Below are 144,179 nucleotides of genomic sequence, written 5' to 3' on the forward strand. Positions count from 1 at the left end.
AAAACCCCGAGGAAAATTCTGGAACCGTAGTCCCTAAGGCAGTCCTCCGTTGAGTTCAACACTGACTGGCAAGTCCTGTGACGCCGATGTTGCCAAACTGTATCTGAGTTTGCCATTCCTTTGGATTCATCAGCTGCGTGGGCAACAGCTTGCTCTCCACATCGTACTGTCGATATGACGGTTTCCATACCAACAGAAGGCCTCGGCCAGGATTTCATAGAGCAGCAATATTACCTCACAGGCAGGCCTTTACTTGCAGACATCCTCATGGAGAAAAGAAATACAACTGAATTTATAAAACAAAAAACGACCATTCATGAGCAAACAAACCTTGACAAACAACCAATGTGCAACAGAAGATGAAAAAAAAAATGTTTTGAGTTGTAACACAGAATATGAGTTGTGGGGAGTCCCGAAAAGTGATTCCGTAGGTTGTAGAGTCGGCTGTGATGTAATAACTGACCCTGAAACTAGTGGTGTGGGACCTCAGGCTTCTATCCCTCCTGCCCGACGGTAGGAGCGAGACGAGAACATGGCTTGGATTGGAGGGATCCTTGATGATGCGTGCTGCTTTCTTGTGGCGCTGCTCTGTGCGAATTCACTCACCTGTTATAGTACAGAGTTCCAGATTCTCTGAATAGGTTTTGAGATTCTGGTGAAAGAGCAGGTTATTTTTTAGCCTTAAGGTATGTAGAGTTCAGGAGACAAGAGACGCTGTAGCAGAGCTGTGGAGACGGAGCCTGTTTGCAGGAATGCTGCCATGTTATTTCAAGGAAACCAATACATGAAGGGCAAACATATTTTCTTTTAAGCGGTGCCTTTCCATGCATTCCAAGGACCTGTTGACGTTTGAGGTGTTTGTGGATTCAGTGCTGGGATGACACGTTGGATCTCATACATCCACCTGTGCAGACATTGCGGCTCAGTTTCTGAGGTGCCATCTTTGAAGCACCGTCTCAAAACATCCACCAACACGCGTGAAGCACCTTCCAACTTTGGCAGTGGTTTCAAAATGAAAAGTCAGTCAATAACAGGGCCTGTGAACCAGGGCCATGAGCCAAACATAGCCAGGTGGGCCTAAAGGCCTGTTTCTGTGCTGTTTGACTCTATAACACTCATAGAATTGTCATCCAGCCCACAAACATGTCTCCAGATCAGAGGGTAGGATTATTATAGTGAATATAACCACCTTTATTGTTGACCATAATAAGACCATGAGACATGGGAGCAGAACTGATGCATTCAAGCCAATCAGGTGGGCTCTGCCATTCCATCATGGCTGATTTATTATCCTCATTCTCCTGCCTTCCGCCTGTAATTTTTGATGGCCTTACTAATCAAGAACCTAGCAACCTCCACTTTAAATATACCCAATGCCTTAGCCTCCACGGTTGTCTGTGGCAACGAATTCACCACCCTCTGGGTAAAGAAATTCCTCCTCCTCTCTGTTCTAAGTGGAGGTCCCTCTGTTCTGAGGTTGTGTCCTCTGGTCCTGGATTCCCTCCACAATAGGAAACATCCTCTCCACATCCACTCTACCTAGGCCTTCCAATATTTGGTACCGTAGTTCTTCAAATGACAAGGGGTTTTTGAGAGGATAGACATTAATTAATTGTCTGATTGTCTGTGGTGAGCTCATATCCCCTAAGAACCAGTGAGTAAATAGAGGTAAGTCTAGAGTAGCTAAAAGGTGAAGAGGGGACAGAATCTGGAGAGAAACAGGTACGAAATGGAGTTCTGAGACACACAGGAAAACACTAAGGGAATGCTACGGAATTCTCCTAAAGAGAAAGATCACTTTCTTTGTCACATGTACGTCAAAACATACAGTGAAATGTTTCACTTGGGTCAAATCAAATCAGTGAGGATCGTAGGAATTGTAGGGGTTCAGCCTGAAATGTCGACTGTACTCTTTTCCATAGACGCTGCCTGGCCTGCTGAGATCCTCCAGCATTTTGTGTGCGTTGCAGAGAGAATTGTGCTGGGGGAAGCCAGTAAGTGGTCACCAAGCTTCCGGTACTAACATAGCATGCCTGCAATTTACTAACTCTAACCTGTTTGTCTTTGGAACGTGGGTGGATACGAGATCACTGACAGGAAACCCACATGACACAAGGAGCACATGCAAACTCCCACAGAAAGCAGTAGGAATTGAACCCCAGTGGGTGAGGGCTATCGCTGTAAAACAATGCACTAACTGCTACGCTATCGAATCACTACACTCAGCAGGAGCCAACGGAAAGCCGAGGACCGAGAATCTCTGGGCAAGTCATTTGATTGCATCAATGCTGCAGACTCCCAAGCAGACCTCTGGCATGATAAGATAGACTCCTGACCTCTCGATCTACCTTACTATGAATTTGCATTTTATTGTCTACCTGCACTGCGCTTTCTCTGCAGTCGTCCCACTTTATTCTGCATGGTTATGGCTTTACCTTCTTCTACCGTAGATCTGATCTGAGTGAACAGCATGCAGGAGTTTCACTGTATCTCCATACACGCCCAATACCGAGTACCAGATTAGAAGAAACCAAACTGGAGAAAAGAACTATTGTCATTCTTCAGTTTGTGAGTGTTAGAAGAAGAAGAGGAAAGCCCTTAACTCCGAGTGGAGTCATCGGGACGCCGTTGTGATGGTGGTTTTTAGCAGGCTTTCTTGCTTTTACGAGGCCGAGTTGCTAGCTCGACGTTCAACCCACCACGGATGGAAAGCGTGCAAGGGGGCCGACTGGATTCGAACTCAGGAGCCTTCGCTCTGAAGTCTGGCGCTGATGCCACTACGCCACCAGCTGGCTTCATGAGTGTAAAGGAAAACAATATTATTGTTACTGCAGAACCAAATCTAGCATAAAAAGCACAATAAATATAAATATCAAGGTAATCCTATAAAGCATAACGTACAAGTACCTGTTACACCCATAGATTGATTGTATGTGTGTGAAGTGTTGCTAGGTTATGTGGATGTAGTGGTGGTGGTGGTGGGCTGTTGGGTGGAGGTGTTGATCTGCCTGTCGGCTTGGGGGAAGGTAACTGTTTTGAGGTTGGTGGTCCCTGCATGGATGGTGGATGGGAGTGGGACAAACAATCCACGAGCAGGGTGGGGGGGGGGTGTTAATCCTTCATTTTTTAACTGAGACAATAACTAGGATGTGATCAAGTGGAAACAAGGAAACTTTCTCATGCAATGGATCAACGAACAATGAGGTAAACATGATAATTTTTCCTTCGATGGTTAGGGACCGGGACCCAAGCCAATCTCTTAGTGCCCAAATACATTTAATTAAATAGTCTTGATATAGAGGCGGTATAAAGTGTGCCAACCCTGAACAGCAAGCTTCCATAAAGAGCAGTGTCATTAAAAAACTAATCATCTCCTTAGGCAATGGTGTGGGTGATTACTATTGGTCAGGACACCAGGGAGAAATGCACAATATTGCCGTAAAATCTATGACTGCCTATCCAAGAGACAACGTGTGGATACTAGGAACATCAAGTACAGCAGGACGATTGCATCGGCGAGTTGCGAGTTGCTCGATAGTGATGGGGCTGGATTTATGGAACGCCAATGTGTTGTTGCCTGGAATTGCTCCGTACTGTTGTGCCGAGACGGTGCACGGTTTAAAAAAAAAGGTGTGAGTGATGAGTGATTGACTTGGACGTTTTATTGTATTGCAAGATCCTGCCTGACTTTGGTAACGTAGAATACCGCAAGCCCGGTTCACTGGCGAGACCGATGTTGGGGGAGATGGGTTACCTTGGTTATTGAGCAGACAAGACTCCACCAGACTTGGAGTGGCCAGTGAAGGAGACGCTGGAGCTGTCTATGAGCCACTGGATTTCATGCTGGACTGGGAGCTGGCTCCTCGTTGGTGCTGCCCTCTGGTGTTCAGTCCATGGAACAACAAGCTGGACCGGGACAACTCAGGGACTTGGTCTATACATTTTTTCTCTCTTTGTGACTGTTTTACCTGAGGTGCTGTCTGCTGTTGGTAATGTGGTTTGCATCCTGGCCCCAGAGGAACACTTTTGTTTAGCTATATTCATGTACGGTTGAATGATCATTAAACTAGAAACTCAAAGTAGCTGTAGTTCAATAAATCACTCCCTTGGTCCTTCTGCCTTCCAAAGACTGATTTAAACTCTATGGAATAAACGGCATTGAAAGAGGCTGCAGAGGGTTTTAGACTGAGACAGCTCTGTCATAGGCATAAACCACCACACCATCGAGGACATTAAACAAGTGGGCCATTTGGCCCATCGAGTTTCATCTGGTATTCGATAATGGTGGATTTATTTCCCCTCTCAACCCCATTCTCCTCGTAACCTTTGACACCTTGACAAAGGTGGCATGGCCGAGTAGCAGCTACCATAAAACTTTCCAGCACTGGTGACCCGGGTTCAATTCCCACCACTGTCTGTAAGGAGTTTGTACTTTCTCCACGTGACTGTATGGTGCTACACTCTCCTTCCACGTTCCAAACACGTACAAGGAAGTTGTGGGCTTGCTATGTTGGCACATAGCCTGCACCCAGTGCATCCTCGGACTGTGTTGGTCATTGACCCAAAATGACACATTTCGCTATATGTTTTGATGTACATGTGACAAATAAAGTCCATCTTTAATTAAGATTCCATCAACCTCCGCTTTAAAAATACCCAATGGCTTGGCCTCCACAGCCATTTGTGGCAATGAATTCCATAGACTCACCCACCCCTGGGTAAAGAAATTCCTCCTCATTTCTGTTCTAGAGGGACGTCCTCCTATTCTGAGGCTGTGCCCTCTGGTCCTAGACTCTCCCACAATTGGAAACATCCTCTCCATGGGCACTTTATCTCAGACTTTCAAGTGTCGATAGGTGGATTGAGGTGAGGATGGAGATGATGGACAGATGGAGTGGGGAGGCTGTGTTGTGCTGGGAGACAGCAGCTGGGGTTTGAGAGTGAAACAAAAGGGGATAGCGGTTGGGGGTTGGGTAGGATAACCTTGCTCCCATTACGTCACTGGTGTTTAGGGCAGCAATGAAGGTCCTCCATCTCTGTTGCTCCTTGTTATATCAGTCAAGGCTGAACCCCTGAACCTGGAGGACCGATAGACCATTCTTCATCTGGCCTCTACCCTTTGACCTGTTTAGCATGGGTGACCCTACCAAGATCTAATGCAAAAAGCCCTGACTGCAACCAATATGGCTCTCCAGGCCATTAAGGCACGCAAACCTCCAAACCCTACGACAGGGGAGTTGGGGTTCTAACATTTAACTGTCATTCATTCTTTGGGGCACTCCTCTGTTTTCGTGGACTTTTGCAAAACAAAAGAATTTCAGGATGTATATTGTATACATTTCTCTGACATTAAATTGTTACCTTTGAAACCTATTATTGTCTGCACTGCACTTTCTCTGTAGCTGTTACACTTAATTCTACATTCTGTGATTGTTTTCTTTTCTACTACCTCATAGTACTGATGTGATGATCTCGAAGTTTTTCACTGTACAGTACCTCGATACATAAACCAGTTCACAAAATTATACATCCTTCACCTGGACTCTTTGCATTACTGTTTGTGGGAGATTCTGGTCTGAATTTGTTGCGCTGTTTCCTACATCATACCTCCAAGCTACTTAAACTAATTAAGTGAATTTTCCTTTTTTAATTAAGAAATCCTTGGAGCTCTTAGATGAAACAGCAGGATGCATACCACCATGTTGTCATTCAAGCAATCAGTATTTATCAGTTTAATGTTCGTCATTCCTGAGCGTAGATCCAAAGTTAACAAATTGCTTTCATTTTCATTCATTCATTCTTCTTGTAAAATTGTATATAATTTATGTTTTTCTTGTGAATGCTGCTTATACGATGCTGTGTGCTTGTGATGTGAGCAAGTTTATCATTCTACATGTACTTATGTATAAGGCATTAAAATTGGTTTTGACTTTGAGACTTAATGAGTCATTTTGGACAAGTTCGCAGTTCTGACATCCCTAGAATAACTGACACAGCTTCTGAATTCAATACTAATTACAACTGTAACGACTCTGAGGTCAGGAAATTCTGACCCACAGCATCCTCTAGTGGCTATTGAGAACCAGTCAGCAAAGCGTTCCTTGAAATGCCTTTTTACAGGCAAAATCATCCTGAAAATACCCAGAACTATGGACAACAATACTGCTTTTATTCTTTTTGTGAGATTGTTCTTGCGGTTATAAATTAAAACGATGATTGCCTCTGTTCAGTAGCACCAGTTGGAAGCCTTAGGCCACGTCCACACTAGACCGGATAATTTTGAAAACGCCCGTTTCGCATAAAAACGATAGGCGTCCACACCAAGCATTTTTGAAAATACCTCCGTCCACATTAAAACGGGTATTTGGACGAATCTCCTCCTACCGGGCACGCGCAGGACACATCTACAGAAAACAAGCAACACGTTTGGTGTCAAATCTCGCCGTGAAAGTGGGCGTCAGTCCGGTTACAGACTAGAGAAACTTAAAAGGAAATTGCCAAGCAGCAGACAGCTGTCGGCTCTCGCACAGGAGGACTTAAAACTAAAAAAACAAATATTGGAGTGTATGGAAGCAACCGACAAGGAGTTCATGGACAGTATGACCCGGCTGTCGACGAACATTGAAAAACTGACTAACACTGTTGCATTAATAAAGCACCTTGTTAAATGTGTAAAACATGCCTGCATCAGTGTTACCTTGTATTTCCATACAATGTTACATTAGGCTGTTACACATCTATTGTCAGAGAAGTACTTGCATAAATAGGTAAACCACCTTCATACGAGCAAGGACAGAAAACAGGGTATACTTATTTATTCAGTAAGTCATGGGTCAAAGTATTTGGTGAGTACATTCCTAACTCTTCTGGCTTCAGTCTCGTTGCCGTCTGTTCTGAAATTGTTAGGTTGTGTGGGGGTTGCATTCAAGAAAACAATGAAATGCTGTGCTGCTGCCACCATCAGTTCCGGCACGTCATGACAGTGTTTTTAAAAATCCCCGGTTACCCTGTCCTCACTACTCTGCCCAATCGGCGTTTTCAAGTTTACACACTCTGGAGGGCGTTTTAGAAAAGCTCAGTTTTCGGGGGCGGAAAATGCCGTTTCAGTGTGGACGGAGTGTCAAAACGAAGAGAAAAAGCTTCGGTTATGGATTTATCCGGTCTAGTGTGGACGTAGCCTTAGTTAGCAAAAGAACATACGAGAGATTTGACGTGTAACGTGCTAACTTTCCCAAAATTTGTCTGTCACAGCACCGAGTTTCCCTTTCCTGTAAAAATGCGGAAACATCCTAAATTAATGCAAGTTAATAATTATCACAGATGTGCTATACACTCAGCGCAAAACTGGGGTAGGTAGTCGGTGTCTACTTTCCATGGCAAGGGTTGTCTAAAACTATATGGCACAGTTCTGAGGTGAGAGAAAGGAGCTTTGAAAGGTAGTTGGTATCTAAGTGAGCTGCTGGAGACAGGAACTGTAACATCTGTACAGATTTATAGAGTCAGAGTTCAAGTTCAAAGTGCCGGGCTGTGATGCAACCAGTCACGTTGGGACTGCTGTCCATAGAGCAGAAGAGGCTGAGGGGTGACCCTGATAGAGGTATATAACATCATGGGGGAATTGATAGGGTTGACAGCAAGAATATTTTTTCCCTTGGTGGAGATGTCTGTAACAAGAGGGCAAGAGGGTAGAGGTGTGGAGGGATCTGAGGGGAATTTTTTCAGACAGAAAGGGTTGGAATATGGGACACACTGCCTGAGAGGGGATGGAGGCAGAGACTCTCTCAGTATTAAAAAAAAAGCATCTAGCCAGGTGCTTGGATGGCCAAGGCAAATAAAGTGATGGATCTAATGCGAGTAAATTCTGTTTCCAAGGGGAGGGGTGCAAAAAACCAGAGAGCAGGGGTTTAAGGTGAGAGGGAGGAGGTTTCTGAGGGGTGAATTTTTCTCACGAGAGTTGTTGGTATCTGGAGTGAGCTGCCGGAGATGGTGATGGAGGCAGAAACAGCATCAACATTGAACAAGTCACCGAATGAGCAGGGCATGGGGGGGATATGGAATTAACACAGGGTAGTATTGATATAGATAGGGTTTGCATAGGTGCAGTGGGCCAAAGGGTCTCTCCCTGCACTGACTGACTTGTAAACTTCAGATCTACACCCAAGAATGACAACATTAAACCCTACGACCCTCAGGCTCCTGAACCAGCATGGATAACTTCATTCAGCTCAACACTGAACTAACTCCACAGCCTATAGACTCAGTTCCAAGGACTCTACAACTCATGTTCTCAGTGTTATTTATCTTCTCTCTGGGTGTGTTGCAGCCTTCTGAATTCTCCAGCTTCAGGTAACTTACCTTCTTTCTCTATATCAGAGCCAACCATTTCACTGTGATTGGTATTGGGTGAGTTCCATTAGGATAAGTGGCGATGTTCCACAGCCCATTTTGCAAGATATTACCCTACATTGTTTGTATAGCTGACATCTGACATCCCTCATAAACCTATTGACCAGAGGACCTTTACAAATGGTAGCCTTAGCAACCGTGCTCTCACCCTGTCATGGATGTTGTCTCCGGCCTATACATTCCTTTCCCCATCTTCTCTGCAATTTATGGCCAATTTATTTCCCACTCTTTCCCCTTTCTAATGAAGGGTCTTTGACCCTGAAGTATTAACATGTTTCCCTTTCCACAGAGGCATCTGCTCAGGGCAGAGAGCGAGATGCAATCAATGCAGGCAATTTGGGATTGGTACAAATTGGGTCAGTATAGATACTTTGGGCCAAAGGGCCTGTTTCTATGCTGTGAAACTCTGAGGAACATGACCTCATCCTCTCTTTGGGCAGAGCTACAGCCTTGTGACAACGCTGAACTTTTCCCAGAGTGAAACTGTGGTGGGTGCGGGTTCGATTTCAACATTTAAGAGAAATTTGGAGGGCTATGGTCCAAGTGCAGGTCGACAGGACTAGGCTCAGCATGGAGTAGACGGCCGAAGGGCCTATATCTCCACTGCAGTGTTCCATCACTCCATGACCCACTAAGCTGTACACATGGAAATAAAAGCAAATCACGAACTTCTGATCTACGCAGCAAGAAATGACAAATATTATAATGATTTATAGGGATGACTTGAATAACAATCTATATCCTGCTGTTCCTCTTAATCACAGCTCCAGCAGAGAGTAAATTATAAAGGAAGACGTATTATTGCTGCTGCTCTCAGAACCCTTTGAGAACGGCCCCACTTTTTATTTTTCAACTCATGAAGTATTCCTGTATTGTGGTTACTGCTGTAGCAAGACAGCCATCTTGTGTACAACAGACGTCCAGTAAACGATAAGTTTGCTCTAGTAACTCACACAAACTGCTGGAGGAGCTCAGCAGGTCAGGCAGTTTCTGGGGAGAGGATTGAACAGTTGACCATTTGAGCTGAGACCCTTCTTCGGAGCTGAAGGGTCTCGGCCCAAAATGTGCAGTGTTCATTCCTCTCCATAGCTCTAATGGACTGGGAGGATGAGACCAACGGCGAGATGCAACGGCCAGGAAGGCTGTTTGGCAACTCCTTGTGGAGAGTGAAGGGCACGACAAGTAACAGAAGAAATCATGGTCCTCCACTGCAACCAAGGAAGTCTGCAATTTGTATCGACTACTGGTGTCACTGGACCTGGACTTCCAAGGTCGAGAGAATGGAACTGTTTCAGTTCAACTGCTTTTTCACTTTAAAGACTCTTCCGGACAGGTCTCCTGTCATCATCGGATACAGTGAGCAGCTTTGGGCCTCTTATCTAAGAAAGTTAATGTTTAATTGTCATTCAAACATTCATGAATACAGCCAAATATTTACATTTACATCATTTATTATTATATTATAATTTTCCCTTTACTGTGCCTATTGACTTGTTTATTAATTATTGTACTATCTTGCACTGTTTTGTGCACTTTATGTAGTCCTGTGTAGGTCTGAAGTCTAATGTAGTTTTGTGTTGTCTCATGTAGTCTAGTGTAGTTATGTGTCTTTTCACATAGTCTGGTGTAGTTTTATGTCGTTTCAGGTAGTCTAGTGTAGATTAGTGTTGTTTCACGTAGTCTAGTGTAGTTATGTGTCTTTTCACATAGTCTGGTGTAGTTTTGTGTCGTTTCAGGTAGTCTAGTGTAGTTTAGTTTTGTTTCACGTAGTCTAGTGTAGTTTTGTGTCGTTTCATGTAGTCTAGTGTAGTTTTGTGTCGTTTCATGTAGTCTAGTGTAGTTTTGTGTCGTTTCATGTAGTCTAGTGTAGTTATGTGTCGTTTCAGGTAGTCTGGTGTTGTTTTGTGTTGTTTCAGGTAGTCTAGTGTAGTTATGTGTCTTTTCAGGTAGTCTGGTGTAGTTTTGTGTTGTTTCAGGTAGTCTAGTGTAGTTATGTGTCTTTTCAGGTAGTCTGGTGTAGTTTTGTGTTGTTTCAGGTAGTCTAGTGTAGTTTTGTGTTGTTTCACGTAGTCTAGTGTAGTTATGTGTCGTTTCAGGTAGTCTAGTGTAGTTATGTGTCTTTTCAGGTAGTCTGGTGTAGTTTTGTGTTGTTTCAGGTAGTCTAGTGTAGTTTTGTGTTGTTTCACGTAGCACCATGGTCCTGGAGGAACGTTGTTTCGTTTTTACTGTGTACTGTACCAGCAGTTATGGTTGAAATGACAATAAAAGTGACTTGACTTGAAATGAAACAGCGTTCCTGCAGGGCCAAGGTGCAAAAAAACAGTACAAACAGTCACACATAGCACAAGGCACATAGAGCACATATAAAATGTCAGTAAAATACAATCACACATCCTGATAGCCCAAGCCCCAGAGTCCATGAAGCAGCAGTATGTAGTCGAACACAACACAATATGATGTTTTCTACCGAGTGAACACTGGGGGGCAGCACCAACCCCAGCAGAGACCTAGCCCTCGGCACTTCTGTGGAGCACCCGACTCCAACACCTCCTCGAGTGGCTGCAAAAAGGCCACATCGAAGCCATTCAGCCTCCCCGCCATCTGCCCATAACCCAGTGACTCGGACCCGCAGCATTTCAGATTAACTACGTCCTCCAGGGTCTTGTGATCACAAGAAAAGCAGCTAGGTTGATCACCCGCTGTTAAGACTGCACACAGCCTTCGCGCACCGACTCCAATACCACCCACGATCCGCACCTTCAATATCTCCGCCGATGAGCAGCTTGCGGATGGGATACACCTGCAGTACTTTACATTCCTAGCGTTCAGCAGGGTTTTGCGATCTTGAAAAGTAAAGTCAGTAACACCTTTGGCTCTGTAGAGTCCACTGCGCCCAGGTGTGCCGCCATCTTACTGGAAGGATGTGCTGGCATTGGAAAGGGTCCAGAGGAGGTTCATGAGAATGATCTCGGGAATAAAAGGGTTAACACATGTTTGACGGCTTTGGCCCTGTACTTACTGGTGTCTGGAAGAATGAGGGTGGATCTTGTTGAAACCTATTGAATTTAGAAAGGCATGGATAGATGTGGAGAGGGTGTTTCCTATACAGAGAGAGTCTATAGTGACAACCTCAGAATAGAAGGAGAAGGGGAAGGAGAAGAAGGAGAAAAGGAAGACCCTTAACTCCGAGTGGATTATCAGGACGCCGTCGCGATGGAGTTTTTTTTAGCAGGCTTTCTTGTTTTTACGAGGCCAAGTTGCTAGCTGAACGTTCAACCCAGCACATGGATGGAAAGCGTGGAAGGGAGCTGCTGGATTCGAACTCGGGAACCTTTGCTCCGAAGTCCGGCACTGATGCCACTACGCCACCAGCTGGCTCTTTAGAACAGAGATGAGGAGGAATTTCTTTTGCCAGAGGGTAATAATTCTATGGAATTAATTGCCACATATGGCTGTGGAGGCCAAGTCAGATATATTTAAAGCAGAGGTTGACAGGTCCTTGAATAGTTAGGGTGTCAAAGGTTACAGGGAGAAGGCAGAGGAATGGGGTTGAGAGGGATAATAAATCATCCATAATGGAATGGCAGAACAGACTCGATGGGCTGAATGGTCTAATTCTGCCCCTATGTCTTATGATATGACGGACAAGCAGTCCTTGTGCAGGATATCGGGAATAATTCCCATCTCCTTTTCAAAAGAATCCAAGAGTATAGTCTATACCTTCAGGCTGATGTGGCCTAGGGTTGCTGCCTCATTCCTACAAAGAAATCTTAAGAACAGTGCAGCACTTCCTCAGTGGACTGTGGAGCGGTGAGACAGGAGCCAGAGGTGATTGGTGGACTGTGGAGCGGTGAGACAGGAGCCAGAGGTGATTGGTGGACTGTGGAGCGGTGAGACAGGAGCCAGAGGTGATTGGTGGACTGTGGAGCGGTGAGACAGGAGCCAGAGGTGATTGGTGGACTGTGGAGCGGTGAGACAGGAGCCAGAGGTGATTGGCGGACTGTGGAGCGGTGAGACAGGAGCCAGAGGTGATTGGTGGACTGTGGAGCGGTGAGACAGGTGCCAGAGGTGATTGGCGGACTGTGGAGCGGTGAGACAGGAGCCAGAGGTGATTGGTGGACTGTGGAGCGGTGAGACAGGAGCCAGAGGTGATTGGTGGACTGTGCAGCGGTGAGACAGGAGCCAGAGGTGATTGGTGGACTGTGCAGCGGTGAGACAGGAGCCAGAGGTGATTGGTGGACTGTGGAGCGGTGAGACAGGAGCCAGAGGTGATTGGTGGACTGTGCAGCGGTGAGACAGGAGCCAGAGGTGATTGGTGGACTGTGCAGCGGTGAGACAGGAGCCAGAGGTGATTGGTGGACTGTGCAGCGGTGAGACAGGAGCCAGAGGTGATTGGCGGACTGTGGAGCGGTGAGACAGGAGCCAGAGGTGATTGGCGGACTGTGGAGCGGTGAGACAGGTGCCAGAGGTGATTGGCGGACTGTGGAGCGGTGAGACAGGAGCCAGAGGTGATTGGCGGACTGTGGAGCGGTGAGACAGGAGCCAGAGGTGATTGGCGGACTGTGGAGCGGTGAGACAGGTGCCAGAGGTGATTGGCGGACTGTGGAGCGGTGAGACAGGAGCCAGAGGTGATTGGCGGACTGTGGAGCGGTGAGACAGGTGCCAGAGGTGATTGGCGGACTGTGGAGCGGTGAGACAGGAGCCAGAGGTGATTGGTGGACTGTGGAGCGGTGAGACAGGAGCCAGAGGTGATTGGTGGACTGTGGAGCGGTGAGACAGGAGCCAGAGGTGATTGGTGGACTGTGGAGCGGTGAGACAGGAGCCAGAGGTGATTGGTGGACTGTGGAGCGGTGAGACAGGAGCCAGAGGTGATTGGTGGACTGTGGAGCGGTGAGACAGGTGCCAGAGGTGATTGGTGGACTGTGGAGCGGTGAGACAGGTGCCAGAGGTGATTGGTGGACTGTGGAGCGGTGAGACAGGTGCCCGAGGTGATTGGTGGACTGTGGAGCGGTGAGACAGGAGCCAGAGGTGATTGGTGGACTGTGGAGCGGTGAGACAGGAGCCAGAGGTGATTGGTGGACTGTGGAGCGGTGAGACAGGAGCCAGAGGTGATTGGCGGACTGTGGAGCGGTGAGACAGGTGCCAGACGTGATTGGCGGACTGTGGAGCGGTGAGACAGGAGCCAGAGGTGATTGGCGGACTGTGGAGCGGTGAGACAGGAGCCAGAGGTGATTGGCGGACTGTGGAGCGGTGAGACAGGAGCCAGAGGTGATTGGCGGACTGTGGAGCGGTGAGACAGGAACCAGAGGTGATTGGCGGACTGTGGAGCGGTGAGACAGGAGCCAGAGGTGATTGGTGGACTGTGGAGCGGTGGAAGGTGGTGTCGGGGAGAGAGAGATGAAGTTGCAGGCGAGTGACGGAGGAAGACAGAAGTGAAAAAATACTTTGAGAGGCAGTTGAAGTGCGTGCGGTGGGGGTGGGAAGGTGAAGGTTGGAGTCAGCTGCTGGAGGGAGATGAGCAGGAACACAAAGGGCTACCAGTGCCTCACTCTGATGAACAAAGGAAGTAGGAATGGGCACCATTAGGGTAAAGGAGCATGGCAGGTGACTAGACCCCGAAGGGGTGGGAGAAGAGGAAGGTGTCATATGTGTGCGTGTGTGTGTGTAGAACCAGGAGAGGGATGAAATGAGTGAAATAAAGATAACAGTACTGTGAGGAAAGATCAGAAGGGCAGGGCTGGGGTGAAGAAGCATGAGTTACTATAACTTTGACTGACATGAGATTTGGGGCAGAAACCGCAACGACTGTATATTTAAAGGCCTGGGCATTTCAAGGCACAGAACTGACTAATGAGGCTGAATGGCAGCATTTTGTTCCAGTGCTGAACTGCTGACAGAACAAGGTTCCAGAAGTGATTTCCCTGCTTTTGAAGGTCATACATCAGGAAAACAGGCCCTTCGGCCCAACTCATCCATGTTGTCCAGCGAGCTAGTCCCACCTGCCTGTTTTCAGCCCATAGCCGTCTAAACCTCTCCTGTCCATGTACTTATCCAGATGGATTTTAAATGTTCCTGATGTGCCCAGCTCAACCAGCAATTCTGGCAGCTCATTCCAAATTCTTCCTCAAAACAGTCTCGGTTTCTTTACGTCCCACCTCAGAGAACAAAATGTTGCACAAAATGACGACAGCAGAGTCCGGCAGACTGGCCGGATATTAAGCTTCCTTAGCACTGTCTGGAGCCTGAGGCCGGGAGTTCGGAGTCCCACCATCGGCAAGTTGATGCCAAAGATTGAAGCCGAAAGTTGCTCGAAGTCCATAAGACACAATGGCAGAAGCCCTGAATCTGAGAGCCCATGGGGCAAGTCAGAGGCCTGATGTCTGTGAGTTTGAGAGTCTACTGGAGGCAGCCTGTCCTAGGGTTGGAGGCCTGTCTGTGTGAGTGGGTGGGATGTTTTCATTGCCGTTCTGTCATACTGAACATTTTGGATTCTGGATCTGACTTTGCGGGCTGCCCCCAGCACATCTTTATGTTATGTTTGGTTGTTAACACAAATGCCTCATTTCACTCTGTTTCGACGTACTGTACTGCGATAAGTAACTGAATCGGAATCAGAAAGCGCAAGGTTGCAGCTGGCAGATGTTTGATAATTAAGTGTTGGGGGAGTAGGGAGAAGACCACAGGTGTGTTTTTGCTAAGGAAGGTGGCATCGATTATTAAGGACAGAAGCTGAGAACAGCCCGGTCAGCCTGAAATCACAGCTTACGGACAGCCTCAAGCATTCAATGGGAGAATCGGCCAAGACTGTATTCTAGCCTGTACAGTATGATGTGAAGATGTAACCTTTCTATTCCGAGCTGAGGTCATCACGGAGAGAGTGAGCAGTCCTACCGTGATCAAGTTGGACAAGGTGACTGTGTGGTCAATCTGACCAATACGCCGCAGGTCCACAGACTGCGGTGAAGACACGAGAGCAGGGCTGACAAACAAACTGACCAATATCGTTGATTCAAAGGCATTTACATATGATCATTCAGCAGAAGGCTGCAAGAACCATTTCAAGCAATTCTAAACTGAACACTATTAATTAATATGGAACGGAAAATGTAAAACACAATATAATTAAGGATTAAAATCTATCAACACAAGTGCAATTAAAATTGGTGATACTGTGCAATCGGCTGAACTAAAGCCAACTTAAAGAAAGTCCAACCAAGTGCAGTAGAACTCCGATAATCCGCTATGTGACCGTGAATAGGATATGGCTGGTTCAGCAAATGGTAACTGGGGCCCTGGTTCCTGCACTCGTTTCAAACTCACCAGGACCACATTGGCTGTGCTCCCTTTAAATTCAGTTTGCTGGAGATTTCAGACTCATTTATTTATCATACGTACATCGAAATGCATCCTTTGCGTTAATAACGAACACAACCTGAGGACGTGCTGTGTCCTGCCCACAACGTTCAACAGAACAAGACACGCAGCGATGGCAGTGAAACAGAGGGAGCGTAGTGTAGTGGTTAGTGGAATCACTTTACAACAATCACTAATTGGTGTTCAATTCACACCGCTGTCTGTACGTTCTCCCTGCGACTGTGTGGGTTCCCTCCCACATTCCAAAGACAGATGGATTACGCTGTGGGCGTGCTATGTTGGCGTCACAATCATGGTGACACCTCCAGGCACAATCCTCGCTGATTTGATTTGGCACAAACGGCGCATTTCACTGTATGTTTCGATGTACAAAGTGACAAATAAAAGCTAATCTTTAATCAATGACAGAAAAAAAAGCTTCTTTCCTTTCTCCCATCCTTACACCATCCACTCACACACAGAGAGTCAGGCCTTCAACCTCAGGACAGGCTGCACGAACGAGCTGATTCACAGACATCGGGCCTCCACTCGCGAATATTTATAATTCAATGCAAATCTTAAAAGTGAACTGAAAGTATGTTGGGGTGTTAATGACATCAGATAGTTGAGAAAGCTGGTCAGTCTGACACCATTGTCCCAACCCTGCTGGATTACTGGAGTTTTACTGTACCGTTGGATTGTAACTGATGCTACAAATATTGACACAACATCCTGAAAATCCGGAGTAACTCACACAAAATGCTTACGGACAGACAGTATCTATGGAAAGGAATGGGCCAAGACTTTATCCTCAAGAAGGGTCTCAGCTTGAAATGTTGAGTATTTATTAATTTCCATAGATGCTGTCTGACCTGCTGAGTTCCTCCAGCATTTTGTGTTACTCTACAATTATAGGAATTAACTCTTAAAGACGTTTCTTAAACATGCAGAGTATACTGAAAGTGGATTGAACATTATCATTTGCAGCAGAAAAGTAATTAAACCATCACGGTGCGTGGAGCACAAGCACAGCGTCCTCTAGTGGTCACTCAGGTCAGGACGATTTCACATATTGGTTCTCTCTCCTTGTACAAGACGCGATTTGAAACACCAGATGTCCTGGAAAGAAAATAGGGAAAGTGTTAGCATTGCCTCTGTTCTGGTCCAAATGCGGGAAAATCTGGTACATTGAAATGGTTATGAATGCAATTCCTTCAGGGCTATGCTTTAAAAGAGACATTGGTTTGCAGAATCGGTTACTGTGCGATCAGGCTGTTGGATCCAAAAGTTCTTCACAAGTCACGAATGAGGCTTAAAGCTTGTTGCCTATGATCATCTTATTAAGTGTTACAAGAGTGGGAAGTAAACAAGAAGGAGGAGCTGAGAGTACAAAGAAGAGCCAAAGGAGAAAGCAGTTGTCTACTCTCATACTCGGACTAGATTAGAAAAATTCCAGTGATAACAACCAGCCTTTAAAATAGCCAGATTCACATGGTGTTACACCTGCCACTGAAAATTAAGAACTTTTTCTAGAAAAATTACAGAAGCAACTGTACCGTAATTACTGGAAAATTCACTGAACAATTCCAAACATAGGGGTGATTATATAAACATACAACCTTAAAAAGCCTAAACCACAGGAAGAATAACAATTCTACACCCTAATCCAACAAGGTCAAACATCTTCACTCTTCCATTGGCTGTGTGCACCGCATAACTTCTTCAAACTTCTGGAGCGCCAGGAAAAAAGCCGTCCAGCCTAATTCCTCGTCTTCACTGGGTCTGGAAATTTTACAGTGGCTTTTCATCTTCTGTGCAGCCCTGACATAGCCTGGAACCCCAAAAAAAACACCCACCCAAACAGAGCTAGTTTTTTTGTAGTAAACTGAACTGGAGGTCAGAGGTAGCCTGTCCTTGGGCGGCGGGGTGTGTGTGTGTGTGTGTGTGTGAGTGTGTGTGTGTGTGTGTGTGTGTGTGTGAGTGTGTGTGTGTGTGTGAGAGTGTGTGTGTGTGTGTGTGTGTGTGTGTGTGTGTGTGTGTGTGTGTGTGTGTGTGTGTGTGTGTGTGTGTGTGTGTGTGTGTGTGTGTGTGTGTGACCTATTCTGCTGTTGTATTGGTCAGTTGAGCACGGTGGGCAGAATGCAGGACCACAATCGCACACCCTTAGGTTGTGTTGGTTATTAATGCAAATGACGTCTGTATGTATGTTACGATGCGCATACACGTGATAAATGAATCTGAATCGGAAGGAGTGCACAGGCCGCGAGTTTGCTTTCTGGGTGGCTTCACTGGGCCATGAGGTGCACTGATCTGACAGCACTGCAGGAGCTTTATTGGACTATCCAAGAGTCAGGTACACTACCGATCCTGATTTGCACACATTAATGTGAATAATATTGTGCAGAAAAAAAATACACAGGGCTGATAGAGCAAACAGACGATCAAACAGCATCATAGAGCAAGGAAGCAGGTCCTTCTGCCCATCTAACCCATGCTGATCAGGAATCCCATCTAAGCAGGAAATGTTGCAGCTCTGTAAAACTCTGGATAGACCGCATTGTGTTCAGTTGTGATTGCATCACTATAGGAAGGATGTGGAAGCTTTAGAGAGGGCGCAGAGGAGATTTACCTAGATTAGAGGACACGTTTGACAGGAGAAGGGGTAAAGGCGGGTTACTAGCTCCTTAAAACCAGTCACTCTGTGCAGATGAGGCTCATCAACTGTGGTTGGCAGCTCACCTAGGAGAAGGAAAGCTCTGATCTCAAACCTCCACCGCGTTGTGGCTAAACCCGCTCACGGGGAAGACTTTCAGAGTAAACATTGCTTAAAGTAAAATCCAGAGCTGGAGTCCCTGAGCCAGTCACACGTTGAGTTTAACACTGACTGGCAACTCCTGCGGCGCCGCCAGTGACAAACCGTGTCGGTCTCTGCCGTCCCTTTGGATTCAGCAACTGCGTGGTGAGGGGGAGCCTGCTGCCTTGGCAACAGCTTGCTCTCCACATCGTACTATCCTGGCTTGCATATACACAACGGCAACCAACAGAGGGCATCTTATGGCCAGGGCCTTTCTCTTTGGATGAGAGGTGACTTAATAGAGGTGATTATGAGAGGCAGAGATAGAATGAAGAGCCAATGCCTCTTCACCAGGGTGTTAATGGGCAATACCAGGACATCTAATTAAGGACAGTGGAGGAATGTTTTGATTAGATGTCAGAGGTTGTGTGTGTGTTTTAAGACAGTGGTGAGTGTGTGGAATGCCCTGCCAGGAGAGGTGGTAGAACCAGATACACTAGGGGCATTTAAGAGACTCTTAAATAGGCAGATGGATGCAAGAAAAATGGGGGGGGGGGGCGTTATAGGCTGGGTGGGAAGGAAGAGATAGACTGACTGTGGAGTAGGTCAGCACATCGTGGGCTGAAGGGCCTGTCCTGTGCTGTAATGTCCTATGTTCTTAACAAGTGTGAGCATGTCGAAATCACGGTCACGGTCATCTGTGGAGGACGAGTCACTGTGCATATTTAAAGTGGGGTATGATAGGGTGTCAAAGGTTATGAGAAGAGCCAGGAGAATGGGTTGAGGGGGATAGTAAATCAGCCATGATGCAATGGCAGGGCTGAATGGCCTAATTCTGCTCCTGTGTCTTATAGTCTAAAACAAATTGAGGTTTGGTTGATCTTGTTTCCCGATGGCGTCTCAAGATTCTGTGTTCATTGGCTTGTTGTGGATTAATATCCTGTGTGAGGAGAACGGCAGCAGTTTGCTTTGCTGGCATTGAGAAGGCACAGGGTTCTTACAGCCACCAAGTCCCAATGTTACCCAGTTACCACCTCAACTGCACATTAAACTATTCCCAACAACTCAATTTGATTACAAGGCTGTATGCAACCTTAACGATTTAGATTTTAAATACCTACCGCCAAAGACACATCTTTGTCAATGTTGTACTTCTCCTTTCCTATTTTAAGAACCTCTTCCTCGATATTTTCCTGGCTGGTACCCTTCACGTCAATGTAATTGCAATCCGCACTGGCAAAGTGGCAGGAAATTGCCTGAAAATGCAAACCACATGCAACAGAGGGAATCAGTATTGAAGGAAAAGCATTGTTCAGAACAAGGTTGACAAGTCTGAGAGCTTGACTGAAGGTTTTAAGATTCTTTGATAAAGATTAGCTTTATTTGTCACAAGTACACTGAAACATACAGTGAAATGTGTCGTTTGCATGAGGATTGTGTTGGGGCCAGCACGCAAGCGTCAGCACGCTTCTGACATTAACATTAGCATGCCCACAGCTTAATAAACCTAAACGGAATATACCTTGGAACGGGCGAAGAACAGACGCGGCCACGGAGAGAACATACAAACTCCTCACAGAAAACAATGGGAATCATAAGACCACAAGACACGAGGCAGAATTTGGCCTATTGAGTGTGCTCTGCAATTCCATCATGGCTGATTTATTATCCCCCTCAATCCCTTTCTCCTGCCTTCTCCCTGTAACTTCTGATGATTTGATTAATCAAGAATCTATCAATCCACGTACGCTTTAAATACACCCAAGACTTGACCTCCACAACCGTCTGCAGCAATGGATTTCACAGATTCACTACCCACCGCCTAAAGAAATTCCTCATCATCTCTGTTCGAAATGGATGTTCCTCTATTTTGAAGCTGTACGCTCTAGTCCTAGACTCCCCTAATATAGGAAACATCTTCTCCATGTCCACTCTATCTTGGTCTTTTAATATTGGGTAAGTTTCAATGATATTAAACCATAAGACATAGGAGCAGGATTGGACCATTTGGCCCAGAGGCTGCTCTGCCATTTCATCATGCCTGATCCAGTTTCCCTCTCAGCCCCAATCTCTTACCTTCTCCCCATACTGTTTCATGCCCTGACTCATCAAGAATCCATCAAACTCTGCCTTAAATATACTAAATGACTTAGCCTCCACAGTGCCTGTGGCAATGAATTCCACAGATTCACCACTCCCTGGCTAAAGAAATTCCTCATCTCTGTTCTAAAAGGATGCCCCCTCTATACTGAGGCTGTGTTGTCTAGTCTTACACTCCCCACCACAGGAAACATCCTCTCCAGATCCACTCTATTGAGGCCTTTCAACATTCGATAGGTTTCAATGAGGTCACCCCTCATTCTTCTAGAGGCCCAGAGCCATTCAACCCTCCTCATATGACAAGCTTTTCAATCCCAGAATCATTTTCATGATCCTCCATTGAACCCCCTCCAATGTTAACACACCCTTTCTTAGATAGAGGGCCCAAAACTGCTCCCAATATTCCAAATAAGGCCTCACCTGTGCTCTATAAACATTACATTCTAGTCCTATTGAAATGAATGCTAACATCACATCTGCCTTCCTCGCTGCAGACTCAAACTGCAAATGAACCTTTAGGGAATCCTGCACAAGGACTCCCAAGTCCTTTTGTATCTCAGATTTTTGTATTTTGTATTTTTGTATTTTGTATTTTCTCTCCAGTTCTAGTCTACTATTTTATTTCTTTCTCCAAAGTGCATGACCATACACTTCCTCTGCCACTTTTTTGCCAATTCTCCTAATCTAAATCCTTCTATAGCCTCTCTACTTCCTCAAAACTATCTGCCTGTCTATCTTCGCATCATCCGCCAACTTGGCCACAAAGCCATCAATTCCGTCATCCAAGTCATTGGCATGTAACATAAAAAGAAGCGATCCCAACACAGATCCCTGTTGAACACTATTCATTGGAGGTCAACTAGAAAAGGCTCCCTTTATTTCCACTCTTTGCCTCCAGCCAATCAGCCGCTGCTCTGTCCATGCCAGTATCTTTCCTGTAATGCCATGGGCATAACTTGTTAAGCAGCCTCATGTGCGACACCTTGTCAAAGGTCTTCTGAAAATTCAAGTACAGTACACAACATCAACCGATTCTCCTTTGTCTATCCTGCTTGTTAATTCTTTGAAGAATTCCAACAAATTTATCAGGCAAGATTTTCCCTGATTATATTATGTGCCTCCAAGTACACAGAGAGCTCATCCTTAACAACCAACTCCAACATCTTCCAAACCACTGAGTTCAAACTAACTAGTCTATAAATTCCTTTCTTCTGCTTCTCTCCCTTCTTGAAGAGTTCAGAGACATTTTCAATTTTCCATTCCTTCAGAACCATGCCCGAAAGATCACTACTGATGCTTCCACAATCTCTTCAGCCACCTCTTTAAGAACCCTGGGGTGTACACCATCTGGTCCAGGTGACTTATCTACCTTCAATCCTTTCAGTTTCCTAAGAACCTGCTCCTTAGTAATGGCAACTTCACCCTCATTCTTCTAAACTCATATTGAGTACAGGCCCAGAGCTATCAAATGCTCCTCATACATTAACCCTTTTGTTTCCGGGATCATTCTAATAAACCTTCTGTGGACCCTCTCCAATGCCAGCACATCCTATCGTAGATAACGGGCTCATAACTGATCACAATACTCCAAGTGCAGTCTGACCAATACCATACAAAACTTCACAATTACCTCTACAAAGGCAAAATCTCATTAATCCACAAAACACCAATGAATGTTACTGCAAAAACTCTGTTCCTGAAAAACCACGGCACCCAAAGCTGAAACAGGGCTTGGAGATGACAATTAGTAAACTTAATCTAATTTCAACGATCAAATGTGGTGATAGCAATGCCAGCCCCACGGCCTCATATCACTCAGCAAGATCAGAAAGCGTGTTGATCAAAGCACAAACTAAACTTATTATCAAAATACATATCCAACATCAAATACAACCCTGAGATTCATTTTCTTGCAGGCATTCACAATGGAAAAAGAAATACAATAGAATCAATGAAAAACTACCCAGAGACTGACAAACAACCAATGTACAAAAGAAGACAATCTGTACAAATACAAAATACGTAAATAACAAGAGAATTGATCATGTGAAGAGCCAGAAGCTTTTTCCCAGCACTGAAGTGGCTAACACGAGCAGGCATAGTTTTAAGCTGTTTGGAAGTATGTACTGAGGTTGGTGTGTGGAACACTCTGCCAGCGACAGTGGTAGAGGCGGATACAATAGGGTATTTCAAGAGACTCTTAGATGGGTACACGGAGCTTAGAAAAATAGAGGGCTACGTGCTAGGGAAATTCTAGGCAGCGTCTAGAGTAGGTTACATGGTCGGCACAACATTGTGGGCCGAAGGGACTGCAATGTGCTGTAGATTTTCTACGTCCTACGTAGCATCCTTGAAAATGAGCCAATAGGCTGTGGAATCAATTTAGTGTTGAATTGAGTGAAATTATCCACGCTACTTGAGGAGATTTTGCTTGTGAAGGAAGTTTATTTTGCATTGGACTCTCCATCTACTACGTGTGATGGGTCTCACTTTCCCGTAACCCCTGTGCATCAACCTCACCTTTCGGAAGCCACGAGTCTGATTGGTTCCCGATCCGTGGATGAGCAGAGGATGAAAGAACACTGTGTCACCCTTCTCCATTTCCAGGTGAAGCCGGGGATGGCTGGGGTCGTAATCGTGTATGCCATGATACATCTTATTGACACCACCCTGAAAATAGAGCAGACCAGGACAGCATACCACATCACCTTCATGAGCAAAAATAACATTCTCCATAGGAACAACATAAGATATAAGAGCAGGAGTCGGCCATCTGGCCCGTTGAGCCTGCTCCACCATTCAATAAGATCATGGCTGATCTGAACATGGATTCATCTCTACTGACCTGCTTTTTCCCCACAACCCGTAATCCCCCTACTCTGCAAAAATCGATCCAACTGTGTCTTAAATATATTTACTGAGGTAGCCTCCACTGCTTCATTAGGCAGAGAATTCCACAGATCCACCACTCTTTGGGAAAAGCAGTTCCTCCTCATCTCCATCCTAAATCTACTCCCCCAAATCTTGAGGCTATGTCCCCTAGTTCCAGTCTCACCTACGAGTGGAAGCAACTTTCCTGCTTCTATCTTATCTGTCCTTTTCATAACTTTATATGTTTTTATAAGGTCTCTTCTCATTCTTCAAAATTTCAGCGAGTACAGTCCCAGGCGACTCAATCTCTCCTCAGAGTCTAACCCCCTCATCACCGGAATCAACCTGGTGAACCTCCTCTGCACTGCCTCCAAAGCCAGTATATCCTTCCTCAAGCATGGAGACCAGAAATGCACACAGTACTCCAGGTGCGGCCTCATCAGTACCCTGTATAGTTGTAGCATGACCTCCCTACTCTTAAATTCAATCCCTCTAGCAATGAAGACACAAGAAAAGCCAGAAAACTCAGCACTGGTGTGTTCCAAGTCTGATACATATCATTAATAGAACAAGTGTAATTACTAGAAACCATTTTAAGCAATCCAATTCTTGATGTGTATTAGTTCAGCACTCTAACTTTCCTGAAATTAGCAGGTTTAGAATTTGTGATCAGGATTTATTTGTGATATTTAAATTTCTGTGCAATCTTGTTTCATGGATCTTATTTTAGTCCATTTTTGGGAAGAACAAGTGTTTTGTAATTTCATTCATCAAGGTGTTAGTCCTACTTTTTTTGTGAAATGCATCCTGAGAGAAATCATTTCACTCCACAAACCGGAACTGTTCTCTATAAGATCTGGAAAGCCAGATTTACTATTAATGACTCAGATGACATAGTTTATTGAAAATCACCCTTAAAGCTTGTAAATTCCAATAAGTACGAGCCTGGTTTCCTTAATTTGTTTATTTAATTAAGAGATTCAACACGGTAACAGGCCTTTCCAGCTCAACAGCTCACATTGCCCAATTACACCCATGGGGCCAATTAACCTACTAACTTGGTGCTTTTTGGAATGTGGGAGGAAACCTGGGCACTTGGAGGAAACCCATGCATCACGGGAAGAATGTACAAACTTTACAGATGGTGGCGGGAATTGAACACTGGTCACTGGTATAGTAATGGCGTTACTCTTCTGTGTCAGCCCTATGCAGGCATACGCTGCACTTACCAGCCAATTGGGGTAAACGTGTTTCTTCAGGCTGCCCTTGTGCGTCCCCGGCAGAACGACGAGGCAGCCGTTGCTGCGGTCCACCTTCTCCATGGCAGTCCAGGCACACACGATCTGGTCCGCAGGCCGAAAGGGGAAGTAATGCAGATCCTGGTGTAACGGATGGCGTGAGGTCTTCTTTCCTGAGGGTGTGTGCACGTGGAACTCAATGTGGTACAGAGAACGGGAGCATGAAGACCCAGCACTTACCGTTTCAGGAACAGCTTCTTCCCCTCTACCACGAGACAAAATGAATCATAATAGGATGCACACTGCTGTATTTGTCAACGTGGAGCGGAGAGTGATTTTGGAAATCTGGCAAGAGCAAAGGATGTTAGGGATGGCAAGGGTGGAGGGGTGTTGGACAGGTGACAGAGATGGAGTGCCAGGAGTGGGGGGGGGGGGGGTGGCCTGGGTGCCAATACATCCATCCCTGAGGCATCAGGCAAGGTCATTTGATTCCAATCAATTGGTTTATTGATCATTACACAATGTCTCCCCCCCTCTCCCTTCGCTTTTTCCCAAGCACGATTCCCGTCTCCTTACCCCTTCACATGCTCTGTCCACATTAGAGACGCATATCAGAATCAGGTTTATCAACACTTACTTATGTCATGAAATTAGTTTCTTTTGTACCAGCAGTACAGTGCAATGCACACAATTGCTACAGTACTGTGCAAATGTATCAAAGACCTTTGCACAGTGTTGTCTATATATATCTCACGACTGCACTGCCAGATCCAGCTCAAACCGCAGAATCAAGTTTGCTGACGACACAACAGTGGGTTGGCCTCACCAGCAACAATGACGAGTTGGCATCCAGACAGAGGGTAGAGGGGCTTGACAGATAGTGTGAGAACAACAACCTGGGATTCAACATGCACAAGACAGAAGAGATGACTGTGGACTTCAGCAAGGCACAGGTCGATCACTCTCCACTGCACATCAATGGCTGTGCCAAGGAAAGAGTTCCTTGGTGTGCTCATAATGGACGATCTAACCTGTACCCACAATACCTTCTCATTAATCCAGGCGGTACAGGAGTGTCAGGACCAGGACTGCCGGACTGAGTGACAGCTTCTTCCCTCAGGCTGTGAGACTCATGAATACCCTGCCACCACTGAGGTCTCATCAATTGGACAGCGAGCTGTTTACCTTACCGTCTACCTGTGCTGTGCTTTACTAGCATTTTGAGTTATATTGTATTAACTTATTCCTAATGGAATATTTTGGTCTAAGTGCTCTGTGTGATGTATGTCTTGTGGATGCTGGAGGATGTTGCTGCTGACCGTAACGCTTGGCGACAGCTGTGTAGGGACGGGGTTCGTATTCTGGAGATGGAAACAACAACCAGAAGTCAGCAGAAGAGAGCCAGGAGAAATGCAGCCATGGTTGCCATCACTACCACACATACATGTTCCACCTGTAACAGAGCCTGTGGGTCCAGGATAGGACTGTATAGTCATCAAAGATCTCACCGTTAAAGGAGTGGACGTTGTCATCGGATTCCAATGGACAACCGAAGAAAAAAAGATGCACCATGGTCCAGAGGAAGGCTATTTTGCTTGATGTACACATAATCAAATGACAACAAACTTGAATGTGATATATAGCTGTTGAGTGCCATTGCGTTGTTGTCGACTCATGGCGACCCTATGGTGTCCATATGTCCACAGGGTTTTTGTGGAATGATACGTAAGTAGATTGCCAGGCCTCTCTTGTGTGCAGAAACTACTGCTGCCCAGGTTGGGACCCAACCGGTTTCAAACTCGAAGTCCAGTACTGATGCCACTACACCATCGGCCGCTCCAAAATATATCATACCCATATAAATTTCTTATTATAATTTATAGTGTATTGATATATATCGTACTGTACTGCTGCTACTAAGCAACAAATTCCATGACAGATGTCTGTGCTAAAACACCCGATTATGATACTGATTATATTATTCACACACCAACACTTTTCTCAACCAGTTCTCAGAATGCACTGATTTCACTACAAGTTCATAGAGCTTCTGCTTCCTGGATATCCAATCACCAGTAATTTATCCTGGTCCAGCCATGTTGACGCTATGGCCAAGAGAGGTAAACATCACTTCCACTTCCTCAGAAGGCTGAGGAAATTTAGCACGTCCCATATAACCTTCACCAACCTTTACAAGTGCACCACAGATCAGGATGCATTACAGCTTGCTATGGCAACTACTCTGCTCAAGGTCATAAGAAATTGTAGAGTTGTGAACTCGGCCCATTTCATCACACAAACCAATCTACCTTTGTTTGATTCCACCTACACCTCATACTGTCTCAGGAAAGCAGACCACATAATCAATACCCCTCCCACTCCAGTCCTTCTACCTTCTCTCCCCTCACCTCGGTGGAACTTGAAAAACCTACCACCGCGATCAAGGACAGTGCATGGCCTGCAGTTGGACTCCAACACACTGAAGGTGAATGCTTGAGCTCCCAGTCTTCCTCCTCATGGCCCTCGCACTTTGTCTTCCTGCACTCTACTTCCTCTGTAACACTACGTCCTGCATTCTGTTCTCATTTTACCACCTCAACACACTTCTGTATGCCATGATGAAGGCTCTCAGCCAAACGTCCACTCCTTATTCCTACCTGACCTCCTGAGTTCCTTCAGCATTTTGTGTGTGTTGCTCTATTTCCAGTGCCTGCAGAATCTCTTACACATGCCATCATCTGTCTGGATAGTGTACAGAGGTTTTTCTACTAAATCTTTCGTATACTAGGTAGTACGTTGGTGCCGGAAGCACCGACAATTTTGGATGTAGTGCTGCAGTCAGGTGGCTCCACAAAGACAGGACAGCTCATTCTTTTAAGGGCAAAGGAGGTGGGGTATTCTTTATGACTAACTTCTCGTGGCTGTTCTGTCTCAGAGGCTGACGTCAGAACATCACTGAAGAGGGTGAACTGTCGCAAGGCATCAGGCCCTGATGGTGTCCCGGGGGGGGGGGGGGGGGCTGTGCAAACCAACTGGCGGGAGGGTTCGAGGACACCTTCAAACTCTCGCTGCTGCGGTCGGAGGGTACCCACCAGAAGGGCGACAATCATATCAGTGTCGAAGAAGAGCAGGGTGAGCTGCCTCAGTGGTCCTCACATCTACTCTGATGAAGAGCTTTGGGAGGCCTTGGATCACCTGAACAGCAGTGATACCTACATCAGGCTGCCGTTTATTGACTACAGTAGTCAATAAACACACAAACTACATACAGTGATTTATAGTTTTTACATGTATTGCAATGGACCACAAAGCAACGACTTTCATGACATATGCCAATGACATTAATTCTGACACCGATTCTATATGAACAGTATGCAAGACAAGCTTTTCAGTGTATCTTGGTACATGTGACAATAATAAACCAATACCAATTCAATCTTTCTCATTGTGAATTTGCAGCTTATTGTTTACCTGCACTGCACTTTCTTTGTAGCTGTTACACTATATTCTGCATTCCATTATTGTTTTACCTGGTACTACCTCAGTGCACTGTTGTAATGAATTTATAAACAGTGGAGTCCACTTAAATGGGACCAGTACATTTTGTCCCAATTAGCTGATGTTTCATGGAGATAGTTTAAAAGGTATAAAAAGACAAACTACCATTTAACTGAATACCAAATTATGTATTTCAGTGAAATACAGAACAAATTAGAACACAACCATATTACTATAGTACTATAAAACTGTACTAATAGTTATTGACATTGGAATTCATCCAGTGTATGCTGCCGTATTCCTTTGGCTGATGGTAAACGAACAAACTGGCACAGGCATCCAGTGCAGATAATGGGCTGCATCCTCCAAATATTCATTTTCATTCTAATATTCAAGACGATTGCCAAAACCTTCAAATTTGTTATAGTTCCGAACTTTAAGTAGTGAAATAATTTCATTTCTAGCATCTCCAGTGTGCAACAGTTCTGAACTGTCTGACTGCTTATTTCTTACCAACTATCCGCCGCAAAAATCACTGCTTTTTGAATACAGACAGACACAGCTGGCGCGATTTTAAAACTGCTCGTTCTAAGCTACACAAGTGCACGTGACTAATGCAAGTTAGAAATTATGCAGCAACAGTCCCCTGTCCCAATTAAGCAAAACAGTGGCCCAGATAAACGAAGGGAGTCCTGGCTATTTTGTCGATTAGGGTTTTGCTGAGCACTCAGTGCGTGGCCTTTTCTCGCTGTTGCCGTCAGGTGGGAGGTGCGGGGGCCTGGGGTCACACGCTCAGTCATTCAGGAGTGGCTTCTTCCCCTCTGCCATCCGATTCCTGGGTGGACGTTGACACTTTGGACGCTACCTCACTTTTAAAAAAATATACAGTGTTACTGTTTTTGCATGTTTTTTTTTTGGTCTATGTATGTAATGGATTTACTTGTTAATTTATTATTATTGGTTTATTTTATTTATTTATTTTTCTCTCTGCTAGATTATGTATTGCATTGAACTGCTGCTGCTAAGTTAACAAATTTCACGTCACATGCCGGTGATAATAAACCCGATTCTGATCTTTAAGAGTTGTCCCACATAAGCGGCTGTCCTGATTAACGGACAGCCCAATTAAGTGGAATCCGCTGAAAGCAAAAAGCGTGCAAGACAAGCTTTTCAGTGTGTCTCAGCACATGTGACACCAATAAACTGGTTGAAATCTTCTTCCTTCTCCTTCTTCCTGTCTTACCTGAGTCAGGAGGTTTGTTGATCAGCATAGTGTGCATTGCCATGATGTTGGGACCAGTGAAGCACTCCACATATCTCAAGATCTGAAAGTATAAACTGTATTAATAAAGCACTTGATGCAAAAGGCTGATTTCAAATACAATATCCACCTACAAATCAGCTGCAAGATTTGCAAACTGGTATGTTAAATTAGATAAGCATTTGAGGATGTCTTGAAGAGTACAGTGAGACCAGCAAAATATTTTTAGACTGGATTATTCTGATTTGACAGCAGCCTACTGGTCTGAAAGTAATTTATAGTTCTATGAAAATGTTACATTTTGTGCAGCAAGCTCTTCTTTTTAGGAGAACACCATACCCTAACATTGCTTCTTGTTTGTGCAACAATCTAAATCATTTGCATTTCTTAGGATTAAAAGAAGTCTTTAGCCTTTAAATCTTGCCTCTCACCTCTGGTAGGCAGCAGTACCTAAAAAGGATTTCATTGTTTTGGAAATCTTGGATCTTGGAAACAGCCTTGTGATCTGGAACGTACTCCGATTTTGAAATGGCTACATCTCTCATCACTGTTAATCCAGGGACCACTACTTCCTTCTGACAGATCCTTTCAAACTCCTCTCTGTAACCAAGACAAACAGCATTCATTTCTAAACATACTTTGGATATATTCATTATATCTACAATATTAGCAAATGGATAATAATTTATTTTTCAGTTTACTTCTGTAATAAAGAATTCTAAACAATTCTCTTCCTCGAAACTTTAGAACCATCTACCCAAAGGAATGTCAGAGGCCAGGTAATCGAGTATACACAAAACTGATTTTCAGTAGGCGTGTTAAGGGTTTGAAGTGTTGGAAGGTCCAGATTAAAGTTTTCATTGTGCTTTTCTTCATAGTTTTCACTTTCTTTATTCTCTTATATATTTATACAATCACCTGCTTGTCTGTAAACTTTTAGTATCTTAGCAAACTTCAGCAGTGCTTTCGCCCTACACCCTTTCAAGCAGGACAATCCCGATTCCAACCTGGGCAAAAATATTACTCCTTTGAGCTACTTGAACTAAACCTGAACCCTCTAGTTTTGACACCCCAGCTATGTGGAAATTTTTCCTGCCGCCTCTCCTGTCTGCACAGCTCGTTATTCTTACACCTCAGTCAGTCTTCGGGGTTTCTTACACTCCAAGGAAAACAAGCCCGCTCTCTCCTCACGTGTAAGGGGCACCATGCCACGCAGCGCCTGGTGAATCTCCTCTGCACCCTCCCCAGTGTACAGTGTGGAGACCAGAAGTGTGCACAGTACTCCAGCTGTGGCCTAGCCAAGTTTTACAAGCTAATATTTGGTGCCCCAGCCGATGATGTCTGGTATCCACACACTCCCTTCGTGTCTACCCACGCTGCTACCTTCAGGGATCTTAGTGACGTTTACCAGCAGCGAAGGACTGAAGCATTGTTCGGGATCCCTACCACCCACCCCACAATCTCTTTTACCCACTGCCACAGGAAGGAGATTCAGGAGCCTCAGCACTAGGAACTGCCAGACTGGCTCAACAGCTTCTCCCCTTAGGCTCTGAGACTAATGAGTACCCTGCCACCACCGTGGTGTCCCTACCAGAACAGCGAGCTGTTTACTGTTCACTTGTGCTGCACACTACATGTATTTTTCAATTATACCTTATTAATTTATTTCTGGTAATATTTCGAATTGGTGCTGTGTGTGATACATGTCTTGTGGGTGCACTGTGGTCCAGAGTAATGTTGTTTCATTTGGCTATATGCATGTACAATCAGTTGACAATAAACTTGAACATGAGCCCCCTTTGTTCCTCAATGCTTCCTAGATCCCATCATTCATCATGTCCTCTCCTTATTGGTTGGCTCAAAGCACATCATCTCATCCTTATCAGGATTAACGTCAATCTGTCACTGCCCTGTCCAATTTACCAATGTCTAACGATAACCTGACTACCCTCCTCACTGTCAACAAAACTACCAATTTTCACCTTATCTCCCAATAATCCTCCTACATTCCTATCCAGATCATTAATGTAACTGTCAAACAGCAAAAGGGGTCCCAGCACAGATCCGAGATAGGCACCATGGATCACAAAAACCCCCCACCTTTACCCCTTGTCCCCTACCAGAAAGTGAATTTTAGAGAACACACACAAAATGTTGGAGGAACTTCACAGGTCAGACAGGATCTATGGAGGGGAATAAGTAGTCAACATTTTGGGCCAAGAACATTTATTAGTACAGGTTTCCCCCCACCGCCATCCGAAAATAGAGTGTTGCTACAAAACCGTTTGTAAGCCGAAATGGTGTAAAGCGAAGAAGCAATTGCCATTAATTTATATGGGAAAAATTTTTGAGCGTTCCCAGACCCAAAAAATAACCTACCAGATCATATCAAATAACACATAAAACCTAAAATAACACTAACATATAGTAAAAGCAGGAATGATATGATAAATACACAGCCTATATAGAGTAGAAATAATGTATGTACAGCTGCCTCTATAATGGCTGGCTGCAAAACAAATGCTGAACGCTATTTTCGCTTTTCGCCTTTTTTTGTAAAAGCGAAAATCCACTTCGGATTTCTTTCGGTTAGCGAAGACAGTTACTAATGTAGGTCTTTTGTAAAAGCGAAGTGGCGTAGAGCGAACTTTCGAAAAGCGGGGGTACCTGTACTGGAAAAAGTCCTGATGAACTTTTATTCCACACCATTCATGCCTCCTGACTTGCTGAGTTCCCTCAACATTTTTTCCTCAAATTTCCCAGCATCTGCAGAATCTCGTGTTCAGCGAATTTTAGATCTAATTTGTCAACTTGCTTTGAGTCCCCTGAACCGGTCTCCCATGTGGGACTCTGTAAAAGGCTTTACTGACATCTGTCTATATTGGGGTTCCCAGCATGGAGTCTACGAACCTCTCCGTTAATGGTAAGGGTGTGTAAAAAAAGGTTGGGAATCCCTGGTTTAGATCATACATTTCAAAAAGATGATCTCTCAGCCTTCTAAGGAATAAGCATTGACAAGCTGTTCAACCTTTCCTTATTTCAACCCTTTATTGCAGGAACTAACCTGAACTCTCTCTGCACCACCTCCAATGCAAATACACACTCAAACAGTACTCAGTGCTCCAGGTGCAGTCCTTACTGTCAGAGTCACCTTATGTACACATACTCTTGTGCCTTGAGTCACTTTATGGACATACGATCAATGTATATAAACTATTTTACCTATTTATATTTATTGTGTTTTTTTATTATTATTACTGTCCTTTATCTTATTACTTTTGTGTGCTGCATCGTATCTGGACTAACAATTATTTCGTTCTCCTTTACACTTGTGTACTGGAAATGATATTAGACAATCTTGAATATTGTATTAAAACTTCCCTATGTTTCTATGCCCCTTATAAATCTCCAGGAGCGAGCATTCTGTTGACATGTTTACAACTCGGTAATGTTCATTGTCACCTCCTCTCATCTGTAATAAATAAATCAGTCCTGCTGAAGGGTCTCAGCCCAAAAGGTCGACTCTGCTCTTTTCCACAGATGCTGCCTGGCCTGGCTGAATCCCTCCAGCATTCCGTGTGCATTGTTTGGATTTCCAGCATCTGCAGATTTTTCTCTTGTTTGCGATAAATAAATTCATGTTTTATTTCTTTAAAACGCCAACAACTTACCGAAACATTTCCAGGTTTTCGTCAGAAACCAACTTCTTAACAAGAAGGAATCCATTTTCCTCATAAAACTGCCTCTGTTCGGGGATGAGATAAGGGTTGTCCAAAGTGCAGCTGGACAAAAAGATAGTTTAATAAATACATTTAAAACCTCTTGGTAAAAAAGGACAATTTTCACAAAAACAATGTATAGTTTTATTCTGCATAATGTTAGACATTCGTAATTACTCTGAGAACAATCAAACTATTTTATTTACTTTTTAGTATTTTAATTAATTTTTTTTACTAATTTATATACACAGCATGGAACAGGCCTTTTCAGCCCATTGAGCCACACTACCCAGCAACCCACCGATTTAACCCTAGCCTAATCACAGGACAATTTACAATCATCAATTAACTACTAACCAGTATGTCTTTGGACTGTGGGAGGGAACCCGACTACCCGAAGGGAACCCACGCGGTTCACGGGGAGAACACACAAGTTCCTTACAGGCAGCGCCGGAACTGAACTTCGAACTCCGAACTCCAGCTCCCCGAGGTTTAATAGCATCGCGCTTACCTTGTTAATATATAGATAAATAATCCAAAAATTATACTACAGCAGCAACAGGCTACGTTCTAAGTTTTACCTGAGGAGATTAAGAGGTTTCGTAAAAACACACACATGCTCCCGTCAAGATTCCTGAAACCCCTGCTGCAGGAAACTTGCTGAAAATGCTGAACTATAGGGTGGTGAATCTGTGGAGTTCAAGTCATTGGGTATATTTAAAATGGAAGTTGATATATTCTTGATTGGTAAGGGTGTCAAAGATTACGGGGAGAAGGCAGGAGAATGGGATTGAGAGGGATTATGTATCAGCCAGGATAGAATGATGAGGTAGATACTTTGGCCCAAATGACCTAACTCTGCTCACATGTCTTATGGTCCAAACAACAGATTGACCAACACAAGAACACCACCCTCTCTCCACTTGTAACAAGTTGAGGGGATTTGGATGCATCTTCAATGTAAGTTATTTGGAACGTAGTAAAAATGCTTTCATTATCATTATTGATGCCCAATTAAATTAACTCAAGACATTGAGTTCTTACACTGATTTCCGCCCCCTCCCAATGAAATGCTTCACAAAATTGTAGCTTAAAGACCGGTAAGCATGAGGACTCGAGGGAGGTTGCAGATGTGTGCTGCAATCCCTTCTGGTGCAGTTTATACTGTTTTTTTTTTGTTTTCTGTGAGGTACTACCTTGTATCCTCAATCTCAAGGGATATAGCCACTGCTGGCGAAATCACAAGTTGTCCAGCTCTCTCTGGTGACCTATTTATTTCATTATTTAGAGAACAGGTCATTCCAGCCCATCAAACCACACCGCCCAAAAACCCACCTATTAAACACTACCCTAATCATACAATTTACAGTGACCAATTAACCTGTACACCTTTGGACTGTGGGAGGAAACCAGAGCGCCCAGAGGAAATTTATGTGGTCAGGGGGAGAAGGTACAAACTCCTTAGAGACAGTGGGGGAACTGAACGCTGAACTCTGACTCTCCATACTGTAATAGCATCGTGCAAACCACTAAGCTTCTACGGTACTCCATTTATAAGCACAGTTGCCTCTGGTAAAGATATTTGTTCAGTACTCATAAGCTGGGAGTTTCAAAATTCACTCTATGATATTGAAAAAAAAGTATATTTCAAGGATGGGGAATATTCCACCCCCCTCCTCCCCAGAATGGGATGCAACTTTACAGGAACCTGTAAGTGATCTTGTGTGTCTGGTGCCTTTGCTCTTGCATGGTAACGGGATGGGTTTGAGAGAGACTCCTGATACCACTTCACTGAGCAAGCATATTGTACACAACCAGCGCACATTTGTCAATTTGTGAGTGGCATGTTCAAAGTTCACAGGAAATTTAGTACCAAAGTACGTACGCACATGCCACCACATACTAACTTGAAATTAATTTTCTTGCAGGCGTACACAGCAGAGCGAAGAAATACATAAGAATTCTTAGGGATAGGATTTATGAACATTTGGGAAAGTATGGGCCTCGTTAGGGACAGCTGGGGTGGCTTTTTGCGGGGAAAGTCGTGTCTTGCTAACTGGATTGAGCTTTTGACGAGGTGACGAGGGTGATTGATGAGGGTAGAGCTGTATATGTTGTCTATGTGAATTTTAGGAAGGTCCCTCACAGGAGGCTCTTTCAAAAGACTAAGAAGCATGGGATCCATGGTGAATTGGCCAGTTGGATTCAGAACGGGCTTGCCCATAGAAGGCAGGGGGAAATGGTCAAAAGGACTTATTCCAGCCGGAGGAGAGTGATTAGTGGTGTTCCACAGGGATTTGGGCTGGGACCTCTGCTGTTTGCGATGTATATTAACGACCTGGATGATAATGTAGATGGGTGGGTTAGTAAGTATGTAGGTGATATGAAGATTGCTGGTGTTGTGGATAGCGTAGAAGACTGGAAAAGGATGCAGTACAATACTGATTAGTTGCAGATATAGCTGGAGAAATGGCAGATGGAGTTTAACCCAGACAAACGTGAAGTGTTGCACCTTAGTAGGTCAAATGTAAAGAAACAGTACATTGTTAAAGGCAAGACCCTTAACAGTGTTAATGAGCAAAAGTATCTTGGGTTCAAAATTCATAGCTCCCTGAAAGTGGCGACACAGGTTGATAGGGTGGTTAAGAAGGCTTATGGCATGTTTGCCTTTATTAGTTGAGGCAGGGAATTCAAAAGTCAGGAAGTTATGTGGCAGGTTTATAAAACGCGTTAGGCCACATCTGGACTACCACACACAGCTTAGGTCACCCTGTTATAGGAAGGATGTTGAGGCTTTGGGGAGGGTGCTGGACAGGACGACCAAGATGCTGCCTGGTTTAGAGGGCATGTGCTATAACGAGAGGTTGGACAAACTTGGGTTGTTTTCTCTGCAGCGGCAGGGGCTGAGGGGAGATCTGATAGAGGTTTATAAGATTATGAGGGTGTTACGTATCCTGTAACTGGGTGTCTGACCAGCAGAGAAAGAAGAATCCGTTGGAGTCTGGTGGTACCAAACTAAAGGTATTTATTAGTAAAGTACACAATACAATATCAAAAATGCAAATATACATATAAAACAAGTTAGCAGTAATAAACCTCAAAGTGTAGGAATAATAATAATCAATAATAAACAAGCTCTATCGATGTCTAGGGGTAAATGAATTGTCATAGGAAAGTATAGAGTTCAGTTCATAAATGCTCAAGTAGTTATGGTTGTTGTATTGAAATCGTTGGAGGGAGAGAGAGACAGAACGAGCGAGATGTAACAGCAACAGTTGCGGCAGGCAAACCTTTTGTGGCTTTCTTAATCCGTCGTGTCATTGTGGCCATTCAGTTATGACCCCTCTGGTCTTCAGCCAGACCGTTCTTCTGTGGTGGACTCGTCACTCTGGCATGAGTGGACACACACACAAGTCCCCACCGGCCCTGCTGTAACACTGTGAACTTTACTGACCGATCTCCTGGTTCGGTCTCCGAAGCCCCCACCTTTCTGTGGGTTCCCAACACTCAGTGTCCACTGGTGTGTCTGAAGGGTGTCTCCCAGACCTGTCTTTTATCCCTACTCACGGGGTCTCAGCTATCCATCAACTCTGAATGACCGTGTCCATCAAATCAGGCCACTCCTGCTATCTCCTGAGGAATGTTAACGAGCAAAGTACAGTCCTTGTAGTGGAAGGTAAATAATCCAGGAAGAGTCATAATACAGTAAATCAACAGTCTCTCTCCCCCTCTTATCTGTAGCAAATGTTCTTGCCTGGGCTTTATCTCTCTCTCTCATGAGCAGGATAACAGCAGCAATAGTTCGTAGTTCTCAGGAGGGGGGGGGGGAAATGGTTAACTCTGCACCCCATTGACCATCAGGTCTGTTCATCACTCATAACAAGGGGCACAGATAAGAGTAGATGGATTGAAATGTTTAATACCAGAGATCATGCATTTTAGGTGAGAGGGGGCAAGTTCAAAGGAGACCATATAACCATATAACAATTACAGTACGGAAGTAGACCATCTCGGCCCTTCTAGTCCGTGCTGAATGCTTACTCTCACCTAGTCCCACTGACCTGCACTCAGCCCATAACCCTCCATTCCTTTCCTGTCCATATGCCTATCCAATTTTACTTCAAATGACAATATCAAATCTGCCTCTACCACTTCTACTGGAAGCTCATTCCACACAGCTACCACTCTCTGAGTAAAGAAATTCCCCCTCGTGTTACCCTTAAACTTTTGCCCCCTCTCAACTCATGTCCTCTTGTTTGAATCTCAATGGAAAAAGCCTATCCACATCAACTCTATCTATCCCCTCATTATTTTAAATACCTCTATCAAGTCCCTCCTCAACCTTCTACGCTCCAAAGAATAAAGACCTAACTTGTTCAATCTTTCTCTGTAACTTAGGTGCTAAAACCCAGGTAACATTCTAGTAAATCTCTTCTGTACTCTCTCTATTTTGTTGACATTTTTCCTATAATTCAGTGACCAGAACTGTACACAATACTCCAAATTCGGCCTCACCAATGCCTTGTACAATTTTAACATTACATCCCAACTCCTATACTCAATGCTCTGATTTATAAAGGCCAGCATACCAAAAGCTTTCTTCACCATCCTATCCACATGAGATTCCACCTTCAGGGAACATTAGGGATATTTCTGAGATATTTAGATAAGCATATGCATGTGAGGAAACTGGAAGGATATGGAAATTGTGTAGGCATTTGACTGGTAAGTTAAGCGTTTCAACACAACAATGTGAGCAGAAGGGCCTGTTCCTGAGCTCTTCTATGTTGCAACCCATGAAAAATCACACACAAAAACTGACATCCAACCAATGTGCCAAAAATGACATACAAATACAAAAAAATAAATTAATTAACTAATAAGTAAATAATGCTGAGAATGAGTTGGCTGCTTTCTTCCAGATGGCGTCAAATTTTGACTGTTATTCAAAGGGCACTTATCCAGTCACATAGAGGATGCTTCATCATACTGCTGACGTGCTTTACAAAGAGAAAGGATTAGCTTTATTTGTTGCAAGTACATTGAACCATACAGTGAAATGCATTGTTTGCATCAAGTCAAATCAGCGAAGAATGCGCTGGTTGCAAACTATGCTTCAGGCACCAATATAACATGCCCACGACTCATAACCTCACTTGTATGTATGTCTTTAGAATGTGGGAGGAAACCGGAGCACCCAGAGGAAACCCACGTGGACACGGGCAGAACTTACAAACTCCTTACAGATGCTGAACCCCAATCTTACAGCTAGCGCTGTACAGTGACTTTGGAGACTCAGGTTAATCACTCAGTGTTCAGGTTCCAAACTGTTCTTGTAGCTTTTGGTATTTCTATAGTTATTGCAATTTGTTGTCAACGGTGACCACAGTAAAGGCTGTGGTGTATAAATGAAGCACAAGTCTTTTCATATTTGCAAACCGTTGGGATAGCAATTAGCAGTGCAGAGAGAGCAGCCAAGTTAAGACAGACATACTTTATTGATCCCGAGGGAAATTGGGTTTCGTTACAGCCGCACCAACCAAGAATAGTGTAGAAATATAAAACCATAAATAATTAAATAATAATAAGTTAATCATGCCAAGTGGAAATAAGTCCAGGAACAGCCTATTGGCTCAGGGTGTCTGACACTCCGAGGGAGGAGTTGTAAAGTTTGATGGCCACAGGCAGGAATGACTTCCTATGACGCTCAGTGTTACATCTCAGTGGAATGAGTCTCTGGCTGAACGTACTCTTGTGCCTAACCAGTACATTATGGAGTGGATGGGAGTCAATTGTCCAAGATGGCATGCAACTTGGACAGCATCCTCTTTTCAGACACCACCGTCAGAGAGTCCAGTTCCACCCCTACAATATCACTGGCCTAACGAATAAGTTTGTTGGTTCTGCTGGTGTCTGCTGCCCCAGCACACAACAGCAAACATGATAGCACTGGCCACCAAAGCCTCATAGAACATCCTCAGCAGCGTCCGGCAGATGTTGAAGGACCTCAGTCTCCTCAGGAAATAGAGACAGCTCTGACCCTTCTTGTAGACAGCCTCAAGTGTTCTTTGACCAGTCCACTTTATTGTCAATTCGTATCCCCAGGTATTTGTAATCCTCCACCATGTCCACACTGACCCCTTGGATGGAAACAGGGGTGACCGGTGCCTTAGCCCTCCTCAGGTCCACCACCAGCTCCTTAGTCTTTTTCACATTAAGCTGCAGATGATTCTGCTTGCACCATGTGACAAAGTTTCCCACTGTAGCCCTGTACTCCACCTCATCTCCCTTGCTGATGCATAATGGAATCAGTGCAGTCTGAACATTATATTCTGCACTCAAAATGCCAACTTACAAATGGAGCAACACAAGACGCTGGTGGAACTCAGTGGGTCAGGCAGCGTCTGTGGAGAAAATGGACAGTCAACAGCTTAGGTGAAGGCCTGACATCTTACACATGGGAACTACCTACTGAATGTTTCCATCACTTCCAGGTTCTGCTATACCTCCAATGTCATAAGCTTTGTTGTTTAGCAGCAGCAGTGTACAGTATGATATACTAAGTAATACAAATTACAAAAAATGTGCAAAAGACAATTAACAAGGTAGTGTTCATGGATCATTCCATCATGGAATGGAAGAAGATGTTCCTAAAATGTTCAGTTTGGGTCCTCAGGCTCCTGTAACTCCTTACTGACAGTAGTAATGAGAAGAGGGCATGTCCCAGATGATGAGGGTGGTTGCTGCCTTATGAGAAACCACCTCTTGAAGATGTATTCAATGGTGGGGACGGTTCTGGGCTGGCTGAGACTACAACCCTCTGCGCCTCTTGCAATCCTGTGCATTGGAGCCTCCGGACAGGCTGTGGTGCAACCAGTTAACAATGCTCTCCACCATACATCTATAGAAATTTTTAAAGCATCTTTGTTGACATACCACATCTCCTCAAACTCCTAACAAAGCAAAGCTACTGGTGTGCCTTCTTCATGATTCCATCAACGTATTGGCCCAAGACAGATCCTCTGAGATGCTGATGCTCAGGAATTTAAAACTGCTCACCCTTCCCACTGCAGACCCCTCAATGAGGAATGGTGTGTGCTCTCCTGACTTGCCCTTCCTGAAGTCCATAATCGATTCCTTGGTCAAAATGCCTTTTGCACCTCCATGTTTGTTTACCAGATGTTCAATTATATAAGGAGTCACTGTAATGAGTTTGTACATTCTCCCCGTGACTGTGTGGTTTTCCACCGGGTGCTCTGGTTGCCTCCCACGTTCCAGACATACGGATCAGGATTGTGAGCATGTTGTCTTCCAATCGAAAAGTGTGGTGACACTTGCAAGCTGCCTCTGCACGTTCTCAGGCTGTGTGGACATTGACATAAACGCACATTTCATTGTATGTTTTGATGTTCCGATGTATGTGTGACAAATGAAGCTAAACTTTAAAATAGGAAACACAGTAGCCGGTTTCCACCCATACAAAAGCAGCAAGGTGATCATTTTTGATCGGTGTTGGTTGAGAGGGAACGATTTGCCCATGCATGGAAGTAACTCCACTGGGTTTCACCCAAATGAGCCATGTATCTATTAAATCCATCTCTGACATCAGTCGTGGGCTTCCAGACAGATACATAAGAGACATGTAAGGAACTCATTGACAGGCACGTGGATGGTTGAAAAAATGGTTGACTATGTTGGAGGGAAGGGTTACATTGATGATACAGCAGGTTAAAAGGTAGGGACAAATTGTGAGCCTGTACCGTGCTGTAACGTTACACTCATACAGAGAAGGCCTGCTACACTTGAGATTGGTGGAAGTCTCCAAACACTTAATTATCTGACTCAAAGGGAATAAACTGCACATTTTCTCCTAAGATCTCATTTCAAATACCCACCTTCTGTCAATTACACACAAAGCAAATCTGTTATCTCATTGTATTTGGACATAGTTGACCAGATTAGAGTTGTAACAGGGAGCCTCACGGACCAGAGGAAACAAAAATACATTACAGCTTACAGGACATACCTCACTGCAAGTTACTCCTCACAATAAAATAATGACAACCTGCAACAATCAATTTGTCCCCTTACTTACCAGAGCTTTCCAGTAAAAGAATGCGAATTTACTTCTGCTGATGTGGGAGAGGCTTTCTGAAGTATGGATAAAGGAAAAAAAATGATTTCTCTCACAAGGAAATTTAGTTTATTGTTAACGTAACACTACTTTTAAACGCAGAACTACTTATTAAGTACACAAAAATGCAATATCTGGACGCAGAGTATTCTTTACAGGTCTTTTTTCACCCACTAAATAGAGGTGATCTGGAAGTAGATGGGCGATCACTCAAGTCGAGCAAGATGCCCTCCTAAGGGGTTGTCTATTGGTCGCTGCAGAGGCTGATCTGGGATCCACTTAACTACAATGTAAGGATGGATTCACTTAATGGAGAACACTTGTGCATGGCTTTGTTTAACCTGGAGAGCAGATGCATAGGCAACAACCACACAGCCCTTGACAGATTGGGGACGGAGCCCAGAGTCATGCACAAGAGGACTGGGAACGCTTCACTGCTACAGCCTTCCTCCGCCTTCACTGCCACTGTGATGTGTCACCATCCTCCGCCAGCTCCATCACTGAGGTCTTGGTTGCATTGCTCTCTGTCTGGAACCTCCCGCTTGATCTCACCGCCACGGGTGACCCTACCAGGATCGCAGTGCCAGATTTCTAAACTCCAGGCAGCATTACTTCTGGGATCAAGGAAACTCACAAACCTCTCCACCGCGACAAGATGGCGATCCTCGCAGATGGTGTCAGCTAAAGAGGTGGTGAAGTAGAGCTTGTAGCAACTCTCAAATGCAAGTAAGGTCACCGGGGAACGAGGAGTGAGAAAAAATAAGTTTAAATTTATTTTCGAGTACATACATGAAGGTACAGGAGCCTCAGGTCTCACACCACCAGGTTCAGGAACAGTTATTACCCTTCAAGATAACTTCACTTGTCCCATCACTGAACTCTTCCCACAACCTGTGGAATCACTTTCATCTCTTCATGTCCTCGATATAGTCTGTCCTGCAGAAGGGTTTTGGCCCGAAACATCGACTATACTCTTTTCCTTAGATGCTGCCTAGACTGCAGAGTTCCTCCAGCATTTTGTGTGTGTGTTCCTCGATATATATTGCTTATTATTTCTTTTCGTATTTACAAAGCTTGTTGTCTTTTGCACACTGGTTGTATGTCCAATTAGTGCTTCAATTATGGTTACTGGATTTATTGAGTATGCCCTTGTGGGAAAATGAATCACAGGGTTGTACACAGTGACATATATGGACTCGGATAATAAATTTACTTTGAACTTTACTCGATCTATGCCTCTCATAATCTTATAGACCTCTATCCGACCTCTCCTCAGCCTCTGCCACCCCAGGCATATTTTATTGAAGTTAGATTCCATTACATGCCACCAGGACTCAACACTCTGGCATCTGATCATCACATCCAACTGGAATCACCAACTCAACACAAATAAAGCAATTTGGCCAACTGTGCATTTACAGAAAAGCAGAAGGCAGGCATTCAGCCCATCACATGTGGGCTGTTTAAAGAACGATGTAGCCTAAACACACTTTACAACGGCCCTGTGACTCTGCAGGTGACGGCTCTTCCAAGTACTTTTAAAATGAGATGAGAACATCTGCTTGCCCCACCCTGTTAGGTAGAATCAGTTTTAATATATCACTGACACATGACATGCAACTTGTTATTTTGTGGCAACAGTACCTTGCAATACATAACAATTAAAAAAAACTATAAATTACACTAAGTATATCTAGAAAATTAAGTAGGTAGTGCAAAAAGTGAGGAAATGTTCATGGGTTAATTGTCCATTCGTAAATCTGATGGTGGAGGGGAAGAAGCTGTTGCTAAAACATTCAAAGTGGCTTCAGGCTCTGACACCACCTGCTCCATGGGAGCAATGAGAAGAGGTCATCTCCTATGTATTCAAATGGTATCTGCCTCAATCACTTCCCCTGGCAAGGGGCTGCAAACAATAAGCACAATTTTCTGCAGATGCTGGAGATTTTGAGCAACACATACAAGAATCTGGAGGTCAGGCAACATCTCATTGGAGGGAAATGGAGAGTCGATGTTGGGAGCCAGGGCCCTTTTTAAATCAGTTGCACCCCGATTACCCTCTCCTGAACCACCTCAGACACACTTCATTAGAACTACAGTCACAGTATCTCAGGGCCAATCACCAGAGGCTCTCCAACCCGGCCTCGCCCCCGGTGTCCCCAACCAACCTCTACAGCCGCAAAGTTGTACAGGACAGGCGCAGGCCCTGCGGCCCACCGTGTCTATGCAGTCCGTTCTGTCATTAACAATTTAAAAAAAAAGGAATTAAAGCTTAAGCTCGAGTGAAAGCCGTCACAACCAGCCCTGAGCACCGTAACTGGCACCCGACATCTCCCCGGCGCGGAGTCTCCGCCCAGCGGGGCTTCGGTGGCAGCGCGGCGGAGAGGCTAACTCGAGCTTCCCGAGGACGGTCCCGGCGAAACGGAAGGATACAAGGTCGGGGTGTAGGTGCCGCAGGACAAGATTCAGCCTGGCGGTCGCTGCCATAGCCGCTGGGGAGGAACTGCGCAGCTCAAGAGTACGGGGCAAGGTGCTAAGTCCAAGGCCGCTATCGAGGGAGGCGGACCCAGAAAGCGACTGTTCTAAGCGGGAGATACATTGGGTAATGTATCCGCACAGTCGTCTCCCTTCCTGTCAGTTTTGTGTACAGTACTCGGAAGAGCGTCAACTGGTGACATTGACTCACACAGCAGAACAAGTCCTGGCAGAGGTTCAGTTACAGACAGAACCGTCCTCTAACACCAGACACTTTTCTTCCAGAAAGTCTCCCTCCACCATCCCCCTTTCCCGTTTATGGCACTACAACCTCACATAGTGAGCATTAAAATCCCCTGACCATTAGCTAACACAATTCCAGCATTACATTGTAAGAAAAAAAAACATTAACTCTTCTTTGAAGTCTGACTATCATTTACCACCATCTGTAAAGCTCTATTAATAACTTCTAGAGTTAAGACTTTTATCTCTAAATGTTTTTTCCTGCAGCTTTTAATGCATTTTAATTAGTTCCATATTTTTAGTTTGTGCCGTACACTTTACCTCATCTACCACGAAAGTAGCAAACTTTAGTTTATTCACAATCAACAAATCCTTTGTTATTAAATCATGCACTTTACACACTAACTTTATCTGTAATTTAACTTTCTGAAGCACCTCTGCATATGATATGCCATTTCCACCCGAACACACTGCATTTCCACAACTTCCTTATGTGTGGGACACCCGGCATAAGCAGAGCTTATTTTTCCCATCCCCTTGTCCCTCTCTCATGTTATCTCGTTCCCCGCCCATCGCCACCCTCTGGTGCTTCCCCACACCCCCTTTCTTCTTTCTTCCATGGCCTTCTGTGTCTTTCACCAATCAACTTCCTAGCTCTTTGCTTCATCCCTCCTCCTCCAAGTTTCACCTATCGCCTGGTGTTTCTCTCCCCCCTTCCCCCACCTTTCAAGTTTACTCCTCAGCTTTTTTTCTCCAGTCCTAGCCAAGGGTTTCAGCCTGAAACGTTGACTGTACTTTTCTCCATAGCTGCTGCTTGCACTCCTGAGTTCCTCCAGCGTTTTGTGAGTGTTGCTCGGATTTCCAGAATCTGCAGATTTTCTCCTCCATCATAGCAGTTCCCCTCCAGAGTTGCTAAAATTTAGCCCAATACCTTCTCCACAATTAATACAATCATGTTCTCCATCACATCTACCGTACTGCTTCTTACCCTTACACTCAGATGCTACGTAGCCAAACTTCTGGCTTGGAAAACATCTCAGAGGGGGCAGCTTGTACACTCAAACCACATGACTCATCTAATCTAAACTAACTTTATCCAGCAACTTTTTTCCATCCACTTTAATCAACATCAATAGGCTATCTTTTCTTACTCCACCATTAAACCCTTTTAAATGTTTCGCATCTACAACTTTTCCCCCAACTAGATTATTTATAACTTAGTCATCTCTAGAGGCACTCCTGTGACTACTCCCCAAAGCCACTGTTGTTCAATATAATTATTTCGTGTTACCTTCTTTCCTGTCACAGCTTTTGACTTTACAAAACTCCAAGAGTACCCCCATCTCTGGAAACTTTTGCACCCAACATTATCTCCTAATTGTTTTTTTTTCAAATTCTTAGTTAATCTAATCGGATTGATATCAGAACCAGGTTTACATTCAAGACTCAGCAATGTCTTACACTCTTCCTCTCTTCTGATATTTAAATCCTGTCTGCTGCCTTTATCACTGGACAATGAGCCACTACAATCCTCAATCAACCTCTTTATTTTCCCATTTCTCAGAAACCTGCCATTCACCTTCCTCCATACACTGAATACCATCTCCCGTCTTTCAGGTGTTTACAGTTGAAAATAACGTTCTCCCTTTGACTTCATAGGTTTCACCTGGGCGCTCCAGTTTCCTAGTTTCCTCCCACATCCGAAACCACATGTGCGGTTGGTAGGGGAACTGACCGCTGTAAGTTGTTCCCGGTAAGTGGGTGAGTGGAAGGAGGGAGGGTCTGGAGGGAGTTGTTGGGAATGTGGGAAGAGCTTTCAAAATAGGATTAATGTAAACAGGCTTCCTTCACCAGAGGTGCTCCTCCATGAACTGGATCAAAACGCTGACGCAATGTGGAGGTTTGCATGCTTCAAGGACTCCGTTGGGCGATGCCAGCTCAGGGCCACCCATGTTGCAACGGCGACGAGGTGCCAGATGAAGACCGATCAGACCCCAGCGCCCGAGCGCACAGACTTGCGTCTGCTCCTACCAGGCCATGCCATATGAAACGAAACAACCAGGGGTGCTACCCCTACCTGGTCACCCCAAGCACCTCACTCACCTTCGACCCCCAGCGAACACTCAGCCCTCACCTGTGGCTCCAAATAGCTGTTGGCATGCAGCCGCCGCCACACCAACTTCGACAGACGGGCCAAACCGGATTGAGGGTAGCCGGCAGGTTTCAAATTCCGGTGAGATTGGGACATACCGATCCTAAGTCATCTCCAGTGCATTGCCTGGATGAGATCAACAGTAATATCCAACAACCAAAAGGCAGTTCTGTAATATTCCTTGGAGAGTGAAGGGTATGACAAGATGCAGAATTCATGGTCATCCAATGCAGCCAAGAAAGAACAAGTATGATGACTACCTGACCCGCACATCCAAGGTCTATAGAGTGGTATTTCTCCACAGCAACCGCTTTTTCACCTTAAAAATCTTTCCTGCACAGATTTCTTCATCACTGAATGCACAACAGAAAAACTGCACAAATCCAACTGTTATTGTTGGATACGACAGACAACCCAGTCTGGATGGAGTACTTGGCCGAGCACTGAAGACCTGTGCTGACCAACTGGCTGGTGTGATCGTGAATATCTTCAACCTCTTGCTCCGGCGAAAGGTACTCATTTGATTCAATCACACTGGTGCCCAAGAAGAGTGTGGTAACCTGCCTAAATGTCTATTGCCCAGTGGCACTTAGATCCACAGTGATGAAGTGCTTTGAGAGGCTGGTGTTGAAGCATATCAGCTCCTGTCTGAGTGGTGACTTGGATCTGCTCCAATTTGCCTACCAAAGCAACAGATGCTATCTCATTGAGATAGCTATCTCATTGATGCTATCTCATTGGCTCTTCACACAACCTTGAAACATCTGGACAGCAAAGATGCATACATCAGGATGCTCTTTATTGATTACAGCTTAGCATTTAATACCATCATCCCCTCAAAACTAATCAGTAAACTTCAAGACCTGGGTTTCAATACCCCAGTGTGCAATTGGATCCTGGATTTCCTCACTTGCAATTTGGTTTGGATTGGCAAAAACATCTCCTCCACAATCTCCATCAGCACAGGTGCACCACGAGGATGTGTGCTTAGCCCCCTGCTCTACTCACTTTACACCAATGACTGTGTGGCTAAATACAGCTCCAACACCATACACAAGTTTGTTGATGACGTGACTGTTGTGGGACTGTTGTGCTGAATTAGCATACAAGAGGGAGATTGAAAACTTGGCTGAGTGGTGTAACAACAACAACCTCTCCCTCAATGTCAACAAGACCAAGGAACTGATTGTGGATATCAGGAGAGGGAAACCTGAAGTTCTTTAGTCAATAATCATTAGAGGATCAGAGGTGGAGAGGGTCAGTAACTTTAAATTCCCGGTTGTCACTCTATGTCAGAGGACCTCTCTGCAAAGAAGGCACGGCAGTGCCTCTACCTTCTTAGTAATCTGTAGAGACTTAACATGTCATCAAAAAACTTGGCCAACCTCTATAGATGTGTGGTAAAAAGTGTGTTGACTGGCTGCATTACTGCCTGGATGGGAACATCAATGTCTTTGAGTGGAAAATCCTACAAAAGGTAGTGGATTCGACCCAGTACATCACGGGTAAAGCCCTCCCAACCATTGAGCACATCTACAGGAAACATTGCCATAGAAAGGCAGCATCCATCATCAAAGATCCTCACCACTCAGGCCTTGCTCTTTTCTCACTATTGCCATCAGGTGGAAGGTGGAAGAACAGTTACAACCCCTCGACCATCAGCCGCTTGAACAATAGAAGATAACTACACTTTTTTCCCTTTGAGGGTTCTTTTGAAGACCCAGACCTGGAGTTACAGGCTGACTTGGGTTCTTTGTGGGAATGGGACCCGTCCTCAGGGTTTCAGGACTGGCCGATGTTCGGCACGCCAAGGGTTAGGCCTGAGAGGCGGCCTAGTGTTTGGAAGCCTAAGATCTTGGGGCTCTGGAGACGGGTGGATCGAGGGTCAGTGTCACTGCAGGAGACTCATGTCATCGGGGAGGCCAGAAAATCTTCTGCTGTGGGCCCGAAGACCCAAGATCTTTGTGATCTTCGGGCACAGAGCCCGTAAAAAGCAATGAAATGGACTTTTTAACATCATAATCCAGCGGGATGTTGCTATGTCTCGCACTCGCTGTGAAAACGGGGGACACTTCCCTCCCCCTTATTAGGGAAACAGAGAACCTGTGGGTTGCTGAATGCTGGATGAAGTGCAATAGTCTTTGGGGGTAACTGCAAGGCCTGTGTCTTTGCTATCGCCTAGCTCACTCTTGTGCTCGGTAGCAGGTGCGTCTTTTGTTTTGCCAGAGGGGGGAGGAGGGATTGTTGCTTTCCACCGCTTATGGCGGGAGGGGGAGCTTGTGGGGGTATCTTTGGTGTTCTCATGTTTAACTGTCATTCATTCTTTGGGGCATTTCTCTGTTTTCGTGGATGTTTTGCCAAGAAAAAGCATTTCAGGATGTAGATTGTAAACATTTCTCTGACATCAAGTTGGACCTTTGAACCTTTGAATCTTTCTGTTTCTGGTGTTCCCAAAACCGATAATCTCACTTTTCAGACTCTTTACCTTGTTATTTCATGCTCTTGTTATTTATTGCCTTTATTTATATTTGCATTTACACAGTTTGTTGTTCATTGATCCTGTTTACAGTTACTGATCTATAGATTTGCTAAGTGTGCCTGTAGGAAGAAGAATCTCAGGGTTGTATGTGGTGGTATGTACGTACTCTGATAATAAATGTTGCTTTGAACTTTGAACAACCGCGTCAGTCTAAATGGCTGGATGACGGTAGGCATTGTGGGCGGAAAGGCATGTTTCTAAACTCTCTCTCTGACCTGCTATGCTTGAGAAAAGGCACAGATCAGAGAAACGGTTTTGTGAGCTCTGGTTCGGTAGGTATCCTTCTTGCTTCTAAGTCGGAAAGTTAAGTCGCCAATCGCATTTCAGAAAGTTCAATAACGATAAATCTCGGCTGCCATCTAGAAAGAAAGATGAGCTTTACTTTTTGCATTTGCATTGAAACAGGCAGTGAAATGCGTCACTAACAAACACGGTCCGAGGATGTGCTGGGGGCAGCTCACAACAGTCGCCGCCCTCAAGCACCAACGGAGCGTGCCCACAACTTACTAACACTAGCCTGTATGTCCTTGGGATGTGGGAGGAAACCAGAGCACCTGGAGGAAACCCACACGGTCAGAGGGTGAATGTGCGATGTCTTTACAGAGCATGACGAGAAATGAGTCGGGTCGCTGGTGTTGTAGCGGCAGGTAACTGCTAGGCTCGCGTGCCACCCTCCCAACACCATGAGCTGCCTCACCAAGCCACAATATCTCATACAAAAAGCAGCTATATACTAAGTATAGCCATCTTTTGTATGAGATATTTGACTGAGGCTTTTTTTTTTGCATAGGTAGGTGCAAGAGATCTGATAACGCTGTTCAGGATAAAATGGTCAGGAGGGTTATTACTTGATACTCAGATCAATATGTGTCTCTCCATCAATTCATTATTTCACTGTTATTAGAGGGAGCCTGCTGCATACAGCCGGATGCTCAGTGAATTTCCAGTCAATACAAAAAGAATCTATTTCCCTGGATAGGCCATGACAGCAACTACATAATTGCAAACCTTTTAAAAAGCAGATGCAATGCTGGCGTTTTCATCTGAAATTCTCATTGTTAAGTTGAATTTACGATACATGTTTACAGAAGAGGGATTCCAGATGTAGTATTCATTAACTCGCTAATGCTGCAAATGCAGTGAAGATAACATTCAAGTGCAAATGCTATTCTACTGTGAATGCTCGCAAGAAAATGAATCTCGCGGGTAATATATGGTGACATAATACTTTGATAATACTTTGAAGTTACTGAAGTATCAGTTCAGAAGACTTAAGAAATCAAGTTGAAGCACTTAAATTCAGGCTCTGAAATTGATTTAATTTAGCTCTCAAATTAAAACGGCGATAGCAGTGATGCAGGCTGTCAAACTCAAGATGGTTGTGAAATCAGCTAGTTTACTGTTGTCCTTCTGGAAGGAGTTTCTCTGTCTTGCCCAGACTAGCTTTCGTGCAGCTTCAGCCCGCAGCTATATGACGGAATTTGAATGTATGGCAGAATAAATCCAGAGAACATTGTGTCTGGAGGTTGAGCAATGCTAACAATGCACTGTCAATATGATGGGTGGAAGGTCATGAATGACAGTGCCTGATACAGTTCAGCATTAGTATCTCAGGATTGTATTCACTGGCCTGTGACAACATAACCAACAATAATTGCATATAGTGCGAAGTTAGCCACAATTTCTGGAAGAGAGCTCTTCCAATTTTGCTTTTCTTCATGCACAGTTGTTACACAATCCTTGGCGGCAAGCATCATATTTAATTTGCTGTGTTTTGAGAACTTTATCCATATTTCAGGCGGGAATCGAGAGCACGCTGCTGAAAGATAACAGGAAGCAATTTTTGAGAGTGTGGGGGAAGGGGGTGGAGTGGGGTGGGTGGGGATGGGGGCTAAGGGCAGCCAACTGTTCCCATGGTGGGCGGGCACTGGACTTGTTGACCTCAATACAACAATTGAGTCTGCATTTCTAATAGAGCCCATTTTCTCTTTGGCCAACTCAATAAACTGTGACACGGTGGATACTGGGTGTAAATCCGACACGGCCTCTGCATTTGCGTCTCACGTACTGCCGGGGTCATTCCTGTTATAAAGATTCCAGCACTCTGCATTTCAGGTACTCTGCATTGTAAATAACTGATACATCTCAGAAACACTTCATTTTTTCAACTGCCCATCAACTGCCTTTTCCATATCCTTTACTATTTATGTGATCATGTTGTCCTTGACTATAAGAGAATATAAGTGTAGAAAATTCTTGCAAGCAGGCACTAAATTACAACTGGCATCGTACCATGCCTGCTATTGATTGATTGGAATTGGTTAACAATCAATATTTTTGATCAGGGGAATGTGGATAATTCAAGGAAGGTACATTCGGACATCCAGTTGGAAACAGTAGACACCACATCAACCCTCTGATTTGTTTTTGCAGCTGTAACCATCACGTAATGTATAATTTACTGGTTAAGTAAACGTGAGGGGGTGGACTGATGTTCCATGAGACACAGCTAAATCTGAATTCACCAGCTGGGGAGTTAAAACTCAGTTCAATAAATAACATGGAACACAAAGTCAGCATCAAGATTGCTCTTAAAACCTCATCTGATTCACTTATATCCCACAGTAAAGGTGGCTTGCTGTTCTTACCCGCTCTGGTCTACATGTGACTCTGAATTCACAAAATTAGAGTTGACCTGCAATGGCCTGCTGAAATGGCCTAGGAGGCAGTTGCCCATTAACAAGGCAAATGAGAGATGTGCCATATATGCTGGCCTTGTCCACAAACCAGAATCACAAACAAGAGAAAATCTGCAGATGCTGGAAGTCCAAGCAACACACACAAAGTGCTGGAGGAACTCAGCAGGCCAAGCAGCATCTATGGAAAAAAGTACAGTCGATGTGTTGGGCTGAAACCCTTCGGCAGGAATACAAATGATTTTTCTTACAATCTTCTATTAACAAATGTAAATATTAGAAGTTCTGATGGTCTAGGGTACAAATGCATAATAAAGTAGGACAAATGTGTGGGTTTAGACTTTGAAAGCTCAGTTCCTCTAAAGCCAGGAAGAATTTCATAAGTAGAATACACAAAACAAAGCTGTACAATCATGGGCTTAGCACATATGACTGAGGACAGACCATGGCAATTACACCCCAAAACCAAGACAACCCAGACCTCAGTCTCCAAGCTGCAATTGTTTATGCAGACATTGTTCATGCTTGCACATGTGCAGATGCTGAGGCCCAGGATATCATCTGCTTGTTCATTAAAGCCAACGTGAGGTTGAACCTCACTCTGAACGTCCATAAGGTGAAGGTTCACACCAACATGCCTCTGCTGGACTACACTGCCCATCAATAAAGGTTCACAAAGAGCTCAAGGAACTTATGAAAACAGTTCCCCTATCTCAGGAGCCATCTCTCTCTGAAGGCAGGCAACAAATTTACCATTGCTTTAAATGCACCAGCTCAGCATTTGGAAAATTATACCTCAGACCTGGTATGAAACTCACAAAACGCTAGGCAGCCACGATCCCTGCTCTCAGACGCACACCTGAGATCTGGTCTACCTGCAGTAGACATCGGAGGGCATAGAAAAATTTCGACCTATAATGCATCTGTAAAATCCTTCAAGTTCGCCGAGCCGTAGAGAGAGGCAATGTGGAAACAGTCCCTTTGGCACACCAGGTCAGCGCCAACCATCAAACACCCGTTCTTGATCAGCATCCATCTTTAAATTAATCCTATTCTAACACGTTCCATTTTTCTCACAGTACTCTGCACCCACCTCACTCACCCTGTATTCTACCACACAGTTACACAATAGGGACATATACAGTGGCCATTTAACCTACCAACGCACTCGTTTTAGGTAAGGGAGGGGAAACCTGAGCTCCGGGCAGAAACCCGTGCTGTCATATGGAGAATGGGCAAACTCTGTAGGGCAGAACAGGTCTTCTACATGCCACACACCAGATTCCCAAAGCAGGCACACTATTTCAAGCTCAGTCACGGAAGGAAGGAACTGGTTACCAGATGAATGGAGGAAGAGATTCAGACATACAGTTAAAGCTACTGAGAAGAAGAATAACATCTCCTGAGAATCTCTCGTCCAAAACCACTTAAAATGGAAAAGAAGCATGTGGAAGGGTACAGGGATCGTTGAGGCCGTGCACTGGATGCACACAGAATTCTTGGGTAAGCAGGTGAAGAAATGAACCGTTTTACTGAAACATGTCTTGTCAGGCACCTCCTTTATTGGCCTCATTAAACATCTCAGAACTCACAAAACCAGAGTGAGAACAAGTCATCCCCAGTCCTGACCAGGGGTTCCCAACCTGGGGTCCACAGACCCTTTGGTTAATGGTGAGGCTCCATGGCATAAAAAAGGTTGGGAACCCCTAGTTCTGAGGGACTGCCTAGGAAGAAGATTTCTACCCAACATATCTTGCCTTTTGTCTTTGTGAATTATAATTCAAATATATTACAAATGTAAACATTATGCTTCAAGCTATAGAAATCTATCCTCCTGTCCAGAATTTTAATGGTCTGCTCTCAGAAAAAAATATAAATCTTCTTAAGTCAAGAAACAGACACTTGTATCAAAGTGACCTTAATTCTCTCCTCCAACAGTATGGAAGAGATATTGAAAGCCTGTAAATGCCATAATGAGCAAGCTCTGGTGATTTAGGAAAGTGGATGCATCTCCCACTGCTCCCTCAGCATACCATCTGTCCTATCCTTATTAGATTAGATTTTGCAAATTACCCTGATTCATAGAAACTCTTTGTAGATGGTTGGAGAGGACCAATGATTTATCACAACAGTCACCTTCACGTCCTGTTGCAAATCTGGAAGAGTATTGTAGATATTCATTTATCAAATGACAAAGCTGTTAAAGGGATTATTTACTATCTTCCAAAGCAAATGTATATGTCTTTGGTTTGTTTTTCTTTCATAGAAGATTCCCTTTGTCTTATATTTCGTGCTTTATTCTGCTTGCACTATAAACAGAATAGGCACAAATATTTCAATAATCTGTTTAGCTTACTCATGTGATGACTGGTAATGGATTTTAAGTGTTAAAGCCTGTTTCTCTCTCCAGAGGCTGTCTGACCTGCTGATTATTTCCAAAATTCTCTGTTTTTCATTTCAGGCTCTCTGCATCTGGAACACTTGGCTCTTGTCCCAGCACTGTGCTGAAACTAAACGATGAACCCCCACTGATACTCCGCAGTACTCACACAATTATTGCCAGCTCATTTTTGTGAACAGCGGTAATGACACCTCCATAAAGTATTGATGTGTCGAAGGGCAAGATTACAGGAGCATTTAAATGATAAGGTTTCAGCAGCACAAAGCAGCTTAGTACTGACAGTTTGGCAAAACTTAGTTCAATAAGAGGATGACTCAGCTGAGACATTGTGCCATCCTGATACAAGTTCCACTCACATAATGGAGTCGGGATTGGAAAGAGGCGGTGAAGCTGATCATCAGACAGGCATTTAGGAGAGGGGATTGATGATAAAGGCATTGAATGTGCCACGTGGCAGTCATCCTAAAGGAGTTCTCAATTCCAGATTTACAGAGCAGAACCTGAAAATTTCTCTGACTTCTAGTGGCTGATGGCAGCCAATCTATCAGCTACATCCCGGCTCTTTTCCTTTCAAACTTCATCAAACTACAGCTGTCATCCTGCCAAGTTATATGAATTCCTCAATCTTGCTAAAAGCTCAAAGTAGATTTTATTTTTGAAGAATGTATAAATTATACAACCTTGAGATTTGTTTGCTTATAGGCAGCCACAAAGGAAGACACCGAAAGAACCCAGTTAAAAAAATCAAGCCCAAGCAGTGTATCATGCATAATGATTAAAACAGATTAGAAAAAAAAATCTCAATTTCTTTTATAATAATACTTCACTACTCTTGAATATCTTGAGAAATATCTTACTTAAAACTACGTTCTAAACTGTTGAATGATTCCAATGTTTTGGGGGAGGACATTGCTTTCAGAGATAAATAACTGAACTTGTGTGGAAGTGTGCCAGAAATGCTTACTGTTCCAAAGCCGGTATTCAGATCAGTATTCGGGCCCGATAGGGAGGGAAAGCCCTGACAAACTGCTTTATACTTGCCTGATGCTGCTGTACGTGTCAGAGATCTTGTCCTGCCATTTAGTAACGGTTTTAACTCCAGGTTTGATAAATGGACCAGAATTTATATCCATCCAAGATACTGCAACATTTTCAAACGATTACCCTTTAGAATGCAAATTGTTTGCCCTAATCAACCATTTGAGGATTAAAGCATAACTGAGCACAGGGTTGTCTTTTGACACTTTCCATCAATCATATGTTGTGTTTGCATTCATTGTTCTTTGGCATTTTATGTAAAGTAGGAAATATGCAAGAATATTGCATCCTGTTTCCTGAAGGAACTGCCTAGTGTTGAATTATGCAGCATTTATATCATCTTTACAAAATTCTATCTTAAAATAATTGCCAGTAACACCTGCTAATTCATTTTTAATATGGTAATCTAGTTAACTCAATTATGTGACTATATTGGAATGTGACTTTAAACTGCCAAGTGAGATGATATTTTTATTGTATCTGCGTAGAGTGAATTCAGTCTAGTTTAAAAAAAAAGCAGGTAGGAAAATATACAAAGCTCTGTTATCCTACATTCTTATTATATGTATTGAAGTCTGTTTAAATTGCAGACTAAACAGTGCAATTCATTTTCATGTCTGAGACAAATTTAGTGTTTTCAGTTCCACTTTCTGGAAGGATTAACAGCTATTTTGTTTGAAGTGAAGATTATCCTAATTAAGATCTTCATACCAATACCATTGAAAAGATAATAACAGTCCTATATTCTATTTTCATTTGGATCTCATTATTAAGAGTGTCTGTTCTACAAATCCTAGTAACAGCACACCTCTCCAGTTTTACATTCTTTTTGTGAAGATACTAGAGAATTTTTCATGCATCAGTCTGTGTCTCAACCACTGAAATATTGCCACTGAGCCATTTTTCTACCTTATCAACATTTCAGGAAGGTTTCTAAATAGCAGCAGGGAGTCATTATACCCCAGTGATGTTTTGGAAGCCATGGATTTTGCTGGCAACTGGTAAAACAATGCAAGCAATGATAATTTTGATGCATGACAGTAGGGTCTGGAGAACTGCTGAATAGTGCAAATGTACTTTGTACTCAAAAATAAAAATCTGTTTACATTTATTGTAAAGCATCCCTGTAAAGACTTTGAAATATTTCTTACAATGCATTCTTCTTCCATGTATATTGCACATCTGTTTTATGTAATCTCTTTGTGTGTTTAAGGTGAACTTGAATCAAGCATGCTGCATCTGGTTTGGATCTGAGAAAGGGATGAGTGGAAGATAGCATTCAACACCTCCACTGGCCACTTTGAGTACCTCGTGATGCCATTTGGTCTGGCCAACATCCCTGCTGATTTCTGGCCCTGGTCAACAATGTGCTCTGGGTCGTGTTGAATCACTTTGTTTTTGTGTATTTGGATGACACTCTTACCTGCTACCGCTCTTGCCAGGAATATGTTCAGCAGGTCGGGAGGGTTCTCAGATGGCTCCTCGAGAACTAACTTGATATCAGGCCAGAGAAATGTGAGTTTCATGAAGAGCAGGTGTTGCTCTTGGGCTATATCCTCATCCCTTTCAGTGTTCAAATTGACCCATGTGAAGTTCAGGCAGAAACAGAGTGGCCCAAACCATCTACAGTCAAAGAGGTGAGGTGTTTCACTGGGTTTGCAAACTTTTATCACCACGTCATCAGCGACCTCAGTGCCCCCCATAGAGGACCTCTGCAGGATTCCCATGGACAAGTGAAGCAGACCAAGCATTCTCAGAACTAAATTGATGCTTCACCCCTGCCCCGGTGCTGCAACATCCAGATCTATCCTGCCCATTCATTGTCAAGGTTGCTGCACCAGATGCTGGTGTTGGAGCTATACTCTCCCAGTGCTCTTCTGAGGATAACTGGTTGCATCCCTGTGCTTTTCTTTCCCATCACTTGACTCCTGCCGAATGTAACTTTGATGTCAAGAACCAAGAACTTCTGGCTGTCTAGGAGATCCCAGAAGCATGGCGACGCTGGCTGGAGGGACAGAACACCCATTTCAGGTATGGACAGATCACATGAACCTCTCTTACACTGGGGATGCCAAGAAATGTATCTCCTATGCAGAGTATTTATCTCCTATGCTCTCTTTTTTTTCACCTGGTTTAATTTCACCCTCACCTGCCATCCTGGCAGCGAGAATACGAAGGCTGATGCTTTCTCCCACTTGTTTAACATCTCTGAGGACAATGCCAATCCAGAGCCCATCCTTCCTTGCTTGTGCATTGCTGTTCCTGTAATTTGGGGAATAGAGGAAGTAGTGAGGGCTGCCCAACAGGCAGATCCAGGCCCAGGTGGGTGACCTCCCAGCTGGCTGTTTGTCTGTGCCCCTGAGTATTGGAGAGTCAGGACTTTGGGGCCCCATCCCACAGTTGGCTACTGGAAGCCCTTAGTGGGCTTCTGGTTTTGAAACATTCTAGCCTTGCTGCGTTACCTGTGTGGGAATTGACTACACCTGTGCCTAGTTATTCTGGGTATTTAAGCAGTATTTAATTGTGCCATTCTTTGCTCAGTCTTTGAGCCAGCACTTGATAGTATGCCTGCTTTGTAATCCAGTGGTATATTCCTTTTGAGTGTGTATTTTTTTGCCCTTGACTTGCTATTTTTGTATTCTGGACCTGTTTTGCTTTAGAACTTTGGATTCAGTCTGCGTGTTTCCGGAATTGTCTGTCTGCTCCTTTTTAACTCCTGTTTTTGTTATGTCGAACCACTGCCCAGCCTTATAATTTGCGTTATTACCTTTGTGTTGGATCTGTGCTGTAAAGGCAAAATATCCACTAAAGTAGCTGCCTGGGTGTTCATTCTGGCCTCCTGTGTGGTCCCTGCACCTGCGCTCATTTCTCACTCTGCGCCTTGGGTACAGTGGCAGAGCTCTGGACTGCCAGGATGAAGACCCGGGTTCAGGCCCCTACAGGCCTGACAGCAGTGGAGTCACTCTTCCCACTTGGAAGTTCAAGGGAGCCTGAAATTTATAAAGAAATGATTTTGGTCTGATCTCTTTGTGGATTTGATCATTGGCCTGCCTCCGTCAGATGGAAACACTAACGTTCTGGTGGTTGTGCACCGGCTGTTCGAGGCTGCTCACCTCATTACTCTCCCCAAGCTCCCGTCAACTCGTGAGACTGCCACCCCCATGGTTCAGCACGTGCTCAGGCCGCTCAGCTTCCCTCAGGGCAAAGTGTCTGATCAAGAATCACAGTTCATGTACTACTTCTAGAAGGCTTTCTGTTCTCTTTTGGAAGCCACAAGCCAGCCTCCCATCTGGTTTCCACCTCCAACTGAGAGAGTGAATCAGGAGCTGGAGACAACCCTGTGTTGCCTTGTCTCTCCTACCCCAATGCCTGGACCTCCCAGCTGGTATGGGCAGAGATTGCCCACAATAACCTCAAATTGTCCCCCCCTTTGAATGCCAGAAGGGATTCCAGTCACCGCTCTTCCCTGATCAAGAGGTTGATGTGGGGGTTCCTGCTGCTAAAGAGTTTGGTCCAGCGGCACAAGTGTATGTGGAGACAGGCCAGGGCCTCCCTGCTGTGTGCCCAGAAACAATGCGGCTGATTGGCTCTGCTGACAGGTGAGGTCACTCAGGCTGGGGGAGAAATTCTGGCTGGTGTCGAGAGATCTTCCTTTGGAAGCTGAGAGCTGCAAGTTGGCTCTGTGCTAAGTGGGACCGTTTGTGGTGGAGAATGCTATCAACAAAGTCTCCTATAGCTTATGCCTACAATCATTGATGAAAATTCACGAGGTGTTCATGTTACCCAATGATTTCTTTCCCCACCCCCACTTCTCCCCCTGATAGGTGGTTTCCTGGTCTATTCTGAGCAGTGCCTCCTGTGTCATACCAGGTGTAGGTCAGGTATTACATGGATTTGGAGGGGTATAGCGCTGAGGAACATCCTTGGGTTCTGGGCCATGACGTTCTGGACATGCCTGTCATCCAGGACTTCTAGCAGGAATTTGTCTATGGTACCTTGGGAGCTGTGCCGAGGGAGGGGAGGGGGGCTCTGTCACTAACACAGACTCTGCCGTGGGGTCTGGGGGACTTTGCAGGTGGGCTGCTGAATGGGATCAGCAATCACGCTCATGAGTATGCACGTTCCAACCAATTAATGTTCCATTGTGGTATTTAACTCCCTTCCCCTCATTTTAGTCCTGACCAAAAGCAACATCGATGCTCCCTGCTTACCTTTTGATTGTCACTGTAAATGAGCGATATTTGTATTTAGTGTGCATTTGCTGTTTCCGAACCACACTGTTGGTATTGGCTTTCAGTTTGAGAGTGTTTAGTTAACGTCCCTGTTGGCTTAGCATTTATAGTTTTTCCATTAATTGTGCACAGTTCTTATTAAGAGTCAGTGAACTTTTCATCCACTTCAGTGTCTCTCCTTCTGCTCTTGGCCATAACCGTACATCCATGGCAGAGTTAGATTCTCTTTCCCAGAGATACTGGACAATGGATCAAAGATACCTGGCACTGCATTTGCTAGCAAGAAATATGGCTCTCCAGTATCTTTCAGAGCGAGAGTCCTGCTACTGGATGTGAATACAAACATGGGTGCCCTGGATCTCGAGTGCTTTGGTAGACCAAAACCTGGCGCCTCCAAATAATGGAAATATGAGATCAATTCTCGATGGAACAAGTTGCCAAGAATGTCCTTGTATATGGATAAGGACAAGGAGCAATATAAACTAAATCTGGTGCAGTTAGCTTCAAGGAGCATGTTTTTGAGTTTTGTGCTTGTGAACTAATAGACGTGAATAGATATTTTGCTAGATAGTTTTAGCGAGTCACTTGGCAGCAGACATGGTCAATCCACTGGCATAATTTTCATTTGCCCTTGCTCAAAAGTAAAGTTTGAGACATGATGCATGATTATGATATTGTCTGTTCTCATTAGATGCCAGTGTCATTTACAACGTAAAAAAAAATCCACATGCAAAGCCAAAAAGGTGACTAACTCAAAGGACCCAGACATTTATGCTTTTATGTACTGGAAAACGTTATGAAAGTGATTCGTGGTAATTGCCTGATCTGACTCTTTGGAGGGTTCTTGTATTCCAGCTGAGACTTAATCAGTGCTTAATACCACTTTAACATAACTTCTCTAATTTATAATCTATATCCATGTTCAAAGCCAAAGATTTGTCTCCAGTTTCAATAGGCTTCTCAACTAATTGAATATTGCATGTAGTTCCCAATTTTCAATTACATTTTCAAAGTCTGCAATCTTTGTTCCAGGATCCCTGTCTGTCTAATGCTTTAGTGTGCTGAGGACCTTGTTGTGGTTTTCAATGGCTGGACGTTGCTTCAGTTATATTCAATTGTCTTCATGGCCTGCGTAATCAAATCTCCTGTCAGGCCCATTTCTGCTTGACTTGCAGTGGTTTACCTGAGCAGTTCAGCACTGGGAACTATTCAATCCCCCTTAAGGTAGGTGATCTTACACACACACACGCACACGCACACGCACACGCACACGCACACGCACACGCACACGCACACGCACACGCACACACACACACACCTACCTTTCCTTCCCCAGCCGAATTTCCTGTCAACCTTAAGTCCCAGTCCATCTCACTGCAAACCACATATCCCTCAAAGTAGGGATAGTTAATTGGGATCAGCCGCTTTTGGCCAAGTCCATATCAACATGTGGAGGGTGTTTAAAGGTATGTTCCATTCAGAAGGAAAACCAAGGATGGCAAGGAAAGAGAACCTTTGATGTTGAGAGAGGTGATGAACTTAGTCAAGGAGGAAAAGGGAAAACCTGTAAAACTCAGGAAGCTAGAATCAAACAGAGCCCTTGAGGCTTATAGAGAAGTCAGAAAAACACTCAAGAAGGGAATTAGGAAAACGAGAAGGGGCCATGGCAAGTCCTTAGCTAGTAGGATTAAAGCGAACCCTAAAGCATTCTATACATACTGTACATGAAATACAAAGGATAACTATAGAGAGGGTAGAGCCACTCAAGGATAAAGGGGAAACATTTGCTTGGATGTGGAGGATATGGGTGAGGTCCTAAATGAATACTTCACACCAGTGTTTACCCAGGAGAAGGATGTGGAAGATAGGGAGGTCAGTGCTGAGCCTATTAATACGCTGGAGCATTTCGAGGTAGAGAAGGAGGAAGTATTGGATCTTTTAAAGAACATTAAGGTGGATAACACCCCAGACCTGATGGGATATACCCCAGGTTATTGAGAGAGGTAAATGAAGAGATTGTTGAGGCCTCGACCAATATCACCATGTCCTCTAGCCACAGGCGAGTTCCTAGAGGACTGGAGAGTAGAAAATGTTCCATTATTCAAGAAGAGAACCAGGGATAATCTTGGAAACTATAGACTGGTGAGTCTCACACTAGTGGTAGGGAAGTTACTGGAAACAATTCTTAGGGATAGAATTTATGAGCATTTGGAAAACCATGGCCTGATTAGGGGGAGCCAGCATGGTTTTGCGTGGGGTAAGTCATGATTTATTAACTTGATTGAGTTTTTTGATGAAGGTAGGGCTGTGGATGTTGTTCACATGGATTTCATAAGGCATTTGACACAGTGCCACAGAGGAAAACTCATTCAGAAGATTGAGATACACGGGGTCAATGGAGAGTTGACTTGCCACTAGAAGACGAGAGTGTTGGCGTGTGGCCAGGTGGTTAAGGTGTTAGTCTAGTGATCTGAAGGTCGCTAGTTCGAGACTTAGCTAAGGAAGCGTGTTATGTCCTTGAGTAAGACACTTAACAACACATTGCTCTGCGACGACACCGGTGCCAAGCTGTATCGGCCCTTGTCTTTCCCTTGGACAACATCGATGGCGTGGAGAGGGGAGACTTGCAGCATGGGCAACTGTCGGTCTCCCTTACAACCCTGACCAGGCCTGCGCCCTGGAAACTTTCCAAGGCACAAATCCATGGTCTCTTGAGACTAACAGATGCCTATTAATAGAAGACAGAGGGTGGTGTTTGAAAGGACTTATTCTAGATGGAGGTGTGTGATTAGCAGTGTTCCGCAGGAATCTGTATTGGCATCATCTGCTTTTTGTGATAAGTGACCTGGATGATAAAGTAGTTGGGTGGATAAGTAAGTTTCCAGAGGATACGAAGATTGACAGAGTTATAGATAGCATAGAAGACTGGAAAAGAATACAACGGGATATAGATCAGCTGCAGAGATGGACAGAGAAATGACAGATGGAGTTTAACCTAGCCAAATGTGAAGTGTTACACCATGGTAGGTCAAAAGTGAGAGAGACCCTTAACAGTGTTGGTGAGCAGATGGATCCTAGGGTCTAAATTCATAGCTCCCCGAAAGTGGCCCCACAAGTTGATAGGGTGGTTAAGAAGCTATACGGCATGCTTGCCTTTATTAGTCAATGCATTGAGTTCATAAGTCAAGAAGTTATGTTGCAGCTTTATAAAACTCTAGTTATGTTGCATCAGGAGTATTTCACATAGTTCTGGTCTGTGGATCCTTTCCTTGTATTTCAGGCCCCTAAATCCAGGCAACCTCATGGTAAATCTTTTTGGTTTATTAGCACCTTTTCTATAAGATGCTGACCAATACTCCAAGCGAGGTCTCACCAACATCTTGTACTGTCTAACCGCAACATAATTTTCCAATTCCTCTACTCAGTGCTCTGACCAATGAAAGCTGGGTGCCAAATTCTTTTTTCACTACCCTATCTGAGAAGCTGCTTTCAGTGAACAATTCACTTACTCTCCAGGGTCCCTCTGTTCCATCGCACCTCACTGTACAAGTGTAGCCTGTTTTCATTTCCCAAAATGCAATATCTCATTTTATCTAAATTGAAAGCCATGAGCCAATACTCAATATACTTATCTAGCTGATCAAGACGCCTCTGTAATTTCTATACTATCTACAACACTTGCTGTTTCAGTATCATCCACAAACTTACTAACCGTTCCACGCACGTCCACATCCAAATCATTGGTATAAATTACGAACCACAAGTGTCTCAACACCGAACCCTGTGGCATACTGCTTAACACGTGCCTCCAGTCCGAGAAACAACCCTCAATCATCACCCTCTGGTCCTACCACCCAGCCAATTATGTATCCAATTTGCTACTTCCCCCTAAATCCCATGCAATTGAGCCTTCTTGACTAGCTTGCCATTTGGGACCTTCTCAAAAGCCTGGTTGAAGACTATCCAGACAACATCCAGTACCCTACCCTCATCTACCCTCCTTGAAAAATTCCCAGACATGATTTCCCATACACAAAGCCATGCTGACGGTCCTGAATCAGAGCTTTCTTTCCAAATGTTGATGGATCCAATCTGTCAAATTCCATCCAATAAATTACCTAACACCAATGTCAGACTCACTGTCCTGTAGTTTCCTAGCTTGTCTTTGCTACCCATTTTTAACAATGGTACCACACCTGGCACTCTAAATTCCTCTGGAACATCACCTGTTGCATGAGATAAACCAGATATCCCTGCAAGTGCCTATCGATGATGCAAAGATCATCGCAAGAGGTTCAGCAATCTCCTCCCTCGCTTCCCACAGTAGCCTGGGGTATATCTCATCTGGTCCTGGTGACTTAACTAACTTAATGCTTTTCAAAAGCTCCAGCACATCCTCTTTCTTAATGTCTAAATGCTCAAGCATTTCAGTCCGCTGTAAGTCATTCCCACAATTACCAAGGTCTTTTCCCCTGGTGAATACTGAATCAAAGTACTCATGAAGTACCTCCGCTACCTCCTCCAACTCCGTGCACGTGTTTCCACCACCGCACCTGATTGGTCCTATTCTCACATGGCTCATCCTCTTGCTCTTCACATACTTGTAGAATGCCTTGGGGTTTTCTTTAATCCTGCTCACCAAGGCCTTCTCATGGCCCCTTCTGGCTCTCCTTATTCCATTCTTAAGCTCCTTCCTAGCAACCTTGTAATTTTCTAGAGTTCTAACAGTACCTAGTTTCTTGAACCTTTCATAAGCTTTTCTTTTCTTCTTAGCTAGATTTTCTACATACTTTGTACACCATGGTTCTTTAACTCTACCATCCTTTCCCTGCCTCAATGGAACATACCAATGCAGAACGTCATGCAAATGTTCCCTGAACATTTGCCACATTTCTGCTGTGCATTTCCCTGAGAACATCTCCCAATTTAAGCTCCCAAGTTCCTGCCTAATAGCATCATATTTCCTCCTACCCCAATTAAATGTTTTCCCAAGTTGTCTGTTCCTATCCCTCTCCAATGCTATTGTGAAGGAGCTAGAGATGTGGTCACTACCTCCAAAATGCTCTCCCACTGAGAGATCTGACACCTGACCAGGTTCATTTCCCAATACTAGATCAAGTACAGCCTCTCCTCTAGCTGGCTTATCTACATATTGCATCAGGAAGCCTTCCTGAACACACCTAACAAACTCCACCCCATCTAAACCCCTGGCGCTAAGGAGATGCCAATCAATATTAGGGAAGTTAAAATCTCCCATCACAACAACCTTATTATTATTGCACCATTCCCGAATCTGCCTCCTTATCTGCTCCTTGATATCCCTGTTACTATTGGGGGGCCTATAAAAACACCCAGTAGAGTTATTGCCCCTTTCCTGTTTCTGACTTTCACCCACACTGACTCAGTAGACAATCCCTCCATGACTTCCTCCTTTTCTGCAGCCGTAACACTATCCCTAATGAGCAATGCCATGCCCCCTCCCCCCTTTTGCCTCCCTCTCTGTCCTTTTTGAAACATTGAAAGCCTGGCACACTCAGCAGCCATTCCTGCTCCTGAGACATCCAAGTCTCTGTAATGGCCACAAAGTCACAGTTCCACATATTGATTCCTGCTCTAAGTTCATCTGCCTTTTTTATGATACTCCTTGCATTAAAATCGACACACCTCAAACCATCAGGCTGAGTGCATCTTTGCTCTAACATCTGCCTATTCTTCCTCACAAACTCCCTACAAGCTGTCTTGTGCTCCAACCTCCCCATCCCCTGCCTCTTCACTTCGGTTTCCACCCCTTGCGCATCTAGTTTAAACTCTCCCCAGTAGCCTTAGCAAACCTCCCCGCCAGGATATTGATCCCCCTCGGATTCAAGTGCAACCCATCCTTTTTGTGCAGGTCACACCTGTCCCAGAGGAGGTCCCAATGATCCAAAAATCTGAATCCCTGCCCCCTCCTCCAATCCTTCAGCCACTCATTTATCCTTCACCCCATTCTATTCCTAAACTCACTGTTGCATGGCGCAGGCAGCAATCCTGAGGTCCTGCTTCTCAGCTTCTTTCCTAACTCCATGTATTCTGCCTTCAGGAGCTCCTCCCTTTTTCTACCTGTGTCATTGGTACCAGTATGTACCACGACCTCTGGCTGCTCACCCTCCCATTTCAGGATATCGTGGACATACTCAGAAACATTATTTACCCCGTCATCTGGGAGGCAAACTACCATCCTTGTTTCTTTTTCACGTCCACAGAATCGTCTATGTGTTCCTCCTAACTATGGAGTCCACTATTACCGCTGCCCTCCTCTTCCGTTCCCTACCCTTCTGAGCCACAGGGCCAGACTCAGTGCCAGAGGCACGGCCACTGTTGCTTCCCCCAGGTAGTTGCCTCTTGGGATTTTGCTTCACGTTGCTTGTCAGATCCTTCTCATATCCTTTTTTTGCCCTCCTAACTTTTCTCTTCAGTGCATTCTTACCTATTTTGTAGGCACTAAGAGTTTCACTTGTTCCCAGTTGATTGTGCAGATGAACCGTCCCCTCTGAGAATGAATGGCTCTTCTGTCGGCAGAGGTAAGTGCGCCAAGTTCCTGGGAGTTCACATCACGGATGACCTCACGTTATCCCTTAATTTCACCTCCCTGAACAAGAAGGCACAGCAGCGCCTCCACTTCCCAAGAAGATTGAGGCCAGGAAGGCCCCCCCCAACATCCACCCCCCCCCCACATCTTAACTGTGTTTCACAGGAGCACCATTGAGAGTTTCCTAACACGTTGCATCTGCACCTGGTGAGGGAGCAGCCGAGCATCGGACCAGAAATTCCTACGAAGGACTGTGAGAACAGCTGAGAGGATCATAGGCATCTCCCTTAGTATTATTAAGGATTCCACCCATCCGTCCAGCATCCTCTGACTTTCTACCATCAGGCAGGAGACTCTGATGCACAAAACAAGAACAGTCAGGATGAGTACGTTTCTTCCCCCCAGACCATGAGGCTTCTGAACTTCCGGCCGCATCGTATTCAAAGTGTCACTGGTTAATCTGTGCCTTACAATATTTAATATTAATGCACTTTAATTTGTTATTTATGTGTGATTTTATCCTTACCTTCATTAGTTATCGTGTGTTATGTGTACTACGTGCTTACACCCCGATTTGGAGAAACATTTGTCTTGTTTCTATATACCTCGTCTGTTTATATAGGTTACTTACGTGTATATAGTTAAATGACAATAAACTTGACTTTATTGTGTGCAATGTGAGCTTCCCTCTTTTTCTAACCAGATACTTGATATCTCTCATCAGCCCGGTTCCCGAAACCTATCAGCCTTGTCCTTCACCCTGACAGGAATATGCAGCCCCTGAACTCTGAACACCACACTTTTAAATGCCATCCACTCGGCAGATGCTCCTTTCCCTGCTAGCAATCTCGTCTGTGAGAACCCATAAATTTGCTCTGCCCCAGTTCAGGACCTTAACCTGTGAATCAACCATATCCTTCTCCTTATCCAATTTAAAATTATGTTCACGGGACCCAACGTTCTTTTCGACAGACCCTTCTGCCACCTGCCCTATGTCATTCCCCAGGAGGAGGTCCAATATCATATTATCTCCAGTAGGTCCCTGATATAAATGAAGCTCTCTTGGACTCATTTCACAAATTCCACTCTGTCCAAGTTTTTCACACTATGACTATAACTTTGGTGTGAGAATTTGGTTTCCATGCAGGAAGAAATGAAAAATAAAAGCATCTGTCGAGTAGAATCAGTTGCATGCTCACCTTTTTAAAATCGATGTATACTGTCTAGTGAATCCAAAAGGACTGATATTATCCATTGGAGTGTTCAGATCACACGCTCAGGATTCCATGGCTGCCACTTAAATTATTTTGGTTAACGACAGCAGGTGTGTTCTCATCTTTCATCTTTCCATATAAAATCAAACATGGCTATTTTCTCCTGCTGTGAAATATCTATAGAATTTACTGCCATGAAAGATACTTCGATATTTCTAACAATGAACAATATGAAGAAGTAGTATTTAGTAGTGCAGTTTTCAGGTTTAAATCTGGCATTATTTCTGCATCAGTAAATGTATCCATCATGCAAAAGTGCAATAAACCACTTGAGCTGTGCTCCTTATATCAGTGCAAGTGCTTCAAGCATGTAATCATTTCTATCCAATTTTTATTGTGTTTTTAACAACAGTTAGTCACTACTTTTCTCATCAGATGAATGACCCATTCAGTTCAAACCCTGCAATAATGTAGTAATGTAATAATTTTTGCGCTAAGTGCTCCCAGATGTAAGTTCCACAGAAGCTAAATGAAGTACAGACATTGTGCTCTATTTTTCCTTTTCCGATAACATTTATTTTATTTGTTTTTTTTTTTGTAGTTATAGGCAGGGCTGCAAACATATAGGCATTATATTTCAAAAGGAACTCATGCAGTACTTGGTATAAAATTTGATTTTGCCGACCATATAATGTGCAGTTTGCAAAATAGAATTCACACAAAGTATACTGCAGATGCTTGTTTGTACGTCTTGTTCTGAAATTTTGATTCATCAATTCATCAATCTTAAACTCCTGAACTATTTGAAAACATTCTGAACTTCAACAGGTAGGTAGTTGTCTCAGGTTTGTTTTAAAACTTAATCGTTAGTACTGTTAAGTTTTGTAACTTCAAAACATAAAACTAATCAAAAGAAAAACGCAGAGGTGGGGATAGCATGTCCACTTCAGTTTTACTTTTGTGAGGCGCTCACTTATGATGTAGTGGTATAATGGTGTATGCCATTCACATACTTTTCCATATAACTTGTCATGAATTAAGTGAACAACAAAGAATGCTTAATCAAACAATAAATTTACAATATTACCCAAATCCTACTGACATATTAAATGCAATCTGTTTTGCGTTGTAAGAAGGCAGCCCATAATTTGCATCAGAGGTCTGCGCTGATTCTGTTTACGTATTTACAGTCAATTGAAAGAATATGGCAGTACACACTGGTTAGGTTAGCTGGAGGGACGGATACCCCAATGAGGTGGGGATATGCCTGTCCTAGCATATGAAGTCAGCTCCGGCAGACAGGCCAGATAAGATCTACAGTGAGAACCAACAGCCAGTAATGCTACATGGAGAGCGAAAGGCATGACAAGGCATTGAAGAAGTCATGGTCATCAACTGCATCCCAGTTGCGATGTCTACTCTCCCCACTGGATCCAGACTTCTGAGGTCAAGGGAAATGCAACAGCTTTTCCACTTTAGAAATGCTCCGGTATCGGTATCCTATCATCGACGGATATGACAGACATCCAGCTGCAGTAAAAGTAGTGTTCTAATTGTTCTGCATTTCCTTTGAATACATAATTTGTTACTCAGTTAAATGGTAATTTGTCTATTTTGTATCATTTTAACTTATGTATTCATGAAACTTTGGCTAATTGGGGCAGCTGCTTCATTGGACCAAATGTACTGGTCCCAATTAACCGGAATCCACTGAATTTGCAAATATTAATGAAGTGTGCAGAACTCATTATATATATATATTTTTCTAACACAAGACAATTGTAGCAAATGACAATATAGTGTCTCAGCCAAAAGGATCTGCACATTTAATGGAAGGGTAGATGCAGATTTTGTATGATGTGTTGGGCGTGTTTTCCCTAACTAAGTAACTGACACTCATAAAATGCTGAGCTCTGAAGATTGAAATACAAGTTTTTAATTTAAACATATAATTCAAAATTATAACACCTAGCCCTTGTTGTTAATATTTAGCAAATGAAAAATACAAATCATGTTTTGTTGTTATTCTGTAATTTTCACTGATTTATACACTCAGTGGCCACTTTATTAGGTACAGGAATGGAACCTGGTGTTGTCTTCTGCTGTTGTAGCCCATCCACTTCAAGGTTCTACTTGCTGTGCATTCTAAGATGCTCTTCTGCACACCACTAACATGTGGTTATTTGAGCTACCTGTCACCTTCCTGTCAACTTGAACCAAGGCATTTTCACCTACAGAATGTTTCTTTTGTTTCTGGCACCAGTCTCTGTGAACTCTAGATATTGTTGTGTGTGGAATTCCCAGGAGGTTGGCAGTCTCTGAGATTCACAAACCACCCCGACTGGCGCCAGAAAAATCATCCACCGCCAGTCACTTAGATTACGTTTCCTCCCCATTCTGATGCTTGGTCTGAACGACAACTGATCCTCTTGACCACATCTGCAAGCTTTTAAGTATGGAGTTGCTTCTACATGATTGGCCGATTAGGTGTTTGCATTAACAAGCATGTTTAGAGATGTACCTAATAAAGTGGCCACTGAGTGTACTTTTTCCAGCATGCATTGGACTAAAATTGTTTTATTTTTGCGAACTTCCAGCACTAGTACAAGAACTTTGGGCAATAGCCCCTAGAGAAGAATAAAATTTGAAGTAAGTAAATGTGGAAAAAAAACCATGTGACACTGTGGCATTGTTCTAATTGGTTTAACCCTTGAATAAGCAATCCTCTTATTTCTGCTTGAGCACATATCCAGATAACCCCGTCTGTAAGATAAATACTTTAGTGGCTCAGCTCAAGCCTTTGAAATGTTGCTGTTCAGCAATGAACCAATCGTCTGCAAGTTTTGTGAAATGTATTCATTCATTGTGCTCAGTAAGAAAGCTGATCCCACCAGACAATGTTGAACACCCACTTTCAACCAAGTGCATGCAGTAGAATGTGCTCATGTGATGTTAATGAAATAGATCACTTCCAAGGCACGTATTGTTATGCTTTAGTTTGAACATCTATTCAATGTCTTTAAACAGATTATTTTTGTCTTTTGGAATGCACGTGTATTGAGTCAGTTACCCATAAAGTTTCAAACAAATCTTTCAAAGGTTAGAATACCTTTCATCATAAATTCTTCTGGTTTATATTTAATATTTATTTCTTCTGATCGTTTTATTGAAAACTAGCCCTCCATCACATCTGTGAAGAGTCATTTATTTCAAACTCGGATTAACAAACAGGGAAAGGAATTTTTTGGTTCTTTATGTAATAATAATTGGTTACGACGTCATCGTTTTGGAAATCAGATTTTTTTGCCTCAGGGCAAATCTGGTATTACTGAGCTCAGTGGAGTGTTGAGCTTATGGGCACAACTCTGAAGTTAAACCTGGTAATTTGTGGTTATTCTGCCAACACTCCTGCCACTATCTGCAAGGAGTTTGTATGTTCTCCCTATGATTGTCGGTGTTATCTCCGGTTGCTCCAGTTTCCTCCCACGGTCTAAAGATGTACTGGTTGGTACCTTAATTTGTCGTAAATTGTCCGGTGATTAGGCTAGGGTTAAATCGGAGGTTGCTGGCCGGCACAGCTCAAAAGCCCAGAGGACCTATTCCACACTGTATTTCAATAAATAAGTAGCTAACTCACCAAATAAATAAATCAAGTATGATTTTCTTGTGGAACTCTTTACAACTTAGTGGATGGCAAATGGATGGGTGTCAACATAGCCTCACAGCGCGTTACACATGAATGGATGCATTTCCATCCCAATTACTTTCAAGGCTTGGTACAACAGTGTTTCCTTATTTAAACCACATTTAAAGAATGTGTGGAGCTCTATTTTGCCGATGTGAGCAGTGACGTGGAGATCACCAAGTGTTGTGATGGAAATAACTGGTTCTTTGAGTCTCAACAGTAGAGGCCTGGACACACACAGTTTTAATAATAAGGAATTTATTATTAAAGGGGAAATCGGGTCAACACAAGCAACTACAATACACAGGAAGCAGTGTGGGGACAGGGTACGGTTACACATACAAAGAACAAGGGAAAAGCACTACAACAGCTATCCCCCTTGACCTTGGATAGCCACAGCTCCCTTACCAGGACAAACGATAGACCTTCCCAAGCATAAATCAATGCACTTACCTTCAATGAGGTGGTCTGTAAGAGAGGGCGAGCCAAGGCCAAGTCTCACCTTTTAAAGCATGGGGCTGGGCGAGATAATCCAATGAAGGTGACCAATAATTTAGGTGTGCAATGATTAGTTGGGAGGGACCAAATGTTGACTGGCGTGTGGTGTGTCCTCCGACCAGCCAGGTGGCAGTGCGTCTGTCACGTGGCCGGTATCTCTGGATACATCAAGGCAAAAAATGTTGCGATCGTGACATTTCTCCCTATCGGTCCTGGAGCAGATGGCTGACAACGTCTCCGGCCAGGCTCTCCCCGTGATGAGACGAGCAGGTCTTCTTGGCTCCTGGAAGCATGAGAGCATGCTCATGGCATGTATCTCATTGGGAAGGGGTTGTTTGACCTTTGAGTGAGGTTAGACCCATCTTCCTCTCCCCCGCAGCCCCTTTCTCCTCGGTGGAAGTGTGCGGCTGCTCAGTGACTGCCGTGCATCTGAGGGTTGACAGCTTCTTCTGAGGTAACGTATTGTGTAATATTGGGAGTGGTGCTGTCAGGAAACATCCTGCTTTTTTACAGTACGTATTTCCCCATGTGAAAGCCCACCTAATGTGTCTTCAACAGGATCCTGCCTCATTTTATAAGAGTGCTTGAACGTGACACACTCGGTCCCTCAGTTCTCCCTTCCAGGTTTTGGAATGCTCACTCATCAAATCGTAGGGAAAGACCAAATGGACTCAGGCTCCCCCCCACATTCTACCCCTCATCTGCACAAACAGGGGCAATTTAGGGCACAAGTTAACTTGCTGGCCCTTACAATTTTTGGGATGCGGAGGGAAACTGGAGCACCCATAGGCAAACCCGCACGATCACAGAGAGAGCACGGAAGCTCCGCACAGACAGTCCCTGAGGCGGCAGCTCCACTAGCTGTGCCTCCGCATCACTGATCTGACCAAAGCAGAAATAAATTTCCAAAAATCAAGCCACACCCTTTACTGCTCCTACAGCGAGCTTGCTGCCCGGCCTGTGTCACGGCAATCTGAAATTCGAGTGACGTCCTGGAGCCTGCGTTTTTGCATTACTGTACCTGTTTACAAACAGCAATAAGCAGCTGTAATCATGACACTTACCACAAGAGGTTGCTTGTGCCTCAAGAATTAGATGGCTCTGTGCATTTTTTTTCAAAGGCCCATTGTTACAGAATCATTCACTCTAATAAGCATTCCCAAGTTGACATCAGCATTACCGACAAGGCCCTTAAGCAACGGGATGACTCTGCTTTGCTTCTGAAATCCTATAATATTACAAGCAGATTAGCAATGTTGGCTTTTCTTGCTGACAATGCCCTATAAAGATACATAGAGCTTGTTTTCCTCGTTGGGTGTGGAACATTCAGAAGATTCAAAGCAGAGAACGTGGAACAGCATAGGAACAGGGCCTTTGGTCATCACAATCATGTCTGCACCGAACATGATGCCAATCTAATTCCAGCTGCCTCAACATAGTCAGTAACCTTCTGCTACATCAAACACTAGTGAATCTGCAGATGCTGGAAATCCAAGCAACACACACAAAATGCTGGAGGAACTCAGCAGGCCAGGCAGCATCTGCGGAAAAGAGTAAACAGCTGGCGTTTAGGGCCGAGACCCTTCATCAGGACTAGAAAGGAAGAGGAGAGGTCAGAATAAGAAGGTGGGGAGGGAGGGGAGGAAGAAGTACAAGGTGGCAGGTGATTGGTGAAACCAGGAGAGGGGTGAGGTAGAAAGCTGGAATGTTGGTGAAAGCAATAAAGGGCTGGAGAAGGAAATCAGGAGAGCCAGTAGGGCTCTCCTAATGGTGTGAAGTTTTTGTTTTGATAACCTATAGCACTTTCTAGAAGGGAGCTTTTGGAAAGTCAGTTTGCAGGGTGGGTCGTGTCCGCAATGAATTTTCTTGTCAGCTTCGTTGCCCTGGGCACTTACTAGTTCTGTAGTGATGGTAGATTGCACTCAGTGACTTTTTTTGCAGACCCGACAGCTTTCTGTATATTGTGAGTGGATGCTGTATGAAAGCAGAAGTATTGGTCTTTGCTGCCCTGGGAAAAGGTGCTGGCTCTCAACTCTGTCTGTGTCCAACAATATTATACACCTATATCAATTTCCCTCTCATCTTCCATCACTTGTAAGAGAAAAAGCCTAGTTCATTCAACCTTTCCTCATAAAATGTGCACTCTAATACAGGCAGCATCTTGGTTACAATGCTTTTAAAAGCTTCCTCATCTTTCATATAACGAGGTAACCAGAATGGAACACAATATTTCAAGTGTGGTTTAATCAGAACATTACCACTTGGTTCTTGAACTCAGTCCTCTGACTAATGAAGACTAGCACTTCATAATGCTTCTTAATCACCCTAACCACTTGCAGGGCAACGTTGAGAGAGCTACAAACTTTGACCCCTAGATCCCTCTGTTGCTCCACACTGCTAGGAATCCTGCTATTAACCGTTTACTCCACCTCCAAGTTCAATCTTCCAAAGTGAATCACTTCACAACTTTTCCAGATTGAACTCCATCTGCCACTTCTCTGCCCATCTCTGCATCCTGATTATATCCCACAAACTTTACTATGCACAATACCTGCAACCTTTGTGTCATTTCAGACTTAGAAACCCACCCCTTCACTTCCTCATTGAAGTTATTTATAAAAATCACAAAGAACAGTGGTCCCAGAATACTATGAGTCACTGGCCTCCAGGCAGAATATGCTCCATCGGCTACCACCCCCTGTCTTCCGCGCATGAGTCAATTTTGAATCTATTCAGCCAAGTTTCCATGGATTCCATGCCTTGGGACTTTTGAATGAGCCCACCATGGGGAACCTTTTCGATCACCTTACTGAAGTCCATATACACCACGTCTACTACTGATTTGTTTTGTCACTTCCTCAAAGAATTCAATCAGGCTCGCGAGGCACGACCTTTGCCTCACAAAGCCGTGCTGACTGTTCAGAATAAGACAATGCTTCACCAAATGCACGTAAATCCTGCCCCTAAGAATTCTCTTCAATAGTTTGCCCACACGGATGTAAGACTCACTGGTCTATAATTCCCAGGATTAACTCCATTATTGCTCTTCAACAATGTATCAGCAGATGCCAAACCCCAGTCCTCTGGTACCACTCCTGTGGCCAGGGTGGATGCAAAAATCATCATATGCACCACACCCAAATCTTCCCTCACTTCCGGTGGTAACCTGGGGCATATCCTGTATGGCTCTGGGAATTTATCGATCCTTGTATTTTTCAGAAACTCCAACAATGCCTCTTTGTTAACTTCAACATGCTCAGGCGCATTAGATTGTTCTATTCTAACCTCATACTCATTAAAGTCCTTCTCCCTGGTGAACATTAAGGCAAAGTATTCATGAAAGACCTTCTCTACCTCCTCCGCCTTCACGCGCATCATCTCTGTGGTCCTACTCTAGTCACCTGGTTCCAATGTATGCTCCTAAATTCTTGTCTAATATTATTGTAATTAACCCTCCACAATTAAATATTTGCCCACATTGTCTGCTTCTGTGCTTGTCTATGGCTATGCTAAAGGTCAGGGATTTGTGGTCACTGTCTCCAAAATTCTCACCTGACCAGTTTCATTGCCTAGTACTGGATACATTTTGGTCTCTCCTCTAGACAGCCTGTCCACGTATTGTATCAGAAATCCTTTGTGGGCAGACCTAACAAATTCTGCCCCATCTAAACCTTTTGCACATAAATGCATGAGATGAAATGTTTTACTTATTAGAGAAATAAAGACTTGCACTTCGACAAAGTATTCCATGGTCCTTTCATCCCCAAGCCCCTTGTGACTGGTGAAGTGATTTCACTTTGAATTACAACAACTATCCGGTCAAGATGGAGCCAACAAACGATTCCTTGGGCGACATCTTCCAGTTAGTCAATCATTTCAGCTTTTCTACATCTTCTACTTATTCTTTTTATCTTAATTTTGTTTTTGAAACTGTTGTAGCCTGTGACTTACGGTCTGTAGTTCGATTGAGTGAGCTCGCACTCTGCGTTCCTCGAGAAAACTCCAGGAGAGAAATGCAAGCACGAGCAACCATGAGGAGAAGCTCAGAGAGGAGGTGAGTGGCCGTGATTGATTACATTTCTTGCCGATTAAAGCATCGAGGAAGACTGATACATTGAGGCAGATATGGAGGAGAACGAGTGGTTGTCAGAGTGGTCGCTAGGTTCGAGTCGCTGCCCTTGGAGGGGCCGCTGGGTTCGAGTTGTTGCCCCCAGAGAGGCCGTTGGGTTTGAGTTGCTGCCCTCAGAGGGGCTGCTGGTTCGAGTCGCTGCCCTTGGAAGGGGTCGCTGGATTCTGATGCTCTTGGAGATGTTATTGAAGTTCTGAGATTTGTGGATTGGACTGTAGTTCATATTGGCCTCTTCCAGTCTATGTTTTTTTTCGTGTTCTCGCCCATTCTTTCTTGCTGTGGATTGGCGGGCTGAGGTTTGGGTCATCTGTTAGTTGTTGTGCAAGGGAGGGGTTGGGGGGGTTTGGGGCTTGAGAGATTTTTTTTCTTTCTGTGCGAGGGGAGTTGATGTCTTTCTCTCAACCACTGACATGGCTCTCTGCATTCTATGGCTTTCCAGAGAAGACAAATCTCAGAGTTGTGTTCTGAATACATACTTTGATAATAAAGTGAACCTTTGATCCTTTGAAGTGTAGATACTATTTTAGGAAAATGCAAACAAAATTGTCCATGGCAACCTCCCACAAATAGAGTTTTAAAAATAATCAGCTAAAATTTTACTACATTTGAATAATGGATAAATGTTGGTCAGAGCATCAAAAGGAACTGTGCTGGCCATTTCTGAAATGGTGCCGTGGACTTCTTTTACATTTGCTTCAAAGGGGATGGAGTCTCAGTTTAATCTCATTTGAAAAGTGGCATGACAGAGATCATAACACTCCCTTAATACTGCACCAGTATGTAAAACAAACTAAAAGCAACAGTAATCTTTTATCACACACGAACTGCTGGTGGAATGCAGCAGGCCAGGCAGCATCTATAGGAAGAAGTTCAGTCGACGTTTCAGGCCGAGACCTGCTTGTATTTCCAGCATCTGCAGATTTCCTCGTGTTTGAGTAATCTTTTACGGTGGAAATGCTGAAGTGGAAGAATATTTACTTCATCTTCCAATGGAAGTGATATTTGATGATGGGAGTAATCTTGACACCAATCCTATCTGCCTGCTGGCGTCAGCATGCAAAATGATGTCCCTGCAGATCCCTGGGTTAGATAAACCACTTGTGGAGATGGTTGTCCCTCTTGGATGACAGGGTCTCTGGAAATGTAGCCAGGTGAAATGAAAAGAATTGACTGGAAAGGTCAGTGCTGGAATCAAGCTCCCACGGAAGTGTCTCCAATAGAATACAGAAAGAAATTTAATAGTCCTATCAGGACTCTGACAGGAAGTATTCTCTACAAAGTTTTATGTTAATCTCAGCACGGATATCCCTTCCTTCTGCGTTTTTTTCCACATATAAGTCACCTCACTATACCTTTTGTTGGTCCTCATGCCTTCAACTCTACTACAACCCTCATAATTATTGCACACTTTTGTCCACACCTAGTCATAACTTGGTCAATATGCACATCTTCAGAGTCCTTTAACCTGACCTACAATAACCCATCCTTACTTTCCCTGCAAAAGAAACTGACGTAATTACAGAAGACGGACCCAAAACACGAGGAGACATTGCATCAAGCTTTCTTTCAGTGCCCCCTACTTAACCTATCGGTACAACTTCATTCCTATTTAATTCACCAGTACAAATGCATTAGAGTTAAACTGTATTCTTTAGAATGTAGAAGATTGACGGGAGATTTGATAGCGGTATAAAAAATTATGATAGGTCGAATGCAAGCAGCCTTTTTCCACTGAGGTTGAGTGGGGCTACAAACAGAGGTCATGGGTTAAGGGTGAAAGGTGAGAAGTTTAAGGGGAACATGAGGGGGAACTTCTTCACTGAGTAGATCTGTATTATTCAATAATGTAGTCATAGGCCACCGTTTCAAGTGTTGGTATGATAGGACGTGTACTAAAATCCTGTTGTTGACACACATATACCCATAACATATAGGACCAATCTGGATAAAAAAACGTTCTCAATGGGAATAAGGAACATCTCCACTTTGGAATGTGTCCATTCATACAGTGAGAGGGAATGTCACTTAGCGAGAGGACTGTGGCAAAGAAAGGCAGGATTTGAAGTAATGTTTTCCTGCCTCCTTGCATCCTGAGCTTTGGACTTTGGTTTTACCTGTTTCACAGGCAGAAACAAAATAATTTCCTGTGGAGAACAGGAATGAAGGCCCTTCAGACTGAAGGAGTGTTGTCAATGAATCTGTGTCATTAATGATTCACGACTAATTTCCAATCTCCAGAGAACCAGCATCAATGGAGACACATATTTTACTAAGCTATAATCAGGGCTCCATGTTCAATTAAATATAGGAAGCCAGATGCTGTCTTTCTCCATTAGTTGTAAATTACAAAGGTCTAGCCTCCCTAGACCAACTTTGTACTAACAACAGAAAGAAAGATAAATTGGCCAAGTAGTACCCAGTGGTTCTTGTCTCTGCATTATTTCTGGTCCTTGAAACTCCTTATGCAAATTTTTTAAAATAATTTTTATCAGTTGGCAAGTCATTTAGCTGCTCACCAGATGTTTTAATGAGTGCTGCACGCATACCAAGGGCGAAATTCAATTACTGATGAACGAGGCACAGTAAAATGAGGTTAATAAAAGACGGTGGAACACAAAGAAAGGATAATATTCTGGTTTTACTTTTGATCACGGACACCAACTAATTACATTCTCGCACAATGCACCTCCCGACCCCTGCTACCAAGGTGACTAACTAGGCATGAGCTGTGCAGTTTTATTTTCAACCATAGCCTCATCTGAATATATCAGAATGCTGCTTAACCATGTAGATTGGATTCTTCTGAAAATGCATTCATTCTCAGATTGCAGATGTTGCCCGCAATCCTTAATTGCTCTGAACAGAGCAAGTGCAGGTCAAAGCTGTGTTCTGTTGTTACTTATAGGCTAGACAAAGTAAAGAAGGCAGGTTTCCTTTCTTAAAGAACAGGGGTGAGCCAGAGTGAACCAACAAAACCAGTCGTTCTATGGTTACCATTAATCCACCCTCCTCCTTCCCTTTCTCCCATGGTCCACTCTGCTCTCCTATCAGTTTCCTTCTTCTGCAGCCCTTTACTTCTTCAACCTATCACCTCCAAGTTCTCAGTTTATTCCCACACCTCACCCAGCTACCCTCTCCCTGGCTTCACACATCACTTGCCATCCCTCCCCCCACCTTCTAGTTCTAATTTCTTTTCCCTTCTTTTCCAATCCCGATGAAGAGTCTTGGCCCAAGACATTGACTGTTTATTCCTCTCCATCGATGCTGCCCGACTTGCTGAGTTCCAGAATTCTGAGTAGGCCCAGGCTTCAGTATCAGTCTGTCATATCAGTGGGCATGGAGCACAGCAGACAGGGGAAGTCTTCATAGCCTCAGCGCCATGGAGAAAGGAGTGAACATCATGGGAGAGTGAGTGAAATTGGCTCTTGGCTCCGATCCTAGTGCCCTGCCTTTCCAGTATATCTTTTAAATTGTCCAAACAAGAATCCTGGCACTGCTGCAGCTGGAACCTGCCACCTAGGGACTTGCTCCTGGCCCAGATTTCGCCATTCAACCCAAAGCCACTCTGGATTTCTCCAACCTCTCCCCCAGGCCAGTTGTACAGTTATTGGAATCCCTCTGCCTTGACTTCTCCTCTCCGAATGGCTCACTGTGTTGATTCTACAATGTATCAGCACAGTTCATCCCTTGAATTCGCTTCACTTTTGCTCACTTCTTCATTGTTTGTGGTGATAATCCACTACAATTTACTTCAGGAAAGGTGTTATTAGTAATGTTTTTATTCAAATTTCTTGCGTTTTGAGCGACCAGTGAGCTGTCACATGCATTTGGTAGCACCATCTTAAACCGGAAGCTTCACTTCCAATACCTTACTGGACCCTCAGCAACATTCTGAGGTTCAAATGGGAGAGCAGTGAAAGTTTCCCTCCCTGATGAAACCTTTCAGGAGATGGTCCAAGGTTGGAACAAATCCATCAGTCCAAGTTGATGTTTTGTCCACCGACATTATACTTCAGAAAGGGAAATTGGAGGGAAGGGCTGGTTCTTGGGATAGTGAGTTTGTCCTATGAGGAGAGATTAAGCAGACAGTGCTTATACCCTCCCGAGGTTTCAAGAATTAGAAATGATCGCATCAAAACATACAAAATTATTATATTTGACAGGTAGGTGGGGAATTGACATTTCCCTTGGCTAGGATGCCTAGATCCAGGGAGAGCCTGGTCTCAAATTAAGGAGCCTTGGTCTTTCAGGACAAAAAGGGGAATAATTTTTTTCACCAGGTAGGTGATGACTCTTTGAAATTCTCTAAACAAGAGAGCTGTGGATATTAATTGCTGAACTTATTCAAGATAGAAGGCAGTTGAACTTCAGATGGTTAGGGGACGATGGATTACGGGGTCCCTGCAGGAAAGTGGAATTGAGATAAACTATCAGCAACGATCTGACTGAGTGGTGAACCAGACATTCAAGGCTGCTTCTATTCTCTGTATGTTTCCAGCTTCAGGGACATTCACCTTCGATCTATGGATTCCCAAAAAGAGTCCATGCTGCCTAACTTCATCTGTTAAGCAGCTTTTTCCTGATGATGTCCACATCCCTTTGGCCAGGAAAAGTCTGCCTTTTATTGCAGTTTGATTGGTCAACAGCATCTCTAAATGAACTGGAAAAATTGCAAGTTAGCTCCTCCCTATTTGTTGGCAGTTGGCAAAGGCATGCGAGGTTTGTCCTTCCATGGATTACTGCATATTGCTTAAGCTCTCTCGTCAGCCTATTATGGTGGGGGTGTTTAATCTGACTCTATTGCTTTTTTCTTGGTTCCTCGTTGCTTTGTCAGAACTCTGTAAGCGTGTTTGTGTTTCTCCTGAATTATACACAATGTTTCATCACTGATCCTTTCTTTCCTAATGTGGCAATGTTATCATAAACCTGATTCTGATTCTGAGCCCAATATGTCAGGTCACCATTACCAGAAACAGCAAACAAGCTGCTAATTTTGTCTGCGTACTGCAGTTTGAAAGAGTAACACAACGTTAAAGCATTGGTGGACAGTGACCTGTACTGAAATCCCGGTTATGATACAGTGCCTATAAAAAGTATTCACCCACTTGGAAGTTTTCATGTTTTATTGCTTAACAACACTGAATCCCAGTGGATTTAATTAGGCTTTTTTTTGACACTGATTAACAGAAAAAGACTCTTTTGTGTCAAAGTGAAAACAGATCTCTACAAATTGATCCAAATTAATTACATAGATAAAATACAAAATAATTGATTGCATAAGTATTCAACCCCTTCAAACCAGTATTTCGCAGATGCAGCCTTGAGTCTGTGTGGATAGGTCTCTATCAGCTTTGCACATCTGGACACTGCAATTGTTTCCCATCCTTCTTTCCAAAACTGCTCAAGTCCCAGTTTTCTTGCAGATTTTTTTCCTCCAGGATTTCCCTGTATTTTGCGGCAATCATTTTACCCTTCACCTTCACAAGCCTTCCAGGGCCTGCTGCAATGAAGCATCCCCACAGCATGATGCAGCCACTAAGTTTCACGGTAGGGATGGTGTGTTTTTGATGATGCGCAGTGTTGGCTTTCGCCAAACATAACGTTTAGTCTGATAGACAAAAAAACTAAGTTTTGATTTCATTAGACCATAGAAACTTCTTCCAGCTGAATTCAAAGTGTCCCATAAAAATTGGGAGATTCTAGCTGAGATTTCACGTGAGGTTTTTTTTCAACAGTGGCTTTCTCTTTGCCACTCTCCCATAAAGCTGTGACTTGTGAAGCACCCGGGCAACAGATGTTGTATGCATAGTCTCTCCCATCTCAGCCACTGAAGTTTGTAACCCTCCAAGTTGTCATTGGTCTCTTGGTGGCCTCCCTCACTAGTCTCCTTCTTGCACGGTCACTCAGCTTTTGAGGATGGCTTGCTCTACGGAGATTTACAGCTGTGCCATATTCTTTCCATTTCTTGATGATGATTTAACTGTACTCCAAGGGATATTCAGTGACTTGGAAATTTTCTTGTATCCATCTCCTGACTTGTGCTTTCCAATAACCTTTTTGCAGAGTTGCTTGGAGTGTTCTTTTGTCTTCATGGCGTAGTTTTTGCCAGGATACTGACTCACCAGCGGTTGGACCTTCCAGATACAAGTGTGATTTTTACTACAATCAATTGAAACATCTTGACTGCACACAGGTCTCCAAAAACAGATCTCCATTATGTGACTTCTCAAACCAACTGGCTGCACCAGTGGTGACTTGATGTGTCATATTAAAGGGGGTGAATGCTTATACAATCAGTAATTTTGAGTTTTATCTAGCTAATTAACTTAGATCACTTTATAGAGATCTGTTTTTGCTTTGACATGAGTCTTTTTCTTTTGATCAGTGTCAAAAAAAAGTCAAATTAAATCCACTATGATTCATGAAACAGGAGAACATGAGAACTCCCCGGGGTGGGCAAAGAATGTACACTTCTTGCAAGTCTAAGCAATAAGTAGTGTGACGTGTAAAAAAAACATGCAGGTATAACTTAAGCTGATTTTACACTATGTTATGCAAAATCATCTCCTGTTTAACAATATTGCATGTGGGTTTCCTCTTCTTAAACCTATGTATCTTCATGAGCAAGCCCAGTGTCTTCAGTTGTAAGTAAAAAATTTTAACAAGGTTTGTAACTCTTCCGTGATTTTTATTCTCTCTGTGATTTTTATAACGGCTTGGATGAGGAAGTGGAAGCACGGCTTAGAAAGTTCACAAACGACAGAAAATCTGCAGGAGCAACACACACAAAATGCTGGAGGAACTCAGCAGGCCAGGGTACAGTTGACGTTTCAGTCTGTGACCCTCCATCAGGACTGGAGAAAAAAGTTGAGAAGTCAGAGTAAGAAGGTGCGGGGGAGGGGGTGGAAGAGGGACAAGGTAGTAGGTGACAGATAAAACTGGGAGAAGGGGCGGGTTGAGGTAGAGAACTGGGAAGTTGATTGGTGAAAGAGATAAAAGGATGCAGAAGGGGAGAATCTGATAGGAGAGGACGGAATCAATGGAAGAAGGGGAAGGGGGGGTTGCTCCAGAGGGAGGTGATGGGCAGGGGAAGAGATAAAGTGATAGAAGGAAAGGGGAATGGAGCTGGCAATTACCAGAAGTTCGAGAAATTGATGCTCATGCCGTCGGGTTGGAGGCTACCCAGACGGAATATAAGGTGTTGCTCCCCCAACGTGAATGTGGCCTCATCGTGACAGCAGAGGAGGCCATGGACTGACATGTCAGAATGGGAATGGGAAGTAGAATTAAACTGGGGGCTATTGGGAGATCCCATTTTTTCTGGCAGACAGAGTATAGGTGCTAGGCGAAGCGGTCTGCTTGCAAGCGTAATTGCCAGGAGGGAAATCGGTGGGGAGTCACGTAGGGAGTAATCTCTGTGGAAAGTGGAAAATGAGGGACAGGAGGGAAAATGTGCTTGGTGGTGGGATCCCATTGGAGATGGCAGAAGTAACGGAGTATTATGTAATGGAGGTGGAAGCTGATGGGGTGGTAGGTGAAGACAAGAGGAACCCTATCCCTGATGGGATGGTAGGAGGATGGGATGAGGGCAGACACGTACAAAATGGAAGAGATGTGCGTGAGGGCAGTGTTGGTAGCGAAGGGGGAGATGCTCCTTCTTTGAAGAACGAGGACATCTCCTTACTTCTGGGTTAGTAGGTTTGCAGATGACATGGAAGTTGGTGGAATTGTGTGTAATGTAGAAGGTTGTCATTGGTTACAAAGGGACAGTGACAAGATGCAGAGCTGGACTGAGAAGTGGCAGATGAACTTTAACTGGGAAGAGTGTGAAGTGACACATTGTGGAAGGTAGAGTATAGGGTGAATGGCAAAATTCTTAGCAGTGTGTAAGAACAGAGGGATCTCAGGATCCACATTCATAAGGCCCTCAAAGCTGCTGTGCAAATCAATTGGGTGATTAAGCAGGCATATGGTGTGCTAGCTTTTATTAGTCAGTGGATTTGTCATGGTCCTATCTGGCAATCCCCCACCTGGCTACTTACCTCAGGAATTGGGCCTCAATCCCCTCGTTTAGTTTCCAATCATTCCCAGGTTCCACTAACTACACACACCTGCTTTCCAACAGAAAACGCAGGATAAAGACCCTGTGATCACAACAAGGAGCTGCCAGTTCATTGGTTGATTCTGGGTGTGAGTAACCTTGCCTCATGTTTCTTCGGACTGCCAGTTCTCAGTCTAGCATCGCTCCTGGATGCAGATTCCACGCTTGCTACATCAAGAACACCTCCTGACTCTGCCTCCATGCCTGTGCCCTGCACTTGTGTTCATCCTCAGCCTTGTCCTTGCAACAGGATTGAGTTTAACAGCCACAAGGTAATGTTGCAACTCCAGAAAAAACTTGGAACATTGTGTTCTGGTTGCCTCATTATAGGAAGGGCATGGAAGCTTTAGAGAGGGTGGAGAGGAGAGTTACCAGGGTGCTGCCTGGATTAGAGGGCATCTTTTATTAGGGTAGGTTGAGTAAGCTAGGATTTTTCCCTTTGCAGCAAAGGAATATAGGAGGTGATTTGATAGAGCAGTACAAGATGATCAGAGGTATAGATCAATGGATAGCCAGAGATATTTCCCTGGGCAGAAATAGCTAATACAAGGGGGTGTCATTTTGACCAACTGCTGGTCTTCCATACAACCTTGCCCAGGCTTGTGCCCTGAAAACTTCCCAAGGTGCAATTCCATGGTCTATCGAGACTAATGGAGGCCTACAGTACTACAATTTTTGAGGTGTTTGGAGAAAAGTATAGGGGGAAGACAGAGGAAAGTTTTTACATAGAGAGTGGAGGGTGTGTGGAACACCCATCAAGGGAGGTGGTAGAGACAGATACATTAGGGACATTTAGGAATCTCTTAAATGGGCACGTGGATGGGAAAAATGAAGGGCTTTGTAGGAGGGAAGGGTTATATTGATGTTAGAGTAGGTTAAAAGGTCAGCATAACATCGTGGGCTGAAGGGCCAGTACTGTGCTGTAATGATCTATATTCTAAGGAACAAAGACATTATTTTACAAAGTGCAGTAGTAAGTTTGTCTAATTGCATGCATCAAAGACTTCGTGGTCACAGATAATATAGCACACGGGGAATTACTCCTGTTTGGATTTGTAACTAATCTCTTACTGAGAGAATACAGGGTAGGGCACAAAGCGCTGTGATGTTGGATTTCCATTAGGCAAAACCGTGCAGTAGGCCACAGAAGAGCAACCACACAGCCAGAACAAGGTCCGAGTGGTGGACAGTAATGTTGACATGCTGAAGTCACTCGCCTATCACAGCAGCGACCTACAATATAGTACAAACAATGAAGCAGAAATTGAAAAATACATCTCAAGTGCAGATGAGTGAATGAAGCAGCTCAACAGACACATCTGGTGCTCACAATATTACTATGACAACAGGATCTGCACCTGCAATGTACACATCTTCCCTCTACTGTTTACCTCACTCAGACCACGGTGAACACACATCTCTGCAGAGGAAGCTGGTACATTTAACCAATCATGTCAGTGATGTGCTTTTTTTCATCCATTTCATCACTAATACTAAGGCAACTTGATGAAGAGTATGTCCAATGGATTAACATGAACGGGATGTGTTTTATTAATTTCAAAAATAGACTTTGTTCATAATATATATATGAATGAAGAAACAGTGCAAAACAAACCCATAACATTCATGTTTGTTATATTCAGAGTGTAAACTTAAAATAAACAAATTAATTTTTCCGGTCCTCCCCAGTGCAGCCTCCTCTACATTGGAGAGACCTGTCGTAAGTTGGGGCACCACTTCGTCGAGCACCTCTGCTCCATCCGCCAAAAGCGGACCTTCCCAGTGGCCAAATGTTGTAATTCCGATTTCAATTTATGTTTTGACATGTTGATGCCTGGCCTCCTCTTGTGCCAAGACTGCGGAGCAACACATTATATTCCATCTGGATAGCCTCCAATCTAATGGCATGAGTATTAATTTCTCCTTCTAGTTTAAAAAAAATCTCTGCCCTCTTCCCTCCTCTAATCCCCACTCTGGCCTTTTACCTCTTCTCACCTACCTATTACCTCCTCCTGGGTCCCATCTCCTTCCCTTTCTCTTATGATGCACTCTCCGCTCCTGTGAGATTCCTTTTTCTCCAGCCCTTTATCTTTCCAATCAACCAGGGTTCACCTACCACCTTCTAGCTATCCTCCTTCCTCTCCACCCACCTGTTTATTCTGGCATCTTCCGCCTTCCTTTTCAGTCCTGAAGAAGGGTCTCGGCCACAAACGATTCATTTCCATAGATGCTGCCTGACCCGCTGAGTTCCTCCAGCATTTGTTTATGTTGTTGCTATTAATTTTTTGAAATTAAACCTTCTGAAATTGTCTTTTCAGCCAACACAAACAAATATAGTACTATTTGACCCTCAGCTGGCTCCCTGAGGTTCCTCAGGTCTCCCCTTTTATTCTCGAGGAGCTTCTCCACCCAACTCAGTTCCTCCTTGTGGGGTAGCAGAAGGAGCCTAAACTGTAATTCTTCATCACAAAGCCTTAGCGTTGGCTGCACTAGTCTGAGTGCGTCTGTCAGCATGTATTTCTGCAGCCTGGACTGTGCCAATCAGCAGCATTCACTTGTAGACACCTCACTGTCCTGGAAGAGCAACCAGTTTCAGGCAGACCAAAGGCCGTCCTTCTCTGAGTTGGTGACTTCTGGCAGCACCTGATGTCTGTCCCCGGAACAGCCTGTAGATCAGTGGGCCCTCTGTTACACAGCTGCTGGGGACCAACCAGGACCTGCAGCCTTGAAATCATTTCCACACTTTCTTGGTAAATCCACAGTCTGCAAAGAGGTAGGTGACCATTTCCATCTCCTGCGAGCAGCAGACATTGGGAATGATACAGGAAGGAGTTGTCTGGCAGGCTCCTTTCATCACCAGCCAAGCAAGATCTTGGTGCTTGTTGGTCAGATCTGGTGATGAGGCATTCTGCCATAGTGTCCTTGACCCACAGTGTCTGCAGGACATTCTGTGATGATGGCTATCTAATGGACTTATAAGGTGTTTACTTGGAAGAACTCTTCCACAGAGGACAGGTGTTGCCACAACTTCCAGCTGACAGTAGCAGGGCTCGGTCTACCTTCCACAATATTAGGGACAGGTAGAACCTCTGCACACGGTGACGCTTCCTGCCCACGTACTTTGGATGCACACACTGGTCAATAGCATAATGGTGCAGCAGTGCTATCACAGCATCAGTGACCCAGGTTCAAGTCCCGCCACTGTCCGTAAGGAGTTTGCACGTTCTCCCCGTGACCATGTGGGTTTCCTCCGGGAGCTGCGGTTTCCTCCCACATTCCAAAGATGTGCAAGTTAATTGGTCGCATGGGTACAATTGAGTGTGTGATGAGATCGTAAGGTTTATTCAATATGGGCTATTCCTTTAAAAAGAGAGTGTGTGTGTACTGATTCAGAGAGAGCACCGAACAGCCCATGAGTTGCCATGGTTACGGCAAGGTGGAGCTATATGATGGACAACTGGTGTTCAGCATGTTTGGAATATATACAATGTCAACTAGCTTTCCAGCAGCTGTGTAACAGAGGGCCCACTGATCTACAGGCTGTTCCGGGGACATACACCGAGACAGACATCAGGTGCTGCCAGAAGTCACCAACTCAGAGAAGGACGGCCTTTGGTCTGCCTGAAACTGGTTGCTCTTCCAGGACAGTGAGGTGTCTACAAGTGAATGCTGCTGATTGGCACAGTCCAGGCTGCAGAAATACATGCTGACAGACGCACTCAGACTAGTGCAGCCAACGCCAAGGCTTTGTGATGAAGAACTACAGTTTAGGCTCCTTCTGCTACCCCACAAGGAGGAACTGAGTTGGGTGGAGAAGCTCCTCAAGAATAAAAGGGGAGACCTGAAGAACTTCATCAGGAGACACTGATGAAATGGACACTGGATGAGCTCTGAGTGCCCATGAAAGGGTGGGTTTTGCTCGGAAGCGGGGTGACCGGTGGGAAGCTGTCGGTGTGTTTAATCCTTGCCTGGGTTGATAGCTTCACCGCGTGAAGGCGGTCCCTTTTGTGGTGTCACAGTCGGTGACTTCAATAGGACTTCGGAGGACGACATGGAAGAATCAACGGCATTGGCTTACGTAGAAAACAAATCACCTCTCTCTCTCTCCTCAATCTACTCAACTCAATATCACGAACTGAACTGACTTCATTCCTACACCACCGTAAGACTCTATCATTTACCACTTGAGCTTGAAGAAGTTTGGGGTTTTATATTTACACACATATATGCATAAACTCTGCTAACCTGTTTGATTTATCTGGTTTTATTACTATATTATGTAGATACTAATAAATGGTGTTTTGTTTATAGCAAAACCAGATTTCAGTTGTGTTCCATTTCTGCTGGTCCTTTTAACCCATTACGGGGTATGTAACAAGTGGCACAGGCTTATTGGTCCAGAAGGGCTTGTTACCATGCTGTATCTCTAAATAAAAAGTTAGTCATCAGGTTGAGGGCAATATTGGGTACATTTTTCCCCCATTCCCAATGGACTTGTGCATCGTGACCCATTAGATTTACTACTCCCTTAGATATACAGGAGACATCCCAAGTGATTATCAAGGAACAGGCCACACTGCACCAAATACAGCAGCCCTGAGATTACTAGGCACTTGATGGACCATGTTCTTCCTAGTTCTTGACAGAGTACACCATTTCCACGTTCCTGTTTCATCTTCGCAATCTACTCCAGACAATTAATGTTGCATGCTCCAGCCCCTTCAAACTAGATCCCCAGCACCTTCAGGATGTTGGGCCTGATGGTGAAGGGGACATTGGACTGGATGGGCCTGTTATTGAAGAGTATGGCCTCACTCTAGACTCTGGCTCTGGACGTCAACTCAAACAGCAGATGCTGATCAATCAGCAAACTGTTCATGGATTCAAGCAGAAGACAGCAACGTTGTCCATGTACAGAGAGATTTTGACTTTGCCTGGCAACATCATCCCTCTTACTCTCTTTTCCTTCCCAATGGACTAGGGAAATAGTTCTGAGCAATGCACAAACAAAGCAGTGGGAGAGAGGACAACCCTGCCTGACTCCTGACCTGATGGGGAAACCATTTGCGTCCCACCAACTGAGCAGAAATCTTCAGCATTGTTTTCAGGAAGCAATAAACCTTGATGGATCATGTGCAAGGTGAAAATCTGAAAAAAAATTAGAATATGCTGGGAAGGCTTTAGCAAATCTCCAGCATCTGTGGAAACAGAAAGAGCTAATATTTCAGGTTAATGATCCTTCATCAGTTCTGATTTGAGGCCAGTCTGCTGGTACCGACTTTTCCCTTTTTCTCCACCTGACCTTCTTCCTCAGCAGCATTACATCTGTTTGGTTTCTAACTTCTAATTCCGATGAACTGACCTGAAATCTTCACCCTGTTCCTCTCTCCAGATACTGCCTGACCAGGTGAGTATTCCTCTCATTTCTGATTTTATTCCATGTAGAGCTCCTGCGTTTAATTTCTCTCTAAGGGAAGCCCGCGTGAGTCAGTAAATCATGGGCTCCATCTTGGCTTCATTGTTTGGTCAGATTGTTTCTGTTCATTTCGAGTTACAACAATTTGCTCATCCTCAGATGTTTCTCCAGCTGCTCTCCCTTGGTTTTTCTATCCAATTCCCCTAGCATTGATTCATCTGTGTGTTGGTACTTGTGTGTGTTCAAATGTACATTCAAAATTCAAAGGGAATTTATTATTGAAGTACATGTAGGTCACTATATACAACCCTGAGAGTCATTTTCTTGTGGGCAATCAGTGTAAATACTAGAAACACTGTAGAATCAATGAAAGACCGCACCCAAGAGGGCGGACAACCAAGGTGTAAAAAACAGCAAACTGTACAACTATAAAAAGAAAGAGAAAAAATGAAATAATAATAATAAATAATTAAGCAATAAATATCAAGAATACAAAATCCTTGAAAGTGAGTCCAGTTCAGTGATGGGGAAAGTGAAGCTATCCCCTCTGGTTCAAGAGCCCGATGGTTGAGGGGTGTAATGTGAACTAAGTACTGGAGAGACGCCGCTGGTAGATATAAAGTAGTTTTTTATTTGACAAAATGAGACACTCTCTGAAGGAAGAGGCCTGCTCAACCCAATACAGTCGGCCCTCCGTATCCCGGGTTCTGCATCCGTGGATTCAACCAACCGCGGATTGGGTTTGGAAAAAAAACCCCAAAAGTTCTCTCTCCAGCACTCGTTGTTTGAGCACGTACAGACCTTTTTTTCTTGTCATTATTCCCTAAACAATGCAGTATAACAACGATTTACATAGCATTCACACTGTATTAGGTATTATAAGTAATCTAGAGATGATTTAAAGTATATGGGAGGATGTGCGTAGGTTATATGCAAATACTACGCCATTTTATATACGGAACTTCAGCATCCACGGAATTTGGTATCCGTGGGAGCGTCCCAGAACCAAACCCCCGTGGATACGGAGGGCCGACTGTATTACATGGCATTTTATACGCTAACTATCAAAGGACAATTCTGTTTTTACAATGTATCTACAATGCTGCCTTTAATTACATGTACCTATAACTTTCACACCTCCTACTTCGCACTCACACCCCAGACACCCAAAATGAATGTTAATCAGCATTGCCTGGTTTTTCAATTATCTGCAGTTCACAGCTCTAGGAATCTATGGTGCAGAGCGCATTTTTAATTTATTCGACAGTCCATGTTCACGTCTAAAGATTGTTTGCAGAAGTTTGTTGCTGAAGTTAGTCCATTGTGCGGCAGCAACTGAGCTCGACGAACTAAATAAAAGCACAGAAGGGATAAGCGGGGCAACTATTGTCAGGAGTAGGCCAGTGGCAAGAGTAGAAGCAACAGGCTTTGGCTCATTCAAGCTTCAGCGAGGTAAGTTGGTAGGTGGACTTTGTTTTTGGTTTTTCTTTGCATTTTTTGAGGAATAGAGAGCATGTTGGCAGGGTTAGCATTTTGCTCTGGGTGTCAGATGTGGGAATCCTGGGAATCTTCCAGTTTCCCAGATGGCCACATCTGTGCCAAGTACACCGAGATGCAGCTCCTGAGAGACCATGTCAGGGATCCGGAGCTGCGGCTCGATGACCCACAGCTTATTAGGGAGAGTGAACAGGAGATAGAGAGGAGCTACAGGGAGTTAGTCACCCTGAGGCTGCAGCAGTTAGATAAGTGGGTGATGGTCGGGGAAGTGAAGGGAAGAGCTCAGATAGTAGAGAGCACCCCAGTGGACATCCCCCTCAGTAATCAATATCTTGCTTTGGCTGCAGTTGAGGGGGATGACCTGACAGAGGATGACCAAGGTGATCGGGTCTCTGGCACTGAGCTGGTTCCGTAGTGCAGAAGGGAAAGAGGAAGATGAGGAATGTGGTAGTCATAGGGGATTCCATAGTGAGGGGAACAGACAGGAGGTTCTGTCAGCCTGACAGAGATACCCGCAAGGTGTGTTGCCTCCCAGGTGCCAGGGTACGGAGTGTCTCGGATCAGGTGCAGAGAATTCTGAAGGGAGAGGGTGAAAGCTAGAAGTCTTGGTACACGTTGGTACCATTGACATAGGTAGAAAAAGGGAGGAGGTCCTGTACAGAGAATTCAGAGAGTTGGGTAGGAAGCTGAAAAGCAGGACTTCCAGGGTAGTAATCTCAGGGTTGCTGTCTGTGCCACATGCTAACGAGGGCAAGAATAGCATGATCAGGCATATTAATGTATGGCTGAGAGACTGGTGTAGGGGGCAGGGCTTCAGATTCCTAGATCATTGGGGCCTCTTCTGGGGGAGGTACGACCTGTACAAAAAGGACGGGTTACACCTGAACCCAAAGGGGTCCAATATCCTAGTAGGCACGTTTAATAGAGCCGTTAGGGAGGGTTTAAGCTAACTTGGCAGAGAGATGAGAACTGGAGTGATAGGGTTGAGGAAGGGGAAAACAGAATTAAATCAAAGATAGTGTGCAACAGAGATTATAGAAAGAACAGGTAGGAGATGAGTTTTAATCAAAGCTAGTGGCTTGAGTTATAGGGCAATAGAGACGTGGTGCAGTTAAAACAGAAAGCAACAAATACTGGACTGAAAGTGTTGCATTTGAATGCACGCAGCATAAGGAATAAAATGGATGATCCTGAAATTCGGCTACAGATTGGCCATCTGTTGCGGCCATCCCTGAAACTTGGCTAAAGGATGGCTGCCATTGGGAGCTGAACATCCAAGGATATACGGTGTATCTCAAAGATAGGTTACTAGGCAGAGGGGGTGGTGTGGGCTCTGTGTATAAGAAATAATATTAAATCATTGGAAAGAGATGACGTATGATTGGAAGGTTTAGAGTCTCTATGGGTTGAGTTAAGAAATGCCAAGGGTAAAAGGACCCTAACGGCAGTTGTATACAGGCCCCCAAACAGCAGTCGGGATGTGGATTACAAATTACAGCAGGAGATAGAAAAGGTGTGTCAGAGAGGCAATGTCATGATAATCGTTGGGGATTTTAACATGAAAGTGGATTGGGAAGACCAAGTCAGTACTGGACCTCAAGAAAGAGAATTTGTCGAATGTCTAAGGGATGGCTTTTTAGAACAGCTTGCTGTTGAGCCCACTAGGGGATTGGCTGTGCTGGTCAGTATTTCAGTGGAATAAAGGAAATTATAATGGCATGAGAGGGGAACTGGCCAAAGTTGACTGGAAAGGGACATTTGCAGGAAGGACTGCAGAGAAGCAATGGAGTTTCTGCAAAAAAATGAAGGAAGTGCAAGACAGATATATTCCAAATAAGAAGAAATTTTCAAAGGGAAGGACACTACCGTGGCTGACAAGTAAAGTCGGAGCCAAAGTAAAAGCAAAAGAGAGGGCATACATTGAAGGCAGAGCTAGTGGGAAGATAAAGAATTGGGAAGCTTTTAAAAACTTGCAGAAAGAAACTAAGAAGATCAATAGGCAGGAAAAGATGAATTATGAAAGGAAGCTGATGATTAATATCAAAGAAGATACTAGAAGCTTTTTAAGAATATAAAGGGTAAAAGGGAGTCGAGGATAGATATAGGACCAATACAAAATGATGCTGGAAATATTGTAATCAGAGATGGCAGAGGAACTGAATGTGTATTTTGCATCAGTCTTCACAGTGGAAGATGTCTGCCGTATACCAGACGTTCAAGAGTGTCAGGGAAGTGAAGTTTGTGCAGTGAAAATTACGACTGAGAAGGTGCTCAGGAAGCTTAATGGTCTGAGAATGGATAAATCTCCTGGACTTGATGGAATGCACCCTCGGGTTCTGAAGGAAGTAGCTGGAGAGATTGCGGAGGCATTAACGATGACCTTTCAAGAATCGATAGATTCTGGCATTGTACCGGATGACTGGAAATTTGCAAATGTTACTCCACTATTTAAGAAGGGTGGGAGGCAGCAGAAAGAAAACTTATAGACCTGTTAGCCTGACATCAGTGGTTGGGATGTTGTTGGAATCGATTGTTAGGGATGAGGTTACGAAGTTCCTGGAGGTACATGACAAGATAGGCCAAAGCCAGCATGGTTTCCTGAAAGGAAAATGCTGCCTGACAAACCAATGCTGAAATTCCTTTGAGGGAATTACAAGCAGGGTAGACAAAGGAGATGTAGTAGATGTGGTGTACTTGTATTTTCAGAAGGCCTTTGATAAGGTGCTGCACATGAGGCTGCTTAGTAAGATAAGAACCAATGGAATTACAGGGAAGTTACTAACATGGGTGGAGCATTGGCTGGTCAGCAGAAAACAGAGAGTGGGAATAAAGGGATCCTATTCTGGCTGGCTGCCGGTTACCATTGGAATTCCACAAGGGTCGGTGTTGGGATTGCTGCTTTTTACAATATATGTCAATGATTTGGACTATGGTATTAAGGGATTTGTGGCTAAATTTGCCGAAGATACAAAGATAGGTGGAAGAGCAGGTAGTGTTGGGGAAAGGGAGCCAGCAGAAAGACTTAGTTTAGGGGAACGGGCAAAGAAGTGGAAAATGAAATACAATGTTGGAAAGTGTATGGTCATGCACTTCAGTGGAAGAAATAATCAGGCAGACTATTATTTAGTTGGGGAGAGAATTCAAAATGCAGAGATGCAAAGGGACTTGGGAGTCCTTGTGCAGGATACCCTAAAGGTTAACCTCCAGGTTGAGTCGGTGGTGAAGAAGGCGAATGCAATGTTGGTATTCATTTCTAGAGGTATAGAATATAAGAGCAGGGATGTGATGTTGAGGCTCTATAAGGCACTTGTGAGACCACACATGGAGTGTGCAGTTTTGGGCTCCTTATTTTAGAAAGGATATACTGACATTGGGGAGGGTTCAGAGAAGATTTACGAGAATGATTCCAGGAATGAAAGGGTTACCGTATGAGAAATATCTGGCAGCTCTTGGGCTGTATTCCCTGGAGTTCAGGAGAATGGGGGGGGGGGGGGGTGGAATCTCATAGAAACATTCCTAATGTTAAAAGGCCTGAACAGATTAGATATGGAAAAGTTATTTCCCATGGTGGGGGATTCTAGGACAAGAGAGCATGACTTCAGGCTTGAAGGACGTCCTTTTCGAACTGAGATGCGGAGAAATTACTTTAGTCAGAGGGTGGTAAATCTGTGGAATTTGCTGCCACAAGTGGCTGTGGAGACCAAGTCATTGGGTGTATTTAAGGCAGAGGTAGATAGGTTCTTGATTAGCCAGGGCATCAAAGGGTATGGGGTGAAAGCAGGGGAGTGGGCATGACTGGAAGAATTGGATTAGTCCATGATTGAATGGTGGAGCAGACTCGATGGGCTGAGTGGCCTATTACTGCGCCTATACTTTATGGACTTATGATCTTATGGTTAATACTTTGCTATACACCTTGTCCAGAATATGCCCTAACAAGGGGTAATAACTGTTCCTGGACGTGGTGTGGGTCCTGAGGTTCCTGATCTTCTTCCTGATGGCAGCAGTGAGAAGAAAGCATAACCTGGATGGTGGGGTCCCTGATGACGGTCAGCAGTGGCTTTGTTGTGTTGTGAGGGCCCGACGTTAAGAGCGTTCAAACAATTGAACAACTGGAATCAATGTGATACATCGCATGTTGGGCTGCTGCTGGTAGACATACAAGGGCATCAGAGTGAAGGAGAAGAGCTGAAAAAGGATGTTTCCTGTGGAGGCTGGTGCCGAGCTTTCTCTGAGACATGTTATTCAAAGCTTGGAAGCCAGTGGGTGACGGCCTCTGCATTTATTGAGGCAGTTTCCTCCTTTAACGTCAAATGAAATAGATGTTTTTACCTTGTGGAAAGACATTGTGAGGCTTCCCATCTATTCAGCTTGCTATGACTGACAGCCCTGAGGAGTTGTAGTGGTATTTTGACTTGATGAGATAAGAGCAAATGGATGTGACATTTGAGGCAGTTTCAAAAATTGTCTAGTATTTCTGAAATAAAGCTAAAATGTTGTGGGTGTAAAGGTGAATGAGAGATGCAAGGGTTTGTGCTGTCACTAGACTCTATGACTGCTATTGTACCATGTTCAGGGACGATACTCGATATATTAACACAGTGGGCATTAGGTTATCAAACTGCTGCAGCCCTGCTTATTTAATGGTCCTTAAGCTTGAAACTGTCTAACCCATGGGTTCCCAACCTTTTTTATGCTAAGGACCCCTATCATTAACTGAGGGCTCGTTGGACCCCCGGTCTAACCCATCTCTCCATACCTACTGGTGTTGGGGTCAGCCGTTATTCTATGTCTGTTCATTTCAGAGAACAGAGATGAGGAGAAATTTCTTTAGCTAGAGGGTGAATTTCTTTTGCCACAGATGGCTGTGGAGGCCAAGTTGTTGGGTATACTTGAAGCAGAGGTAGATAGGTTCCTGATAGTAAGGGTGTTAAAGGTCACCAGGAAAAGGCAGGAGAATGGGGTTGAGAGGGATAATTAAATCTGCCATGAAGGAATGGTGAGCTGAATGGCCTAATTCTGCTTCTTCTGTCCAAGGTCATACGTGCTGTACATAGAGGAACAGAATAGACTTCATTCAGTCCTGAAGAAGTAGAGCGGGAACAGCCATTTGACCCCTCGTGCTCTCTCAATCACTGATCCAGATCATGGCTGATGTTCAACTCTTGGACAGTGTTATTCTGCCAACATTACCTCCCTCTCATTCCTCTTGATACCTAAAATCTCTTGATAATTGTCTTGAATGTACAAAGCGCTTTTGAACCGGGAATGATGAGGATTCTCAGTGAAAACGTTTCTTTTCACCTCTCATCTGAATAGCCAATCCTTTGTTTTCAGACTGTGGCTCCTAGATTGAGAGTCTTAACCAAAGAAAATCCTCCCTGAATCTAAGCTGTCAAGCTCGTTAAAAACATTGCTTGTTGCAATGAGATCACTACCTGTTCTTCTAAACACCAGAGTAAAGGCATAGCCTGCTTAATACCTCCTTGTAGGACAACATCCTTCATCCAGAAATCAGCTTGTTGAACCCTGTTGCATCTCTATCACAAGTATGTCCTTCCTTGGGTAGGTTGAAAACACCAGCACAAAATATTTTGGGCGCAGTCCTACTGGGACTGTATATATTTATTTCTATACTTAAATCCTCTTGCAGTAATAGCCAGTATACCATTTTCCATCCTATTTACTTGCATGTTAGTCACATGTTAACTTTCTGTGATTCATGTGCATAACAAGCTGGCACTCTTCAATCTTTCACCATTTAAAAATAAACTCTGCTTTTCTAGTTTTTCTACTGAAGCCAGACGGCCTCACGTTTTTCTATATTCCCACTGCCACCTGCTTGTGTACTTCTGGAGCCTCGTGGCATCTGTCTTACGACTAATATCTTCACCCAGTTTTGTATTATCATCAGTCCTAGATATATTATGTGGTCTCCAGACCAATCTATTTGATATAGATTGTAAACAACCTATGCCTTTGAACCTCTCCTTGTGGAATCTCGTAAGACACACCCTCTCAAATTGAAAATGATACTTTTGTTCCTACTCTGTTTTCTGGCTATTAGCTTACCCTTAATCATTGTCAGTAAACTACTCACAAATATAACGTGATCCAACTATGTCTATCTTCTTTTCTAGTTTTCTTTCAGCAGATGATCCAAACTCATTGTATTGAAGACTTTGGTTCTACTCAATTTCCTTTTCTTCCTTTATCACTCTTCAGCGCAGTCTAAGCAATGAATTCAATTCAAAAACTCTTGCGGCTATGATCCCATTGATTCTGGTCTGACATATGGAGTGTGATGAGCTAATATAATGGAATCCACCAAGGCTACTTTCCAAACCACAGTCACACAAAAAAAAGCTCTTTAAAAAAACATCACCAACCTCTTTTTCTTTTTGTTGAGATTGTTGTACTTGCCTTCTTGCTGTCCTTTTAATTGGGAAAAGTTCAAATTGAAAACATTGATATTTTTGTTAGAGTAAATCAGAGACTGTACAAAACTATAGTCACATCCTGACATTCTTGTTTTGTTGTATTAAAATTGTATTGAACAGAATCTCATGGGCGATGTGTTACAGATCATATGTAGCTTTTGAGTGGTTTTCTAACTGCATTCCCATGTGCCAATGTTTTCTGTAGTCAGAAGGGTGGCCCACTCAGTGGGAAAGCCCAGCATTCCACTACAGTGCTTCATCACCATCCTGTAGCATGGCTACACCTCTAAATGTGATTGAAGAGTTCAGATTGCCAGGTGAAGCAGGAGCTTTTCACCAGGCCTCTGGGCAATAAGCCATGGAATAAGGTTGGGGATCAACAATAAGGAAAGTAAGTTCCAGGTTTATATCTGGCGATGTTGGAGCATTTCTCTGGATCTTTTCCGGCTTGCTTCTCTATGAGTTAATATTGCGGACATAGGTGAAAATTGATCTGCACATCTAATCAAGGATTAACTATTTCAATCAGTGGTCGTTAGTTCCTGCAATTTAAAGCATGACGTGTTCTCCATACTCTTATTCATTCACTTCTTCCCAAAGCCTCTTCCTTTCCTGTCACAGTTTCCTTAACCTTGTCCCCAATCCAGGATCACAGATAGAATGAATCATCTTTGGGCTATTTCTGTAAACATTTGGACTGAAATGTTATTCCAAAAACCCTGCATCAGTGTTTTCAGCAAACATTGCGTCAAACTAGTATTGTTTAATAATTCTTCAGTTAGTTTCCTGAATTATTTTAGACAGTTAAGAATGATAATATGAGTTTTCAAGAAAGTGTTTGCTATTCATACCTGAACTTTGATACACTATGAAATGCAATCTGCAACCATTTTTCAAAGGCAGTTGCTTATCTCTGTTCCAATGCTACTACTCCCATTAGAATGACTGAATTGCCTGTGCTGCCGGGGACTAATTATGTCGTTCTACAACATAATGCCAATATTGCTGTCTGTAATCAGCTCCTGAAAGCAAATCCCAAGAAGCTTGTTTCTTCTAGAGCACCTGTCTTTGGACCACTTATACATTAATTAAAAAAAAATTACTTCTTTGCAAGAGTCTTGCAAAAGTCAACAGAAGAAACAATGATTAAATCAGTTGAAAACATCTGTCACAGCCTCCATGAATCCAAAACTAATTTGTTTATGCAACTTTCTGAGAATGACTTTGCTGTGACTTTCAGCTGACACCCTCTATAACTTTAGTTCATTGAAAGTTCTCATGCCCATACATGACTTCACACTGGGCCTAGTTCATCAATTTTTCTTCTACTTTCTCAGATAGCTCTCAGAACGAGGATGATTTGCTCAAAGTCGATGTGGAATTTATTGTTATACTGACAAGTAGCTGAATAGACAGGTGCAATGAAAAACTTATTTGCAGCAATTCCATTGGCACATAAGGTCATATAAGCAGCATTCATACAAAAAAACACAAAATTACATACCGTATTTTTCAAGAAAGAACACAATAAAAATTAGAAGTCCATTTTAGGTAAAGTGGCCTGAAAAGTCATAGTGTTGCTAAACTGTATGGTTATGGTTGTGCTGGCTGGTTCAAAAACCGAATGGTTGAAGAGAGGCGTCTGTTCCTAAACCTGGTGGCTTGGGGCTTCAGGTTTCTGCACTTCTTGTTCAATGGTATCTGCGAGAAGTTGAGAAGGCCCAGATGGTGGGGATCTTTGGTGATAGATACTGCCTTCTTGAGGTAGACACTATCAATGATGCGGAGCGACATACCGCCGATGTATTGGCAGTATCTACTACTTTCTGCAGCTCCTTGCATCCCTGCACTTTTAAATCGCAGGAACGCAATGCAACCAGAATCAGAATCAGGTTTATTATCACCGGCATGTGTCGTGAAATTTGTTACCTTAGCAGCAGCAGTTCAATGCAATACATAATCTAGAAGAAGGAAATAATAATAAAATAATAATAATAATAATAATAATTAATAAATAAGTAAATCAATCAACTATTTAGGATACTTGTACATCTGTAGAAGTTTGTCAGAGCGTTCCAGTCCAGGCAAATATGTATTTATGAGGCCAATGTGGGAACTCAGACTCTACCACATGTGAAGCAGGAGGTGGTAGATGTGGGTGATGAGGGTGATGGGTGGGTGGTTTGTGGGTGATGGGGTGGGTGGTTTGTGGGGTGATGAGGGTGATGGGTGGGTGGTTTGTGGGGTGATGAAGGTGATGGGTGGGTGGTTTGTGGGTGATGGGGTGGGTGGTTTGTGGGAGATGGGGTGGGTGGTTTGTGGGGTGATGAGGGTGATGGGGTGGGTGGTTTGTGGGTGATGTGGGTGATGGGGTGGGTGGTTTGTGGGGTGATGAGGGTGATGGGTGGGTGGTTTGTGGGTGATGGGGTTGGAGGTTTTGTGGGTGATGGGGTGGGTGGTTTGTGGGTGATGGGGTGGGTGGTTTGTGGGGTGATGAAGGTGATGGGTGGGTGGTTTGTGGGTGATGGGGTGGGTTTGTGGGAGATGGGGTGGGTGGTTTGTGGGGTGATGAGGGTGATGGGTGGGTGGTTTGTGGGTGATGGGGTTGGAGGTTTTGTGGGTGATGGGGTGGGTGGTTTGTGGGTGATGGGGTGGGTGGTTTGAGGGTGATGGGTGGGTGGTTTGTGGGGTGATGAAGGTGATGGGTGGGTGGTTTGTGGGTGATGGGGTGGGCGGTTTGTGGGAGATGGGGTGGGTGGTTTGTGGGGTGATGAGGGTGATGGGGTGGGTGGGTTGTGAGGTGATGAGGGTGATGGGTGGGTGGTTTGTGGGTGATGGGGTGGGTGGTTTGTGGGGTGATGAAGGTGATGGGTGGGTGGTTTGTGGGTGATGAGGGTGATGGGTGGGTGGTTTGTGGGTGATGGGGTGGGTGGTTTGTGGGGTGATGAGGGTGATGGGTGGGTGGTTTGTGGGTGATGGGGTGGGTGGTTTGTGAGGTGATGAGGGTGATGGGTGGGTGGTTTGTGGGTGATGGGGTGGGTGGTTTGTGGGGTGATGAAGGTGATGGGTGGGTGGTTTGTGGGTGATGGGGTGGGTGGTTTGTGGGGTGATGAAGGTGATGGGTGGGTGGTTTGTGGGTGATGTGGGTGATGGGGTGGGTGGTTTGTTGGTGATGTTGGTGATGGGTGATGAGGGTGATGGGTGGGTGGTTTGTGGGATGATGTGGGTGATGGGTGGGTGGTTTGTGGGTGATGTTGGTGATGGGGTTGGAGGTTTTGTGGGTGATGGGGTGGGTGGTTTGTGGGTGATGGGTGGGTGGTTTGTGGGTGATGTGGGTGATGGGTGATGAGGATGATGGGTGGGTGGTTTGTGGGATGATGTGGGTGATGGGTGGGTGGTTTGTGGGTGATGTTGGTGATGGGGTTGGAGGTTTTGTGGGTGATGGGGTGGGTGGTTTGTGGGTGATGGGTGGGTGGTTTGTGGGTGATGTGGGTGATGGGTGATGAGGATGATGGGTGGGTGGTTTGTGGGATGATGTGGGTGATGGGTGGGTGGTTTTGTGGGGTAATGTGCGTGATGGGGTGGGTGGTTTGTGGGTGATGGGTGGGTGGTTTGTGGGGTGATGTGGGTGATGGGGTGGGTGGTTTGTAGGGTAATGTGCATGATGGGGTGGGTGGTTTGTGGGTGATGGGGTTGGAGGTTTTGTGGGTGATGGGTGGGTGGTTTGTGGGTGATGTGGGTGACAGGGTTGCTGGTTTGTGGGTGATGGGGGTGGATGGTTTGTGGGTGACAGGGTTGCTGGTTTGTGGGTGATGGGTGGGTGGTTTGTGGGTGATGTGGGTGATGGGTGATGAGGATGATGGGTGGGTGGTTTGTGGGATGATGTGGGTGATGGGTGGGTGGTTTTGTGGGGTAATGTGCGTGACGGGGTGGGTGGTTTGTGGGTGATGGGTGGGTGGTTTGTGGGGTGATGTGGGTGATGGGGTGGGTGGTTTGTAGGGTAATGTGCATGATGGGGTGGGTGGTTTGTGGGTGATGGGGTTGGAGGTTTTGTGGGTGATGGGTGGGTGGTTTGTGGGTGATGTGGGTGACAGGGTTGCTGGTTTGTGGGTGATGGGGTGGATGGTTTGTGGGTGACAGGGTTGCTGGTTTGTGGGTGATGGGGGTGGATGGTTTATGGGTGATGTGGGTGACAGGTTTGCTGGTTTGTGGGTGATGGGGGTGGATGGTTTGTGGGTGACAGGGTTGCTGGTTTGTGGGTGATGGGGGTGGATGGTTTATGGGTGATGTGGGTGACAGGTTTGGTGGTTTTGTGGGTAATGTGGGTGATGGGTGGGTGGTTTGTGGGTGATGTTGGTAACAGGTTTGGTGGTTTTGTGGGGTAATGTGGGTGATGGGTGGGTGGTTTGTAGGTGATGGGGGTGGGTGGTTTGTAGGTGATGGGGTGGGTGGTTTGTGGGTGATGTGGGTGACACGGTGTGTGGTTTGTGGGGTGATGTGGGTGACAATGTGAGTAGATTGTGGGGTAATGTGCTCTTATGCCACTTAATCAGAGCTTCTCTGGCTATCCAATTCACGTCCATGACGTTTTCAACACTATTGCAAATGCTCCTTCTGTATTTGAGTATTTTATGTTTGTTCTTGATACAAAACAAACTCTGTGTGGGTTTTAATGCTAGCACATATTTATTTACAGTATATGGCTTCTAGCTCTACACAAGCATGTGACCCAGCTCACCAACATCACTTCCGGTTCTGGTGTGCTCGCGTTGCACACTGGGAACTGAAGTTCTTTATTATGAACGCACAATAATAACGATTTTTTTTCTCACCCCACTCTGGTAATCTCCTTCCATGGACGAGCTTTAAGTCGTGTCTCTTTTGGGAATCTGAAATTGGTCATGCAAATGAGTTGGACACAGTGTAGCCACGTGAGGGCAATTTAGGCCTCAATGCTGATTTCTGTTTGATTATTCTTTGAGTGAATTTGGAGAGTTCTATAAAGATAAGATTAGTGTTTTTACTTTTCCCCCTTGTGCCTTGAGGTGCCTCGCTCCGGTTCTTAGAAGCATTTAGACAAGAAAGAACATAAGAACATGAGAAATAGGAGCAGGAGTCGGCCGTCTGGCCCATCGGGCCTGCTCCGCCATTCAATAAGATCATGGCTGATCTGGCCACAGACTCATCTCCACCTCCCTGCCTTTTCCCCATAACCCTTAATTCCCCTACTATGCAAAAATCTATCCAACATTGTCTTAAGTATATTTACTGGGGTAGCCTCCACTGCTTCATTGGGCAGAGAATCACTGCTGCCCTGCAGACTAAAAGCTTTATGTCAGTTCTGACGTCAAAGGCTGTGCTGGCATGGTGAATTTGGTGGTGAATTTTATCATAGCTTCCTTTGCTAAAGCCGGACCTGCAAGGGTGACCGTCTTCCCTCCCTACGCAGATTGATATGATAACTGGCTTCATTGCTAATCCAGTTGTTTCTGTCACCACCACGGAGGTTAGCTTAGTTCTAGTAAGTCAAGTTCATTTAATTAAATGCAATTTCTTCAGCTGTCCTGGTAGGGTTTATGTCTCAGTATCAATAGTAGAAGCCTTTGGCCTCCTGTCCAGTACTGTGACCTTTTAATGCTGGTTGGCATGCATTTCCATGCTGTATCTCTCTGATATATTTTCAGCCTACAATAGCTTCTTAGTCATTCATTAGTTCTCAGTTTTTAAATTCTCACCTTCTTTTTCCAGTTCTCCCTTGGTCTGCTCTTCTGAGTGCTGACCTATTATCTATGTCTGCTTTCCTTGAAATTTCTCTAATACTTCCTCCACTAATTTAGTGTTAGCTTCTGTTAGATAATGGTCCTCTGAAGGATGATGTGTATAAAAGGTTCCATGTAAAATCAAATTGTTATTGTTATTCATTATTGTTGGCATTTTTCCTGGTCTATTTTTCTTATTCTGATCATTACTGATTTGGCATATATCACTCTCTAAAAGTTTTCTATTTTTCTCATTATTAAGTTCCTTAAATCCCTAAGGAGCTCATGTTTTATTCTTCCTATTGTGCCTTCTGTAATCTCCTAATAACCCCTCTGTGAATCTATTTATGTAAGCTTTTTGGTTCTATCTGGAGAATTTTTCCTTTGAAGAATTCTGTGCATTTTCAACTTTCAAATAATATCCTACGCCCTAATTTAATCACAATGCTGGACAACTTCCCAACAAGATCAGTTGAAACCAGCAAATACACAGAGGAAACAGAGAGCCTGCAGAGAGACTCAGATAGTTTAGGGGAACGGACAAAGAAGTGGAAAATGAAATACAATGTTGGAAAGTGTTTGGTCATGCACTTTGGTGGAAGAAGTAAACAGACAGACTTTTATTTAGATGGGGAGAGAATTCAAATTGCAGAGATGCAAAGGGACTTGGGAGTCCTTGTGCAGGACACCTGAAAGGTTAACCTCCAGGTTGAGTTGGTTGTAAAGAAGACGAGTGCAATGTTGGCATTCATTTCTAGAGGTACAGAATATAAGAGCAGGGATGTGATGTTGAGGTTCTATAAGGCACTCGTGAGACCACACTTGGAATATTGTGTGCAGTTTTGGGCTCCTTATTTTAGGAAGGATATACTGACATTGGAGGGGGTTCAGAGAAGATTCACAAGAATGATTCCAGGAATGAAAGGGTTACCGTATGAGGAATGACTGGCAGCTCTTGGGCTGTATTCCCTGGAGTTCAGGAGAATGGGTGGGGGTGGGGGGGGAATCTCATAGAAACATTCCAAATGTTAAAAGGCCTGAACAGATCAGATATGGCACAGTTAGTTCTCATGGTAGGGAATTCTAGGACAAAAGAGCACGACTTCAGGATTGAAGGACGTCCATTTAGAACTGAGATGCGGAAACATTACTTTAGTCAGAGGGTGGTAAAATCTGTGGAATTAGTTGCCACGAGTGGTTGTGGAGGCCAAGTCATTGGGTGCATTTAAGGCAGAAGCCAGGGCATCAAAGGGTACAGGGAGAAGGCAGGGGAGTGGGGATGACTGGAAGAATTGGATCAGGCCATGATTGAGTGGTGGAACAGACTTATTTGGCCGAATGGCCTACTTCTGCTCCTATATCTTATGGTTTTGTGGTCAAATACCTATATCCTTAGACTTGGTATTTGATAATGCATTTACTGTTTAAAACCATGGTCTAAATTGACTGAACAACCAAAGGAAGTGCATGAACATGAGCCACAAGCAGTCATGTTGATGGAACCAACTTTATTGAGAACATATGTGTAGGTAATATGGGATGAAGGTATATTTCAGGTAACTTCTTGCAGAATTCATCGGCCAAGAATGTGATAGCCAGCCAGGGTGACTGTGTTCAGGAAATAGTGACTGACATGCACCGTACACAATGATTCTTGAGGAGTTACTGGAGATCATTGCAATGTAAGTTAAATAAAATACTCACTGAATTTGGGATCTGAAAACATGCACCCTTTTCTCCAGCTCTGACTTCATCTCCCTCACTCCCTTTATATCCTTCTCCCTCTCCTATATGCTATACATTCCTTTCTTTGACTGCGCCTCCTCATCTTGATGAAATAATAAATCACAGAACACTGTTTGAGTCCTTCGACCTACAATGTTGCACTGACCTATGTAAACCTATTGCACAATCAGTCTATTCCTTTCCTCCTACATAGCCCTCCAGTTTTCTTCCATCCATGTTCCTACTTCAGAGTCTCTTATATGTCCTTATTGTCTCGGACTCTACCGCCATACCCAGCAGTGTCTCTTACTAGATCTTAAATGCCTTCTTTGCATCACACATTTACTCGGGAGACTGATACAAAGTCTACAGAAGTGAGGCAAAGCAGCATCACTTCATGGACCCTGCACAGATTACAGAGGAGGAGGTGTCCTGAGGCAAATCACAGTGGAAAAAATCCCCAAGGCCTGATGAGGTGTTCCCTCTGATCTACAGGAGGCTAGTGCTGAAATTGCCGGGGCCCTAGCAGAAATATTTAAAATATCCTTAGTGACAGGAGAGGTACCAGAGGATGGGAGGATAGCCAAAGTTGTTCTACTGTTTAAAAAAAAAGGCTCTAAATGGAAACTAGTAAATTATAGGCCAGTGAGTCTGACATTGGTTGTGGGAAAGTTATTGGAAGGTATTCTAAGGGACCGGATATATAAATATTTGGATAGACATGGTTTGATTAAGGATAGCCAGCATGGCTTTGTGCGTGGTAGTTCATGTCTAACCAATCTTTTCGAGTAAGTTACCAGGAAAGTGGATAAAGGCAAGGCAGTGGATATTGTCTACATGGACTTCAGTAAGGCGTTTCAGTATCAAGTAGATTCAGTTGCTAGGCATTCATAATGAGGCAGTAAATTAGATTAGACAATGGCTTTGTGGGAGAAGCCAGAGAGTTGTAGTAGATGGTTGCCTCTCTGACTGGAGGCCTGTGACTAGTGGTGTGCCAGAGGGATTGGTGCTGGGTCCTCTACTGTTTGTCATCTATATCAACGATCTGGATGATAATGTGGTTAACTGGATTTGAAAATTTGCAGATTAACAACAAGACTGGAGGTGTAGTGGACAGAAGGCTTGCAGAGGGATCTGCATCAGCTGGAAAATGGGCTGGAAAATGGCAGATGAAATTGTGGTGAACTAGGTATACCTGTCTGACTGCTCCTGTGGCTCCTCCCAAGACCCTGCTGACTACCCCTGTGGCTCCTCCCACAGACCCCTGTATAAAGGCGACTGTGGCCTGCTGCTCTCCCTCATTTTCCCCAGGATGTAGTGTTGTTCTTCAGTCAATAAAAGCCGATATCTCACTTCCTAAGTCTCGGCGTGAGTTATTGATGGTGCATCAGAAATTTAATGCAGGCAAGTGCAAGGTTTTGCACTTCGGTTCGACCAACCAGAATAGGTGTTACACAGTGAACAGTAGGGCACGGAGGAGTAGGGTAGAACAAAGGGATCTAGAAATACAAGTCTATAATTCATTGTAAATTGCATCACAGGTAGATAGGTCATAAAGAAAGCTTTTGGCCTTCATAAATTGAAGTATTGAGTACAGGAGTTGGGATGTTATGTTGAAGTTGTATAAGGCATTGATGAGGCCTAATTTGGAGTGTTTTGTGCAGTTCTGGTCACCCACCTAAAGGAAACATAAACTAAGTTGAAAGAGTGCAGAGCAAATTTACGAGGGTATGGCCGGGTCTGGAGGACCTGAGTTATATAGAAAGATTGAAGATTGTATTCTTTAGAACATAGAAGATGGAGAGATTTGATAGAGGGATACAGAATTATGAGGGATATAGACGGGAAATGCAAGCAAGCTTTTTCCACTGAGGTTGGGTGAGACTACAACCAGAGGTCATAGGTTAAGGATGAAAGATGAGAAGTTTAGGGGGAACATGAGGGGAATATTCTTCACTCAGAGGGTCATGAGAATGTGGAATGAGCTGCCAGCTCAAGTGGTGCATGTGAGCTCGATTTCAACGTTTAAGAGAAGTTTGGATAGGTACATGGAGAGTAAGGGTATGGAAGGCTATGGTCCCGGTGCAGGTCAATGGGAGTAGGTAACTTAAATGGTTTCAGCATGGACTAGGTGGGTCAAAAGGCTTGTTTCTGTGCTGTATTTCTCCAGGTCTATGACTCTGACCATGATCGTCTACGTCATTTGACACGGCACATAACAAATGAATGAAGTCTGCTCTGCCATTCGATCATGGCCAATTTATTTTCCCTCTCAACCCCATTTACTGCCTTCTCCCTGTAACTTTTGACATCCTTAATAATCAAGAGCCTGTTAACCTCCACTTTAAATATACCCATTGACCTAGCCTCAACAGCCATCTGTGGCAATAAATACCACAGATTCATCATGCTCTGGATAAAGAAATTGCTCCTTATCTCTGTTCGAAATCTTCTAACTCCTTTCTATAATGAGGTGACCAGAAATGAGCACAATATTCCAAGTGTGGCTTCTTTTCCTGAGTCTTGCCCTTTTCCCTCTCCCAAACCCTTTCCTTTTAATGGTTGTTCTTACAGAATTGTCTTAATTCCCTCCCTTTTTTTTTACTGTGCACAATCTCCTCCATTTTTTGGTTATAGCCCGTCTCCCTGCTGATTACTACCTCATTCCCAGTTCCAAATATCCCCTTTCTCCATTGATCAGCCCTCTCCTTAATCCCTCCTCCATTTCCTGATTGCCTCTCTCTCCTCACTGATTAATCTCCTCCTGATTCTGGACCCTACACCCTATCATTCATCTCGTCCCATCCCACTTGCCCCTCCCCAGTCATTGGCCATCTCTTCCTTAGTCATATCTTCCTTCCTGACTGTCCGCTTTTCTTGACAGCTCTACCCCTATTCTTTCCTGCCCCTGCAAACAGAGCTTATTGCCAAGCCTCCCTCCCTGAGGAATTGTTATATTTATTTATTGAGATACAGCATTGAATAGGCCCATCTGGCCCTTCAGGCACAGCAACCCCGATTAACCCCTAGCCCAATCACAGGACAATTTACAATGACCAAGTAACCTACTAAGAAGTACATCTTTGGATTGTGGAAGGAAACTGGAGTACACAGAGAAAACACGTACGTTCTACAGGGAGGATGTACAGACCCCTTACAGATGGTGTCAGAATTTAACTCTGAACTATAAGGCCATAGGACCATAAGATATAGGAGCAGAAGTAGTCCATTCAGCCCATCGAGTCTGCTCCGCAATTCAATCATGGACTGATCCAATTCTTCCAGTCATTCCCACTCCCCTGCCTTCTCCCCATACCCTTGGATGCCCTGGCTAATCACGAGCCTGTCTATCTCTGTCTTAAATACACCCAATGACTTGGCCTCCACAGCCACTCGTGGCAACAAATTCCGCAGATTTGCCACCCTCTGACTAAAGTAGTTTCTCGCGTAAACTCTGACAGCCTGAGCTGTAACAGCGTTGCGCTACCATGGCGTCCACGGTTAGCTTCTGTGTGCTTCTCCCTTTGCTGCTCCTGCCGCCTCCCTTCAGAGGCTCGGGAAATCAGAAAGTCACTGGGGAAGAAAAAAGGCAGCAGTACGAAAGGAGAAGAGGTTCAGACACTTCATGTGGTATTCGGCAGTAATTCTGCTTATCAACGTGAAAGTTGTCATTTTTGGACAGCAGAACGGTTTTCAGCTTCTTCCACCTAATGGTAGCATTAGGAGCTCCACGGTCAGCTTCAGTATGAATCAGATGTGCAGTAGAGCTTGTTCACCGTGCCTGAAAAATGTATCTTTCAGACAAGCAACCTGCTTCATCACAGTGGTGTTTTTAAAAAAAGAAATCCTAACCCTTTCATTCATAAGATTAGCAATTGATAGAAATCTAATTTCATGTATGCAATCAGCAGAAACACAAAGCTCCTTACCTTATTAACTCAGTCCTGATATGTCCTAGTTATGAAAAGTCATTAGTGCACTGTTTTAATAGAATCATAGAAATAGAGCACAGAATAAGGTTTATCTGGCTCATACTAGTCAAATAGAGTTATTTTGGCTAATTCTTTGTCTCAGCCATTTATCATCAGACCTGCAGCGTGCTGGATATCATGTACTGCTCTTGGTAACAAATCGTGAAAGGTGTTTCTGCTCCTGCCCCTGCCATCTTTCAGGATGTCTATCTCAGAACTCCATCACTTTGGGTGAAAGCAAGTTTTCCTCAGCCTTTCTATAAGCCTTCTAGTGATTAGCATGTAGCCAGCTTCTCTAGTCGTTGGCCTCGGCACTGCAATGACAGCAGTCTAATAATAAAGCTCGAACTGAGTTTAGAAAGCTCTGCAATCTACCTTCAAATGGTGGTATGGTGTCAAGAACATCAAATTTCAGTGGCAGGCACAGATATCATTTATGACTGATTCCACTATAATGTCAAAAGCATGAAATGTTTATGAAAATAAAGTATGCCTGACAGCATATAGATTTAAATAATTAATATGACGGGCTTGAATTCCAGTTAATTCCCAAGACAGCATTCTTTCTATACAGAACAGTGAAGGAATACGTGAGAGATTGTGTCAGCAGAGAATACCACATAACAACATCCAATTATATGAAAAACATCGGCTTATAGATTGTATGAGGAGGTGTGGGCACTTATTCACTTTTCCTCTCTATCCTCTGTCCAGGGCAAAAAAGAGGGAATGCAGGTTTAATCTACACTACGGAGAGTAAGGAGGTTAGAGGGCATCTTTCAGAATCAGGATCAGGCTTATTGTCAATGACATTCATCATAAAAGTAGTTGTTTTGCAGCAACAGTGCAGTACCACACACAAAAAATGCTATAATTTACAATAAGGAATTCCGTAGTGCGAAAGAGCGTAACATAGTAAGGTATTATTTGTGTGATCATGGACCATTCAGAAATCTGATAGCAGAGGGGAATAAGCTGTTCCTAAAAAGTTGAATGAGTGTCTTCAGGCTCCTGTACCTCCTCCCTGACGGTAGTGATGAGAAGAGGGCATGTCCTTGCTGAAGCATTCCCTTTTGAAGGTGTTCTTGATGGTGAGGCGGCTAGTGCCCATGATGGCTGAGACTGCAGCTTTTTACTGATCCTGTGCAGTGGCTGCTCTTTGGCAGATGGTGATGCCACCAGTTGGGATGCTCCCCATGGAACACCTGTAGAAATTTGCTGACATTGACTTTTGAGTCTTTGGTGACATACCAAATTTCCTCAAACTCCTAATGAAATACAGCTGCTGGCATGCCCTATACGTAACTGCGTCAATATGAGGATAAATCTTCAGGGATGTTAACACACAGGAGCCTGACACTACTCACTCTTTCCACTGTTGACCTCTTAATAAGGACTAGAATGTGATTTCCCAACTTCCCTTTCTTGAAGTCCACGATCAATTCTTTGATCTTTCTGATGATGAGTGCAAGGGTGTTCTTGTGACCTCACTCAACCAGCCCATGTATATTGCTCCTGGTCACTATCTAAGATTCTGCCAGCAACAGTTGTGTCATTGGCAAATTTATAGATGGTGTTTGAGTTGTGCCTAGCCACACAGTTACGAGCGCAGAGTAGAGCAGCGGGCTTGAGGTGCGCTGGTGTTGAATGTCAGAGATGAAATGGTACTTCCAATGCACACTGACTGTGGTCTCCTGAGGCGGAAGTCAACGATCCAGTTGCAGAGGGAGGTGCAGATGCCCAGGTTTTGAAGTTTTTGAAGTTTATTGATTAGTACTGAGGGGATGATGGAGTTGAACGCTGAGTCATAATCAATAAATAGCAGCCTGAAATAGGTATTGCTGATGTCCAGTAGACCAAGGCCATTTGTAGTGCCAGTGAAATTGCATCTGCTGTAGACTTATTATGGTGGTAGCCAAACTGAAGTGGGTCCAGGTCTTTGCTCAAACAGGAGTTAATTTTCACAATGACCAACCTCTAAAGCTCTTCATCACAGCAGTAGTGGAGAGAGGACAAAGCTTATTATTTCAGGTCAATGGCAGTAGGCAGATCAGGGAGTGAGCAAAGATTATGGATTCTTCACTTTATTTGGTGAAACTTTGAATATATGAACAGGGATATTATACTTTGTCTATATAAAGTCAGTTTGGCCGCAGTAAGTACTGCATGCAACACAGACAAAATGCTGGAGGAACTCAGCAGGCCAGGCAGCATCTGTGGAAAAGTCAGCTCTTCGGGCCGAGACCCTTTGGTAGGACTGGTGAAAGAAAGCTGAGGAGTAGATTTAAAAGGTGGGGGGGAGGGGAGTGAGAAACACAAGGTGATTGGTGAAACCTGAAGGGGGATTGATGAAATGAAGAGCTGGGAAGCTGGTTGGTGAAAGAGCTACAGGGCTGGAGAAGGGGGAGTCTGATAGAAGAGGACTGAAGGCCATGGAAGAAAGAAAAGGGGGGAGGAGTGCCAGAGGGAGGCGATGGGCGGGCGAGGAGATGAGGTGAGAGAGAGAAAAGTGGTTGGGGAATGGTTCCACCAGCACTTTGTGTGTGTTGCTTGGATTCCCAGAATCTGCAGATTTCCTCTTGTTTGTGATTGAAACTGCATGCAGCTTGGTCATCGCATTAAGTAAGCATGCAATTATATTATTGAGAGTATTGAAGAGATTTATGAGGATTTTGCCAGTAAGGTAGAATTCCAGTAATGTTTGGACAGTCTGTAGTTGTTTTCTATGCAACAAGGGAACTTGTGAGGATATCTATTTATGCAAAAGATGAGGAACTTCAACAGAGTGAAAGCAAGAACTGATCTAAAGTAATTTGTACATAGTTGGGGATACTCTTTCACCAAAAGAACCAACTGCTTGAAAGGGCAGTAGAATTAGAAATCCTTATCACAGTTAAAATGAACTTGGATATGTCCTTGAGGCTCAGTAACTGACAGGGCAATGGAGCAGGAATTGCAATGTGGACTAAGGCTAATGGTGCTTCTGGGATCAGTACAATCACTGTGAAGTGAATAGTCTCCTTTGTGCTACAACATTCTTTATTCTTTCCAATTAATCATAAATCGGAAGGGAAGCCAACAGAAGACTTTATCAGCAATGCTGTGGGGTATGTCCTGTCTTGTATTTTACTAAGGTTCCAGAGGGTCTGCCGGACATTCATATGGTTCCGGTAAACTAATAGTACATGGTTGAACTAAGTTTGTGATCGAAACACTGTTCTATCTACACTTCTTCCTGTCTCAGTAAAGCACCTTGTAGAATCAAAAACCCCACCCATCTTAGACAGTCTCTCTTCTCCCCTCTTCCATCAGATTAAAGATACAAAAGCCTGAAAGCGAATACCACCTGGCTCAAGGATACCATCTACTCCGATGTTATAAGACTATTAAATTATTCCTAATACATTAAGTTGGATGCTTGACCTCACAATCTGTCTAATTGTGACCTTGCATCTTATTATTTACATGTACTGCACTTTCTCTGTGGCTGTTGCACATTATTTTGCATTCTGTTATTGCTTCACTTCGTTTTACCTCAATGCACTGTGTAATGATCTGATCTGTATGAACAAGACAACCTTTTCACCGGATCTTGGTACATGTGACAAGAATAAATCGTTCCAATTCCAATACCAATATGGCTCCATATTGCTCTCAAATGCATTAAATTACTGCACCATCACCTACTCTTTTTAAATGGTGCATTAGAAACTTTTATATCCACTTGAGGGGACAAATGCTTTTCTGATGATTGGTGATGATTTTTGATGTTTGTCAGCCTATCAACAGTAACCATGAATGGATGAACTGGAACAAATGAACTATCCAAAACAAATAATTTATAGAAAACCAACAGCACAATACAGGCCCTTTGGCCCACAAAGCTGTGCCAAACATGTCCTTACCTTAGAAATTACCTAGGGTTACCCATAGCCCTCAGTTGTTCTAAGCTCCATGTACCTATCCAGGAGTCTCTTAAAAGACCATATCGTATCCACCTCCACCACCATTGCCGGCAGCCCATTCCATGCACTCACCACGATCTGTGTGAAAAACCTACTCCTGACATCTCCTCTGTACCTACTTCTAAGCACTTTAAAACTGTGCCCTCTCTTGCTAGCCATTTCAGCCTTGAGAAAAAGCCTCTGACTATCCACATGATCGATGCCTCCCACTATCTTGTACACCTCTATCAGGTCATCTCTCATCCTCCGTCGCTCCAAGGAGAAAAGGCCGAGTTCACTCAACCTATTCTCATAAGGCATGCTCCCCAATCCAGGCAACATCCTTGTAAGTCTCCTCTGCACCCTTTCTATGGTTTCCACATCCTTCCTGTAGTGTGGTGACCAGAACTGAGCACAATACTCCAGGTGGGGCCTGACCAGGGTCCTATATAGCTGTAACATTACCACTCGGCTCTCAACTCAATCCCACAATTGATGAAGGCCAATGCACTGTACACCTTCTTAACCACAGAGTCAACCTGCGCAGCAGCTTTGAGTGTCCTATGGTCTCAGACCCCAAGATCACTCTGATCCTCCACATTGCCAAGAGTCTTACCATTACTATATTCTGCTATCATATGAGTCCTACCAAAATGAACCACCTCACACTTATCTGGGTTGAACTCCATCTGCCACTTCTCAGCCCAGTCTTGCATCCTATCAATGTCCCGCTGTAACCTCTGACAGCCCTCCACACTATCCACAACACCCCCTGTGTCATCAGCAAATTTACTAACCCACCCCTCCACTTACTCATCCAGGTCATTTATAAAAATCAGGAAGAGTAAGGGTCCCAGAACAGATCCCTGAGGCACACCACTGGTCACCGACCTCCATGCAGAATATGACTCATCTACAAGCACTCTTTGCCTTCTGTGGGCAAGCCAGTTCTAGATCCACAAAGCAATGTTTCTTGGATGAAATGCCTCCTTACTTTCTCAATAAGCCTTGTCAAATGCCTTGCTGAAATCCATATACACTACATCTACTGCTCTTCCTTCATCAATATGTTTAATCACATCCTCAAAAAATTCAATCAGGCTCGTAAAGCATAACCTGCCTTTGACAAAACCATGCTGACTACTCCTAATCATATTATGCCTCTTCAAATGTTCACAAATCCTACCTGTCAGGATCTTCTCCATCATCTTATCAACCACTGAAGTAAGACTCACTGATCTAGAATTCCCTGGGCTTTCTCTACTCCCTTTCTTGAATAAGGGAACAACATCCGCAACCCTCCAATCCTCTGGAACCTCTCTTGTCCACATTGATGATGCAAAGATCATCGCCAGAGGCTCAGCAATCTCCTCACTCACCTCCCACAGTAGCATCTCATCTGGTCCCAGTGACTTATCCAACTTGATGCTTTCCAAAAGATCCAGCACATCCTCTTCCTTAATATCTACATACTCAAGCTATTCAGTCCACTGTAAACCATCCCTACAATCACCAGGATCCTTTTCTGTAGTGAATACAGAAGCAAAGTACTCGTTAAGTACCTCTGCTATCTCCGGTTCCATACACACTTTTCCACTGTCATGCTTGATTGGCCCTATTCTCTCGCGTCTTATCCTCTTGCTCTTCACATACTTGTAGAATGCCTTGGTGTTTTCCTTAATCCTACTCGCCAAGGTGTTCTCATGGCCTATTCTGGCTCTCCTAATTTCATTCTTAACCTCCTTACTGCTAGCCTTATAATCTTCTAGATCTCTATCATTACCTAGTTTTTCGAACATTTCGTAAGCTCTTCTTTCCTTCTTGACTAGATTTACAACAGCCTTGTACACCATGGTTCCTGTACCCTATACAATCCCTCCATGACTTCCTCCTTTTCTGCAGCCATGACACTACCTCGAATCAGCAGTGCCACACCCCCATCTCTTTTGCCTTCCTCCCTGTCCTTTCTGAAACATCTGAAGCCTGGCACTCAAGTCATTCTGCCCCTGAGCCGTCCAAGTCTCTGTAATGGCCACAACATCAAAGCTCCAAGTGCTGATCCACGCTCTAAGCTCATCCACTTTGTTCATAATACTCCTTGCATAAAAATACATACATATCAAACCATCAGTCTGAGTGCATCCCTTCACTATCACCTGCCTATCCTCTCTCTCGCACTGTCTCCAAGCTTTCTCTATTTGTGAGCCAACCGCCTTTTCCCCCGTCTCTTCAGTTCGGTTCCCACCCCTCAGCAATTCTAGTTTAAACTCTCCCTAGCAGCCTTTGAAAACCTCCCTGCCAGGATATTGGTCCCCCTGGGATTCAAGCGCAACCTGTCCTTTTTGTACAGGTCATGCCTGCCCTAAAAGAGGTCCCAATGATCCAGAAATCTGAATCCCTGCTCTCTGCTCCAATCCCTCAGCCACACATTTATCCTCCACCTTACTTTATTCCCATACTCACTGTCACTTGCCACAGGCAGTAATTTATTTGTGATCTAATGGCAAGTCTCCCAGGGTCTCACCATTGTCAAAGGGTGTGTACGGTTCTGGGGCATGCTGATGTGGCTACTAGATACAAAGTCTAAGATCAAACTGTCCTCTGGCTGTGAATGGGTTAGCTGAGATCAAACAATGAAGCACAATAGCCTATCCTCCCTCCCTCATACAAATTCAACGGAGACATCTTTGAGGTGAAATACTTCTGTCCAATGAGAATACAAGTGCTCCTTGGGTTATGAAGGATATGATTTAGAAAATATGACTTTATGCTAATTCTCCCGGATATTTTAGAAGCACTTTTCAAGTTAATAATAATATAAGTAAAATATTCCCTGTGATTCATTATTGACTGTTATCAATATATGTTCTATAAGTTTAATTATGGTAGTGTCAAAGTGATTATTGAATAAAATAAGAGAATTATACCAAGTGTATGTAAACCAATATCAATTGGGTAGCTCAAGAAATTGGAACTTTTCTGACTTATGGAGAAGATGACTTACAGACAGTCTTCAGGAATGGAACCATTATGTAACTCAGAGTCTGCCCGTACTAACAATACTCCATACGGTTTCATAAAATTCCAACTCAGTTTGTAAATGCTACTCCCCATGACCGCATGGGTTTCCCTGAGTGCTCAGGTTTCCTGCCACATTCCAAAGAGTGGTTGTAGACGGGTCATATTCGGCATGGTGGTCGGTCACCAGTGGAGTGCCTCAGGGATCTGTTCTGGGACCCTTATCCTTTGTGATTTTTATAAATGACCTGCGTGAGGAAGTGGAGGACTGGGTTAGTAAGTTTGCTGATGACACAAAGGTTGGAGGTTTTGTGGATAGTGTGGAGGGCTGTCAGAGGTTACAGCAGGACATTGATAGGATGCAGAACTGGGCTGAGAAGTGGCAGATGGAGTTCAACCCAGATAAGTGTGAAGTGGTTCATTTTGCTAGGTCAAATATGATGGCAGAATATAGTATTAATGGTAAGGTTCTTGGCAGTGTGGAGGATCAGAGGGATCTTGGGGTCCGTGTCCATAGGATGCTCAAAGCAGCTGCGCAGGTTGACTCTGTGGTTAAGAAGGCATATGGTGTATTGGCCTTCATCAATCATGGATTTGAATTTAGGAGCTGAGAGGTAATGTTGCAGTTATATAGGACCCTGGTCAGACCCCACTTGGAGTACTGTGCTCAGTTCTGGTCACCTCACTACAGGAAGGATGTGGAAACCATAGAAAGGGTGGAGAGGAGATTTACAAGGATGTTGCCTGGATTGGAGAGCATACCTTTTGAAAATAGGTTGAGTGAACTCGGCCTTTTCTCCTTGGAGCGACAGAGGATAGGAGGTGACTTGATAGAGGTGTATAAGATGATGAGAGGATTGATCGTGTGGATAGTCAGAGGCTTTTTCCCAGGGCTGAAATGGTTGCCACAAGAGGACACAGGTTTAATGTGCTGGGGAGTAGGTACAGAGGAGATGTCAGGGGTAAGTTTTTTACTCAGAGAGTGTTGAGTGTGTAGAATGGGCTGCCAGCGACGGTGGTGGACGCGGATATGATAGGGTCTTTTAAGAGACTTTTAGATAGGTACATGGAGCTTAGAAAAATAGAGGGCTATAGGTAAACCTAGTAATTTCTAAGGTAGGGACACATTCGACACAACTTTGTGGGCCAAAAGGCCTGTATTTTGCTGTAGGTTTTCTATGTTTCTAAGTAGGCTATGATTAGCGTGTTGTAGAAGTGCCATGCTGGTATCAGAAGCATGGTGGCACGTGGGCTGGACACAGCACAGTCCTCACATATTTGATTGGACACAAATGATGTATTTCACATAGGTTTCGATGTACATATGACAAATAAAGCCAATCTTTCTTTCCAGCTTTAGGCCAAGAAGATAATAAAATCTTCAGGTTATTAAGAAGGCAAACGGAATGTTGGCCTTCATTGCTAGAGGGATTGATTGAATTCAAGAACAGGGAGGTTGTGCTGCAACTATACAGGGTACTGGTGAGGCCGCACCTGGAGTACTGTGTGCAGTTCTGGTCTCCATACTTGAGGAAGGATATACTGGCTTTGGAGGCAGTGCAGAGGAGGTTCACCAGGTTGATTTCAGGGATGAAGGGGTTAATCTATGAGGAGAGATTGAGTCACCAGGGACCATACTCTGTGGAGTTCAGAAGAATGAGAGGGGATCTTATAGTAACATACAAAATTTTGAAAGGGATAGATAAGATAGAAGTAGGAAAGTTGTTTTCAGTGGTAGGTGAGACTAGAACTAGAGGACATTGCCTAAAGATTCAGCGGAGAAGATTTAGGACGTAGATAAGGAGAAACTGTTTTTCCCAGAGAGTGGTGAATCTGTGGAATTCTCTGCCTAGGAAGGCAGTTGAGGCTTCATTACTAAATATATTTAAGAAACAGATTCTTCCACAGTAGGGGAATTAAGGGCCATGGGAAAAGGCAGGTAGATGGAGCTGAGTTTACGGACAGATCAGCTATAATTTTATTGAATGGCAGGGCATGCTCGATGGGCCAAATGGCCTACTCCTGCTCCTATTTCTTATGTTCTTAAAATGTGTGGAATGTGTGCAAATCCATTCTTTGGAATGGGGATTGCTCACCCTGATTGGATGTGTAAATGCATGTAAGTTACGTTTCCTTTCATTGTTTTTATTTCTAAAATTTACAATTAATTTCTTACTCTCAGAAGTGTTTTGCAGTAAATCTATTAGCTAATTTTATTTTTAAATTTTAATTATTTAAATTGATATGAACCATTTTAAGTATCTCTGATCATTTGCTATCAAAGTCTGGTCCAACATGTCCTCCTACAAATACAACTGTTTTGATTACGTTTATTCTATGTTTCTGTCATAAAAACCTTATTGATGTAATAAATAATAGCAAACCTTGGAATGATCTGCCTGATAAAAAGGTGCTCTTCATGGAAGTTAATATTGTTCTTGTTCTTCTTTTAATATTGATGTGGATGCTTTTACCAGAGTAACTCTTGGAGGCCAATGGCATGTGACAACCTAAAGGAATCTGACTTAAAGTTGCGAGAGAGAAAACCATAAACCCTGACTCCTTACGTTGAGCACAGATGTCAAAATCTTATCCAAGACAATACACTTTAAGTTAAGCTTAGCTTGATTTGTCACATGTACATCGAAACATTTAGTGAACTGCATTGTTCGTGTTTAATCAAATCAGCGAGCACTATGCTAGGCAAGTGTGGTTACATTTCTGGTGCCAACTTAGAGCATGTCCACAACTCAATAACCCTAACATGCATGTCTTCGGAAAATAGGAGGAAATCAGAGAACCGAGCGGAAACTCATGTGGTCTTGGGAAGAACGTACAAACTCTTTTCAGACAGCAACAGTAATTGAATCGTGATCTTACAGTAGGTGCTGTAAAGCACTGCACTAATCACTACACTACTGTGCAACCCTGTGACGTACAATGCTGACGTTGCCATTGTTATTCACAACACATATACACAATACAGAATCAACAAAAGGAATAGAAAAGTTTTATTCAGCATTGTTAAAGTAGTTCTCAAAATAGTTTCCCTTTCTTCCCATTCTTTGTTAGGATGCACTTGCCTCACTCTGTCAAGATCATTTGGATTCCACGCACAAATTAGCAAAGAAACATGTACAAAACTGGGTTCATATACACTCTGCTAAAATTCTTCAGACAAATTTAATCCCAGAAAACCACGGTAAAGCTGATTTATTTTAATTTTATAGTTTTTCAGGTTCTGGGTGTCATTGGTAAGACGGGCATTTATTGTCCATTTCTAATTGCTCTAGATTTTGGCCACTTGCAGGGAAATTTAAACCTTGTTTAAGAGTCAGCCATATCAGTTGATTTGGAGCCACATGTTGACCAAACCAGGTGAGAATAGCATCACACACAAAATGCTGGTAGAACACAGCAGGCTAGGCAGCATCTATAGGGAGAAGCGATGTCGACATTTCGGGCCGAGACCCTTCGTCAAGAATAGCATGTTTTCTCCCCTGAAAAATTAATGACCCCGAAGGACGTTAGTAAACCACGTGGCTTTAGGTTATCATTTCCGATGGATATTATTAAATTTGAATCTCATACCTGTGATTGTTGGAATGGGGGCTGTGTCTCAGGTTTACTGGCCTGCTAATTTAGTTACAAGCTGGCTCACATATTAAACATATAACCGTATAACAACTACAGCACGGAAACAGGCCATCTCGGCCCTTCTAGTCCGTGCCAAACGCTTACTCTCACCTAGTCACACCGATCTGCACTCAGCCCATAACCCTCCATTCCTTTCCTGTCCATATACCTATCCAATTTTACTTTAACTGACAATATCGAACCTGCCTCTACCACTTCTACTGGAAGCGCATTATGCGTGTAATTCTGTATACCAGCAGCAGGTTGAGTCTCTGAAGTAACTGGCACTCCTTAGGAGATATTTTATTTATTTGGTAAGGAGTACCAGTGGACACCCCATCTATTGGCCCCTGTTTCACCATTTCCCTCGCTCTTCTTTATACCGTCTATTTTTCCCCTCCCTCTCAGTCCTGACGCACAGTCTCAATCCGAAATGTTGACTGTTCTTTTCCACCCAGGGTTGATGCTTAACCCGCTGAGTTTCTCCTGCACTTTGTATTTTGCTCTGCCTTAAAACATTGTCCTGGAATTTACAGCAAGATCAGCAATGATCCTGTTGGAGGCTGTTATGGTGAAGAGAATACATTAGTAAATGTTGGCATCTACGCACGCACAATTAAATGCTCAAGTTATTTTTAGTGGTAGCTTGTTCTCTGCATGGAACTCTGGAGAGTCGGATGCTACAGCGTCATCGACACCGAATGTGAATGTGAACTTCAAATGTCGTACACTGTAAGTAAACAATGAAAATGTTATCCTTGTTAAATGAAGTGTAACTGATTTTTTATTATACCAAGTTAAACCTTAATTACTGCTACAAATTCTCACTCGCCTGAAGAATTAGTTTTTTTATGGTTGATGTGTTACACCCTCAGAAACATTTTCAGAATTCCACTGATTTTAAAATTATAAACACTATTCTGGTTTTTACAGTATAGGCAGCGCGGCGCTATGTTCCCTCTAAGGTGTGCGTACGCACACATCTTTTGCCACTAGCGCACAGAGGTGTTTAAACTGTGCACAAAAGGTTGTCACCCTCTCCCTGGTCGGCTACTTCAGGATTGTACGCAATCACATTTCCTTTTCAGGTTTCTGCTGTGGATGGTATTGACAATGTGGATTTGTGGTGATTTGTCTGCAAATTTTATGCCGTTTTTATTGAAGAAGTTATTGATTCACTATGTTGAATTCCAAAGAAGCCAATTGCGTGAAATGCAAAAGAACTGCTAGTTTATTTGAAACAGAACGGCTTATTGTCCTTAGAATAGCTTCAGATTTACTTCCACTCAGAAAATTCAGTGCACACACGTTGTTGCCACTGGGCAAAAAATTGCACAGCACAAGATTTTTGCGCACGCTGATCATTACAAATGAGAGGGATCATTGGTGTAGTAATAGAGCTGCCTCATAATTTAAGTGACCTGGGTTTGACCCTGACCACAAGTATTCTTTGTGTGGAGTTTCCGTGTTTTCCGTTGATAGTGTGGGTTTCTTCTTGCAATCCAAAGTCATGCATCACTGGCCACTCTAATTTGTCCCTAATGTGTTGGTGAGTGGTAGAATCTAGAGGTGTTGATTTGAGTGGAGGCGTAGGATTAGTGTAAATGTAAGTGACTGAGACCTTAATGGCTGGAACGATCTCACTGGGCTGGATGATCTCATTATTTCTGTGTTACATCACTCTTCAGCTCCATGATCCTATATTGTATTTTCACTTACTCCTTAATCTGAGTATATCCCAGTTTTGTTAAGATTTGCTCTCTCTAAAATGTTTATTAATTTATAAACTCTTCCTTCTGTTCTCTCCTCTCTTTCCACCTTTCATGGCAATTTGAAACTGGCAGCATTTCATATTTTTCCCCACTACTGAAGAAAGATTACAAGCAATTGGAACTGAATTATCAAAATTTAAAATATGATCTAATTTTCACTCTTCTGTCTGGCCTGCAGAATATTTCTAATTTACTTCCGCTTTCCAACCTCTGCAGTATTTTACCTTTGGATAAAATTAAAAATCAGCATCCTCTTACTTGTCAAAATTCTTTAAATGGGCTAGATGCTCGGAGAGTTTCTGGGAAGTTGGCAAATATATTTTGAATGGGCTGTTTGCTCAGCTAAGTTTCTGGGAGGTTGTCAAATATATTTAGAATTTACACAGTTTGTCTTCTTTTGCACATAGGTTGTTTGTCTATCTTCGTGTGTAGCTTTTCATTGATTCTACTGATTGGGGGTATCTACTATGAATACCCTCAAGAAAATGAATCTCAGGATATGGTAACACTGGCACACCTCAAGGATGTGCACTTAGCCAACTGTTCTACTCTCTCTACACCCACGGCTGTGTGGCTTGGCTCAGCTCAAACACCATCTATAAATTTGTGGAGACCATTCTCACTGGTTGCATCAGCGTCTGGAAAGCAGGGGGAGGGGTCACTACATAGGATCAGAAAAAATGCTGCACAAAGTTGTAAAGTCAGCCAGCTCTATCATGGGCACCAGCCTCCCCAGTATCGAGGACACTTCAAAAGAAGGTGGCATCCATCATTAAGGGCCCTCATCACTCAGGACTTGCCCTCTTCTGCTACCATTGGGGAGGAAGTACAGGAATCTGAAGACACACACTCAACGTTTCAGGAACAGCTGCTTCCCCTCCGCCATCAGATTTCTGAATGGACAATGAACCCATGAACACTACCTCTCTTTTTGCTCTCTTTTTGCACTACCTATTTAATTTCAATTTTTATTTGTATCTCTTATTTGTTGAATTTCCCCATGGGGATGAATAAAGTATCTATCTATCTATCTATCTATTGTAATGTATAGCTTTTATTATTATATATTGCAAAGTCCTGCTGCCCCAAAACAACAAATTTCAAGACACATGCCAATCATATTAAACCTGACTCTGATTCATGTACGGTAAGCACTTTGATAATGAATTTATTTTGAACTGTGAACTTCGCTATATCATGTGAGAATGTGGGCATTGTTCACACAGTGAGATGCGGCACTCAATATGAAGGTAAAATCCATGGGGAGAGGGCTATAAGAGGCAAATTCACCTCTCTGCTGGGTATTCTTTATCATCCCAATGTTTAATATTCTGATGGTGAAGAAAACCTTTCTCACAAATTGCCTATCAACACAGTTTATTCCTGTTAAAACATGATCAGCCTCCAAATTTTAGAGTTTCTCCTGTCCAGCTACCCATCCCCTCTCCATCCATTCACTTACTGTATGATTTAGAAAATGAATAGTTTATTTATTTAATTCCAAGGTTTCCTGTCACCATTCACCATTTGATGTTCTGGAGAAGGCGATCTTATTCAGACAGAAAAAAAGGAGGAATAATCAAAACTGGAAAAGAGCAGGAAATGCTGGATTAGTATATATGAAAAGAAACAAAATGCTAGTTTCTGGGTGTGGTCTACACAGAAATGATGAAGGATCTGCATCAGAAAGGATGATTCTATAAGCAAAAGTGTTTGTGGGTGTGCAACAATCCTAATATTCACTTATGTCTGCAACATTTTGTTGGTACCTTTTGAGCTTTTTGATGACATCCTACAGTTTGGAAGTTGACTTTGCCCTTCACCAGCCACCTGCCGTGTATTTGCACCAGCTTTTGTTCCCTTTTATTGCTTGTTTGCTTAATGTATATTGACCTGCTCAGCCATCTGCCAGTGACACATTGTAATGGCCATAAAGAGCTCACAAGAATGACTCACTCTTCAATTTCTCCTTTACGATTCCTCAGTATCTTCCTATTTATTGTGCATTGTGGAGCAGTGACTGAATCAGTCGTTTTGTTAAAGGAATTATCAAGCATTTATAAAAAGGAAGGCCTCAGAAGACAATTTTATTCAATTAGATTCATGTAAGAACTTTGCCAGAGGAGTTCAGAATATAAGAAGTCATGGAATAAGAGGCTTCTGAACTGAGTGAAAATTGGTTAAACTTTTTAAAACAAGAATACTGCCCTTGATTGGAACTGAGTCACCAAGATGCTGGTTCCCCTGCAGGTATCACAAAGACCAGTGAGAACACCTTTTTTTAATGCATGATGTGAATGATTCACTGGTTGTGGGAGTCAAACATATTAACCAGATTTGCAGATGACAGTAAGTTAGGACTGGAGTAGAATTTCAAACAATAAAGGTCAAGTACATACTTAAAGGTCAGATACGCTGGGAGGTGGACAGTTGACTGACAAATGATAATAAATATGGAAATTCACAGAGTAATGAGATTCAGAGATTCAGAAAGGGAAATATGCAGCAAGAATCTAAACTTAATGGCTCATGCCTCTAGGACACAATGTAAGAAGAGAATCTAGAAGTTATGGTGGAAAGCTTGCTAACACCGATAGTCCATTAGCATCATGAACAAAATGGATGAGCTTAGAGCGTGGATCAGTACTTGTAGCTATGATGCTGTGGCCATTACAGAGACTCGGATGGCTCAGGGACAGGAATGGTTACTTCAATTGCCAGGCTTTAGATGTTTCAGAAAGGACAGGGAAGGAGGCAAAAGAATTGGGGGCATAGCACTGCTGATCAGAGATAGTGTCACGGCCACAGAAAAGGAGGAAGTCATGGAGTGATTGTCTACAGAGTCTCTGAGGGTGGAAGTTAGTAACAGGAAGGGGTCAATAACTCTACTGGGCGTTTTTTATAGACCACCCAATAGTAACAGGGACATCAAGGAGCAGATAGGGAGACAGATTCTGGAAAGGTGTAATAATAACAGGGTTGTTATGGTGGGAGATTTTAATTTCCCAAATATTGATTGGCAACTCCCTAGAGCAAGGGGATTAGATGGGGTGGGGTTTGTTAGGTGTGTTCAGGAAGGTTTCTTGACACAATATGTAGATAAGCCTACAAGAGAAGAGGCTGTACCTGATCTGGTATTGGGAAATGAACCTGGCCAGGTGTCAGATCTCTCAGTGGGAAAGCATTTTGGAGATAATGATCACAATTCTATCTCCTTTACCATAGCATTGGCGAGGGATAGGAACAGACAAGTTAGGAAAGCATTTAATTGGAGTAAGGGTAAATATGAAGCTATCAGGAAGGAACTTGGAAGCATAAATTGGGAACAGGTGTTCTCAGGGAAATGTAAGGCAGAAATGTGGCAAATGTTCAGGGGATATTTGTGTAGAGCTCTGCATTAGTATGCTCCAATGAGACAGGGCAAGTATGGTAGGGTACAGGAACCGTGGTGTACAAAGGCTGTTGAAAATCTAGTCAAGAAGAAAAGAAAAGCTTACGAAAGGTTCAAAAAACTAGGTAATAATAGAGATCTAGAAGATTATAAAGCTAGCAGGAAGGAGCTTAAGAATGAAATTAGGAGAGCCAGAAGGGGCCATGAGAAGGCCTTGGTGAGCAGGATTAAGGAAAACCCCCAAGGCATTCTTCAAGTATGTGAAGAACAAGAGGATAAGACATGAGAGATTAGGACCAATCAAGTGTGAGAGTGGAAAAGTGTGTATGGAACCGGAGGAGATAGCAGAGGTACTTAATGAATACTTTGCTTCAGTATTCTGTACAGAAAAGGATCTTGGCGATTGTAGGGATGGCTTACAGCGGATCGAAAAGCTTGAGCATATAGACATTAAGAAAGAGGATGTGCTAGAGAGTTTGGAAAGCATCAGGTTGTATAAGTCTCTGGGACCGGACAAGAGGTACCCCAGGCTACTGTGGGAGGTGAGGGAGGAGATTGCTGATCCTCTGGCGATGTTTTTGCATCATCAATGGGGACGGGAAAGGTTGCAGATTTTGTTCCCTTATTCAAAAAAGGGAGTAGAGATAGCCCAGGAAATGATAGACCAGTGAGTCTTAGTTCAGTGGTTGGTAAGTTGATGGAAAAGATCCTGAGAGGCAGGATTTATGAACATTTGAAGAGGCATAATATGATTAGGAATAGTCAGCATGGCTTTGTCAAAGGCAGGTCATGCCTCACGAGTCTGATTGAATTTTTTGAGGATACGACTAAACGCATTGATGAAGGTAGAGCCATACATGTAGTGTATATGGATTTTAGCAAGTTGATAAGGTACCCCATGCAAAGCTTATTGAGAAAGTAAGGAGGCATGGGATCCAAGGGGATCTTGCTTTGTGGATTCAGAATTGGCTTGCCCACAGAAGGCAAAGAGTGGCTGTCAAATGGGTCATACTCCACTGAAGCTTTCCACCATAACTTTTAGATTCTGTCCCTACAGTGTGTTGGTGTCCAGTGGTGTGCCTTAGGGATCTGTTCTGAGATCCCTGCTCTTCATGATTTTTATAAATGACCTGGATGAGAAAGTGGATGGATGGGTTAGTAAATTTGCTGATGACACAAAGGTTGGGGGTGTTGTGGATAGTGTGGAGGGCTGTCAGAGGTTACAGTGGGACATTGATAGAATGCAAAACTGGGCTGAGAAGTGGCAGATGGAGTTCAAACCAGATAAGTGTGAGGTAGTTCATTTTGGTAGGTCAAATATGATGGCAGAATATAGTATTAATGTTAAGACTCTTGGCAGTGTGGAGGATCAGAGGGATCTTGGGGTCCGAATCCATAGGACATTCAAAGCTGCTACACAGGTTGACTCTGTGGTTAAGAAGGCATATGGTGCACTGGCCTTCATCAACTGTGAAATTTAGCGAGGTAACGTTTCAGCTATATAGGACCCTAGTCAGACCCCACTTGGAGTACTGTGCTCAGTTCTGGTCACCTCACTATGGAAAGGATGTGGAAACTATAGAAAGGATGCAGAGGAGATTTACAAGGATGTTGCCTGGACTGGGGAGCATGCTTTATGAGAATAGGTTGAGTGAACTCGGCCTTTTCTCCTTGGAGTGACGGAGGGTGAGAGGTGTCCTGATAGAGGTGTACAAGATGATGAGAGGCATTGATCATGTGGATAGTCAGAGACTTTTCCCCAGGGCTGAAATGGCTAACATGAGAGGGCACAGGTTTAAGATGCTTGGAAGTAGGCACAGAGGAGATGTCAGGGGTAAATTTTTTATGCAGAGAGTGGTGAGTGTGTGGAATGGGTTGCTGGCAACGTTGATAGAGGCAGATATGACAGGCTCTTTTAAGAGGCTCCTGGATAGTTACATGGTGTTTAGTAAAATAGAGAGCTATAGGTAACCCTAGGTAATTTCTGAAGTAAGTACATGTTCGGCACAGCATTGTGGGCCGAAGGGCCTGTATTGTGCTGCAGGTTTTCTAAGTCTATGTTTTCTATTATTTAGCAGTAGTAAAGAATAACACACAAAATTTTGGAGGAACTCAGCAGGTCAGGCAGCATCTATGGAAGAGACCAAGCAGTTGATGTTTCAGGCCAAGAACCTTTTGTCTTGCTCTTGATTTCCAGCATCTGCAGGATCCACTGTGTTTATAAAGTGTCAAGATGTTAGGATGAGAGATAATGCCTAATTTTCAAGGGGTGTTAATGAAACTGTACAGGATACTGAGATGACAATGTATGCACCATGTATAAATGCTGTTGCTAAGGCGCGCTGACTGCCCATGAAGCCATAGTGATTTGTAACATTATGCTTTGAAACTCTAAGGGAAACTGAAGAGCTCATATCTCTTTCTTTCTTCACAAGAAGGAGAGCTACTCCTTAAACAATTATGATTCCTGGTGAATTAACTCAACTAAACCCCAATAATATGATAAAAGTTTGCTTCAAACTCCAACTTACATTGACACAAAGTTAGATGAGAACAAGCACATATATATTTCAAATTTATCTATTGCTGCAAAATTTCATATTTTGGCATTATTACTGATCTTAAATTATTTAATGCACTTCTGAAAAAAAAGTATTAAAAGCAGCAAGTCACAAAACTGAGTTATTGCTTACAATTCACATTGCAAAATTGTAGTTCCTTAACTCACAGGAAAGTCATTCCCTGTGAGACTTGTGAATTATGGGTCTGAACCATTAATGAAAGAACAGTTAATGCAATTGATCTAATTAGATCTCTGACCTTAGGGTTACATGAATAATAACAATGTGAAAGTAGTCAACTAGTTTTATATGGCCATGAAAATCACTTATGATGCATATAAAATATCATGAAAATGTTATAATGCTATTAGAGCTGTAGTGAACTTGATGAATTTTCTGAATTTGATTGTAGGTTGCATTTGCAATTGCTCCAATTTTTTAAATGCTGAAAAAATGTTAACAGTTGAGTAATTCCTAATATTAAGACCAAGAATATTTTGATTAAATTTTCACGTTAAAATCTTGTCAGCAAAATATAGCAATTATATCTATATATATGTAGAGATGGTTTGGGAGACTTTATATAGTGGAAAGTATCGATTAAAATATATATATTCTTTGGGAAATGAATTAAAAGTATGAGTTTCAGGTTACTGAAGTTGGAATCTGTCTTTGTTTATCACATCAAAGTGATTTAACTTTTAAAAAAAGTCCCCTAAACCAGAAATACGTAATGAATTTCTGCCTGTCCTCGTGGTAGAAGACATAAGAATTAGTGGAGGTCTAAAAGTCTAAGGTAGATGAGGAACTCAAGGAAATTTTTATTTGTAAAAATCAAGTTTCAACAAAATTAATAAGACATAAAGCTGACAAATATTCAGGACATGATGACCTGTATCCTTGGGTTTGGAAGGAGGTGGCTGTGGAAATCTTGAATGTTCTGTGCATCATGTTCCAAAATTCCATAAATTCTGGAATGGTTCCCATATATAAGGTTAGATATATAACCCCATTACTTGAGATGGGAGGAGAAAAAAAGCAGGGAACTATAGACTAGTTAGTCCAACATAAGTAGAAAAAAAAATGAAATGTATTATTAAACAAGGTGTAACCAAGCACCTGAAAATAATTGTAGGACTTGACGCAGACAACATAGACTCATGAAAGAAAAATCATGTCTGACAGGTCTGTTAAAATTTTTGGAGGTTATTTCTAGCAGAATAGACAGGCATGGGCCAGTTGATGTTGTATCCAGAAACTTTCAATAACATGCCATGTAAGAGACTATGCAACAGAATGAGGGGTTAAATCATTCAGTAATTTAGAATTATGTAATATACAGAAAATGGAGAGTAGGAATAACTGGGATATATTTAGTTTTGGAAAATGTCACTTCAGAAAATAGTGCTGGACCATCAAATGCTCTCAACCTATATCAATGATTTTGATTGAGGTCCAAGTGTGATATCTTCAAGGTTGCTATAAAGTGGCAATATGGGGAATGAAGAAGGCGCAAGGAAGATTTAGGTGGATATTGATGGGCTAAGTAAATGGGCTAATACCTAACAGATAAAACATAATGTGGAAAAATGGAGGTTATTCATTTCAATAGAAAAAAATAGAAAGGCAATGTAGTTTATGTATTTTTAAATAATGAGATAGTGAAAATGCTGCGGTTTTCCAATCTGGCAATGCATGAATTACAGAAGGTTAACATGTAAATTCAGCAATTAATTAGGAAATGAAACAAAGAATAGGTCTTTATTGCATAAGGATATGAGAACTAAAGTAGATTCGTCTTGTCTTGAGTCCCGATGAAGGGTCTTGGCCTGAAACATCAACTATATGCTTTTCCACATATGCTGCCTGGTATGCTGAGTTCCTCCAGCATTTTGTGTGCAATGCCAGAATTATCTTACTCTTATTGTATTGAGCCCCATTGTGACTGTATCTGGATACTGAATACAGGTCTAGTTCACTGCCTAAGGGAAGATATTTATGATTAAGGGGATGCAGCAACGATTGAGCAAAACGATACTTGGGATGGTGAGTTTGTCATATGGATGATTAAGAGTTACTCTCTTGTTTAGAATTCTGAGGTAATTCCATTGAAGCATACAGAATTCTTAAAAGGGTTTGTTGGATAGATACAGAGTTGTCATTTCCCCTGGCTGGGGAGCCTTGCATTAAGGGTCATAGTCTCAAAAGTTGGAGCTGGCCATTCCTTATAGAGCTTTTCGAGATAGTTACCAGGAATGTTGATGAAGGTGAGGCAGTGGATGTTGTCTACAAGAACTTTAGCAAGGCCCTTAATAAGGTGCCACTTGGGAATTTGGTCAAGAAAGTTCAGTTGCTTGGCTTTCAAGATAAGGTAGTAAATTAGATTAGCCATTGGCTTTGACGGAGAAGCTAGAGAGTGGTTTATAGATTGTTGTCTCTCTGACTGGAGGCCCATGAGATGGTGTGCTGCAGGGATTGGTGCTGGGTCCTCTATATCAATGATCTGGATGATAACGTAGTAAACTGGATCAGCAAATTTGAGGTTGGCACCAAGACTGGGTGTGTAGTGGACAGCGAGGAAGGTTATCAAAATTGCAGTGAAATCTGGACCAGCTTGAAAAAAGGGCTAAAAAACAGCAGATGGAATTTAAAATAGACAAGTGTGAGGAGTTGCATTTTTAGAGGACATACCAGGGTAGGAGTTACACAGTGAGCAGTAGGGCTCTGAGGAGAATGGTAGAACAGAGAGATCTGGGAATAAAGATCTATAATTCCTTGAAAGTGGTGTCACAGCTAGGCAGGATCATAAAGAAAGCTTTTGGCACATTGGCCTTCATAAATCAAAATATTGAGTGCACGAGTTGGCATGAGATGTTGAAGTTGTATAGGTTGTCGATGAGCCCTAATTTGGATTATTGTGTGCAATTTGGGTCATTTACCTATAAGAAAGATGTCAACAAGATTGAATGAGTACAGAGAAAATCTACAAGGATGTTGCTAGGACTTGAGAACCAGAATTATAGGGAAAGGTTGAATAGGTTAAGAGTTTATTCCCTAGAGCGTAGAAGAATGAGGGGAGATTTGATAGAGGTATACAAAATTATGAGGAGTAAATACAAGCAGGCTTATTCCTCTGAAGTTGGGTGAGACTAGGACTAGAGGTCATGGGTTAAGGGTGAAAGGTGAAATGTTTAAGGAGAACACGAGGGGGAACTTCTTCACTCAGAGGGTGGTGAGACCCTGGAATGAGATATTAGTGGAAGTAGTGCATGTGGGTTCAATTTCAACATTTAAGAGAAATTTGGATAGGTACAGTACATAGATGGAAAGGGTATAGAAGGCTATGTTCTAGGTGCAGGTAGATGGGACTAAGCAATTAATAGTTTAGCCCAGACTAGATGGGCTGAAGGGTCTGTTTCTGTGCTGTAGTGTTCTATGACTCTAGTGAAAATAGATGGTTGGTTGTTGGGTTGTGTGCACTTGATGGGCAAAGGACCTATTTTCCATACTGCCTTACTAATCTGATTAAAATTAATTATTTTATAATTTTAAAAATATCTCTTGGTATCTTAAACATGTTTATCTTAAACAATGATACCCAAATTTTATTGAATGAAAGATTTGAGCTGGCTTTTTGTTCGGTATAGACTCTTCACAATGTTGGGTAGAGAGCTAGGTTTCTGCTTAAACAAATTAATACTGACAAGTTTGAAAGAAACCAAATTACTTACTAAAATATATCTTAATAATAGTGATGAGGTTTGTGTAGAATAATATTATAGATACAAACTAAAATGACCTCCTGCCAGTCCAGAACAAATCTGGAGAGTAACTCACCCTTACACTGAAGGAGAACAGCCATATCCGTTTTCATGGCAAAAGTTTGAAAAACTTGCAATATAATTGTGGTGTCCTTCATTCTACCTTCTTTTCAGGCAATATTCTTTGCTGGAACATGTGTCATATTTAACACAAGATCATTTTAATTGTTGAGGCATTTTTGATGCCACAGAAGTTTACGTAGGGGAAAACTAGGTGGTAGTGCGGTTGTGAATGAGCACTGTTGTTTTTTAACGCACTCGTTAATATTGAGGGTTAAATTTGGGAATATTCTCCACACTTAAGGAGATTAACTAATTCATTGAAACAAGAAGTTTAACTCTGGTCTGACTTGAGTTGAGGATGGTTAATTACTTTTCTGTTCATTTGATATTGATTTATTATACTCAGACTTCACTTTTAATATATTCAAGATATAAAATCTTCCCTTTAAGAACTTTAATTGTGGAAGGCTACTGTCGATGAAATTAGCAGACAAAAATTAACAACCAATTAATCTCCGTCCAAGCATTAATCTTAATGTTTTCAAACCACTTCATAGCAGGGAAGAACGTTATAGAAATCCGTTACCTGTTCCTTCCTAACTTCTAGGCTCTGGAATCTGTTGCAGGAGAATCATCTCTCCGAGGTCAGCCTTGGTATGGATGTTACAGAGCAGGCAGACTGTGCCAGACCCAGAATGGTCATTGAGGTCTTAAGGTCAGGAACTAGAACCAATGCTCTTCCCAACAAGAATTATTAGAATTCTGAACTCAAAGTCTGCAACACCTCCTTCTTTATCCATGCAATTTTCTTTTGCTTTTGAGCAGTGTGTTGTAATTTATAGGTTTCTGATGGCCAGTATCCATGGAATAACGAACCACTATCCAACTCTCCAGTTAGAAGCATCATATTACATGAACACATTTGGTATCATAAAGGACTCACTGCTTAGGCTTTTCTTGCGCCAATTGTATATCCTTTGACTGCCTTTACTCCACCGTCATGTTTCTCTTTCTTCTGTTTTAACTGTGGGGAAATCTAAGTGTATTTTTTTTGGATCACACCAAAAAATGACTCGAGCTCAGCACCATTTTTTTGGTTTAATAGCAAGTTAATTTCAATTTTCTCTAACTGGCTGCAGCCTTTTTTCATTTGTTCAAAGACCTAATTAATTCACTTGCTCCTCTATGAAGGTACTTTTTTTCCCAGAATAAATGTGTAACATTGTACTCAGTTCTCAGGGTCTTGTCAAAATATATTCTCAACCTCAATGTACTTCTAATTAACTGCACCTTCCTGCATTATATAAGCCTTCCTACGATAACAGAGACTGCTGCTGTGACTTTGACTTGCTTATTAAATTTAATTTTAATTTTGAAAATTGCTGTGTTTTATGTTAGTGATGCATGTTAAGGCATATACTGAAGTTAGGGTATATTGCAAATTTTAATTACAACAGTAGCCGTTCTTCAGATTTGGAAGTGGACTGCAGATTGAATTTAAACCACACCTCAGAACAACGGGCTTCCTGGAGCTGTAGGCTGGGGTCGAACACAAACAAAGAAACACTCCACTTAGATGTGCATGAATGCAACCTAGAGACAGTGGGGAGTAACATTCATTTTGGGTGTCTGGAGTGTGGGTGTGAAGAAGCAGATGTTTGGAAACTATATGTAATTTAAAGGAAGCACTGTAGATACGTTGTAACTATAGAATTGTTCTGCTGTTACAAATTGATCTTTAGCATGTAAAATGTCATGTAATATTGGGCCAAGGAGGCCCCTTCTTCCAAGAGTGTCTCAAATTATGATGCCTGTTGCTCATTTTTGCTAAATAAACACTTCTATATCCCACTAGTTTCAGTGTCTCTCAGGTGACTTTGTGTCACAACAGTATATATGCCATTCAAAATACAATCCTTGTCTTGGCCATTCCCCTTGATGTTACATAAACCTTTTTTCTGTGATTTATGGCAGCAGTTATTTCCTTTCTATTGGGACGTTGCTCGACAACCACCATTTTGACCCGCTCTTCTCTATTTTCACCCTGCGTGCAGAGATGAGATGCTCTTGATTTCTGTGATTGCACTTACTACTGTATTTGTGCTGAATAATCCCACAGCACAGGAGCCTGCAGATGCTGTTATCTGGAACAAAAGTGTTGGAGGAACTCAGCAGGCCAGGCAGCACCTGTGGAGGGAAGTGGGCAGTTGACCTTTCGGGTCGAGATTCCGGATTGTAATTGGCAGTCGTGATGAAGGACCTTGAAGTGAATATTCAAACATCAACTTCCCTCATTAATGTTGTCCGACCTGCTGAGTTTCCCCATCACTCTGTGCCTTCCCCCGCTGTAAAGTTAGCCAGCTTACCCCACCACCCCTACTTTTTCACCCCTGACACACACATAACCCCCAGATCATCATCAGATTTCCCACCCATCAGTCTGGTGTCTGTGTTTACAGTAACTTCTAGGGCAGGTGAAATTCCTTGGCATTTTCAGAGGCCATTTCCACAGGCGTCATCTTCCATGCTGATAGATCGAGCCTGTTTTGTAAATTAGCTAGGATAGGCTCATCAGTTGGTGTAGTGACTTTACTTCTGACCCATATATGAATGTGCGCACAAACCTTGGCAAAGAAGTTGGCCACACAAATGAAGTCCTAGCATAGAAACATGCATTTCTGTGGAAACAAGCCCTTTGGATTATCTGATGCCTACAGTCAACTACCCATTTCCAACAATTCCATGTTGTTCTTCCCATGCCCCCTTCAACTCCCCCCAAGCTCTACCAAGCCTCTACATTAAGGGCCAATTGACATTGTCCAGTTAACCCATCAACCAGAGAAGCAGCTTACACAGGGACAACATGCAAACTCCATACAAAGAGCACGGGAGGACAGGACTGAACCCAAGTCACTTGAGGTTGGAGGTAACAGACTGTGCAAACCTTATGCGGTGTAGGCTGTTTATTCCAAAGCTCCTCACAAGCTACCTCTGGAACTTTTATTGCACGCGTTGTTGCAGCCCAGAAAGCAGTCACATGATTCAATAATTAAAGCAACAATATTATTCACCCTCAATATTGTACACCCTACATTGGTGAAAGTTAGCCTTTGGAAAAGGGATTTTATTTCGCGCTTGCACACCTCAGATTGGGAGATGCGCGTATCAAAAAGCGAACCGCTGCCAGATGGCATATGGATATTATTCCCCGTTACGATATATTATAACGGGGTCCCCTGAGCTGAACTGTGCAGTATGTGGCTGGTGTGTACTTGGCATCGATCATGATTTAAAATTTTAAGGAAGTGTGATTGTCAAAGGGGGGGGACGCCGTGGAGGAAGAGGCGCAATGATGAAGCCGCCTAATGTGTTTGCGAAGCGTCACTTCAGGACGCAGCACCTCGCTTTAACAGCGCCGATATAAACCAGCGTTTGGTGCGATGAATCTGTGACAGCGATCAGCCGCTGGCTCCCCGACAGGAGACGGAGCGGCGAGCGCGCGTGTGTGTATATATGTGTGTGTGTGTGTTTGTGTGTATTCCTGGTATTCCTTGTATGGAAACTAGTGCGGGACCGAGGGGATAGAGGGGGGGATCGATGAACCTGGTGTCACAGGGAGCTTGCAGCAGCGTACCGGGAGCTCAGGACACTGGAGATCACCGGCGCCCTACACAATCCCACAACAAATCTCGACCCAAGAGAGAGAGAGAAAAAAAAACAAAAACAAAACTAAGCTGTTTTGGAGATGGAACCGGGGCTGATGGCGGCGCTTCAGATCTGTTGCTAATGTTATAGTTTGAGATTGTCATTATTTTTCGCTCTTGCTGGAACCTTCTTCCCCTCTCTCCCAGCTCTCGTCTGCCTGAAATTAACTTGGAAAGATTTTGCCATTTTGGGGAAGGGGGCATTTATTTATCTTCCCCCGCACTTTGTGAGATACATTCACGGTGGAAGATGGCTGCTTGCAGGAGCTCGGTCGGTCTAATAGCAGTTATACAGTTGTGCCTGATGCTATCTTGTACATCGCAAGAAAGCTTTCCTCCAGCGAACGAGTAAGTAACAAAAAAAAAGCGGTACGCTGCCTGTCCTTGTAACTCTGTGTGATGCCCGCTGTCTCCGGCGCTTGCCTTAACGGTTGTTGCAATGATCTTTACGGGAACTCACTGTGATTTAAGAAAAACGAGGAGGGAAGGAAGTCTTGGGATGCATTTGCAATCTGGTCACCAGATCAGTGACCTGGAGATAGTCAATACGTTTAGAGAAACGCCCTTCATTTGGTTGACCTGTGTGTACGCACAAAATATAGAGAGTGTCCATACCCTTCATTGACCAGTTAACGCCAGCCACTCAAAAGTTTAAAGCCGCTACGAAATTAATATTTAATTTAAAATGCTGTGTGATTTGGAAGGAGCTGCCATGTTTCATGGAGGGTTGGCTTTGTACTTCAGAATTTAAAAATAAAATTCATGTTGAAAGAAACTTGTTGCAAAAGTTGAGAACGGTAGATCGATGGGAGTAAGGCTTGCCGTAGCTGGTGTCGTTGGGGCTGACGCCGGCTGCTCTCATTGATGGACTCTTGGCATTCTGTGTGGATCAGTGTTTGGCACAGTTTCTTTTGTTGGTAAACAAAAGGTACAATTAGCCCACTATGCTGAAGTGCATCGTTACATCACTTCATGTGAGCGCAGTGAGAAGAACGTTCACTCACTCCCTCCTCTTCCTTGTCCCTACATAGAAAGTTACTTTCTCACAAAGAATCCAGCAGACCCCATATGTCCAGAGGTCCATAAATGTGTAAGTAGCCAGGATTATAGGGACAAGAGGGAATGGTCTTTAATATTTGGTAAAGATGAGACAGTGACCAGTATTACCTCTTCCTCTCTTAAAAATAAGTTTTAATCATTAAGGCAACACAGTTAGCCTCACTGAAGGAAGAAACAGGGGAAGAAGTGTTGAGGGATTAGCTTGCTGTCAGGTAGAGCACACTTGTGCTTGGATGGTATTGTATGGCAGGCCCATGTTAGTTTTGAAATAAAACAGCAGGCAAGTTCCAATCCGGAATGTGACATTATTTTCATTTCAATGGAAGACCCAGCAGGGTCCTTTAAATAGAGCAATCCCTTTGCCGTAGGGCTGTGAGGGAGGTTGTTTTGCAAGCACGTGCAGTTGCTAGTAAAATCATCTGATTGGTAACAAAATATAGCAAGTGTTTTAGGTCCTTAACCAAATGCTTTGGTTAAGAACATACCCTACCCTGCAGTACATTGTTGTGCTCTCTAAGAAATTTGGGCCTGTTTGTGTGCTCCAGATAGGTAGCATTTATTAAAGCAGCTTTTTTATATACTGCTGGCAAAGTGAATCTGTAGAGGCAAAACCCCTGGATTGGAATGATAGCTTGGTGCCAGTTAGCTTGATATGGGTTTGTCTGGAACAGAATGTATTTTACATTGGAGAAACATTATGACAAACTTGCCAGGGTTCTGCTTATGACACACAGGGAGTTGGAGTAAATTCTGGTGCTTGGATCTATTTCTAGGGTTGAAATAAAAGTACACATTTGCCTTCCTGGTGTTTATCTTCATTATGTTGTACCATTCGATCCGGCATGTGAAAATTTAATTCCAGCTTCCCCTTCCCCCCGCCCAGTATCCTGATTTTAAAGAAATGAGTCCATTGCTCTTCATCTCCGTGATTGGTCCATGGAGATGGGTGGTGATCCCGTTCCCAGAGGGTCACAATAAGCCACTAGGAGGTGTGTGAGAGCAGCACTCCAGGTCTCAGCCTCGAGGTTGTGCCTAGAAAGTAGTTACGCGGCTCTAATTTGCCGGCATCTTCTCTTGACCATTAGTTCTGTATTTTGTAGGAAAGCCGCAGGGTAAATACCATGCAGGTTTTGACCCTGTAGGAACGAGGCCGAAAGAATCTCAGTGGCAGCAGGGAGATCGGTTGAAGAACCTGAACAGAGCAAATTGTGGTGCCTGTCTGGCCAACTGGTACTGGATTTGGCATGCAGTCCTAGTGCTGGCACATAGCTTGGATTTAGAGATGCAAGGTCCCTAATGGCTCTGAGACAGATGGGCCTGGGATCTGAGGACAGGCAGCTTCCAGTTTGGTAGGAGCCTCAGTGGAACTTGGGTCAGAGTAATTTTATGGCAATTATTTCAGACTGAAGATGTGTGGGAAAAGGACTAGTTTCTTTACATACAACTGTATTTTTTAAAAATTAAGTATTGGGGGTTAACTTCAATGATAGCTGCTGGCCATATGCTGTGGTCAGATTTCCCCAGTCTTTGGCTTGTTACTTGAAAGATCATGTCTCCATTAACCTTTGTACTTTGGTGGTGCGAGGTTGTAGCTAGCCTTGTACTCACAGACGCTGGAATTTCAGTGCTTGTGGGAATGGGGCCATCTTCCAGTCACTGTTAATCTGCACTGGTATATTTTTATATCTTTTAGCTAGTGCGTGTGCTCAGATTTATATTTTAGGAAGAATTTGCCTGCCGTATCTGAGTTGCCTAAATAAAGAAATAGAGTAGTTATCAGCTGTTCTAGCCATCAGTGGCAATGTCCAGAACGTCAGCATTAACTCTTTAAATACCAGAACAACACAGTGTTTTATCTCACTTGGAGTGCACTGGCGTCAAGTCTTTTTTCTCTGTGTCAGGAGATTCTGGACCGAGTCCCACTACAGAAACATGAACGCATAAGATTTAGTGTACACTCTAATCCAGGCCTGAAAAAGTATTATTTTTAGGATGCGATGCTGAACCCAAGCTCTCGAATATGTACGTGAAGGACCCCGGAGCAATACGATGGAAAAATGCAGCAGAATTATCCTCGGAGTCCTGGACAATATTTAGTCAACATTATTAAGAGACAATTCACTGTATGGAAATTAGATGCAATTCTATGTTTACAACAATTTCTGATTTTCGGAAATGTGTTATTGGCTGCTTAGCAGTTTAGAGTATCTTGAAAAGAGTGTGGGAGATGTCATTCAAAGCAGTTTTCTCATTCTGCATTTGATCAATGTAAGATCTGCAAAGATAATTAACCTCTTTCTTCCCTTATTACTTAAACATTAACCAAAACTTGTAACGTGTGTTAGCTTTTGCATCACCGCAAATACTTTGATATCAATGTACCAGAGTTGGAAGTAGAGAAAATGCCTGAATTAAAATATAAAAAAGAAATGCAGTGTTGCCTATAAATTACCACAGATCAATACATAAAGAAGACTTGAAAATAATTTAAAGTTATAAATAGAAGGTCAATTATGAAATGAAATAGATGAAAAGTTATAATTCTGTGTACTTCAAAACTGGAAGCACGATCAAAAGACTTTTAAAGCTTTGTTAATACTGGTGATAAATGTTTTCAAACTTTTGTAACATTATAGCAATTCTTAAGATCTGCTTTGATGTAGCATGGTTGCTAAGAAAAATTGTGTTTAGAATTAAAATGAAATAAAATCAGATATAAAATATTGCTGCTCAAAAATGAAAAATTCAAGTTAATCCCAAATTCAGCAAGACAGTAAAATGTACTACATTAAAGTTCTCCAACCCTGCATTCCTCTGAGATTCCTCAACTCACTATGTCTGTCTTTTATCACATCCTATGTTTTGTCATGCCTTCAGACGCCAAGGCCCTGAACTTTGTTATTTTTATGTCCAGACGTCCTTCCCATGCTTCTTTCTACTTTATCTCTTTGATTCAGCTTTTGACTTTTTATCTCGTGTCTTAGCGTCAAATTTTGCCTCACAGCGTTCTCTGAACCACCGTGATGTTAAAGGCTGTAGTCAAGTTTAAATTTTTGTTGTGGCTACAGATAAATAGCATGACAATTGGTTTGTTGTAACACTGTTGAACAGCAACATGCACATTGACAGGATTGTCAAACGTAGGAGTGTCGTACAGGATTGCCCAGCGTATCTTAAAATATAAACACAAGGAAGTCTGCATATGCTGAAAATCCAAAGCAACGAAATGCCAGTGGATCTCAGCAAGTCAGGCAGCATTTATGGAAATAAATAAACAATGAGTCCTGAGAAAGGGTCTCGGCCCGAAAAGTCAGCTGTTTATTCACTTCTGTAGATGTTGCCTGACCTGCTGAGGTCCTCCTGACATTTTGAGTGTCTATCTTAAAATATCTTAGTTTTTTTATGGCTTTTTTAGTACAGTAACTAATTTTAAAACTGTATTTCATACTGAGAGCAAATATTTATATAGTTTAATTCGGGTTCACTGTCACTGAGATATTCCTTCCAGTGATTGTAGTGAGACAGCCTACCTTGAATTAAATATTGGCCATTATCCTCTCAGCCTACTTCCTTCAAATGCTCCATTCTGTTTTCCCAGGTATCGCTGTCCCGAGTGTACTGTGTTGTCACCCTCCATACCAGTGCTTTCTATGTCCTTTCCCCTCAGTTAATGACTCCTGCTGTCTTTGTTGACTGGGACTTTTGTCTGCGCCTATTCCATTTTCTGCTCATGCATTCTCATTGCACTTCTCCTTCCGAGAGAAAGCTATAAATATCGATGCCAATTACCAATAAAAGGTGCTGTTAGTGGGCACCGTGACAGCAAGAGGAGAAATGACAGCAGGCATCGTCTGAATATCACAGCTGCACTATAGGTGGGTGCTTGTGACCCAACTTGAGAAATCAGGATCACAGGGATAGGGGCAGGAGGGAGATGGCAGGGCTGCTCTCATGTAGGGCAGAAGAGTGAAGTATATTCCTTCCAATAAAGTACAAGATATATGAAATGCCGTTCAAGAAAGATCTTGTTTTCAAAAAATAAACATTGGGATCAAAATTGGGGCAATGTGGTTAGCGCAATGTTATTACAGATTGGAGCATCAGAGATTGGAGTTCAATTCTGGCACCGTCTGTAAGGAACTTGTGCATTCATCCCGTGACCACGTAGTTTTCCTCCGGGTGCTCCGATTTCCTCCCACAGTTCAAAGATGTACTGGTTAGTAGGTTAATTGGTCATTGTAAATTGTCTTGTGATTAGACTAGAGTTAAATCCGTGGCTTGCTTGGCTGCACAGCTTGTTTGACCCATTTCTCACTGTATCTCTAAATAAATTTTGGTTCAGGAATATGTGAGAAATGTATGAATATAACCAGTAATTAGGGATCATATGATCAATGTTGGATGTATGGCACATGTAGTGAGACTTTGGTTAGTTTGTCCATGAAATCCCATTGCGTGGGTTGAAGAATCTGGTTGTACATTTGTTCAGCTTCTCAAAATTTGTTTCATAACATTCACCGGTGTGCTTCAACTTTCACAGACATTTTTGCAGCTACCAGAAAGCTAACAAAACCCGTGCAGTTCTTTCACAAAAGCAAACAATTTAAAAAGTACAGTGCATTGAAAAAATATTCAGCCCTCACAACTATTTTCTCAATTTCTAAATTAAAAAAAAAATTGAAGTAGAATTTTTTGCTAATCTGCAAAACATCATGTCATATCAAAAGAAAATTCCAAAATCTGTCAACAGTTTACAAAAAATCAACTAAAATTGTGAGGCTGAAAAAGTACTCATCCCTTTGTAATACTATGCTTAACTTTCCTCAGGTGCAATTCTGTATATTACCTTCCCAACTCACCCAATTTGTTGATGTAGAAAATTAGAGGATCACCTGTTCTCATTGAATTCATGAGAGTAAACAGTCCCTCTCTGTAAGGTCCAATAGTGTGGTCAGTTTTCAGCATACCAAGCCATGAAGTAAAAAGAGCTTTCAAAGCAAGTCAAGGAAATGAAAATAGAGAAGCACAAACTAGACCATCTCAAGGGCACTAAACATACTTTAGAGCTCAGTGCAGCCCTTCATGAAAAAGTGGAAAAATAATGAAACCACAGCAACACTACCTAAGTATGGCGGCCCCTCCAAACTTAGCCGCTTGGAAGAATGGCACTTGTAAGAGAGGCTACTATGTCGCCAACAGTCACTCTGAGTGAACTGCAGAAGTCAGTGGCTTCAGCTGGAGATGAAGTTCACAGCTCCATAATCTCTAAGGCCTTGCAGTAAAAGGGTATTTAAGGAAGAGTGGCAAGATGATCCCTTGCAAAAGAAAATATATTCTTTGTAAAGTGGCATTTAGAAGCTACTTTAAAGATGCGGAAGATGGTTCGAATGAGACTAAAATGGAAGTTTTTGGCCTCAACACTAAGCGGTATGTGTGACGAAAAGCTAATACTGTGCATCAGCCCCATAACACTATCCCTTCTGTAAAGTGTGGTGAAGGTAGCATCATGCATTGCGGATGCTTTTCAGCAGAAGGGACTGGAAATCTGGTCAGGATTGATGGGGATATGAACGCTGCTAAGTACAGAGATCCTGGATAGAAACCTGCTCGCCTCTGCTGGAAAGCTTAAACTGGGGAGAAAGTTTGTCTTTCAGGAGGACGACGACCCAAAGCGCGCTACCAGAGCAACAGTGGAGGGGTTTCAAATGAAGAATATTGATGTTCTTGAGTGGCAGTCAGAGTCTGGATTAATCAGACCTGATTAATCACTCTGGCAAGACCTGAAGACGGCTGTCCACTGCTGCTCCCCAACTCACCTGACACAGCAATGAGGATTGGGAAAGTCTTGCACCGTCACATTGTACAAAGCTAATAGAGACTTATCCTAAAATACTTCTGGCTGTAACTTCTGCGAGAAATGATTCAACTGAGTACTGAGCAAAGGGGGATGAATACTTTTGAACTGCTGACATTTCAATTTTTTGAACTTTTAGTTTTTCATGTTTTACAATTTTTCTGCTTGTTTGGGCTCTACTATGAAAGAAGGAGCACGTGATTCACAAATAAAAATTCTCAGTTAAATTGATCAAAATCCCTGGTTCTAATAATCATTAACGTGAACAAAGGGTTGGGGGCTGAATAGTTTTTCAAGGCACTGTACATGGCCATGTGTTGTACTGAAAGTACAACAGACTAGTGAGACTTCAGTTGAGATACTGTATAGTCAGTTCTTCAGTACACGTACCGTCAGACTCATGGGGATTCTCCTGCCACAGCTCTAGAGGTAGTGGATACTTTGGTTGAGAGGTTGTAAAACAACCCAGCTTCTAGAATTGTTCCAACAGTTTAGAAAACAGTAAATATATATCTGGTGTTCATATGGTATTCAAAAGAGATTTATTTGTCATCTGTAGATCAAAAAAATGCAGAGATTCATCATTTACCTCACTGCTTGTCAATGTCACGAGCTCTAACTGTAGATGTTTAGGATGTGGGGTGAAATCGGTGCAGTCAGAGGAAAGCCACGCTATCATGGGAAGAACGCACAAACACCTTACAGACGGCGGCGGGCATTGAACCTGGTGCTCAGAGATCACTGGCTCTGTAAAGTACTGAGCTAACTGCAAGCTACTGTGGCCAGTGGAGGGGAAAGATCTGTTTTGTGTTAGCTGTTAGGAAAATATTGGAGTATTCCGTATAATTACAGAAATGCAAACAGAGTATTCAAAAAAAAAATCACAGACTTTTATAAAAGAGAAGTTATGTTTGAAGATTATATTTAAAGTTTTATGTAGACCTACTATAAGTGATGGGGTAAACAAAGGAGTACCAACAGACATCATATACTTAAACCTTTCAAAGACATTGAGCAAGCCGTCATATAAAATCTGAGAGCTAATAGAGAAGATATATAACCCTGGATAGTTAACGGGTCGTAAAGAGTACAGAATAAATAAGTAATATTCAGGTAATTGTGTTCCTAGTGGGAAAGGCTGTGACGATGGTTATTTACTCTCACCATTAATGTCAGATCAGGTAATCAATTTTATCCATATTTATTGAAGATGAGTGCAAACCTTAGCTGTGAGAGGAATGCAGAGAAGTGGCGGAGGGTTGCAGTCCAGATAAGTGGGTGTGCAAGAATCTTGCAAGTGATTGTAATGCGAGCAATTGTATCATTATTCACTTTGGCAGGAGTGTAAAAAAGGTGAAAAACTTAGATATTGTTTCTTTTTGTACTTCTTTCAATTGAAAATTGTGTGTAACAGTCAGTTTGTCCCATTTCTTGCAGAAAAAAATGTTCAAATATTCTTCCGTGTTTGTGCATTGCATGCAGAAGATTTGAAGGGTACTGCAGATGTGCATTTCGTAATTACAGTGATTCTGTCTGATGTTAAATTGCATGGTCTCTTGAGTGGAGACTCTCTAATCCTTCTGTGCTCTGGAGCCCTCTTCACCCTCTGTCCATCCCAGCGTTCTGTTCTCTTTCTCTACAATGCCAGTCCTCCTGCCTCTGATTTGTATTCTTTCACGCTCGCAGTCCTCTACCCACAGTTCTTCACCTCATCATTCGTTCCTCCATCACTTTCTAACAATCGCTGTTAGTCCAGTGCACAGATTTTGGTGGCCACATTGACCTTTAGTTTTATGTTGTGTTTGCGTTCCAAAATCCTAGAATCAAGTTTTGGAAGTGGACTGCAAGTACACTTGCTTCTGTATTGAGCGTTTGCATTCCTACAGTAGAGGACGAATATCCTAGCCATTTTCCAGCCTCCAGCCCTACCAGTAACCTCATGAACCATCCTTCTCTCCTGTTGTATTTGCACTGTGAAATTATTTGATCTGTAATGTCTTCTGATTTTGATGGAAGACCTGATAGCAATTTGAAAAGTTCACATCATGCCACCTCTCCCCAGCCAGCCACTCTCCCCCTCACCAGGTCTCACCTATCACCTCTCTGCTTGTGCCTCCTCCCCCTATTCCCACTTTCTTTATTCTGGCTTTCATGCCCTTTCTTTCCAATCCTGATGAAAGGCCTCAACCCGAAACGTCGACTGTTTATTTTCCTCCATTGACAGTGCCTGACTTACCAAGTTCCTCCAGCATCGTGTGTGCATTGCTCTCTGTTTCTTTTTTTTTAAACACTCCCTAATGTGTTGAATACATCCAGCTTTATTTTGTTTCCTTTACATTTCTGCCTGGTCTGTATGTGATGCCCGTCGCATTCGACGATTTTGACTTTTAACTGCCCTTTGACCTGAGCAAGGAAGCCTTCCAGTTATTGTCAATGATTATAATCAGCTAATTGGCTGGCGGCTGTTTTCTCAGGTAGTCGAGGAAAGGCAGCGAACAAAAAGCAGATGATGGAAATCCAAAATAAAATCTCACACTTCTAGACAATATTCAGCGGTTAGACGGCACACGTGAAGAAAGACAGCGTCAGTATTTTGGATCAGTCACTCAACTTCACAATTATCCTGGTACTGCTAAAGACAGAATGAGTTTAAAGTTAAAAAAGGGCTGTGATCATCCTTTTACAATTGAGATGGGGAAGCTGCCTGCAGTATTATCTAATTTTTTTCCATAATCAAGGCTTGAAACTTAATACACTTCCTGATGACTGGTCATGATGGAAGTTGTCGTAGCTGTGAGCTCAAGAACCAGAAGTTGGAATATAATGCAGCTTTAAAGCCAAGGAGAAATTGGAGAGCTGGTGTTACAGTCCCACCCATTTGAAAATAGTGTTCAGTACAACATAGTAGCTTCAGATTGTATCACTTTCTGGTTATTGTAGAAGCTCAGTTCTAATTGGCATACAATTGGAAATAGTAACCTTCTCTGCCTGGATTTAAAGGTCCCAAATAAGGTTTTAATATCTGACCTTCAGAGTAGTTTTTCCCTTTTGGGTCCTTTTGTTCCTTTTCTAGTGGAACAGCATTTTTTGGTCCCAAACAAGAGAAAATCTGCAGATGCTGGAAATCCGAGTGACACGCACAAAATGCTGGAGGAACTCAGAAGACCAGGCAGCATCAATGGAAAAGAGTACGTTCAACATTTCGGCCAGGACTTTTTGGTCCACCAGCTCTGTCTAGGTTTCTGCCTTTGTAATAGTGTGTT

The 144,179-nt window shown here is 43.4% G+C and overlaps 2 protein-coding genes and 1 long non-coding RNA gene across 8 annotated transcripts in view; 2 read left to right on the top strand and 1 right to left on the bottom strand.

Annotated features, from left to right (window-relative positions):
- Nucleotides 1-15,860: 15,860 nt before the first annotated feature.
- phyh (phytanoyl-CoA 2-hydroxylase) lies at nt 15,861-44,017 on the bottom strand. Its single transcript, XM_073066573.1, has 9 exons — nt 43,808-44,017; nt 41,336-41,391; nt 33,193-33,303; nt 29,953-30,121; nt 29,504-29,585; nt 24,754-24,935; nt 23,174-23,323; nt 19,675-19,809; nt 15,861-16,878 (listed from the first exon to the last, which is right to left on the bottom strand). Exons 1-9 carry the CDS (start codon nt 43,859-43,861, stop codon nt 16,825-16,827), a joined length of 993 nt encoding a protein of 330 aa, XP_072922674.1. The 5' UTR covers nt 43,862-44,017; the 3' UTR covers nt 15,861-16,824.
- Nucleotides 43,564-57,848, top strand: LOC140738774 (uncharacterized). Of its 2 annotated transcripts, XR_012101445.1 has the most exons (4): nt 43,564-43,976; nt 45,752-45,845; nt 53,941-54,061; nt 56,132-57,848. It is a non-coding gene; the product is annotated as an uncharacterized lncRNA (long non-coding RNA). The 2 variants fall into 2 exon arrangements; XR_012101444.1 differs by lacking the exon at nt 56,132-57,848 and having other exon boundaries at nt 53,941-54,592.
- A 75,865-nt stretch (nt 57,849-133,713) lies between these two features.
- LOC140738775 (voltage-dependent calcium channel subunit alpha-2/delta-1-like) overlaps nt 133,714-144,179 on the top strand; it is a 715,977-nt gene continuing 705,511 nt past the window's right edge. For 4 of the 5 annotated variants that reach the window (XM_073066574.1, XM_073066575.1, XM_073066576.1 and 1 more), the window contains exon 1: nt 133,714-134,351. In XM_073066574.1, coding sequence (XP_072922675.1) covers nt 134,254-134,351 — 98 coding nt within the window. In that variant the 5' untranslated portion in view covers nt 133,714-134,253. The remainder of the gene's footprint in view (nt 134,352-144,179) is intronic. The other variant, XM_073066577.1, reaches the window with a different exon arrangement.

This window comes from Hemitrygon akajei, chromosome 14 (genome assembly GCF_048418815.1).
Source record: "Hemitrygon akajei chromosome 14, sHemAka1.3, whole genome shotgun sequence".
Classification (NCBI taxonomy): Eukaryota; Metazoa; Chordata; class Chondrichthyes; order Myliobatiformes; family Dasyatidae; genus Hemitrygon; species Hemitrygon akajei.

Bases quoted from the DNA above. Each gene is read 5' to 3' on its own strand.
- phyh (XM_073066573.1), bottom strand. From the start codon at position 43,861: ATGGCAGCGACCGCCAGGCTGAATCTTGTCCTGCGGCACCTACACCCC. The intron at 24,936-29,503 runs GTAAGACAGGAA...ACACACCCTCAG, and splicing joins CAACAAACCTCCTGACTCAG to GAAAGAAGACCTCACGCCAT. The intron at 19,810-23,173 runs GTGAGGTTGATG...TTGCATTTTCAG, and splicing joins AGACTCGTGGCTTCCGAAAG to GCAATTTCCTGCCACTTTGC.